The sequence below is a fragment of the Echeneis naucrates genome, chromosome 8, assembly GCF_900963305.1.
Source record: "Echeneis naucrates chromosome 8, fEcheNa1.1, whole genome shotgun sequence".
NCBI lineage: Eukaryota > Metazoa > Chordata > Actinopteri > Carangiformes > Echeneidae > Echeneis > Echeneis naucrates.
The window spans coordinates 15,367,000-15,500,139 of record NC_042518.1 but is presented as its reverse complement, the minus strand read 5'-3'; the positions used below and the strand labels follow the sequence as shown (position 1 = coordinate 15,500,139).

The window sequence follows — 133,140 nt, the reverse complement described above, 5'->3', positions numbered from 1 at the left end:
TCTTTTTGAAAACAGTGCACAGGGAATTTCACTCAGTGCAACTGAGTGTCAGTATTGCACCATCAGAACTAACAAAAATAAAGTTCAGTAATTAGATCTTATCTGGCAGGTTCCCATCAGTCAGTAAGGTAAGATCAGGTTCATGATCAGACATGTCAATACTACATGGGAACCGCTGCAGGTGATAACTTAATTAGGTGAGGGAGGGAATTACTTTTTCAGAATACAAAGCTTGACATTTGGCTCTTAATTTGTGTGTCATAAAAGTCAGCACCAAAGAAGATGAAAATATTTATAGAGACCACATGTCAATTCCAAATACATATGTCAGTAAATTCCTACGTTGCTAGGCAGAAAAAGGGAATGAGTGATGGGGTGGTGGATGAAAACTGAACATAAAGAGATGTATCAAGTGAAAGCTGTGGAGATAAAAGTTCTGGCACTGCCAAAAGCTAAGCAGCGTAAAGGAACAGTACGATGTGAATCTGTTTACTTCAAATATGCCTCTGAGATTTAAATTGGGTGATTTAAGATCAGTTTGTAGAGTTTAGCTGAAGGCACAGAGCCAACACATGCCACAAACAGCAAAGAAACATTAGCAATATAAGCTAGATATTTTTCAGTTTTCACTGGGAAACATGGTTTAAAAAAAAAAAATCAGCAGCTTTGATCACCACTCTGACCAAAATAACATTTAAAGCACTGTACTGCCTCAGGGAGTGGCCACAGTTGCCAGGGGATAGACTTTGATGGAGATCAATCATTCTGGGAACTAAATCAATGCTGATGTGATTTGATGAAAAAATAAAAATAAAAAATAAATTTGCACATTGGAGCAACTGTTTCAGTTGAATGTTGCATGTTGAGTGAGTGAAAAATAGTTAGCAAGTGAGCAGAGCAATGTATGAATGGTTGAAATATTTGGCTAAGGATCCTGGATAAAGCAATTAAGATAATAGATTAATAATTGATATTTTATCAACCAATATCATAAAAAGGCTAAAATGTTCTTAATGATAAATAATTCTTATAGTTAGCAAAAGCTCATAGAACAGTTGGAATGATTGCTTTTAACTTACTTTAAAGTGTTGAAATACTTACAAACACTTTAAAATAACCAACCAAAATCATTGGCTAACGTCACCAAACTGAACCAACACTTAACAGTTCAAAAATGTGCAAAAAATTGTAGTATTTTCATATGTTCAATGGCAATGGTAGTTATTCTACAATCAGGCCCAATGAACACATTAGAACCTTGATGGATGGTGTGATTCTCTGATAGCTCTGGCTAATCTGACAAAAAGGAAGGAAGTGCAATTCTTCACAGGCAAAATCCTGACCTGGTCCTGTTTTATGTTCCATTCTTTTCTTAGGAGGTGATGTCTGATAAGAAGCAAGAATATGAAACAGATGATGGTGCTCTGTGATCCAAGGATAACCTTCAACATGACCTATTGTAGACATGGCTTCAATAAGCAGTAAATTTAACTTTAGGGAAAACAACACAGAGACAACTTTTTACTCCAACTTAGCCCAAGAAGTCACATTTATAATGGGGTGCCAGTCAAGGCTGCTATCCATTCACAAACCTTGGAAATTCACATTTTCTGTAGAATGTGTGATTTATGTTCGCCATGTGTCATTATGAAAGGAATGTGTCTGTGTTTTCCTTTACATTTGGCAGCTAGGCATCACATTTATGTTGAGCAAAACACTGAATGTTCAGCTCTGCTGACTGGAAAAATCAATAAATCTCACACTCTCACCATCTCTGTGGAATGGATGGGAAATATCCAAAATTTCAGCTATGGGGTCAAAGGTCACCCTGTCACCCTTTAGTTGAGCAGGACCAGATGCTGAGAGAGGAGGAAAGGCCAAGTGGAGGGGAATGAGAAAAAGTATAAGAGAGAGAACACACTTACATAGAAAAGAAAAAGAAGCACTTTTTAAATGGTAAATAGTTTACATATTTAAATAATCTTGTGTAACCTTGGACCAAAGAAGTGACAAATAGTGAAATAGATAATGTCATAAGACACAAAAGAGAACTGGGCAAAGAAAGAAAAGTGGGATTAAAAAGCAGCTATGAATGACCAAATATGGACACTTCTGACCTCACTATCTCCCTCCCTCCCTCCCTCTACCTCCTGTTCTCCTTCTCCCTCTGACCTACTCTCTCTCTTTCTCCTTCCTTCAGTTGGTTGTAATAGCAGCAGGGTGTGTCTGTAATTCAGGGTGTGCAAAGCCATTATATCATGCAGTCAGGAAGAAAGGCACCCATTCAGTGACAGCATGTTAAGAGTGGCATGTTAACTCACTGCCCATGCTCTGAGTGTAATTTCTTGGGTGAATTCATGTGTGTGAGCATTCACGCCTGAGTCTTGGTGAGAACGTGTGTCTCTGCCTTCCTCCATGAACACAGAAATAGGAAGACAAGGCATAATGCAGCCCACTTCTGTGTCTCATCTGGAAACCAGGTTGTTTAATGCTGCTGTCTGACCCACATCTTCGGGCTGCAACCTCTTACCTGTCGTACACTGAGCATATTCAACACACACACGCTTTCAAGTGAACCCAGTGTTCACACATTACTGCTCATTCCAACAACTTGTGTCTTGTTCAGCATCATTCTCAGCTATAGGCAACCTGCCTCAGTTCACACAGTCTCTTTGCATGACAAAGCAAAGTATTTGTTTGTCTGTACCTAAAGGGCCAGAAACATAAAAATAATTAAGAGCAACTGAACCTTTTGAGATAATGCAATAATGGTATGGTGGAGTGACTGGCTGCTTTTTCTGTCTTCTGCTCTTAATGTTGCCTTGCCTCCATAGCCTCTATCCTCCTCCTTTCCGTAACAATCAGTACACAGGAAGCAGTGATAACAAACATGTTGACTCACAAAACTGAGGAATGTGGTGAAGACAGAAGACTACAGAAAGCTTTCCCTCTTTTGTCAAGATGTCTCATCGCACCTTAATCATCTGTACTGATGTGACAGCATCACTAATGCACACTAAGTCAACACATTGTCATAAGCCATGTGTGTCGCATGAGAAAGGAAGATGAAGGGGCATGAACAGCAGCAGAGGTTTTGTGTGTCCTGGATTGGTATTTGTCTGTAACCAAGTGAAGACTGGACGACATGGCGGGAAGCATGTGTTTCAAATACAAATAGAGCTATGTATTTACTACAAACACAGAATGCTCTCAGGCCGTGCCAGATCTGGGTGTTGTTACAGAGCTGCTCTCTCTCTCCCACACACACTCAGAGACATTTCAGCACACAGCAAAAGCACTTGGCCTGTCAACATCACTTTCATTTCAAACAAACACACAGAAAATATATAATAATACGATAATACACACAGCTGTTTCAGGCTCTGAGGAAGGCAACTGGGATCGAGTCAATACAAGAATTCTCCAACTCTGCCTCTCAGGCTGGTAGTTCAGCTGCAGACGCTGGCTTCCCCTGTCTTTTTTTGCCTTATATGGTCACAAGAGTGGTTGAGTAAGAGAGAGAGACAGCGAGAGCAAGGGTGGAGGTGTGGTCTATTGTTTTTGGCGGAAGAGGTGTAGGGTTACTTGCTGCTCTTGAACCTTTGGAGCTTGTCGTCATTTCTTTAGTCACCTCTTTACTCTTTCTGAATGCAAACAAAGCGGATGTGCAGACAAAATGGGTTGGGGGGGGGGGCATTGTTGATTCATGAGTGTGAATCCTGAGGCCTCCATACCAGTCAGTGATTACCGAGAGCTAGAGAAACACACAGAAGACAACACGGTTGAAGAACGTGGTTGAAAAGGCAGATCATTAACAACTGTACTGTGATGGAGACATCTGTAAACTATGCAGCAATGTCTTTCATCCACCCCAAAACAACCGTGTTTGTACATCTGGATCACTGGACTCATTCATACCTGCTTATGTAATGTCAGTGGAATTTCTTCTATTTAAAAAAAAAAACCAAACAAAAAAAAAAAAACACAGGGTCTCTGTCTGGTTGCTACTGAACAACCCAGCATGATCATATCCCTGGGCTTCACCTGTGATGATCTAATCCAAGTCAGCACCACTAAAAGTGCAGAGGGAACATGTCAAATGACTTGCACTTAATAAGCAGTCTGAAGGGCCTCGTCATGATTCTGTCAGCTGTGGTCTCTGTTGTGTCATGCGGATATTGGGAGGGCAGGCTGAGACTGTAATGTTTCTTTGGTTTGTACTCTCCGTTTCCTTCAGTCCTGTTTGACCTAATTTACTCAAGTGAACATTTCTAGCAGGTAATGACACAGAAACACACACAGTCACCTCACACTCCACACAGACATTGGAAAGAGTCCTTGCACATAAAATGGGTGAGGGTGGTCCAATTAGTGAAGCAGGTAAACCACTGGAACTATATTTTCCATTGTCTTATGTAAAACACTTTGTTTCCTTGTTGTGCTATGCAAAGCTGCCTTGCCAAATTACTCTGTCAAACATTTACAATCTCCAGTGATAACACAGCGCTGTATAAACGTTTGCTTTAATAACCAGGGGCTACCAAAAACAGATGGCATCAAAACTCAGAAATGTGAAAGTGGCCTATGTTTTTATTTGAAGATTTGTTGTTGGTAACTGAAACTGAAATGTAAAATGGGGCAGTCAGGCTGGCTACAGCATATATTGACCCGAACTCTTGACAGGATATTAAGTCAGGTACCAGACTCAAGACATTATGAAGAGAAGGTAGACGCTGGTGATTTCAAGGGATGACAGCAGGGAGGTCTTTTACAGGAAAGTAATCAGTCGAGGGTGGTGTGGAGGCATTTAAGTTACACTGATGAGAGCGTTGTGATAGCAGGAGCAACAGCTACATACTCAGTGGGCACACAGATATGTGGGAGCATTTAACATGGACATAAGAGATCGGGAAATAATTGACAGCCAACACTTTCTCCTCTGAGTCCTAAAGACACAAGATGTAAAATAAAAATTACAGCATCTTAATTCTAGGAACTTCCACTGTTGTCAAAACAGCGAGGGCAGGGAAAGTACATGGATTTCACAAATATTGCATCAGTGTCATTAGGGACAGTTAAAATTCCAACCTTCATGTCTTATTCAACTACAGAAAGAAACACAAATCAAATACAGAACATCTTTTCACGCCTTTATTACCTCACTTGACCATGTTTGTGGTACATAGAGTTCATCTCTGTAATAAACTAAATTAAACTCATTTTAAATTCCTGCTTGACTTCAGTCAGAACCCAAAGACACAAATAGAAGCGTGCGCACACACACGCACCCATACATAGACATATGTGCAAACATGTCTTCCTTACTCACATTATTAGGCATACTGGTGTAAAATAACCATGTGTGGCTTTGCGATGTTAAAGAAATGCCACCCACTTGTGGACAAAAGCAGGAACTACAGGTAACACTTACAAACCGCATTCAATATTGTCAGGTTTTAACTTAAATCTTCATCACCTTTAAAATTTTAAATGTTCATCCCTCATGTCATACAGTATAATTGCATTACAGCTGTGTATTTTCCATTCTACAGACATTTACAGAAAACTGCTTCACAGCAGCTCAACACCTCTGTTGGTACCAATAAAACTGTGGAGAACTGCTTCAAAGTAGAGCAGAGTATGAAGTAAAAGGCTAATGGAGGCACACACCCAGCACTAGACAAACGAAACAAGAGGAAGACAAAGAGACATAAGCGGTAATGCACAGCTGAAGCAGTGTGTCTAGGGATGGGTGTGAGCATTTGACAGCTTGCCAGCAAGAACTGCAGCAAGTTTTTATTTGTTTGTTGGTGGTGCTTACTAAACTGCCTCAAAATGGTGGCGAAGGGCTGGCGACCATGTCAGACTAATAAAACAGCACCAGAATGGTGGTGACTAGCAGGGTGGGAGTAGTTGGTCTATTGTCCAATGATTTTGCTGACAAATGAATCCAGCTCATCATCATCTTTGATCCCCACAAAATGGTCAACAACGTCACCTCCCCGCATGGCGATTACTGTCGGAACAGCAGACACCTGGAGGAAGACAAAATTATGCTGAATGACAAAGCTAGTTTTATCCTCCTTTAGGAAATTTTGAACAAACTTTGATTCATTTCAACTAACACTGAATACTTGAAACCATGTTCAGATGAGAAAAAAGTCAGTAATGCCACACAATTTCTATAAAAATCTCACCCCATATTCAATAGCCAGGTCTGTGTGATCATCTATGTCAACTTTTGCCATGGCAACACGGCCTTTTTGTTTCGCAACAGCCTTCTCCAACCTTGGTCCAAGTATCTTACAGGGACCACACCACCTGAAAACAACATAAATCCAATGACAGGAATGAGCAGTCTAGGACATCAAACTGCTGAAAGCTTTTCAACACAAAGCCAACTGGTTCAAATACAGGTCATAAATCTTCAACGCAGACTGTTCATGATTATATGTAACTGAACTTTGAGCAGGAGAGGTTTACAAAGTGCTGAACAACAAAATGTACAAACATAGGAATGCTGGAAAATACAAAATCTAAATCAGCAGGCCTTTTTCAAAGCAGACATTTTAAACTGATGGAACATTAACAATTACTCCCAGAAAGCCATGACTGTCAAGTAATTCTGCACAGGGCACTTGGATGTTTTATTTTTTTTTTGTATGATACCAATTATGCTCCCTCCCTATCATTGCTCATTTACCCTCTAGCCCATAACCTAGAAACGTATCAAGGTCCATCATCATCCAAGATGTTAAATCCCTTAAATATGTCTTGGAGAAGGCAAAGAGCAGTGAACCTTTAAGCAACACCCACAAATGGCATCTGTGTAATCACTGGTCAGTTTATGTAATTGGACAGGTTGCAGTGGGATGTGAAGTAATAATATAATTTTATGATTAACATACCATAGATTTAACAAAACCATCAGTTGGAATGCCAACACCAAGACTCCTTTGGAATTCATGGTTCTTCTTAAACATGTGTATAATCTGGATCATGACTTAGTTGAAAAAATTCTGAATTGCCGAAAGCATCTTGGTTCAGAAAAACCTAGGTCCAAGTCTTGCTTGCATGAAGCTATGTGGTTATTTCTATAATTAAAATATTGGCCTAAGAGCCTGAAAACTATCAACTCCTGATATACCCAAATATACATTTCCTTATTTTATTGCTTTGTGGTGAAAATGTTATTTGTATAGGTCTCATTCTGTTTTAAGCTAGTTTCTTTGTAATTGACTAAAAAGCAGCAGTCATCAGAGTGCATTTTCCATTTTATATATATTTTACTTTAAACCAATTGCTTATTTTTATATGCAGATATTTTGATTGGCAGCACGGTGGCATAATGGTTAATGCTGTTGCCTCATAACAAGAAGGGTCTGGTTCTGGGCCTCTGGCCTTTCTGTGTGTGTTCTCCCTGTGCCTGTGTGGGTTTCCTCTCACCATCCAAAGACATCCTATTTGGGTTAATTGGTGACTCTAAATTGTCTGCAGGTCTGAGTGTGAGTGGTTGTTGGTCTCTTTCTGTCTCTGTGTGTTGGCCTTTGATGGACTTGTGACCTGTCCAGGGTGACCCTTCTCTTGCCCAGTGTGAGCTGGGATTGGCTCCAGCACCCCCCGTGACCCAGAAATGGATAAGTGGTAGTAGATGAAAGAATAAATGAATATTTTGGTTGGTGAATGCAATATCTCTCCCTTACTGTGGAAAAAGGAAAGGCCTGGAGCCTTCTGTAGCCATAGAAAATTACCACTTTGAAAATCAAATCCTTCAACAGGCAATACGATGTATTTTAACTATGATCTTTTGGGGTCTTTCCCTAAATATAAAAATAATAATATAAAAAAAAAAAAATCAGCCATCTATGAGCATACCTCCCTGATGTACTCACTGTGCATGGAAGTCGACTAGCACGGGAAGTTCACTGTTGATGACCCTCTCTGTGAAGTCCTCGTTGTCTTGAACATTGAAGGAGACCGCCCGACGGGATGTGTGAGGAAGTGAGCGAGGAAGAGTGCGTGAGGGGGTGAGGAAGGAGACTCGGGTTGTGGCTGACTGTAGGGAGGTGGAAAACGAGGGAGCGATGGTGGCAGAGGATGCTGGGTGGCAGCTGATATCTTTGATAGACAGCGTCCAAATTCTACGTGCCAGCAGTCTGTGAGCCATCTGGAAAAAGACGTGGAAAATGAACGTTAGTTTGGATCAATACTACTTATATGACTTCACATCAGTTTTGACACTGGTTGAGGTAAAAGTAGAAGGACTACACAGAGCCTTTTACTGGACTACAGAAATGGACACTCTATGCACAGTGTATAATAGATGGGTGGATTTGGAACCTGTTATGAAACACCAATAAAAGAAAATATTCTGATTTCAATTTGATGGCCATTAACATTTCATGATTTATTATTATTCAAATATATCATTACAGTAGTTTTAATATATAGAGTATTTGGAAATTGGGCTTTACTCATACAATTAGTATCAGATTCATAGAGATTAATCAAAATGAAGACTGTGCCTGACAATCACTTCATGATGAATAAATCTGTTGTTCATTTTCTCAAGAAACTGATACATTTGAAAGGAGATCAAATTCAGACAGTTTGTTTTGGTCTGGACCAACAATACTAAATCTCAAAATATTAATTCCAATCAAAAACAACTGAGATCAATATTTTTAAGAGGTTGTGAAATCATTTCTTTCTTTCCACTATTTATTTTAATGGAGCATTGCTCGTCATATTGTTATGCTCTGCATCGGTGATGCTTTTGCTGAATGACACTTAAGAGGTTCTTAGATATTAAAAAAGGACATGGTAAGACTTGCCCTAATCAAAAACCTATAAATACAAGAAATAGTAGATCAGCTGATGACTCCAGCTTTGGAAAAATAACTTCACGGTGCCATCACACTGGCAGCTCACCTCCCTCAAATAATACTGCATCTTCTGCTTTACAATAAATAATTTATGGCACTGGTTTAGTTGTGTAATGGTGAATTCAGGATACATGTGACCTCCAAAGTTAGTCTGAGTCAGTCCAATAGTGAGCTCTTTGTCTTTTTCAGTGATCTGGGGACACACGAACAGCCATGTTGTTCTGCTGTTACAAAACAGACACACAGACACACACACACACACACACACACACACACACACACACACACACACACACACACACACACTTGAAAAGTAAGCATCTCAACGCCCTCAGCACTTTTCCTCTGTTGAACTACAATCCCCAGCTTGGTCGGAGGCGTTTTTTCCGTCTCTCCTGTTTGCTGCCCTTCTACCGGCCACTCGTTTACTCCATTAACCTCCGTTACGTGTGACTTTGCCCTCTTCGTTTTCTTCGTCCTCCTCCTCTTCCTCCGATGCCTTTCCCTCGTTTTGAAACACACACACACACACACACACACACACTCCGGACCGTTTCACCGAAACGTCCGCCACGTTCAGCTCAGGAGAAAAGCAGTGAGAGAGTATTTTCCGTGTTTACCTTGATGTTGGATCTATCGTTGATCTTGACCTGGCGGACGACTGAAGTACTTCCGCTTTGGTGCAGCAGATTAAGAAGAAGCCGAGCGGCTTTTTTGCGGACTCGTCCGGTTTGAGCGCCCCACCAGGCCACACCGGGAACTGTAGCTCCATTACTGGACACATAAACTGGGAGAAATTTAACTCAGGAAATAATTCATCAATAGTGGAAGAACTATTCAGGCGCTACACTTAAGTATTAATGCCATAATTCAAAAATAACTGCTGCTCATGATGGTTTATCTGGCTTTTTAAGGGCCCCTGATTAATCTGAGAGATTTCGAAATGATGAACAAGAGAGGAAAAGGGGAAAAAAACTCACGTCAAATTGTGTACAAAACCAAATAATGATGGTGCAACTGCAAACTAAGACACTGGGGGAAAAACATCTAAAAATGTTGCTGAAACAAATGAGTGATAATGTGTTCGTAGGTCTGTTGAATTTTACCAAAGAGCTCAATTGTTTTCCACTTCTGTGGTAAGAGGCCAAATGACATTTGGCCTGATTTGGCCTTAATATTTATTTCCATAAGCTTTTATCCATCTTCTCACCAAACCCTTGGCAAAAATACCAGAAATACTTGTTTCCCAAACTGTCAAGATGTTTTAAATGTTTTAAACGAGGAATTTCCTCACAGCACAAGTAGGATCATGTAATTTTTGAAAATATGTAATCTTTGGGACAATAAGAAGGTTGCGAAGGTTTAATTCCTTTTGATTCCGGGGCCTCAGGCCTTTCTGTGTGGAGTTTGCATGTTCTCCCCATACCTGTGTGGGTTTCCTCCCACCGTCCAAAGACATGCATGTATCGGTTAACTGGTGACTCTAAATTGTCTGTAGGTCTGAGTGTGAGTGGTTGTTGGTCTCTGTCTGTCTCTGTGTGTTGGCTCCGTGTTGGACTGGTATCCTGTCAGGGTGACCCTGCTCTCGCCCAGTGTGAGCTGGGAATGACTCCAGCACCCCCCGTGACCCATAAACAGAAAAGCAGTAGAAGATGATTGGATGAATATAAACTTTGGGTGATGTATCATTCTATCATTGTGAATGTGATTACTTTTATGGATAACAACAAAGTTGAGTTTTGTGCAGATGCAGTTTTCTGAGGCATAAAAAAAAATCCTGCTCTCAGGTTATGCACTATTAATTCATAATTTATAGACATGTACTGAGCCTTTGATCTCCCAGAGGGCAACGGGATGAAAGAGAGAGGCTGGGTGGGTTGTTTGGAATAGAGGCGGGTGTCATCTGAAGGCTCAGTGAATAAAGTCAGACTCAAAGAGACTGGAAGAGGCACTGGACAGAGAGGAACACAGATGACTTGTTACTAAATGGAAATAGTACATGACAGAGGATCTAAAGCAGAAAGTCGCTGTGGTCAACCGTTACCAAGACCAGAGGAGGAACGTTGGTCTTTTGAATCTTTTCTCCTGCGAGGCATGGTCATTTGTCATGGTAACCTCATGGCAGGATAAAGATGACTCTCTCTCGACCATATTTTGTGACTGTAAAAACCAAACTACCTCATTTTGGACAATTTTAGTGTTTAGAGAGAAGTACAGTTTTTTCTGTAGCTTCGTTCAGCTTTCTCACTTGGACTCTTGTGGATTTGCATTCTTATATTATTGTAGCACTTTTGAATGTGTCATTGAACTTTTTTTTTTTTTTCACAATAGGACATTTGCCGCCATTTTTGAAGGATGTTCCAAAATATTAGCATGGATAAAAACATTCAGAGCAAAGTTGGCTTTCGAAGACGTTCTTCCACTCCGCTCCTCCTGTGTTTCACCGCATAGGACTGTCTGGGCCCTCTGCCAGCGTATCCCCACACTGACGACTTCGCTCTGTTTTCCTCAGGTTTAGAGCTGTGCTGCTGGCTGACACGCACAACTTTGAAGCTTCAGACATACACATTTTTACAGACATACTAAAAAGCAACCATGCTGGTACAATTATTTGCCCACTGGGATGCAATGGTACACTTTCAGAGGATATTAAGTCCAGCACCGTGGTGAATGCACTTGGCTGTGAGGTGGATTCAGAAGGACACAAGAGAGCCGTGTTTAGGTCAGGGGTCTTTGCACCTACATGGTCTCTGGTCTCAAAGGGCCCTCATCCACAAAGTGGCCAGCAAGACAGATATCATTTTTCCCACCCACAGCTGTAGTTGGGCAATCATCTGCACTTCTATATTGTGCCTAGTTATGTTCTCACTGGATTTTAAATATTCCAGCATAAAAAAAACCAAACAAAATGGGTATGTGTAGGTTATTATATTACTTACTATGTTACTAGTACATGCCACCTTTATTGTTCAGGTCAACCAAAAGGTCAAAGGTCAACACCTGCAGAATCTGCTTGGAAACATTGCATGGTCAACCATTCTGATTTAATCAAAAAATGAGCTGATTATTGACATGTTGATTCAGATAAACATGTTGCAAATAGCTAAAAGCAGATAAAATGTGAACATAACTTTAAGGTAGGGGTTTTGATGAGACAACAATTGGCTTAACTGATGAGTGGATAAACTCTTGCAGCCACGTTGAAACTGTGTCCAATCCCTGAATTTATTAATGTTATTATGATGTTGCATCAAATTGCCAAAATTATTTCAGTGTTGAAAGCAACTTTTATTCCAAGGCCTTAGTTTGTGTGTTCTTGTTTTTAATGCCATGCCCTCATTTATCCAGGAGAGGGCGATGTCCATCGGAAAGACAGGAGAGGAGGCGGGAGGCAAATGGTGATGGCCATGGTGGTGGACTGTTTATTAGACTGTGGCAGTTGGGCGCTGAACAGAGCTGTGCTCTGTGTCCCTGCTGAGGTGGGATCTGTGTGTCAGGACCAGAACACATGAGTCTCAGTCCTTCTTACCGCTCACCTCACATACCCATTCCTGCACATGTTTACCCTCAAACGCAGCCCAAGCTGTTTGTGAGTGAGGCTCTTTTTTCAAGGCAGCTCGCCCCCCAGCCCTCTTTCCACCAAATAAACATTGCACCGGAAATTGCAGGGATATCTGGGATTTTTGAGGGGTTGCGATGGAAAGGAGGAGAAGGCTAGAACAAGGGTGCTCTCTGTGACACCTTGGAGGTGAAGGGAGGGCGAAGACCCGAGGAGGGAGGGGGGATCCAGAAGGAAGGGCGTGACCTTGCTTTGGGTGGTTGGTGGGCACCAAAAGTAAGATACATATTCACTGATGAACAGGTACAGGTGACCCAGTTTCCTCTGACCCTATAAGGAGCGCCCAGAGTGTGTGCTAAGGCTGACCTCTTTCATCACCGAAGGAGTAGAAACAGGCTAAAGGTCAAAAGGAAATGATACTCTGTGACGCAGAGCAAAGTGTACTGCGTGTCTGCTAACAGATGCTGTAACTGCTGCACCTGATTGCTCTCCTCCTGTGGCTGTTTGTTCCCATTATTTGCTTGTTTCCTGGCTGCACAAGCCTGCAGTTGGGAATACAACAGCCATTGATGAAGCTAAGGTTTCATAACAGCCCCGACAAAGCATGCATGAATGGCATGGTGTGTGTGCTTGGCGTACACAGAACACTCCTTCCCGCCTTTGTGTGAGAGTTCGGTCTCAACCGAAGTCAGTCAGTCCTGTGCACAGGACTGACCGACTCATTTATTTATTTGTGCGTTCTTATTTATTATCTAAATATAAACTCATTTTATCTTTGTAACTTTGTTCTTTATCTTGGGAAATCAGCGTGTTTATTGGTGGAGCCTTGAGTATTTGAGCAGATGTTCATCATGGTTTCTGATTAGTGGTGCTGTATGATGCAACATTGTATGTACGAATGGATAACTCAAGGCAAAACAAATCTACCCATGGGTACGAATAACGTAACCTAACCTAAACCAACAACTCACTCCCCATAAACCGAGGTCTTTATTTGTTAATAACAGTCTGGTGACATACCCAGTGCAAGAACACACACTATTTAAAGCTTGTTGGTGAAGGCCTTGTGCCAACCAGGTGATTACTGGAGATGACCTTGTATTTTATTTCATTTAGTTTGAAACTGCATTGTCACAGCCATCTGTTAGTCTCCTTACGAGTCGTTTAGCCGGTCTTTCATCTTTTTTAAATGTTGTGACTCCTCATCTACATTTATCATTGGTCTATAATTGGCATATTTTGTCTGTCTATCCTTGTGTACACCCCATCCTGATTACAGTCAGACCAAATGCTGTGTATATATACATATGTATGTGGGGAAAAATATACAGGCATTGTACAAATAGAAATTTAAATGAATGCCTGTCTCGATTTGAGGGTATGAATGCCTAAAACACAGACTTACGTTCTGTGAATGATGGGATGAATATCCAGCCATATGTTTTGGTAGGTGTGAATTTGAGAGCATAAGTTAATAGGAATGTGTTTGGAGGGAATGAGGTGAATGGATGTAGACATGTTTATTAGATGAGACATCTGTGTGTGTGTGTTTACCCTCCTTGTCTCCTTTTCTCAGCTCTGCTCTTATACCGATCTATGTTTCAGTGTTTGGGAAGTCAACAGTAGAGTTCCTGTTCTTGGTTTAAAAATAACTTTCGGACTAAAATTCCTTGCCCCCCTCCTCTCATCCTTTCTTCCTGGCACTCTCCTAACCTCTCTCTTTGCTTATTTTTCTTTCACCTTTCTTCTGTTTTGGAACAGGCTGCACTCTAGCCTTTTCAGTTTCTCTGTCTTTGGCCTTACTATACACACACACTATCACACAATAATAGATTAATTAATTAGACTATTTTGAAAAAACATAGGTCTGTTGATAGTTTCAGAAATTATAAACAGAGACAACAGTATGTGGCACACACATAACACATTTATCCAATGGAACTTACAGTTTAGGGACTTAACTTGTAGATACTTGAACATATAGAGGGATGCAAGGAGGGCAATGCCAGAGGACACTCACTGTGAAGGCAACATCATGGACTTGATTTGGGTGGCCATGGGTAGCCGGTGTAGGACAGCGAGGAGTGGGGCAACATGTTTCCATTGGGGGCTCCAGACAAGCTGATGATCTGCAAGGGTTTAACTAGTTACCAAAGAGGCCTACCAGAGGACCAATGCTGTTTTCAAGGCAAAGGATAGCCAAAACATGGACCCATAACTAGGCGGTGTGCAGAATGAGTTTAGGCCTGAATGTCCTGATGTTGTATAGAGACAAGGGCACAACGACTTACTGGAGAATGAACCTTTTGCTTTACTAGTCTACAGCCATGCTGTGAAGTGTATTTAGGCACAAAGGGGAGCTTGAGCTAAATGTTAATGTGACATGCTCAAGTTGAGCTGCAATTTTTACAATGTTGTAATTTTTTGTTGAGCATTTTATCCTGATGACAGATGCGTATTTGTATTAAAGAGAAAGTGCAGCTGAGACTGAGTTGGAATGTCATTTATTTTGTCTGTTATAAACCAAAATATTCAAATACTCAGAACATACAAATGGTAGAAAATGGGTTACTGATATATTCTTAAAACTGTTCTCTGCACCCCCAAAATACAAAACAAACTAACAAACAAACAAAAAACGCAGCATGTCAAAGTAATGTAACTATGTTAATTAATCCAAATTGTACCACAGTTTAAACTCAAATATGTTAATTGAACTTCTGTATGTCCAACATTACTAAACCACCTTGATACAGAGACTGTAAATAAGCAGAGTGAACCATGACACAAGTAAATGATGTAACTGTTTATATACCTAGTCACTATATTGCAGAGGAAAAAATAAAAATAAAAATGAAAGACTCTCTGATTTGTCTTTCATTCAAGCTACTCCACCCACATACAAAGGAAAATTCACAGTACCTTACCCCTCTGCAGCCCCTCACTTTGGTCATTATTACAAAGATCTGTTCCCCTGCATCTGAAGGAGGATTCAGACTTTTACATAATAACGTTGCAATGACATAATAATGCTTCATAGTTGAAGATATTTAAGATCGAAATTACACATTCAGCTTCATTTTCTTCAAAGGGAATATATCTTATATAATGGTTTAATTTAAAAAAAAAAAAAAAAAAAAAGTAACTCTGTAGTTTGAGCAGACCAAGTCTGAAATAAATCATCATATCTACCTGAATGAAAATTTAAGGGAAAGGTGACATAATCCTATGTATGTGTAGACCCTTTCACATAAAGACAGGTGATGATGGCAGCAGGTGTGGCAGTAGCTCAAACAAACACTCCACACCTTACTTCCTCTGCCCCCACATCTACAAACTCCCTGTTCCTCATGGATGCACAAAGCTCTCCTCATTGTAAGAGCACTGCTACTTCAATTTGAATCAGTATTGTGCTCCTAGTAGCAGAGAATCACATCTACTTTCTTTCTCCCTCACTGCCTATTATTACATTCGCTTGCTTGCATTAGACCCCCCCCCCATCCCCATAAACTCCCAAACTGTCTCCCTTTTATTTCCACTGACGTGTTTTTGATCTGTTTCTCACCTTTCCCCTCTCTCCCTCATCCTGCTCGTCCAACCGTTCCTTTGACTTTTTAATAGCAGTGTCAAAGAGCTTTTCCAGTCAACCATTACAGCAAACTTATGTCACTTTAACCATTACCAACTCATGTTCACTGTCAGCTCCGAATGTAAAGGTCACTGTGGCAGGCTTGTTCCTGGTGGCAGTGTCTAGTATCCCTGAGAGCTAATGAACAGCTCTACTTTGATGGGTTGGAAATTCTGCATGTTTGTTTGTTATGTCTAGGATGGAGACCATCCGAGACCAAAGTGGAAAGGACGCATTCTTTGATGAGCAAACGGAACTTAAATATGAAAACAACAAAAACATATTCCTCCACCTGTATGTGTATGATGTGAGGGTGGGTGCACACGAACACACTTGGCCTTCATCGAATACGGTGGTTTTCTGTTCCCTCCACATTCTCTCACCATGTTGGGCTTGTTTACACGGGCCTGTTACATCACCTCCGTGCACTGACAGAGAGAGATGGATTGTGTGGGAAGAGGATGGAGGTTTGGTAAATACAATTTTGCTCTGTGTGTGTGTGCATGTGAGGACATATTGTACATGTGCATATTGCAATGTAAGACCTCTGAACCTCTGATATGGAAATGCGACTATGCTTGCAATGGGGTTGCATGCAGATGTAGAGACAGCTACTGTCTGTGTAACTTCTAACAGAAGAAATAACCTGAATGAACCTGAACTATTTGATATATACGCACACGCACACATTGGTAAAGGAGGTATACAAGTCTCCCTTACCCAATGCACTTGTTTAAATGCAGACATCTGGTAAAGTGCAGGGGTGATTTATAGGACATTCAGGGGATGCTTTCCTCCCTTTTGGCACATATGACAGCAGGAATCCCTCTACTTAATGACACAAAGGAAAACAATAATTTTGCAACCTACAATCCATCTCACTTTCAGCAAGCAGCCCACTGGATGTGCGGTTACATGTAACATTTGCGTTGTCAGTGTGTAGCAGTGTGTGCACCAGCTCAGGTACTGAGATGGCTGGTTTCCTGTGTTCATGTCTGAAGGGATGACAGGAAGATTACCCAGGCGGTTCTCACCTCTGCTCTGCTCTGCTGTCTTCAATGAAAACCTTCGACCAAAAAATAAATTCTTGTCTGTTTACATGCTGTTTGACTGCATGTGCGTGTGCGCAGAAAGCGGCGGCCTGGGAACTTCTAAGTAGGTAAAAGGGATGTGGGGGCTAAATACAGGATATGGAAGGAGGAAAAGAGGTTGATGAATTGCACAGGAGATTATCATAAACATTGTCAACACCACTATCACTCAATCATGTAGTTATAACCAACTCTGCTGCCCTTGTATATGTACTTTATCCGTCCAGCTCTTGTTTAGACATATTTTTATAAAGTTGGGGAAGGAAATTCCTTGCTGTTTTCCATGGCTGCCCCCAGTATTAATGTAGCACAGACTAGCAGCTGAGTATATTTATTTTACTTTTCACAAAGCAGCAGCCGGACAGAGGAATGCGTATGAAAAGAACTTTAAAGCATCTAAAATATTATTTTCGCTCAAACATAAATAAATAAACACCCAAAAGCCAGGTCCTCTTTGGAATGTAGTAATTCAGAATTTTTATGAATGACTGCATTCATGCTTGGCCACGCCCCCACCCCCTAACCTCAGCCATCTGTGTTGGCGCTCCAAACCCGCCCCCCTCCGCGGCTGTTGAGACACCTTGGCCGAGCGCCTGTGTCCTAATTGGTTGAAGGGGGTATGGACTGGGCGTGGCTGCCATAAAAAGCACGAGGCTGATATAAAATCATGGCTCAAACTTTGATCGATGGGAATTTACAAATGATGGAGGACATTTGAGGATCGTCGCACAAGTGGAATTTAATCTTTGCGGACAAAAGCTATTGTGTTGAGCCGGTGGATTTGTCCTTCTGTGACATAAATTCCTTTTTTGTTTTGCGTGTTTTGTTTTTGTTTCTGACATGGGGATACTGCTGTTACTTGCCGTGTTTCCTGTGGTGACAGTCGGCTCGGTAAGTGTGTGGAGTTTACTCTGTCACTGCTGCACGCCAACCCCAGAATAAAGACTCACGTGCAGGCGGATTGGAGCTCCGGCCGTCTGCTTGCATTTTCATACAAGCCAATCTGAGTTTATAAATCCCGTCATAGACTGAGCCATGTAATGGTCCTATGAATCTCTACTGCTGAGCTCCTCACCAGTTCTTAATAAATCCGGCAACTCCTCATCCTCTCTCTGTGTGAATCTGCAACAGGTTTCCGCGGTTGTTCACTCAGAACTTTGTCACTATTTCTACTGTTGAATGTATTTATGTCGTTAACCGAAGTAAAAAGAATACAAAACTACACGATTATAATCCGACACTGCAGAATTTCCTCTCGGGGATTAATCAAATATTTCAGATTCTGATTCTGACAGTGCAACGTATTATTATAGTGATAATTATAACAATAATGATGTTACTTAACAACAACAACAACAGATAATAATAATAATAATAATAATTGAGCAATACTTACTAAAGCGAAAGTGCAAAAGTATTATTAACAAACTCTACTCAAGTTCTAAAGATATAGAAGTGCTTCGCATCTTGTAAGTGTATTCCGTTACATACGACTGATTATTGATACGTTCATTTGAAAAACCTTTTATCATCGTATTTTCGACCATCCTATGCAGGTATATACAGGGTAGCTTTATCCGTAACACTGCATTATGCTTTATAAATTTATCATTTGTCGTGCAATGTGATGCAGTTAAGTACATGACCCCCCCCCTGATATGTAGTGGAATATACAAATTAATTAGCAAGGAACTTACACTTTACACATTTGCACTTTTTATACCCCATTTGTATCTCAATTATCTGATAAAGCCACAAAAATAACGGGACCCACTCAGAACAAACGTGTGTCTCTTTGAGAGCGTTTAGAGGCCCTCTATATGGTCAAAGGTTTCCATTACAGTTTTTCCAAAATTACATCACAGCATTATTGCTCAACAGTCAAAGGAGATAAAAATACTCAATGTCAATATGAGCTCACTGGACTCTAGAAATATCGATACGATGTCAAAATTGCCATTATCACTGGGTGATGTCATATTTGATGGCCACCCAAGACCCTCAACAGTCAGTGGGACCCGTGAGGGGGCACGGGTCTGGGGCCAGGCCAGGGTTTAGAGAGCAGCAGAGCCAACAAGAGTTCCCTTCAGATGATCCGACTTATGGACAGGCACACTGGCATCTCCCTGTGATCCCAATACTTGCTGGGAGTTGTTGGAAAAAGAGAGCGAGAAACAAAAGATGTAGGAGCAGGAAGGTGGGAGGTTTTTGGGTCAGAGAGGTCCCTTTCATCCCTGCTCACACGACGAATGCCAAGCGGAAGGCGACAGAGGGTTACAGATATCCCTGTGGGGCTTGGGACAGTGCTGGGTATTCAGCTAATGTTTAAGCCACACACACACTTTGAGGAATTTCTGTGATCTGTGTAACACGAGTCAAAACTATTGTCCTGCCTGGTTCCAGTGTAACTCCTCCTCTTTGGGAAATATGACTGGATGACATTGCTTTCTTCAACATCCAGTTTAAAAACAGTGTGTTCAAACCAGGTCTGTACTTTATATCCTCTCCCGCAGGTGACTGCAGGCTGCCCGGCGGTTTGTGAATGTCCCGCAGGGCCCCCGTTGTGCCCCCCAGGGGTCAGCTCAGTCCCGGACGGCTGTGGCTGCTGCAAGGTGTGTGCTGCCCAGCTCAATCAGGATTGCCATGAACGACAGCCCTGTGACCACCATAAAGGTCTGGAGTGCAACTATGGCAATGATGTTGGCCGTACCCACGGAATCTGCAGGGGTACGTACAAGAGAAGTGGATGGGATTAATCAGTTTTGGGTTTAGATTGGGCACAGAGTTTGGGGTTAAGCTTGGGGGTGAGCGAGGGAATGTGTAACTTCAGGGTGGGGAATCTGGCTTCCGAGCCAAGCGGCTGGAGTTTCTCTTTGATAGGGGCTTGAGGTTTGAAGCTGTGCCACATTTTGAAAAACAGAGCACCTTCATGAGCTGCGACTGAAACCTGGCCAACTCTGGGATTTATATAAGTAGTTCAATGTGTACACAAACAGCCCCATGAAACACACAAACACACACACACAGTGGTATATTTATATGCATGCTTATTTGGGGGTGTTTCTATATAAAGGGGGGTATCCGGGGTGTTGTATGGGGAGTTCCACTGAGAGAGCAGCGGGGAAGGACATTGTAAACAAGTCAAAATTCCTCCGGTCTAAGAATAGAGCTTGCTGCATAAATGTGGAGATAGTGTGTCTCCCCGTGTCTCCTCTTATCTAATTTCTATTTAAAATAAAGATGCTATTCCATAAGAGACTCATCAGTTTCACCGTTTCCTTTGAATTCAGGATATGGAATTCCTGAGGACAGATGTTTGTTCATTCAAATATTTTGACAATCTTGTCTATTTCCTTCCTTCCCCTCAGCAAAAGCAGAGGGTCGCTCCTGTGAATACAACGGACGGATTTATCAAAATGGAGAGAACTTTCGTGCAGGTTGCAAGCACCAGTGCACCTGCATTGATGGTGCAGTGGGCTGCGTGCCCCTTTGCCCCAGCCATTTGCCCCTGGCATCCCCTTCCTGCCCTGCTCCACAGCTGGTCAAGGTACCAGGCCAGTGCTGCCTCAGCATCAACTGCCACAAGGGAACCAACATCATGCCCCCAGCCCACAGGCAGCCACAACCTCCTTCCTACCCTCCTTACCCCTTCATTCCCTACCCAGCCTACCCCTACCCCAAGCCTTATCCGAAACCTTTCCAGAAGCTGTACCCCTACAAACCCAAAAAAGAGAAGGACACCATGGGCAACGAGCTGGTGGAGGTGGGGCGCAAGTGGGACAAGCCACGTGGAAACAAGCACCTGGCAGGTAAGCGAGGGTGCCGGCGAGTCGCCTCAGAGTGCCGTCTGTTTCCTCCACACAGTAAAGCATCATGTTTACGTTTTAACCATTTTAGCCTCCTGACGCACAAACGGCCTCACTGTGAGCCGCTCGCCCTGCATATGTGCGTGTGTGTGTCAGCGTTTATGTGAGACTTGTTTTCCACTGGCTCCTTGCACACCAGAGGTGCTCTCTCTCTCTCTCTCTCTCTCTCTCTCTCACACTGCTCTCACACAGCACATACCTCTGTCACCCAGCTTTCCCCTCTCTGTAATCACCCTCTCTATGCGTCAGTGTTGCCTGTTCACTGAATGAGGCTAGTGTGCTTTGCATTTCTCCTTTTCCCTCTGTCTCCCAGCGGCCCTTTCCCTCCCCTAGCTTTACTTTTGCTGATGCTGCTGCCCGTTCTCTGACTGACTACATGTTTCTGCATCGCTCCGTTGTTGTTTTCCCTCACACATCCTTTCTTTCATCCCTTGTAGCCTGGAGGCAGGTGGGAGATCAGTGTGTGGTTCAGACTACTTCCTGGTCTCAGTGTTCTCGGAGCTGTGGGATGGGCGTATCTTCTCGTGTTACCAATGACAATGCCCGCTGTAAGCTGATCAAGGAGACGCGTCTGTGTAACATTCGGCCCTGCAGCTCCATGTCTATCCCAGTCAAGGTGAGGAATGTGTGTGGTACTTCTAAGATTCTTAAAAAGAGATGGATTACACCATTTCCTCTAATGGCCCATAACTATGCAGTCCAGCAACCATGCTAAATGGAATCAGGAAAGGATGTCTCTCAAGGGGTCAGATTGGTATAAATATCATGGCATGCACGCAGGCTGCCCCCCGCCCCTGGATCCCTCAGTCGCTGGAGCCTCTCCTGGTTTGTTCTGTCTATTCACAGTTCTGTTGCTGTGTAGCAGGATGACAACAGAGCTGATTTAGACAGGGTTAAGACTAGGAGAGAGATGAGATGAGAAGATTGATATGGCGCTCATGTTTGTCTTGAATATTAACATATACCCAGACGCATGACTTTTGATATGTCTAGAGTTTAGGTGTTCATTTTCCAAACCTGTCCTGGCGGAGAGCAGTAACTTCTTGGAATCTCTGGTGGTTTCCAGGAGCCATGAAGTAGTGGTCAAGTAGTCTGCCTTGCCTGCCCCGTAAAACTAAAATTGTGTAATTAAACCATTATTTCTTAGAGAATGTTGAACATCTTTTACAGCACGTGGACAAAAAAAAGCTGTGTCACTTTCTACTTGCTGAGAATCATTGCAGCTCAGCTTCTTAAATAACACAATACAAATATTTTTTCAGACACAGAGGACAAACTGTCCCCTTGTTTGTTTGCGGGGGTTTGCATTTTGGTGCTCTTCCTCACCGAACCTGCGACACTGTCAGCTACGCTCAGTGGCTCTGTACTGCGTGATTTAAAGAGCACTCACTTCACCCGCTCTGCTGCACCCTCATATTTCATACACAACACCCTCAGAAACATTCTGCCTCCCACTGCCAGCCACTCATGAGCCTGATGGGTTGTTATGCACCTGTTTCATGGCCCTCTCCTGATGTTTGCAGAGCTGCTGTGGGTGTTAATGTGCATCAGTGTCAATCCTTAACTATTGCTGGCATGCCACTCTCTCTGGCACCCATCTGTTGGTCTGACCTTTAGTTTGTTTTCCAGTCTCTGTGCTTAACTGCATTAACTTCGATTTTCATGTCTCAGAGTTGAATAATGAGTTATGCTCTGTGGCTATGCGGTTCAGCAGTTCTGATCCCAAGTTAATGGTGATGTGATCCCAAGAAGTGCTCACTGGGAAGCAACGTCCAGCCTACTCTACATTTCTGTCACTGTGGCATCGCAGCTGTGCCAAAGGAAAGATGCTTCAACACGGTAGCAGCGCAGTTCCAGGGATAGCAATGCTGGTCTCTCAGTCTTTGGCCTTGACTGAAATATTTATTGAATGGGTTGCCATGAACGTTTGTATGTACATTCCTGGTCCCCAAAGGTAGTTCTCATTTTGATGTCGTGACAAGTATTGGGTGCATTGCCATGAAATTTGTTATAGGCATTCATGCCCTCTTTGCTACTGAACAATTTCTACCTGCGCGACTGTCAATGCGAGCATGTCAACATACGTGACATCATCTCATCATCTCAATGCACAACTTCATCGAAACAGCTGCAATGTCTGTAGACCCCTCTCACTCTTATTCTCCTCTCTCTATCCCCACAGAAGGGAAGGAAGTGCTCTCGTACCCATAAGGCCCCCGAGCCACACCGTCTGTCCTACGCCGGTTGCAGGAGCACTCGCTTGTACAGGCCTAACTACTGTGGCGTATGCAGGGATGGCCGTTGCTGCTCACCCCGTCGCACACGCACCGCCAGCGTCGCCTTCGCCTGCCCTGACGGCGAACGCTTCAACAGGTCCGTGATGTTCATCCAATCCTGCAAGTGCAGTGATGAGTGCAACCATCTGAATGAGGCCGCCATGCCTCCACAGCGATGGCTCTATGGAGACACACACAAGTTTATTGACTAGTAGTCCCCGTCCCCAAACCTACATTCCTTCACAAAAAAGACTAACTCCCCCATAGACTAGATTAGCTGTCCTTTAGTGTATCTTTGAGTAGACCAGAGAAAGGTGCACACATATAAAACATCTTTTCTGTAAAAATGATTTGGGGAGGATTGGGGAGAGGAGCAACTCAGATGGGCGCATCTGCAACTGCAAAGTGACCAGGCCCTGCTTTAGTGTAGTTAAAAAGTAGATCTGTTCTGGCCAGACTACTGAAAACTGCCAAAATCTTTGCAACCAGCTGCCATTGTTGCTGCCAAGCATCAAATCTCCTCTGAACTTTTGAGACTTTGCTGGAGAAAATGGTGCAACAGGTGTCACATACAATTGTAATTGTTCAGGCTGAGAATTCACGTCCAAGATGATGAGCAATGGATCTGACATCAATAAACCTGGTCTGGTTGCCCTGTGCTCTGGAGCCAGATCTGACATAAACTGAAATAGCACTAACTGTGTAATGAACCAAATGAAGACACGCAGAGAAGACTTGGATAGCAAACGATGGAAAAGCATCTCGGATGTTCTGACAGAAGCGTGGCTTGTGTCTTTTTATGGTATTTATTCATTGGTATTTATTGTTGAGACCAACACAGTGGCCTGCCACCAGCAATGGCAGTGTTACTATGTTCGGAGCATCAGTGTCACTGAATGGAGACCTGAGAGGGACAAAACAGCTGAGAGCTGTCACCCATAAGAGGGAGAGGGGGACTCCCACAGATCTGGGCTTGACCCTTTAGGGTCGCATCAGAGGTCACAGTGACCAGAGGGCCACATGAAATGATGGATGATGAAAGCTACAGGAGAAGAGGAGGTATGTACTGGAAAAAGGCGAAGTTGAACCTGATGTGTTAAGGCTTTGCACGCATTAGTGCGGAATATGTCAAAGGTTGTTTGCACAGCTGGACTCATCCCCTGCCTTGCCTCCACAAGAAACGGAGATATTTAGCAAGAACCAGCAAAACAAGCCTGGGATTCTGGCATCAAGAAGTCAACCGCCTAATTCTGTGCAAATTACAATCCTGGCTCTGACGGGCAGTGAGAGAAAATCAGACACTCTCTGGTTTGCTATAAAAATAAAATTTGAAAAGTATGTGTACTGAGGTAAACATATAATTTGTGACTACCGGGTGGAACCGCTCTGGTGCCCAATCTGGCCTGTAATTGAGAAACAAGCTGGCTCACTGAAACAAAACAATAACTCATGCGTCCTTGTGTTTAAGTGGTGTCTATTTCTGAGAAACACTGTTGTCAGGTGACGTCACTGTTGAAGACAGACGGGAGCTCTGTGACTGTGGAGAGGATGAGGCCAAAGCTGCCAGACACCAAGAGCCTGTTTCTGAGGACACTTTTAAAGAGGGGAACATTTTATTTTTCTCTAATTATTGTAACTGAGACCGTTTATGACGACTGAAGAACCCAAACATCTTCCTTAACTGGTACTTGGGTTAAAGTTGACGCACCTTACAGCAGCCAGGCCTCTTATGGGACTGTAATGCAGAGAGATTCAGATTGTTATTTGTGGTGACTCTAGATCACTTGAAGCACCATGTCATTATTTCAAAGATTTCATTTGTTGTTGTGCCATAAGATAGAGGCACAGACAGTTTGCGTAAAACTGGAAGATACTTGCATTTTCCAACATCTTCTGGCTACAGTAGGCATTCTTAGTTCAGAGACTGTTTATCTCATTAAGGGTTTTTTTTAAACTTTACATGTGATTAAATGTTTGCCATTGCTATTTACCTTTGTAGGTGTTGTGGTTTTGGTACTGTATGTCTAGATTTGTCAAAGGGCACTATAGAGCAGCTATGTACAGATGCATTACCTTCTTTGTAGTTCCACCTGCTGTATAAGGGCCAATCCTGTCACAGTTATACTGAAGTAGTCAATGTATCGTTTAGCACTGAATAAAGGAGGGCTTAGATCCTTTATAAGTGCCAATGGAAAGGATAATCACAGTATGTCTACTAGTTAACATTAATTACATCTGAAAAGCCATGCCTTTTCAGGTTTCTGTATACACCTATAAAAAACTGACAAACACACAACTTACAATGTTTCTCACAAATTCTCCTCTGGTTGCTTAACACACAAGTTTGTTAAGCATTTTTTTCTTTGTTTTTGGAATAAAGAAATTTCCGTTCACTACATTGTTTCGACTTATTTTACCAACAAAGTATATAAAATGACCCAATGTAAGTTTAGATTAATGTCTATGCTGAGGTTGCAATTTACTGAAGTTACTTGGGGAAGTTAACTTGGGGGTGCTATGGCAACATGCTCACAAAAATAACTATTCATTGACAACAATGCTCATCTCCATTCTAGTTTTATTAGCACCAGTTAACTAAAATGGGAAATCTAATGGGAATATTAGTTTGAAGATATGCAATTAGAAACCAAATTACTGAACAAATTCAAATTTTGCCCAGTCGACTAAGAGCCAGCCAATCACAATGACCATTGGTCAACTAAACTTAACTTGCCTGTTAATTGCTCAGAATTCCTAAGTGATGGACAGGCCAGAGATATTTCTGCCAAAACAACCATGAAGGGTAACACTGAGTATAATTTCCTCAGGCTGGTTTTAGTGAAACCAATTGTTTTATGCTTCAACATAAATACATACAATTAATGAGATTATTTCAATGTTGTGTTAAGTGTGAAGTGTTTTAATACCTAAAGAAATAACAGATACATGTAAAACAACATTTATACAGTGCGCTCAGGACATTTATTAAAATTTGCAAAAATCACCAATTCACCACTTGGTGATTTCAGTTTATTAGAGGCATTCAACTGTAATAAAAGAGCTGCCATATGAGCCGAAGTTGTGTCTATCAACTGTTACATGTCTAATTGATTATGGTTTATAAAGATCAACTGTGTTGCAGCAGGGGGAAAAAAAAAACAAACCTCTATACACACACACACACACACACGCACACACACTAATAAAAAGGGGCGAAAAACTGGATTACGTTAAGCAGAACATCTCTCTGCTCAACACTGAAATCCATGAAAATGTGGTAGAGACAAGAATTGCCCCTCAAGAGACCACAATAGTAAAAGTTGAATTTTATAAAAAGTTTTAATTTCATTGAGCAAAGAGAAAAAACAAAACTAAACAGTAAAAGACAAATTAAAAATTGATCATATCCCTGTCCCAAAACGAAACTGTCAATAAAAATAAATGGTTGGTGAAAATAGGGTACGCACAGAGCTTTGAAATCAACAGTGAAGTACATCTACGTCCAAATACAAGACATAAGATCCATGAGGAGACTTCTGTTTGGCTGGAGGACTCATCTGGACTGCTCAACTGAAGAGGGACAGAGGAGAGACATGAGTTGACCGTGTAAAAGATCAGAGCAATGAGCAACAGCTGAGCATACCGGCTTTTCACCAACAGTTTAAACATGTAAAGGATTTGATGGGAGCTCTGCGGTTACATGGCAGCACCAACTGCTGTCTATAGTTGCCAAAACAACTCTAAAGGTTAATTCCTTCAGCTGATTATCTGTGGGTTGTTCATATGTGCACATTTAATCCACAAATTACAATCATTCCAACAAGTCTGGCCAACTTCAATGAGGACATCAAGCACCACTGCATTTCAGCAGCTACTCAGATATAGAAAGACTTACTGTAAGAGGAGATGTCAATTTCATCTGGCAGCTCAGCCACATTGACCTCAAAGCGGTCTTGCACATCGTTCAGAGTCTTGGCGTCGGTCTCGTCTGACACAAAGGTTATAGCCAGACCTTTAGTCCCAAACCTGCCAGCACGGGCAACCTAGTGGGGGTAGAGAGATATGTTTGACAAAAATTAGAGAATTGCATCGTATTACTTGGTGATATGGAAAAACAAACACTGCACTGATGCCACAGTAATGAAGAGCAACCACCCCCCCCCTCCATTGCTATACTCACCCTGTGCAAGTAGGTGTCAGAATCTTCTGGCATGTCATAGTTGAAGACGATATTGACTCGCTCAATGTCCATCCCTCGACCAAAGAGATTAGTTGCCACCAAGATCCGCCGTTGGAAGTCCTTGAATTGCTGATAGCGAGACAGTCTGGGAGGGGTCAAGACGGTGCAGGAGGGGAAGACAGAGCCAGAGCAACTTATCAACACAGCTGGTGTGGGCTTTACTATACAGTATCCTCTTTGAAGGCTATGGTGTGTTGAGTTAACTGATGAGGCCTCATGCTCCATAAACAGACATAGCAATCAGGGTGAAATAAGCAATGTGTTTGAGAGCATGTAAAAGGAAGAACCGTGTCCCACCTCTCCTCCTGAGCCATTCCCCTGTGGATGGCAATGGCAGGGAAATTTTGTTCCACCAGGAGCTGGGAAAGGGCAATGCAGCGCTGGACAGACTTGACAAAGATCACCACCTAGAGGTGAAGGACATGAAAACAACTTTATGAGACAGGCCAACATTATGCAGGTGGGGTGTTAAAAGTTCTAGTGGAATTTTCTCAGGGACTGACCAGATTTAGGAATATTTTGGAAAAGCCAATGTTAAACACCTTCAGGTGTTAAATAGGAGGTATATTCTTTAATGTCAGTCTGTAGCCACGTGTTGACCAGTTTGAAATAGCTGGGTGGAAAGACTAGAGACCAAGGGGAATTACCTACCAGACCATAGGCTCACTGATAAAAATGTTACTATTCAATCTATACCAAACTAATTGTACATGATTATAACGTGGGGTAGATTATACAATGCACATTCTCACAAGAAGCAATAAATTACTGTAATCTCCATTTTATGCCTCACAACTGTTAACCCCTTCCTTCAGAAAATATGACTTTCTACAAGATAAATGCATCTAAACTCAAATTAAATATAGAAATACACTTAGGTAATTCTTCAAAGTCAGGATGAGAGAGAGAGTTAAAAAAAAAAAAGAAAACTGAGGGGGGCAGCCCCAGAGAGCTATTAAAAACAGGACAGGAGCTTCATGTTGGAATTTACCTGGTTAAACTCCAACACGTCAAGGAGGTCGAACAGCTTGCGGTTCTTCTCGCTGTCCTTCAGCTTACAGTAGTACTGTTGCAGACCGTGTAGTGTAAGTTTGGTCTCATCATCCACAAATACTTCCATGGGCTGCACAGGGGAATGCCGTGCATTAGTCCAATAGTAAGAAAGGGCAAAACAGCAAAAAACATTTTAAGGTATGCAACAGCTTTAAACCAAGAGTAGTTTTGTAGTGATAACACCCTTCACTAATTCACAATTCACTTACATCCTGCATGAATTTGCGGCAGACTGGTCGGATCTCCTTGCTCAGAGTTGCGCTGAACATCATGACCTGCTTCTCGTGGGGTGTGATTCTGAAGATGTCCTGGACGTCACGCCTCATGTCTGCCACACACAATGGGGTAAAGCAACACACACACAAATACAGGTAAGAGATTAAATGCTGTTTTCAAAAATACAAAATGCCAATATAAAAACAAAAGAGAAAAACTCCAAAGACGAATGAACAAACCTAGCTGCTCCAGCATTTTATCACACTCATCCAGGACAAAATGCTTCACATTCTTCAGACTCAGGGTCTTGTTACGAATGAGAGCAAGGATGCGGCCTGGCGTGCCAACAACGATGTGAGGACAGTTCTTCTTCAAGACCTCTTCGTCCTTCTTGATGGCCAGGCCACCGAAGAATACTGCTGCTTTTACTGTCGGCATGTACTTGGAGAAACGCTCATACTCTTTACTGATCTGGAAGGCCAGCTCTCGTGTGTGGCACATAACCAATACCAACACCTGCAGGGGCAGAGATGCAGAAACACATAACTTCGACTGAGCGTCTTAATTGAGACTAGTGTGTGTGTGATTTGCCATTAAGTACAAATATGCCTTGAATGTACTAGATCATCAGCCAAAACAATATTTTAAAAAACACAGATCTGACCTGTCCATCAACTGGTTCAATCTGCTGCAGTGTGGCCAGCACAAACACTGCTGTCTTCCCCATACCAGATTTAGCCTGGCATAGGATGTCCATGCCCAGGATCGCTTGTGGGATGCACTCATGCTGCACTGTATGAGCAATGAAAAAGATTTCAGCCAGTGCGCTCATTACTCCTACAGCAATTGTTCCAAGACCTCGAAAGTCACAACATGCTATATTCTTCATTTTATTGAAATACATGAGGCATAATACAATTAACACAGCAGCCTAGAAACTACATTTTCAACAACACTAACGTCATTGGCTAGGCAAAAAACCCAATAAAATAAGAGTCCATTCTACCAATAATCCCAGTTGGGCAATCCTGTATTTGTTATACTGAACAAAAGGTTGCCACAAGTAAATGTCTCTCACCTTCAGACGGATGCTCAAAACCACAGTCAATGATGGCACGGAGCAGCTCTGGTTTGAGTAGGAAGTCCCTGAAGCCAGAGCTGTGGATAGAAACGTAGGAACCCTTCACCTCCTTCTTGCCTGCTGGGGCTGCATTGTCAGGGGCTCCTTGTGGCTCTTCATCGTCGTCATAGTCGAGCAGCTCGTTATCAACGTCATTCTCAGCCATTGTGTCTGTGAAAAAAGAGAAACCAAACTGTTCATTTAAATCTGTTCCTGTCCGATCATCAGCTTCCTTGTGCGGACAGCGACACAGGGGGCTAACTGAGCCCACCTGTTGTTGCCCGTCTCCGTATAAATAGAGAGAATATACCTAGATGATAGAAGGATGACTTTGTTCGTGTTTAAACAGGTGATTCTGGTATTACCAGTAGTGGTGTAAACCCACAATACGTATCAATGCTGTTTTGAGCTCTTCCGACCCCGTGACAAAATGTCCGGCAAATCAGTGATACGCTAGCGTTTTTAGCCAAAATCATAATGGGAACAGACATTAAGTCCATATGGCCAGTCTTATGTTACACATAAATACTGTGTATTTCACAATATGCACAACACCACAGACAAATACGAACAAATCGCACCACTAATGGATGAAACAGGATTAAGCAAACCAGTTAGCTTCAGAGCCGTGTACAACAACGAAAAGCCATTGTGTTGCATAACCATTGCTAACGTGGCAAGCTAATGTGCTAAACGGGAACAACGGATGGGGAAAAATATATCTACGATACAGAAAGTCGTCGTGGGTAAAATTGTGAACAATGTTTTTAAGAACATGTAAAAAAACTTCTACTTTACTGAACACGTGAGTTAAGAAGATCGGTTAGTTGACTGAGAAAGCTATCAAACGCTAGGCTACAAAAAGCTAGCTAGCGAGGTAGCTAACTGACTAGCACCGCCAAGCAAACAATGAACGAGCCTGTTTCAATGCGGCGGGGCTAGTCTGGCTTTAACGGAATTAATAGAAACCCATCACTTTTCATGAGTGCCTGGAAATCATTAAACATTTTACGGGCTTTAGCTACAGCATCATATCGGCATTTCTTACTTACCTTTTCTTTTCGGCGTTAGCTACCAGTTCACCAACTGATCAAAACCGCATGGGGAGGCCTCAGTTGGTTTATACGTACAACCGGAAGTCTCCGCCTCCTCTGAAGTACGTTGACACCATTGGTGAATTCGGACGAACATCAAAAAACGCGGCCTGTAATTGGACAAAAAGTATGCCGCAGTCCACCGCATCTTAAAAAAGCGGGATATCAGAGAGGCGGGGCTTAGCGCTGAACAACTAAGTATGGGAGCTCGCGAGGGACGTAGCAAATTAATAACACACACACACACACACACACACACACACACACACACACACACACACACACACACACACACACACACACACACACACACACACACACACACACACACACACACACACACACACACACACACACACACACACACACACACATCCATTCTATTTATTGTATTTCTTTATTATGGCAGCAGTTAGAGATAATCAGTTCGAGGTTATCAAAAATTATGAATGACTGTTGTCATAATTTTTTGATATATTGATGGAGAGTTTGCCAACAAGTTTTTTTTTCTTTTCTGTTGCACCAAAGGAGAAACGCAGTAATCACGACAGTTTCTCCCGTGCGTACCTGCGTATATGTATTTTTCGTTTATTTATTGTTTGTGTTTTTCACGTATTTTAGGAAAACATGGACTCTTTGATGGACATTTACTGCCCTCATGTGCTCACAGAGAGGAGCTACTACACTAAGGTAACTGATCACTGCTTCAGTGCTAACATTTGTTTAACCACCACTACTAAGTACAACATTAGAGTTATCATAAATAAAATAAGATATAATAACAGTATTGATTAAAAAACACACTCAGCTGTTTTAAAATGTTATATTTGTATGGTAATAGGAAAAGCACAACCAACTGGAAATGGTCACATCATATTCTCATAGCAAATAACACAACATATCAAACAGAAATAAAAGAAATAATCATGTGCATTTTGCAGGATAAGTAGTATGTGTGCTAAGAGCTACATACAAATCTCCTGCTGTGTTTAAACTCACATTAAAAAGCGCAACAAGAAAACTACATTCTAAGTGAATGCCTTACACATTGAATCAAAGGTATTATGTAGCTGTTATAAAATGTCATTATAAAATACCAAATATATTAATGAACAAAGATGTCTGGCAGAATACTGTTAGTGTTGGGATACTGTTAGGACTGCTAGGATAGTCATTAATCTTATTTATATCTGTGATTCCAGAGCAGATGAGAAGCTCCACTGTGTTGGTGAGAAGTATGGGAAACTCTCAGAATGTGGTCGGGAATGATTTTCTGAGTATGCAGCAGAAGTGGGACTTGACTGGCTTAGGAAAGCCCTGACATGGGAAGGCAAAGAAAGGAAGAGCCAGTCTTCCACTAAGAGACCACCTCCACGCAATCCTGAGCAGCAGCCCAGTTCAACAGGAAGTTCTTCCAGACTGTTACTGCGGAGGTCCAACCTGCATAACTGATTTAAAATTGAAATCCCACTTGGTAACGCACTGAGTGAGTTGTGAGCTACATTTAGGGTGCGCAGCTCCAAACACCTACTGAATAGCTCAGGGGGCAGGCTCTCCAGCCTGTTGCCACTGAGGTCCAGCTCAGCAAGCAGCTGCAGTGCTTTTATCTCAGCAGGCAGCTTCTCTAGCAGGTTACAAGCCAGGAGGAGCCTACGAAGACGGAGCAGAGTGAAGAGTGCTGGGGGAAGAGTCTGGAGGTGGTTATTGGACAGATCCAGGAGCTCTAGGCCTCGAAGTACACCAACACTAGCTGGCAGTGCTAGAATACGATTATAGGCAAATTTGAGGGAAGAGAGACGTCGCAGATGAGCCAGACTAAGCAGCTCCTCCAGAGTTGTCAAATTGTTATGCTGCAGGTCAAGTGTCCGCAGCTTGGTCAGAGCCAGCAGTGCAGATGGCAAACGCTCCAGCTGGCAGTCCTGCAACAGTAGCTCTGTCAGGTCGACCATTCGCTTCAGTCCTGTCAGCACGAGCAGCCTGGTACCCTCGTTGTAGATCTCCAGCCTCACCAAGCTTCCTGCCACCTCACACAGCTCTCCAGGGATCCGCTGTAACATTCCTCGAATCACCAGCACACGCAGGTGACGCAGTTGGCGGAGGCTACCCAGTGCCCAGCTGCGGCCTACACCACCATCACTACTGAGGCGACCAGAGAGGTGGAGCTCATGCAGGCTGCGGAGGGAGAGGACCCAGCTGGGGATCTCTGATACCTGAGTAAAGGTCAGGTTAAGGACCTCTAGGCGTTCCTGGAGGACTCCAAGAGCACTGGGATCAACAGCTGCTGTACAGTGGTACATGTGGACTTCTCTGTTGTAAAAAGAGTAAATTAACTATCCAGAAATCAATTTTATTTTCTGCTTTAATTAAGAAATACAGTTATCTATTATATAAAATATAAAGATATGTCAATGGAAATAACTTTTGATGTACATTGTTTAGTATGTGTAAATTATAGCCACACCACAGTACACCTCACCTGAGAGAGGTCATATTGGTGACCTGTGCAGTAAACCTGGCATCTGTGATGAGCTCCAGTTTGAGGATTTGAAGGTGGCTGAGTGTGAAGAGGGCTGGAGGGAGATGAGGCAGCGCCACCAGCTGCAGTCTTGAGCAGCCGTCTGCATCCACGGTAGTCATGGCACGCAACTTTTCCTCCCCCCAGCGCCTCTCTAAGCTTTCCTCCATCAGCCTGCTTTCACTGACTGGGGACAAAAACACGGACAGACGCTGGGCCAGCAAAGGGTCGTACTGGTCTGACATGTGTAAAAGAAAGGCCAGGTCATTTCTCAGGTCTGGAACATCTCTCAGAGACCACAACTCCTTCAGTGAGTGGAAGGAATATTGTCGTAGAGAGCTACATAAGACATAAACCACAAAAAATAGAAAAAAACCATCAACAACCAAGCATCAAAAAATATACTGTAGACCAAAACCCAACATCAGACTTTAATCCTATTATCCGTCCTCTGGTATGCTCAACCTCAAGAGCAGTAATCTGAATAAAGGCCCTTTAAAAATTCACAGGGTTAGAGTAAGTATTCAACTTAAAATTCAGAATTTAGCATTTTAAAAGTTTATCTTGAAATATAACAAATTACTATTACATGAGCCCATGTGATCCTATAATGGCTGCATATGGACAGATTTTACAAATTTACCCTATTAATGACAATTTGCTCAGACATGACATCCCTGTTTCAAAGGGTCAGTATTCACCCCAGTAAAGTCAATTTGCAGATAGTTTAAGGTAGGTAACTCATCACATGGGCATTATGATTTTTTAAAGATTTTATGTCAGTTGGGTTACTTTATTGATGCTGGTATACAAAATGGTACTTGTCGTAGAAGATGTACACAACTATTGGCAGGTTTTTTTTTCTTAATGATTAAATGTGCAAGCGTTGTTTTTATGCTATGTGGATTTAGTGCAACTGACTAAATGAAACAATTACATGTTATGAACTTTTCATTTGATGCATATATTGATTTGATACTTATATATTATTTTTTCTTCTGCTGCTATGAGCAGTGAGAGGGACTCAAAACAATAAAGTTGAGGATGGATAAACCAGAACAACAAAATAAAAGATGCTGAAAGAGCTGGAGGAACTACTTCAGTGTTTTTATATGAGTATAGGTTTAGTTGTGGTTACATCACAAACACACTTATCCCACATAATGTACATACCTGTTTAAAATCCAGACTAGGGTGTGGAGGTTGAGCAGACCGTACAGCCCTAACAGGGTCAGGTAGGCCAACATCAGTTTGCGTAGGAGAGAGGAAAGCACGTGGATACATTCAAAGGTAGAGTAGCCAACCAGGGCCTGCTCCTCCGGGTGACATGTGTGGGTGAAGGATAAGTTGTTGAGGAGAGGGATGGTGTAACTCACAATCAGCGTTACCATCAGCAGTTTGAAGATCGTCTGAGTCAAGTAGACCTTAATAGATGAAAGAGGGTAACAGGAATAAATGAAAAACATTCACAGCAGGTTGCTATAAATATAAAGACCTATAGAAAAATCAATTATATATAGATTTTATAGACTAGAGAAACTCTCACCTTATAGATCACAGCTGAACTTTCGCAGTGGGACCGAAATCTCCTGACCCTTTCAAAAAGGGCCCTGGCTTGTTCCCCATCACTTCTGTCCAGGCTGATTACCTGCCTGGGACTGTCAACAATGACTGAAGGCTTGGGGTCAAGAAAGTGCACAGGTGAGCCAAGAGATACAGATGACACCGTGGAGTTAGAGGAGAGTGTGGAGGGGCATGGGGAGGGAGGCATGGCAGAGGACACACTATCTGACCTCTTGAACAGCGGGCTGTCTGTGCCTGAGTCTACGCTTGAATGTCTCATGCGTGTCACTGGGGGTGAAGATGAAGAGGCAGACGGGTGGTGTTGTCGTCTCTCCACCTCCTTCTCTTGAATGTCCTCCTGCTGGGCAGCGTGGGACAGGGCTTGGGATGTCCATGGTGACTCACAGCACTTTGCTAAGATGGCCAGAAAGTGCTCTATGCGGGAGGAGGTGTGGGGGAAGTGGAGCCAGAAGGAACCACTGGCTACCAGCACGAGAGACTGCAGCAAAGCCATGTAAGGAAAAAAGCGGGAGCACAAAGGCAAAGCCTCATGGTAGCACACCTACAGGGACAGACAGAGAGCAAAAACTCAGGCTTTGGCTGCTTGGGGAAATTCATCTTCTATGGCTAATCTGTTTCCGGGTCGCAGGGGGTGCTGAACGAGGGCGGGGTCACCCTGGACAGGTCCCCAGTCCATCACAGGGCCAACACACACAGACAGAGACCAACAACCACTCACACTCACACTCACACCTACAGACTGTTTGACCAAAGTTTGATCAAAGGGTTCACTGATAAACATAACTCCAATCACATACAAGTTTGTTATCTGATCTATGGCTATTATAAAGGCATAAATGACAGTCACAGTCCTGTTCAATATTTTTATTGCTATCATTTGTTGTCTTGCATTATTTAAATTGTAAAGGTGAGTATTACAGTACCTGGCTAATGTAAATGTACTGCTGGTAGACCAGATGAGTACGTCGCCCCCGGGCCGCAGAGTAAAGATTTGGGCTGACGCTGTGTGGACCTTGTGTTGGAGGCTTTGATGATGCAGCCAGTGCCACATTGTTAACAGTTGAAAAACTATAATTGCTAGTATTTGCAGGCGGTGAATCCAAGGGAATGCACACCACTCGGTCTCGGGACAGCTGCTCAGTGCAAGCCAACACAGACGTCATCAGCATCAGGACCACCAGGTAGTCCATGAAGACCTCCCACCAGGGCTTTAACAGTTTAGATCTGTTCTGATGCTGGTTCAGAGGTGCCAGCTCTGACAGTGAAAACATGACGACTTCTCAATGATGACTGTAAGAGAAGGTGAAAAAAGGCCGGGCTTTGCACATGAACTGATGAGCAAAGATGAGACATCTTGTTAGGGCTCCTCTCCCTACGGAGCCATAGCAGCAGCAATTATTACAATTGATATGCACTTTACTTTACTTTAACAATAAAGACCTATCAGAGGTAATAACAGCCATCAAAATATCTGTGCAGATCCCAGTCCGAGTAATAATTCTTTAAATACAACATGTGACCAGAGCCTGATCAAAGAAAATCCACATCTGCTCAGAGCATATTATACACCAATAAAGATGCTGTTCTCAAGGCCCCAAAGCAAAAATTGTAATAATTTCTTACAATCGACATTGTGGTCCTGTGTGACCATACTATACTATATTTACTTTGATTACAAGATTTTATTTTCTGCGCCGGAAATAATCATTATTTGTATTTTGTCCTTGTTTTAGAAAATCAAAAAACGTGATGATATGTTTTTCCCGCAGCAACCAGGTTTTAAAAATACTTGAATCAGTGGGGTTGTTTGCTCCCTCACAGTCCTGGTGACGGGTAAAATTAGCTGAGAGTTTAACTGGTCGTACTTAATGATGTTTATTTTCCAAAGCTTTAAATTTGACTTTGAGTCAATCACATTTAATGTTTTAAAGTTGATTAAATTCTTCAAACTAAAGGAAATATTTACAAGGAAAACTTTGGAATTCTCAAAGGAGAGTGAGTAAAAGAAGAAATTAATCATCTAAACATTACAACAGTAGTTTTTGATCAGTTTTATCATAAAAATATTTTGCTGAACTGTAGTAACTACCATTGGAGCCAACCTACTTCTAGGATAAAATGCTGATCATTCATGCTACAGTTAAAGCCCAGATTAACTTTCACCTACCTAGGAAACCAGCTTTTTCTCCTACTTTCCTCTCCCTCTTCTGATCGGCTCACAGCTTCTTTACAGAAACCCCATTCCAGTGCTGTCCGGTTCTGCCGTGAAAAACTCCTGAAACTTACAACAAACTCCTCCTCAGCTGGCAGTCACACAGCTTTTCAAGGGTTGCCATGGCACCAGAGGATGTGTGGCTGAAAAATCTAATTCAGCACTAGAAGCACGTTCAAGACCCACCAGGGTCAAACCCGGACCATGTCACTCCTTTAGGATTGGATTACTCTGAGGAAAAACATCACAAGTGTAGGAGATGAATAGCACAAGAAGCTGAAAAAAACTTTCTCACTGCACGTATTAAAAACGGTTCCCATACAGAATGACCCTTTTCAGATCACCTGTCTGGTTAATTTTGTCCTCTTTATATAGGCCTATTGGTGTTAAATATCTGTAGAAGTAGGCTTCATTAGTCACTTTCTCCTACTGATGCTGAAATGTTCCAACATTTCGTCAGACTTATCATAAACTTCCATCAGTTGTTTGGATGCATTTCTTAACCATTAATAGCTGCCCTGTGTAACAGAACTGATAATAGCTTTTTACTGTTAAATTTACTAAACGTCACACATTCATACATGACTACTGGGCTCTTTGTAGAAATAAAACAACAACTCTATATCCAGCAGGGGTTGCTGAAGTTGAAGTACGATGAGTTGGCAGCATCTGAATTCTTGTTTCAGTTCAGTTGATGTTCCAGCTCTTGTTTCAGTTTTTACTGTTTAGCCCACATGAATCCTACAAGATGGCATTTTTCTGTTTGTGTCACTTGGCCTCTTTATGAATGAATGTGTGTTTCTGTTGTAAACCCTGGTTTGTTTTTTCAGAGGTTAAAGGTAAAACGTTGCAGAGGCTACATACTCTATGACTGGAAAATTTTTGACTCATGTATGAACTTAAGTGACATCCCATTCTTAATCCACAGGGTTTAATATGACGTTGGTCCACCTTTTGCAGCTATAACAGCTTCAGCTCTTCTGAGAAGGCTTTCGACAAGGTCAAGCAGTGGGCACACTCCACACTCCTTTTCCCAATTTTTACCATTCTTCCAAAAGCGCATTTGTGAGGTTGCACACTGATGTTGGATGACAAGGCCTGGCTCTCGGTCTCCGCTCTAATTCTTTCCAAAGGTGCTTTATTGGGTTGAGGTCAGGACTCCGTGAAGGCCAGTCAAGTTCATCTACACCAGACTCTCTCATCCATGTTTTTATGGACCATGTACCACATGGTATGGGATGGTATGATAGCATACCAAGACGGGTTGAAGCTGTTAGAGCTGCAAAGGGTTGACCGCCATCATATTACACCTTACAGATTAAGAATGGGATGTCACTTAAGTTCATATGCAAGTCAAGGAAGGTAAGTGAATACTTTTGGCAACATAGTGAATTTACACGTATGTACAGGCATTGGTATATGTGTCCCTGTGTGAGTGTGTCATGGTCATATATATACGTCAGTGCATTGTTACATTTTTCTCTGGGCTAAGAAGAATCTGGAGCAAAGACTCAAACTGACAGTGAGCCACAATGTGATCTACTCTCCACAGCTGGTGTGTGTATTTAATGTGTATGCTGTGCTAAATGTGGATGTGTTAGGGTTGGGGTTAGTAAGTGTGCATGTGTGCATGCAGAATGTGGTAGTTGCAGCAGTGGTGGCTGCATGTGAATGTATGTGTGAGTGAGACTGGCATCTACTGTTGCCACACTGAAAAATCTCCAGCTAAAACGTGGAGATGCAACTCTGAATGAAAAGGACAGTTCCTCAGGTATCGTAGTATCATCATCTAAGACTGAACACAGGTCAGTCCTTTGCATGGATTACTGTGTTTTCAAAACCTTAGTGCAAAGAGTGAAAGGATGAAGGTGCAGTGTTACCCTGGCTGCATTTAATACACATGCATTGATAAGGTATGCCATGATCATAATTTTAGTATGTCATATTTCAAAGTAGGGCAGCACGTTGGTGTAGTGGTTAGGACTGTTGCCCCACAATAAAAAGTTTGCGGGCCTTTCTGTGTGGAGTTTGCATCTTCTCCCCGTATCTGTTTGGGTTTCCTACGACATCATGTTTGGGTTAATTTGTGACTCTAAATTGTCTGTAGTACTGAGTGTGAGTGGTTAATGGTCTGTGTCTGTGTGTTGGCCCTGTGATGGACTGGCGACCTGTCCAGGGTGACCCCGGCCTGGAAAATCAGCAGCATATCGATGGATGGATGGACATTCCAATGTACATTTTGCTTTTTATCCCTGACGGTGATGATGTTATTAGTTTTGATCTCAATCCAACATAGCGGACAAATTAAAACTTTGACCATGAAGGACACTGGGAGAGATCACCACAGATATTAGGATTTGTTCTAAATGACAAGGCCAGTGGATTTCCAGAGTGAACAGAGCTAATCATCAGGGCATCAGAATGAACTCCTCTCCAGGCTGAATGACTGTGGCTTAAGCTCAGGATGGAGACGACACTGCACACCAAATATACACATATATACATATATACGTTTATGAGGAAGACAGATAAAAAAATAATTACAACAGACATTAGCAACTATAATTTTACCTTAGATTAGCTAGTAAGTTATTTCATTTCTGCAAACTAAATTTAATGTGTCCTCAGGTCTGTTTTTTTTTTTTTTTTCTTGCTGTTTTTGCTGCTGTTTCTCAAGAGAGCTCATTGTATTGGAAACTGATTGAGCTTTTTGTATCCCATGCATCTAAAATTAAAGAGCGGGGCCGTGGTGTGGCAGGCTCAGCATTACAAGCGGTGGATAATTTAACATGACCCTCAGTTTCAAGGTTCTGCTGAGAAAAGACTTGCGGCTTCACACCTTTTCATCTGCGATTTACCCACACAGAGCGTGTCTTTTGACTATGGCCATAAGCAGGAGTGTTCTGGGTGGGGTTGTGTTATGTGAAAGGATTCACACATCAATGTTGTGAAAAAAACAGTATAAGCTTACTCCAGGCCTCAGCTCATGAAATATCTGAGAAAACACTTCAGACATAACACACACTTATTTATTATTTACTCTCTGGTTAACTGGAGCTACCAAATGTTGAGGAATTATTAAAAGTTGTTTGATGAGAAATTTGTGGATTATTAATTGCATGGGCCTTTGTCAGGAGTTGGCTTTTATGCCAAACAGAAAGGTAACAAATGTTAACAAAGAACAAACAATGATCTTGTATAATCTAGTGCACCTCTCTGAAAAACCACAATGTGTTTTTTTAGTTTATATCAGTATGGATGAAACCAAGAAAATATGATGTGAATGATTCTTTTTTATCCAAATTGTGTTCACTGTGTTCTTGGCATCCAATGTTATTTCTATTGCACTATTGTATACAGTGCTTATACAAAGTACTCAGACCTCCCTCAATTTTTCACCCTTCGTTACATTTCAGAAAGCAGAGAAGTAAAAAGAAAGAGCGCTTTACAACAATGCAAAACAAATTTTTTCCATTTGATTTTTCAATTTTATTTTTTCGTTTTACCTTTTGGTTATTCACACACAACTCCCAAAATGGCCTTTTACACAGCCTTATGCTAAAATAATATAAGTTCATTATTCTCTTCATCGAAGTACACTCACAGAGTCACACTGTGACGTACCCCATAATGACAACACAAACACAAAATTAAACATTTTGCTAATTTATTAAAGAAGTAAAACTGAAATATTACATTTACAAAAATCTTCAAACCCTTTGCTCAGAGCTTAGAAGCACCTTTTTTGAACTAATGGAGCCACGAGTCTTCTTGGGAACGATGCAACTGACTTTTTACAGCTGGATTTGGGATATTTTTTGCCAATCGAGGACATTCACAGAGTTGTCCCTGAGGCACTCCTTGTTATTTTGGCTGTGTGCTTAGGGTCATTGTCATGTTGGAAGCTGAACTTCCGCCCAGCCTGAGGTACTGGGCTGTCTGAATAAGGTTTTCATCCAGGATCTCTGTAATTTGCAGCATTCATCTTTCTTTCAATTTCACCCAGTCCTTCCACACATACTGCTGAGAACTGAGGCAAAAGGGTCCAATTGTGTTCTCATCAGACCAGAGAATCCTATTTCTTATGGTTGTCTTTCAGAAATTTTCTACCTTCTCTTGGGAACATTAAGTGCAGCAGATTTTTTTTTTTTTTTTTTTGGTCTTGCCACAATTCTCACTCTGAGCTTTTGGAAGTTCAACCTCATATCTCAAAGATGGTCAAAAGAAATGGACAGAACCTGTGTTAAATAAATGAGCACCTGAATACTTAGGTTCACATGATTATTCTTTTTGTTTTATTATCATTAATTGTAAAAAACTTTTATGATTACGTGTTTGTACTGTCATTATGTGGTGCTTGATGAGGAGAAAAATGAATTCAAAAGATTAGAACCTCAGTTCACAAATGGTGAAACATTTAAGGGGGTCTGAAAAGTTTCAGTATGCACTGTATTTATATGTATTTATGTTGTGAATGTGAACTGGTTGCTTAGCAATGCAAGATGTGAAAGGAAATTTCCCAATGGGCACAATCAAAAAACAAATGTTTCCAAAAAAGTCAAACTTGTAATGATTAGGGTGAACATGTTAGGAGTGGACAAAACTCAAGGCTCTGCTTTGCCTGTAGGTGCTGCATCAATCAAAAAGCTTCTTTCAATCCTGTAGACTTGATACTTGATACTGTGCTGAGAGCCCAGAGTGAGCCCATCTGTCTTGACAGCAAAGTGAATGTGACTATTTAGAGCATTATGTAATATTAAATTAATCACTGATTAACATAACCTTAACATTGGCTTGTTTTACATATTCCCTCTTTAGATAAAGCACCAGCAGTTTTGCCAGTGTAGGCAGAAAATGCCTTGGGTACCATGTCCTTTTGGCTTTCTCACACCCCCTTACCTTGCTGTAACCCTGCATTGTCAGAGTGGCTGCATGTGTGGGCGAGGGAATGCCCAACTGATAGCTTGTCATCATCACCATCATTTATTATCACTGGCAAGATCACAAAATTCTAAAAATTAAAACCACACTGTTCATGGCTTCTAATCTTGTACAGTTGCTTTCTGTCTTTGTTTCTTTTTAGCAACTTTGAATATCCAGAGAAGAGCTCTATAAAATCTATGCATTATTATTCTAATTATAATTATTGCTTTTATCATCATTTCTTTTGTATAGGAATGTAACACTTTGTTAAGTTATCATGCAAAAATATTTTCAAATATATACTTGAGTACTGGAGCCAATCCCAGCTCACTTGGCAAGGGCAGGGTACACCCTGGACAGATCACCAGTCCATCACAGAGCCAACATACAGGGACGAACAACCACTCACATCAACGGCTCTAACCACTATGCCTCCTTGCTGCCCGACTATGAAGTGAACTTGGGATGGACTATGATGGAAACACAGCAATTAGATTTTAAAGGAAATGTCTGGTGTTGTCAATCTGACGTGTATTGATTTAGGGAGAGTAGGAGTGTATGATAAGTTGTGACATAGAAAAAAAAAAAAAAAAAACTTCAGCAAGAGTTTGTTTCATGGTAAGTGTGAATAACAAGTCTGGTGGCGTGGCGTGGGTTTCATTTTGTACATGAACCTGTGATGTAGTCTGATATTGAGAGCTGGAAAAGTCCATAGTTCCCATGACCATAGCAAATTTAGATTCCAAATGTATACTGCATATACTGCTGTCTCTTTCAGAAACCACTGCCTCTGTTGTCTTTGATAATATTATCATATTGTGAAACCCATTTCATTTAGACTCGGCACACCTGCTGATCAAAATCTCACTGCAATCTCATCTAATCATTTTCATTTAGTCCACAAGGAAGAGACAGTCTGGTACTGTCCATAAACTGCTCTTTTGCAAGCCAAACTCAGAGAAAGTTGAAAGGATATGAGCAAATGACTGTATGTGGGTGGGGACGAACTAGTGACAGAGAGATAGAAAAGTTGTTGGCCGTGAGAAAATGGCTGAAAGTGGTTTCAATCGCCGAGATGAAAACACTTTAAACCCCAAGCCACAGCAGCTCAACAGGTAAGAAACAGCAGGCCGAGGCCTGATGATGGGTTGTTTCTCTTCCTGTGTTCATTGACAATAATTCATTTGATATTATGATGTAATTTATCATACAGCCTAACGCCTGCATTGTGATCACAATGTAGGGTGTGCATAACAAGAAACCTGCTGAGCAGACCTATGTGAACAGAAACATATTTATGTTTTTGTTTATAGAAATATCAGAAATATCATAATTCAGAGATGCTCTGCTGCCCAAGGCTTCAACAGTACAATTACTCTGAATAATCCTGGTCCACCCCAATTTTATGCAGGACTGTAGGACCTGAGTTTGGATTCTTATTTGGGATAGTAAGATTCTGTTGTCTTGTTTAACAATATGACATATATATTGAAATATTGTTATGAAAGTGTTAGAGCTGTTCATTTTCTGCATGCACACCTTCAGTGTATGAATGTATGAATTCACTTCTTTTGACTCCTTTATGAAGAACTCTGTAATATGCTGGATTAATCTGAGGTAAAACCATGTAAACCCATTATGACTTTGATTGTTTAAGGCATATATATATTGGCGACGTGGGGTGGTTGTTCATCTATTCCATTCTAATGATGAATCCATTCAGAGTCAAACATAAAGACATTAAATTTTCATGTTCAAAGGTCAAAGGTCAATCCCAGCTCACTCTGGGCGGGTTGCACCCTGGACAGGTTGGCAGTACATCACAGGCCCAACACACAGAGACAGAGACCAACAATCACTCACACTCAGACCTTTGGACAATTTAGAGTCACTAGCGGAAACTGGAGTATCTGGAGGAAACTCACAAAGGCACGGGGAGAACACGGAACCGAAACTGCAACCTTCTTATTGTACTAATCACTGTGCCACTGTGCTGCCCCAACCCCTTTTTATATCATTTGATATCAGTCTGATGCTGTATGTGTGTGTGTATCAGAGCACTCTTTTATATACAGTTTGTTTATTGGGGCATCACAGTTGCATAGTGATTAGCACTGTTGCCCCACGACAAGATGGCCATGGATCAGTTTCTCAGGGCTAGGTTAACTGGTGACTCTAAATACGACTCTAAAATGTCGGTCTCTGTCTGTCTCTGTGTGTTGGCCCTCCCTCACCCAGAGTAAGCTGGGATAGGCTTGGCTTGGGTTTAATTTTCTTTTGTGTGTGATGCATTTTCTCGTATAGCTGCCTATATTTATATATTTTGTCTTTAAATATAAAGGACAAAGAACATTGAATTTAATTTGAGTGAATTGTGTTACATACAGTGCCAGTCAAAAGTCTGGACGTTCTTTGCCAAACAAATGAAAAAGAAAGTGTGTCCAATCCTTTGACTGGGACCGTATATTTGAAGAAAATCTCAATTTTAAATTTTATGCTTACATAAAGTTTGTTTTACAGAGCTGCATCATTATTCATAGCCAGTCATGTTGACCTGTTGAATACAAATCCATCCCCAATGCCAGATGGGATTGGCTCCAGCACTCCAAGACCCTGATGGAGAAGCAGTATAGATAATGGATGGATGGTTGGATAGCTGGAAAATGGCTGATTTGCAAGGTGTAACGTAAAACAACAACAACAACAACAACAACAACAAAAAAAAAAACAGGTCCAACTTGACCATAGTATGGATGGAGCCTGGATACATTTGATAATAATTTTATCTTTAGAAGAGCTTTCTTCTTTTTTTTTATGTGTTTATCATGCATAGGAAGCTACAGATTCCGAGTTCACTTGGTAGTTCACCTGTTGGTAGTTCGAAGGCTGAATCTGCAGTACATGTTTTTGTGTTCATCCAATATAATCCACACTGCAAACACCACAAAGGCAACGTCATGAATTAATAGAAAAAGTACATGATGCAGAGTGACATGGTGATTTTTGTCTTCTGATTTTGTTAGTGTTCACTCTGCCCTGTGAGGGTTAGGGTTAGGGTTAGGGTTAGGTAAAAAAAAGTCACAGTAAAAAGCAACTAAGGCTCACCACAACTCATTATCATTTGAAAGGAAGACTTCAGGATCTGCAGTTCCTACACTGTAGTGAGGACAACTTGTCTGGGTTTGGATTTCATCTTTCAAGCTCAACACTTCTAAAAAAACTCTAAACTTAAATAGTGAAAACCCACAACCTCTCCAGGGTTAACTGAGGTTTGGGTAAAGCCATTCTCAAAATTCTGACAGCCCCCCAGAAGATGTGTAATATTAATTTCAGATAAAGTAAGATTCCTGCGTTCACAAAGAGAGATTATCCAAAGGCACCAGGTTAATGCCATTTTTATGACTCATGAAATGGCAAGTTAATAGAGTTCACAAGCTGTTTGCAAGAAGAAACCTGATATCAAAGCACACTATTAAGTTTTTTGGAAACTATCCCATTCCATCTATAAAAACTATTCATTACCACAAATCATAAAATTTTAGAAGTCATAAGAAATGAAATTAAACAAAACAAAACAAAAACACACTCTGTTCCCCTCTCTAACCGCCATATTTCAAGTTCCTAGAAAGACAGTTCTCTATCACAATCAGGGGAAAAAGAAGCCCCTGAACCGACAGATGAGGCCCCAAGCCACACTACCCACCAGCCCATCTCAGCTCCTTGCACTCCTCTCGTCTGTTCTCCTTGAAAGCCCCTGGGAAAAGGTTGCAAGCCCCCCACCACAACAACCACAGTACTCTGCCATGCCTGTTGTCATGCACATCAAGGTGAACTCAGCTCCATCTTGTGCAGCTCATACCTGGAGTCAAACAAGATGTCTGCAAAACTATAGACACACTGAGAGATACCTTGGTTCCATTTCATATGAGGCCCTTGATGATTTGATTTCAATCTGAGGTCAGATTCAGACCCAACTACTTCAAAGTACTTGTCATCATCAACATCACATATACATATATATATATATATATATATATTTAGTATAGTTGTACTTATATTCACAGCAGTAATTGCTCCCACAACAATTGACTCATCTATCCAGCATTGAAGTGGCTGGCTGTGTTACTCTGGACATAATTGAGCATCGACAACTATAAGAAGGCAAATGCTAACACAGTGACACAGCTATTGGCTTGTCTTTTGGTTTGACTGGTAGGTAGTGAATGCTATATTCTGGTAAACACGATCAGAGGGCAGATGCTCAGTGTCTTGTTGGGGAAAAAAGAGGAACTTAATAAGCCATTCATAGTACAATGACTCACCAAGTCTTGAATATGCAATATTTTTATTACCTTGGTAATATTCTATTACCAAGACTTTTCTCCAAGTGTTAAATAATGATTCCATTTCTCTTCATGTACTCTTTAAATATCCAAATGTAATTTAAAATAAAAAAAAAAAAATATATATATATATATATGAGAGGACATTTGGTAAATTATAAGTGTTTATAGAGTACTTAGAATTCATAGATATTGTATATATTATTATAAAGTAATACCCTGATATCTAGATTCAACTCAACAAAGATTTTATTTTCAAACTAAATGTTTTTGATATAATTAATGTCAGCATCTTCCTGAGGGGAATGAACACTTGATATAATAGAGTGTTTAAATTGAAGTGAAAAAAGAAAAAAAAAATCCTTCCTCACTCACAGAACTGAGTGGGGTGACTGAATACCACATAAAAAGACACACAGAGAGGAAGACAGAGGCTGACAGGTAGATGTCGTAATGTGCAACTACACATCAGTGGCAAAGGTCCACATGTTCACATGAGAATGATGAGATATTCAAACTTTCCAAAAGCTATCACAAGTCCACCCACTAAAATGGTGAATCCAGAAGTGACACAAGCATAATTGGTCACATACGAATCAAAATTTTCTCTTGACGGTAGTATAATGTGATGTCTTCATACACAGATACACAGTGGGACCTAACCTCAAAAGTATGTTGGTGCTGTGTGAGGAACGGAGGCACAAACCTCTTACTGCAACTCGGAGAGCAGTTTTTAAAACGTGTTCATTTTTTGATAATAGATAGATTAGAAAATATTTTTTTTTGTAATTCCAGTCAGTCTCTGGGGGCCTTTTTCCCCCTCCCATGTCTCCAGTCCATCATTTTTCGGGTTTCAAAATCAAGTCAAATCTCTTTTGTGTTATGTCACCATCTGATGGGCGTGAGAAAGAGAAAAGAGGACGTTGTCAGCAGAGAGGACATAAGAAACATTTCAGACTTTCAGCTACGCCACACAAAGGTAAGCTCAACAATATAACTGGAATCTCACTATTATGCTATCGTGGTAAGACCTTCTAATGTACCATATATAATATTTCAACTTTGAACTTACTAATGTATGTACGACATAACAAATTCAACCTCTTGATATGTGTTGCAACTTTGTCTGAGTAATTTCAAGTTGCGGGGAATATTATTTCAGTTCAGTTCAGGTTAATAAACAAATCCCCTTCATTTTAGAAGACGATACGAAGAGCTGAAACAAATTAGGGAAAATTAGTTTATTCGTCTGGAGTCTAGTTATCTTCACTCGTCATAGTAATTGGTGTAGTCTTTCTTCCGGGCTTTACACTTTTTAACCTATGATCAAATATAAACTCCTAATTCACAAGCACCAATTAACGATGAAGGCTTTTTAAACAAAAACAAAAAGCAATCTGTGATAAATGCACAAATTCAGCACCTATATAATTTACACTGGTAATGGTGAAATGCTTGTGATTGACCTCACTGTGATGTTTCCAATAAGATTATATGTATATATGCATTTCAAATGCAAGTATAAAAAGCAGCACAGCAATGTTTGATTAGAGGTTGGCTGACAACACCACAACAGGGTTATCCTCAGTGAAAGCCCTGAATCTTAAGTGCAGGTGGCAGCGCTGTATTTATTGAGGAAACCTCAAACTTTGGCATTGTAACTGAACATGTACCAGCAGGTGTGTACCATCTGAGTGTATGAGGCTCTAAAAGTGGCATGAAAAGAACTCCTGCAGGTTTTTTTATACCTCATCTCCCATCACTCCCTCACCAGTCACCTCTCTGCTATGCCACGGTCGTTCCTTGTCAAGACTAAAAGGTCTCATCTAGTTGGCCCATCGAAGAATTCCTTTGGGCAGCACTGCCGGTCTCGAACAGATGAAGCCCAGCCTGTGCAGCATGTGATGGGACAGGACAGGAGGCATCCCACTGATGCTGTGAATCCTTTGCCTTCGCCATTTGGGGTCAAAGACCTTCTGGCTGAAACCTACTCGCCATGGGATGGGATAACTGTCCAGTTTAAAGGGGGCGCCGCAGCCACAGATGATCCTTGGACTCCAGGTAACGCACTCTTTCACTTTTTATTGACATTATTAAGTTGATAAAAGACATATAGTCACAGTCGAAAAGTGCTCTCAATGATTACATTTATAAAGGGGTGATGAGGAAGCAAGAAGAAACCTTGAGATATTTGAGATATTTGTAATTTTGCAAATGGACTGTAGCTGCTACAGCTGTACGTGAAACGCTGCAAAAACCTCTTAGAAAGACGGAAAAAAATGGAGCTATCCCCAATCATGGAGATTCTTACATTTAAGACGTCACCATCCTCATCTCTTCATATTCTAGCAAAAGCCTTTGTGGCGAACAGGGCTGCCCATGTGCCTGTCCTGGCATGGTCATCAGGCGGACATCAGGCATCTGAAAGAGAGAGGGAACTGGAGAGACTGGTCTTCATGCTGCTCAACCACACATTGCACACTGACCTAAAAACCCCAGTCAGCCAGTGTCCTCTCTGTGAAAAGGTAAGAAGCCTGTGTTTTCTGACAATTATCACATCTTTGCTGTCTTTGTCGTTATAAGCTGCTGCCATGAAGAAAGAAACCAGAGTCAATAATTTACTAATTAGACCATGGCACGTCTAGGCGTCTTGGTGTGTAACATAAAAACTGTAAGTGTGTTAAGCTGTTATGTTAATAATAATAATAATAATAATAATAATAATAATAATGGCAATAATAATAATAGTTATTATTATTACCATCATTATCATTATTATTATTATTGTTATTGTTGTTGACAACAACAATGACAATAATTATATTAAAAATTATTAAGTCAATTGTAAGTGCCACATGTAAGTTTTTTGTTTCCAAAAACACCACTCAATATCAGCAGAATATAAAATACATGTCTAAATCTCTTCTGGTTGTGCAGTCATTGATAATCACACATTTATGATTTGTAACAAAACACATTTTAGTAGACAATGTTAGCGGATTGCGTTTTTTCAATATTTAATATAAAGTACATATATATTTTATTAAAGAAAGCAAGGCCAGCTGAATTGATTTACCAGTGACCATTTATATTATTACCAATATACAGTAAATCTGCAAAAGCAAATGTTGATCAATATGTCAGTCAGGCTGATTGACACTACTTTAATATACTTTAACAGTCAGTATTTTGGGAATTACACTAGCTAAATAATAAATAACAAAGTTGATGTTATTCTCACATCTGTAAGGTACCTATGAAGTAACGGCCAGTGGCTGGTTATCTTCTCTCAGCACAAACAGTGAGGAAACAGGCAACAAAATGTGCCTGATGTCAGTTATTGTTCCCCACCTTTTGGTTGTTCTGGGGGGGGAGCTGTGTCAGAAAGCTCTGCCCCCTCCTGAATGTCACTTGCTGTCCCTGCCATGGGTATCTTATTGATAATCAGAAGGAGCGGGTGGAGGTATAAGGAGACAGGACTGGGGAGAAACAAAGAGGCACGAAACGCACCTGGGGACACAACATTTTTCATCATAAAAAAGCCGAAGTTTTAGACGAATGTTTTCGTGCAAATAACAAGTTTCTGAGCTTTAGAGGGCCACTGACTGGCTGACAGAGTCAAACTATTTGTTTTGTGGCTGTTAGCTAAGCCAACTGGCTGTTGCTTCATATTTGACAGGCTGTTTCTTAAAAGCTGTAAATCTTCTCACTTAACACTGCAAATATTTCAATTTCCCAAAACTATATCGAATTATCCATGACATTTTGTCATTGTCTGCGTCCTGCAGTCTCTTTCTGAAGCCCTGCTATCAGGTGGCCTGCAGACTCATGTCCTGAATCCACTGGCAAGATCACCCTCTGCCCCAAACGTGCCCCACATACCCTTCGGCTTCAAGGCGGTTGGTAGCTATGGTCGCACAAAGGTATAGTGGATGGTGAGGATGTTTCTGTGAGCGAAATCATTTAGAGTGCAAAGAAATACTCCTCATCTTTTTGTGTGTTTGCCCGTGTCTCGTATTTTCAGGAACGTAGCTTTGGCTGCAAAGTGTGTGGAAAGGAGTTCAAGCGCTCGTCCACCCTGTCCACACACCTCCTCATCCACTCAGACACAAGACCCTACCCTTGCCAGTACTGCGGCAAACGGTTCCACCAGAAATCAGACATGAAGAAGCACACTTTCATACACACAGGTAGGTCATCACAGCAGAGAACTGTACTGTTTAAAGTCCAAAGCCCTTCTTTCAAACACTGAGAACTTCTTCGCTCTGGACCATCCTCAGGCGAGAAACCGCATGTATGCAAGGTGTGTGGTAAAGGATTCAGCCAAAGCTCCAACCTCATCACACACAGCCGAAAGCACAGCAGTTATCAGCCGTTCAGCTGCCCCCACTGTCAGCGCACCTTCCGGTGCAGGGTTGACTTACAGCACCACCAAGAGACACAGTGCAGATATGGAAACATGTACACTCAAAACTGAGGCCCTGAAGCAAGCAAGTGATAGCAAAGCTCAGTCAAATTGAATTTGTAAATAATCCTAATACATTTGAAATTAAAAATATAAACCATGCATGTGTGATAATGTTCAATAAAACTGCTTGAAAAATACAATTCATGCTCTTTCATTTTGAAAAACGATCACAGATCCCTCAGGAAACTCATCACAAAAACTCATTCACTTACATAATTGAGTTATTACTCCAGTGTGCACTGGGCAGCAGCGTAAAGTCAACCAGTGTTATTTTCAGAAACTCTTTTCTGAGATGGATGAGTTTGATCGTGTGTGTGTGTGTGTGTGTGTGTGTGTGTGTGTGTGTATGAGTTCACTTTAGCTTGTTTCAGAGATCCAATCCAATCCAATACATGATCTAGGATGTACTTTCACTGCTTGCATCTAAAAGGAGACTTATTTTGACAATGTATTGAAATGATTTTGGAGTCAGTCTCAGCTGACACTATGGACGGCCGGAGTTCATCCTGAACAGGTCTCCAGACATACAGAGATAAAATCAACTATTCACGCTCGCACGCAGGTCTACGAACGTCGAGTCCCCAATTAAAGCTTTTTTAAGCAGCTTTTTACTTGAAGCTGTCTCTCTCTCTCTTGGTTATATACATATATATATATATAACCCTGCTCAATGTCGTCATCTTTGATGACTGAGGTTAGTCGTGGGCTATGGCCTACTGGTGGACTACAAAGGTACTGCAAATAAACCCACAAATCACATGCAAAACAGTTCAATAAAAAAAAGGAATTAACATAAGAATGAATGAATGAATGTATAAGTTCTATTTAAAAAGACATGTCACATTACTCTTTTATTATTGTTGGGATGTGGGCTGCCAACATTTTCAGGTGGCTGATGATTGTAAAATGTTGGTAGATGCTGTTGAAGTTATTTTAAAGGATTGTAAACAGGCCTGCTCTCTGCCGCACTTCTGCGGAAGAAATTTGTTACTAGCTGAAAAATTAATCAATACATTTTACATACAAGACCGACTTAACATGTCAGAGTTTGTTTTATTTGGGTCAAATGACTTGAGCACAAAGGACGATATTAATTTACTTTATAGCTCACTCAAAACATGTTTGCCAGAGAAACACAAGGGAATTCACAGACAGATAGATATACAGTAGTATTTTAGACATCCAGCTCACAGTTATGAGAAAAAATGCAAGGATGATTGTAAAACACAGATTCATCAAACAGACACATGCAGAAATCTCTTGACACTTTGACCTTGTGCTGTCTCTAAATGTGATGGTGATAATGTTTCCGTCTGAGTCACTCCAAACATATTCAGATCCTGTTGAATCCAGATTAACCTCCATGCGATGATTGGCTTCCAGTTTTGAAATAACTGTGTGTCAAACAAACAACCTTTCACTTTGAGTCATATGTCTGACTTGTCACGATATAGCAATGGCTTGCTGCTACTGTGTTCACATAGTTTCGGTCCTCTTGCATTTCTGCCGCACAGCCACGAAAAGATGCTTGAGAGGAGCGTTGCACAAACGTCTTTTTCTCTCTCACACACACAGACGCGCACACACACACACACAGGCAGCTGTGCTTGAAAACAAGTTGTTAGAACCTCTGTCCCAGATCTCTTTTCTCAGATTTGCTGGAGGAAATCCTGAGACAGAGATAAAAGAATAAAACTGTTCAGATCTATCTGACAACATCAGACTTTTAATCTGCAGGTGCTTTGCCAAACCATGGTACATTTTCTGGAACTCTCTGTGCCTCTAAGCACAAGTTTTATTTTAATATACAGCATTACGTTCACTGTGTGCCACCCAGATGGAGTATACTGTTGAGTTTTAGTCTTTTAGCTTATGCAAATTTGAACAAAGGGAACATTTGTAAACTTCTGCTTGACTAGTTGACCAAATGCTTTAACTTAATACTTGTTTGTTTCACTGAATTCAATAGACTATTATAATTATTTTTATACATTATTATATAAATGATAGAATTAATATTTTTTTTCCCCAGAAGAGCAAGCAGCAATGTCATTAAATAGATAAATATATAATGATACTAATTAGTCAGGAATACTACACAACGTAAAATCTATCAAAATGTTTAAGTAACAATACCATAAGATATCCTTAAGATGTCCATAAATCTGACACATCTGCCACAAAAGTATCCACAACAAAGACTAAACAATGTCAGTGCTTCAAAGCTAGCATCACTGGCATTTGCACGATATGACAGGATGTACAAGAAGCATGTAAATTAAAACCCCCCTGCAGAGAAGCAATCTTGAATTTCCGAATAACTGCCAACACATAGAAAACCATCATCAGGTCTTACCTCTAGACTGAGCTGGAGGACTGATCAGACTGTGGCAGTGGATTCCAGGTCCTGTAGCCTCCACGGGTCTGGTCAGTTAGATGACCTTCACCTCCATGTAGTGTTGGATAAGCTGCTGCAGTAAATACACAAATGAACTGTTCCTTTGTGATGTCTCCACAGTTACATGACGTTTAATACGGTAACCTGCAAGCTCCTCCAGTCATCATTTTGAAACGTTTCTCCCCCTTTTCAGACAAACTTGTGAGTGTTGTGAGGTTTGATATGAATGTCACAGCCTCTCGACTTGAGCCCTTTAATATTACAACAATACATTACATTCAATGGCACATGTGTTATTAGTTTCTATGAGATCATTGGCAGCGCCACTTGAATACAGAAAAATGCAACTTTTGCTCTGTGAGGGACAGAGCTGCTTTAAGCTAGAACTCAAGTCACCATTTACTGCTCAGCAATAGACAGAGTACAGCTGAGGCTGATGACAGAGAATAAATAATAAAAATGGACCTGACAAAAACATTTACAAGACAAAATAGTTCTTGCATTTTATCAAACAGACTAACAGACTGGCAGGCAGACTGACGCTGTCGCACAGAGCAGGGCTACAATTGCTTCTAGTATTTGTATGACTCTTGATAAATATCCTGAAAAATTCCCCAAATTCCTTAAAACTTCTATAATATTAAATTAATCCATGATTAACAGCGGCAAAAGAGATATTGATAGATGACAACTGACATTAGAGTTCTTAAAGGAAACTAATCTGCTAACCTGTGTAGTTGTAGATGCACCACAGCCCACCCATCAGGCTGACACCCATCATAAAGGCAGCAAAGACGATTCCCAGCACAGGTCCAGTCTGCATCACCAAGCCTGGCCACGGGGAGAGCGACAGTATCAGCAACATCACGACTGAAAAATGACCAAACAAACGATACTCACCGGTTTCATTTGGGTCTGGACTCGCCAGCGGAGCGACACTCAGTCTTTTGGTTCTTTGTCCAGCAGGGGGCCTCGGCAGATTGTGTGCCAATGAGCTGATAGACTGGGTGACCACCATGGGCCTGGTCAGGTTTCTGATCTCACACTGGGATGTGAACGCAGGAGAAGGGCTAGATGTTAATGAGGGCTGTTACCACATTGCAGGACTGTAATAAGAACAGGCAAACAAGAGGGTGGTACAAAGCATGGCTTGCAGATGAAGGACGGACTGATCAGGACCCATTCAAGGTTTGACGTACTTATCTGAAAACTCTTTTGTCTCCAGAACCTTCACACTCTTTTCGTTTAATAAAATTAACAAAGCTTATTTCTTTAGTCTGCCATGTTGCTGCACATGACACAACTCTACATCCTGCATTTGTTTTGTGCAATTAAACACAGATCTGGTGTGAAATTTATTCTGTACCTGATGTTTGGGCGATATGGACACAAGTGGTGGGACACGCAGTCTGCCCTGGCAGTTATCGCTTGCTCCGTCTTTCACGGGTTTGCCTCTGGAAGACTCAGAGACACACATGCCAAGACTGCAGTGGAGAAACTGCACAGAGTCATTATAAACCGATTGCAGGACAAAACTAAATCTAAAGAGCTTTATTTCCTCCGTTGCCTGCGTGCTTGTGTTATTCTTTTCCATCCGTCTTCTCAAAACTTTGTGTTTGACTAAAACATCTCCAACTTTGTGATAAATTTTGCCATTTTCCATTTCCTCTGTTTCATCCTCTTCCGGTTCACTGTCACTGTCACTTTCATCCTCTTCATCTTCACCATCCTTTGTCTTTGTGCTGAGGGTCAGTGAGGGGTCTGAGGAGCAGCCCTCACTTATGACAGGCCAGAAAGGAGATTTTTTGGGGTCTGAAAGAGGTGACACCACGCATGACTTCACATCCACAACGTCTGTGAGGGGACCTGTGGCTGAAATCTGTGTTGTGACAGATGATGAAGACAAACTGAGGCGACATTTTTGGACAAGAATGCCGATGAGAACAAAATTGAGAATTTGATGAATTCTATGTGCATGGCTGTGAACGACACATACCTCAACATAGACACGGTGTCCTGCAGTGACGACACAGGGGCCGATCCGCCTCTGCTCATAATTCTCTGTGACAAAAAGTCTTAAAGTAAACACAGGCCCAGATCTGTGTCTGGATGTGGGGAGGTTGCTTAGTCCTGGAATGTGCCCTGGATCCCCCGGTGCCCAGGGGACACGTCCAGGCTGTGGAGTGTTTACCTCATCGACATTATCTGCAGTGGGTGCAAGGAGGCTGGGCTCCTCAACCATACAGCTGAACTGAGAGGAAAATCGTTTCATTTTAGCATATAAAAATATAGCTGAAATAATAATTGTGACCGTGCCAGTCAGGCATACACTCACACATACACAGACACACAGATGTCTCACATGTATGCCAAGTGGACTTTTGGACTTCCTCTCTGTTTCATTCAGTGCCAGAACGGTCTGAGGCCCCTCTCTCCATAATAACATCTGGGCAGGGAATAGGGAACAATATGAAATATGCTGGATGGCATCATTCACTGCAAATACTGTACGTGTAAACCCGAGCAAACCAAACAGTACAACATATACTTTATAGATACACTCAATTCTCTATTGCTTTAGTTCATCCATGTATATCTCACTAGTGGTGCGCCACAAGGCTCCAGTTTAAGTCAACTGCTGTTTTCTGTGGACGTAGAGACAATTCACAGGTAATATCGGTTTTCGGTTTTGCATTCTCAACACTCAGGCGTTTGTATCAACGACACCGCAGAAGCTATATGACGTTAAATCAAACATTATAATATTCAGTCCCAGCTCATCAGTAATAACCTTGGCAATCTGTTCATGAACCTTGTTATACTTGCAGCTTGAACGGGGAATCATGCTAATATTTTGAACTACTGTCTGTCCGTGTGTTCATGTTTAAGGCACAGTTCCTTCTCTCTCAGTTTCAGTTAGTGCAAAATGCAGAAACAGTGAAGTCAAACTTTCAGCATGCAAATATATTGACATTTTATTTTATCCTCTCATCTCATCTTATCTTATATTAATGAATACTTTTTCTTGTATATGTATTTTTGTGCTTTGTTAGCCTCTTTGTCATTATACTTGAGAAAATACAAATATTATTTTGACACTTTGTGTATCATCACATACACTTGCTGCCTCTGTTGTTTTTCACCTCTAAAATGTGTCATCCTGCTTGGAAAACTGAAATGTTGGAAACAACAGTAATTTGCCTCTGCACAGCATCCAATTTTAGGTTTTAAGTGAAGAACAACTTCCACTTGCTACAATTTCAAATATTCATTATGTGTGTAAAGTGTTTTTCTTTTTAACTAGTGCCTAAATAAATTTTGCTTTTATTTTAAGTACATATACTTTACCTCTGGTTTTCTTGCTGTGAAAACTTCACCCACTGTTTCTCTTCTACTCAGAACACCTCTCACCTTCCCTTTGCTTCTGTATCTTTTAGTTTAGTGTAAATTTAAAGCCTTTAATACTCAATTTTGAAAAAATAACAGTATAGCAATAAAGAGATTTGTGAAATGGAAAAATGAAGGACTGCTTTCTTTATCCCGACTCCTGTCCAAAATTTCTCATCTCACCATGTTCTTGTACTGCACCCCTCTGTGCTTTCCCAGGAGGAGACCCTCAGTCCCACAGGAAATGACTGGGAACACTAACAGGAAATGGCTCCCATTAGACTGAGCCTGGCACGTCGGGTCCTGCAGAGTCACGGCAGCCACTGGGACAGACAAGGTCTGAAGCAGAGAACCAATGTGACACCAAGTATCTTCCAAACTTTCCCTGAATCACTGGAAACGTGTAACGTTAACCAACACGCACTTGGTAAATGTAAATATATATCATGTTGACATCTGACATATTGGACAAAAATACATTTAGGCCAAGAATTTTATCAAAACAACATCACCAACTATATTCTTTGACAGATGGAAACGCAATTTGACACAATATCTCATTATACATGGATCTCTGATCCAGTCTCGACTGAAAGGTGCAGATTATGCAGCTTTAAATGCTTTGATAAACACTTGATCAAAGTGTTTCTTTCTTCTGGAATTGTTTGCATACATTACTGCATTTAATACTGAGGTATGAAGACCTGCAGGATGTGTTGGTCCACGGTCACGCTGAGGCGTCCATCCTCACACTGCACTGTGAAACTCTCCCGGCCTTTTCCATCACTGCCTCCACCATTCAGCCAATGCCTCAGCCGGCGCTGCTCAGCCCAGGGAGGCCCCAGAACTGGAGGGTTCATCACTACCAGCATGTCTATGGTACAGACAGACAGGAGACACAGAGACAGCCCAGCAGGGACATGAAATACTCACACTTACACTTTAACGCATATACTGAATGAGCTGATGGAAATATCCTGTTTCGTTTCGCATTCGGGTGGGTGGGGGGAGGGGCGGGGGGGAGGAGGGAAAAGCAAAACATAAATGATCGGTTCACTCACACTGTGATGGAAACAAGAGACACACAGGGGTCCTGACCTGTCCCGCCCCCAGCCAGCTGGATCACAAAGCGGTTGGCCAGGTCAGCCTCAGTGTATGAGGTCACCTTGGTATAGCCGTTTTCACTTGTCCAAGCAAGAAGATCAGCTATAGAGGACAGTTCTGAGTTAACGGTACTGGACACAGTGAGGCCAGGCTCAGGAGGGTAGGGTGGGGACAAACTGTTGGATGACTAAGGAGAGACACAGGAGACACATATATATGCAGATATATAAAATAATAAGTACATAATCAGAGTACAGTAAAGGAAAAAAGGCAAAAGAAGTGCAACAAGTAGACAGCATTGATGAGATCTTTGCAGTGCTGCATTAAATGTCTCATGAGGTGTCTTAATGATTGGAGCCAACAGTGAAGGTTATGGCTGAACCGAAGAAATGTAGACTGTTGAAAGTAAAAGTAAGGTTAAAGATGTGGCTCTTACGTGGATGGCGATATGGCCCCGGACACGGTGGGCAACAATGGCCCAGTTGACTGGCACAGAGCTGCTGAGAATCAACACAGCCTTCTGAGCCTTTGAGTTGGCCGCTGGGGGCACAAGAGAGACAATCACTTCTACCTGCAGAGAGCTGAAGGAGAAGGAGAGCAAAAAACAAGATTTAACTTTGCCTGACTGTACAACGGCCGCACACTAACCTTGCCAGGAGGCCACATGTTCTCACCCACAGAGCCCTGATCCAACCGAATGGAGCTTGATCACATGGATTTCTGGGATGATGCCACCTGCTGGGCTGTGGACACAGCCTTGCACTTCCTGTGACTTCAGGTCAGAGGTTAGGTAGTTGTGAGAGAGGAACATGGACTGTAGCTGGCACACAGCAGGAAGAGTTGGATCTGTAACATGTACGCAAAGCAAGATCTTTCATTTAGAAAATTCCCCCCCCATCTGTCAGAGCCTCAAGTCTAGCCTGAGAACAGAGGCGGGAGATGGGTTATAAGATAGTATGACCTGAATTTTAAGCCACATTGTACCAGTTCAGTGCACAGATGTTTTGGTTTAACATTTGCAGCAGTTATTGCTCTATTAAAGGTCTGATATTTAGTCCTAATTCACAATCTGTCTGAAAGCGAGCTGTCAGAACTTGTGTAACTTTGTGACATCACAAAAAGCAAAAAAAAAAAAAAAAAGGTCAATACCCTAAGCTCTGCCCACGGTGTTCAAGTTTTAACTGAAATATATTATGTTGGACAGCCAATGAGAAAGGCAAGGTCTCTTCTGATCACCAGCCTGTGTTCTTATTGTGACAAGGAGATGTCTGAGACAGAATAAGGTCATGTAAAAAATGTCAAATTGGAATGCTCAGTCAATCGCAAAAATAATGAAGATCTCCCTATTATCATGTTTATCTATATTTTTTTGTGAAAACTGAATGGAGCAACAAAACATTTAAACTGGAAATACACATCGCAAAACCTGTTTTGCAGTGTGGTTTGTTTCCTAATACAAAACGACACTAAGATGGTCTTTCATCGTAAAAACCAGAAATATATCTTTGAGAGAATACTTTACATGAAACTGAAAAATAACAGATCTTTAACATACAGCAAATCTTTCTTGAAAGACCGAAAATAAAATTTCTTCAACAAATCAAATGTAAGTACATTGGCCAATGTTCACTACCATTGATTTGTGAAAATAATTTCACATCACAGTCGTGTTGAGTTCCTTGATGGCTCACCCTCTCCCACTCGAATGTAGACTCGGTTGCCATGTGTCGTGTGTGTTAGAGAGGACAGGCTGCCGTAGTGTTTCAGAGCCCAGCGGTGCAATGCGCGAGGGCGAAATGGTAACACATGCACCGTGAGAACATGCAAACGCAGTGTGTGGGATTGTACGCTGGAGTTTGAGGACACCTGGCAGATGATGGCAAACAGGGAAACGTCAGTGGACAGAGTTGGACGGGAACATAAAAATTCTGCATGTATTTCATTTAAATGTGAGGTCGATCACACGAGAACTGACAGCGAGGGAGTGGATGGATGAGCTGTCCTGCGACTGACCTGAACCAGCACTGGGAGGTTGCGGGGAAGTCTCTCAGCCTCCAGCCACCAGCTGACTGGGAGCTTAGAGGTGAGCAGCAGATGGAGAGCTCTGAGAGGTGACGGGGACAGAGACAGAGGCTTCAGCAACACTGTCACCTATTGATAGAAGAGCAAGGGAGTGTAATGTGGCGAAGCTGTATTCATCCAAGTTTCATCAGGGTAACAGATGTATTTTAGTACTCTTGTGCGCTTATCCCTGAAATTAACAGCCATTTACAGATATATTTTAATCAATCAATTGAAATAAAGATCTATTTATTTTATTGCATTATTTGGGTCTTTTCATATTTTCAACAGCTTTTAATTGCCTTGTTCCCCCTGTGTAACAGCACGCAATGTTTTCTTGAATGAAAACAGCAGACATGCAGCTAAAGACGCCAGATTACAGAAGATATTTATAGATAATGTGAGAGAAGAGAAAGGCAGGCTGGTTCCAAGCTAACATGTTAGCCTAGCAGCTAAAACTGCTAAAAATATGAATAAATTGATTTGTTATAAAGTACAGAGCAAAATGTGCAATAAAATGGCTTAGATAAAGATGAATAGAAGAACAAAAAAATGAAGTGTCTTATAAAAAATCAATGTAATTTTAATGAATTTCATCACTGATTGGTGGTTAAGAGGAAGGTCCAAAGCTTTGTTATAATTCACTTTAATAACTGAACTGACTGTATGACCTTGTTTTCAGGGCTGTTTGTCGCTCTCCCCACTGCGATGACATGCGTCTCCTTGTTCCCATGTTGTCTGGCAGCACAGCCAGGACCTGCCTCGAATGTCTCCAGCAGACCCTGAACGGGGTGCAGGGGCCCCACTGGACCAGCCGCAGAGCACTGCACCTCCTCACCTGGAGCTGAGGGGGAACAGCATGTACAACTATAAAGAGAACCCGAAGTACATGAACCGTGGTCTTCCTCGGTGTGACATGACAAATAACATGAGCTATGAGTGAGCTCCAGCCTGCAGGCATACTTGTCCAAAGCCATGATTGTTACGTTTGGCTAAACTTTTCCTGCAGATATGAAAGACCAATACAAATTGTTCCCAGGAAAACCGTTTTCACTTTCATTCTGACGCTTTAATTTGAGGCCTTTGACCAGAGGAAATGTCCCATTGGATGCTTGTCTTGTCCTCCAAATACAGTCAGCACTTGTTCTAGAATTAAAGAAAAATGGGTGCGATGTTACACAGTTGTACAGAGGTCACCTGTGCTCTTACCTGCTGCTCCTTTCCAGAGCAAAAGGAGACAGAAAACAGCCCTTCCAATTCCTGACAGTGATGGCATCGTGGCGTTTTTAGCACTTGATGTGATGACGTGATGTCATAGGGCCCAGGAGTTGGACCCTGGCCAAACAGACAGCAAGTTCATACAGCAAGATGGAATGTGCCGAGGAATCAAAATGATTTATTCATCTCAGTATTAGAGCTGCATGAGCTGATTGATCGGTTAGTTGATTGACAATCATTCTTGTGATCAGTAATAGTTTCCTCTGTTATGCTTTTTTACCGTATGGTTGTCAATTGAAAGTCTTTGGATTTTGCACTGATTGTCATCCTCCCTGAGCTACAACACACTGTCTATTGTATTTTTATCTGACATTTCACACATAACTACACATGAAATAGTTAAATAAAGATGCTATTCATCGGACTAATGGCAGTGAAAACTCCTTTTTAAATAAGCATAGGCCTCATGTAGATATTCAACTTAAAAATAAGATTTAACAATAAATTGTGAGACAAAAAGTCAAAAAATGTTTGAGGTCTATTAACTATTAGTACCCAAGAGTGACCTTTAAGAAAGACGCGATACGGTCTTCTGAACTATGACATGACAAATAATGTATATGTACATTCAATTCAATATGAGGCAAATCATGCAATAGAATTAGACCTGCACGATTTAATCATGCTCTTAATGCTATATTGTTATCAGAAGAGTTTAACGTTTTTGCTTTTGTAGCTGTTGATTCAATCATCAGTTCTCTCTCTCTCTTTTTTTTTTTTTTTTTGTAAATAAAGTTTTCATGTCGTAAGACTCACCTGCGGCGCGGCGGAGGGACAGACAGGAGGACTGCTGGTCCAGCTGTTCCCTGCGGACTGGACTGTGAGGACAGTTTTCACCACCCAACACACGCCCCCCTCATTTCCTAAACACACAAGCGCGCAGTCACACACACCCTCCACATCTCAAAGCGGGCGAAATGTTCAGCCGTCAGCCGCGTGTCGCGTCAGGCGTCTTCATCCAGCTGAGGTGCGACCTGCGGGAAATATTTCTCAGGGGAAATTCATTTTACGCACCGAGCGGGACCGGCGGGGAGAGCGGGGCTGTAGGGGACAATTAAAAGGGGGCCATGGGAGGGACCGAGGGATGGTGTGACAAAGTGGAGAGAGAGATGGTGAGGAGAGGAATAAAAGGCCCCGAAAACGTCTCCAAACGTAGATGGCAACAGGAAGGAGGGCTGGAGCGAGGGAAGGAGGGAAGGTGGGAGGGATGGAGGAGGAGAAGGGTGGACCTCAGGGCTTTGACTGGCTGCTCAAATAGTTTGGGAAGATGCAGGGGAGGGGGGCAACACAAACACATGCACACACACACACACACACGCACATGACGTTACATTTCCTCATCCAGCACAAAATGTTGCAGACAATCAGAGTAAATGAAGGAAATAATAATAATAATAAAAAAAAAACACTGATTAATAATCAGCAGTCAAATTAACATGGATTGCGCTAGTTTTTTTTTTGTTTGTTTGTTTTTAATGTCATGATATGAAACCCTTGGCCAACATAACCTGGACTCTGTTTTTTTGATAATACTATCCATAAGAGCCTGTGGGGGTCTTTCTGCTGCACCTGTGTCTCTCTACACCGGAGGCAGTTATCTCCAGTGTAATTAAAGCATTGTGTTGCACCTCTTAGGTGGCACCAACTGCTCTTTAGTTTTCCTCTGTATGGCCTGTTTCCCGATGTTGAACTGTTTGCCTCCTTTGGACGGACTTGCCTTTGACCGTGAAATTCTTTGTTCAGTGATATGTGTCTGACTACGGCATCTCCGTTTGGTTAATTTGTCTTTGCAGCAGTTCTGACACTTTACAGTAAGTGTTAGCTTGCATGTGACATACACCTTTATCAGGGGCCAAAGCTGAGGAGCCTTAAACCTGCAGTCTCTGATGACAGTGAGGGGGTGACTCCACTGGTTGTAAAATTAAGTGAGACTGTATTGAAATCTATGGGAAAATGGCCCTACTTCTCATGCTATTCTTCAGCTACTAAATGCTCCACTATGTTTACCATCTCCCTGCTGGCTTTTTAATGAGGTTCTGAGGGGTTTCAGGGTTTCTTTTTCTCTTAGAGCAACTTGAAAAATCCCACATACTGCTAAAACTAAAAGTCAGGATGACTTAACTGCTGCTGCTGCTCCTAGAGCTTTGGATGTTACCGTAAACTTCACCCTCCACTCCCCTGCAGCCGGATCCAAAGAGAAATGATTTCGGCATAGTTATTTTTTTAAGCAGTGGTTCAGTAATATCAGGTCACATTTTGCATTTGCAAAACTGACAAAAGACCACTCTGATACGGTTCAGTGTTCTTTGCTGCTTTTCTTCATGGGACTGTTTCAGTGCGTGTGTTCCTCTTTACAAGTCTACATTTGTCACTACCCAGTTTTCTTTCCACTAATAATCCCAAGAATTTTTAAAATAATTACCATTTCAGGAAATCATTACAAATAACAGCTGGGACCCGGTGTGGCTCTGCATGAGCCTTCATTCAGAGTCACTCCACTGCTCACCATCTAATTAGCTACCCACTGCTGCAAAGCAAATTACAAACTTTAAGCCCTTATATTAAATTGTACCCGTTTGGCTGAAAAATCAATGTGAATATTTTTGAGTTATGAGAGATGAAATGGCATCAGCTGCTGGAGGTTAGGACTTTCTCTGACCTGGTGTCAGTGTGACCCTTCTACAAAATTACATATAATGCTGTCTGCTATTTCTTCAATTAACCAGAGAAAATATAATCATCTGTGCAATCTGTCATACGTCAGAGCTCTATGTCAGTTACATATACAGTGCATGTCCTAGATAATCACGTAACACAAACACATGCAAACAAGGAACATCTAAAACATACAAACATAAAAATCTGTCATTGATCTGCAAGCGACAATTTTCCAACAGCCCCCCCCCCCCACGTCTATATGACTTACACTACAACAACATATTTTTAGTCTGTGCCTTTCTTTCTTCAACAATAACAATAAGATGCTGTTCCTGTCATCTTCCTAATCACGCATTCACCTAAGTCAGTCTTTTGTGTTGTGCTCTGTGAACAACACCGTGTCAAGAAGCTGCTAAATGGCTGCAGATATATAAAACCAGAGGATACCATTTACACTCTTTTACTCTAATTGCTCACATTTCCTGAAACACAATCTCCATTCTATAGATATTCCCACAAGTTGAAGGATTATCCACTACATTCATGCATCTTCTACCACTTATCCTTTCCTGGGTTGCAGGGGGGGCTGTGAACATGGAGTGAATTCCACATAGAAAGGCCCCAGGCCCGGGAATCAAACCTTCTTTTTGTTGGGCACCAGTGCTAAACACTATGCCACCATTCCGCCTTGTCTCCTACGTAAAGCTATCTTTTCTTACTGGCTGTGTATATTGAGTTGATGTACCATTTTTCCCCTCTTTGAGGGATTAATGAAGGGTTATATTGTCTTATCTTTCACAATGTGCTTGTTGTAAGAACAAACACTAAGCAGGTCTGTGAAGCAGCACATTAGAATACACGTTCATGGAATGATTTGTACCTGGTAATCTGTTTAGAAATTAAGATTTAGCAAGAAAGAGACCTCCATCGGTGATTCTGTGTCAGGTTCACATCTTTACTGAGTCACAGTTCCACCACATTTCACCAGCAAATGACAGAGGAGGAAACAAACAGAAAAAAAAAAAACAACTATTAATCACAGAAATGGAGCACAGTTTTTACCATTGAGAAATGATTATGGCTGAAATCAATACTGTACTAAAAGACAGAGAAGACAATGAAGAGGTGTAATGAAGGGACCTGTGTGAGGCACAGACACACAAATAGCACTCTACTCCGCACCCTCTGGTCAAATACACTCACCCCCTCAGCTCCTGCCTCTGACCACAAACAGCACTGATCAAAAAGAAGTTCTCATTCCTCTGCCTCCCCCTTGTGCTCATTCACAGGTCTTGCATGATTGCGTCTGACGTGGAGACATTCATGACTGAGGCAGAAATACCACACTGTACACATCAACATACAGAGAGAGACACACACACACTTAGCAGCAACAAACACCAGCAATAAAGGGACAAGAGATTCACACTAGTGCGAGAAAAATAGATACAAAACTGCTTCCCCTCAAAACAACCACTTTTCATTCTCACTGTGATTTTTGAGGCTCTTGGAGAATTTTCATACAATCACTAATTCTTTTTTTTTTTTTTTTTTTTATGCTTCGATGTGTTGCCAGGCAGGGCAAACAGCGGGGTCCATCATCTCATCTTCCATTTGTTATATAACCTTGATTATCTTCTGACATCATCATAGCTTCATCTAAAAACCACTCCAGATAGTCAAAGTTCGTGGCATGTGTATGACATAAGATCAGACTCCACTGATCCCCATTCATACACGCTCAGTCCAGCCAGTCTTTCATCCCGTCACAAGCACAGTTACGGAAAGGAAGAGGACAGAATAAGAGGTATCCTCGCCTCTCTGCGTCGTGAAGTTCCTCTCTGTCTTTGTGGAATAGTCTGCATTTCTTGGTCTCCTTTCAGAGTCTGTGGCTGGCAGTGAGCAGCTAAAACCCTATGATCCCTGACCCTAGCAGAGGTCGGAGACATAGTCAAAATCTTTGAAGTAGTCCTGTTCCCTGCAGGAGAGGGTGCGACGCTCGCGAGGTGGCGTGAGGGCGGGAGGCTCGGCTGTGAACTCTGTGTCGAAATTGCTGACGTCTTCTTTATCGCCGATGGTTGGGACAAATGGTGGCAGGACTTTTCTCTGAAGAAGTGCTTCCCAGTCCATTGTCTAAATGACATATATTTAGTTTATTATGAATATGAAGTGTCTCCATCATTAATATAACAGGCAGGGATAATGAGAAAAGCTTTAAAATGTTATCTCACTCTGAAGAAAGGTTGCTTTTTGACATCTTCAGCATCCTTCTCTCCAGAACCCAGGCGTCTCTCTGGATTCCTTCTTAATAGCTAGAACACACAAAAAAAAAGCAAAAAGTGGAAACAAAGGGTCTAGTCGTATAGATAAATTAAATTGCCAACAAAAGCCAGGAGCAGAGCAGAGTCTCACCCGTCTCATGATGCCGATGGCCTCGGTGGAGAGGAAGCGAGGGTAACGCACTTCATCGTTCACTATGCTGTCAAAAACCTCTTCCTCATCATCACCAGGGAACGGAGACTGAAATAAAGAGACGTTTTATTCTGGACTGTCAACTCGCCAGAGGAGAGACAATATCGTTTCTCTGGGTGATTTGTGTCTGATCTAGTTTATCTGCAGTTTTAAGGTGTGCTCAGAGAAATGTTCTCCTTCCAGCAGGTCAATGTGAAAACAGCCTTCAAGTGTCAAATTCTGCACATCTATTAGTCTGCACAGTGAAGATAAACATCCAGTCCAGTAACAACAAGCAAAACACATTTTTGAGTGGATGGTGGCTTTAGTAATATATGTCAAATATTACAACTCTTTCAAATATTCATTCCACCGATCTGACAGGCACTGCCTGACACGTATCATTCGGGGAGGTACCACCTAAGGATGAACCTGGACAGTTTTTCCAGCAAGGCCTGCCCACCTTATTTAGCGCAAACTCTCTGTACACACTGCTAGTGGTCATAGTTTTCATGCAGAATTGTATTTTGTTAGCAAACATGTACAGTAGATATCACCAGACATGGACATCCTGCACAGCCTTTTCTATTTATTTTTCTCTATTTCTATCTTAATAAGTGCGGCTTCTTCAACTGATAGAATCATTGGATTTTCATGAATTCAAAAATGTTATTAACCCTAACTCTGTGTTCTCACCTCTCCCACCAACATTTCATAGATGAGCACTCCAAGTCCCCACCAGTCGACTGCTCTGGTGTATGATGTGTCCGTTAGCACCTCGGGGGCCAGGAACTCAGGGGTCCCACAGAAGGTACTGGTCCTGTCCCCAAAACCCATTCCTTAGTATAACAGAGAAGTTAAGTGAGAGCAGGACCGAAGTGAGGGATAAAGAAAGAATCATTCACTGATACATGATAAATAAATTATACAAATGTATGGAACTTTTCCCTAGCCTGTTGTTCTGTAATGCGAATGGCTATTAAATAATGGACACTCACCTTCTTTACAGAGCCCAAAGTCTGCTATCTTCACAAAGCCTTCTGTGTCAAGCAGCAGATTGTCCAATTTCAAATCCCTGATAAGGAAAAAATGGGATTCATTTTAAGGACTGAGTGCTGAGGGGAGAGAGGGAGCGTGTAATGGATCCAACTACTTACCGATACACAATCTTATGGTCATGAAGGAACTGCAGACCCAAGACCACACAAGCTGAGTAGAACCTGTCAAACCCAGGACAAACGGGGAGATGGAAAACTGAACACACACACTACGATATACACACACTTGATTTATTCACGATATATTCAAAGACACATAAAGCATGAAGCTGACTCCATTGACACACACACATCATGCTATCTTCTCAGTAACACACAGCAGAACTCACACAGCACGTGGCTCAGAAAAGACGTCAGCATGTATGTGCATCATGAGGTCTCCTCCTGCTGTGTACTCCATGACAAAACACACATGTTCGGGTGTCTGGAAACATGCAAACAGGTTGACCAGGAAGGGATGGTGGGAACCGTTGACTGTCTCAAAAATCCGCTTCTCACACATCAGACTGGAGACAGACAGAGGAGGGGGGGGTGTGAATGAGACAGTAATTACTGTACAGTACGATGTGTAATCATGACGTGGTTGAACTCGTGTTGTGCACCCTGAATTGTCTCATAAATTACAGTTACCTTTCCACTTCGTCCCGTGCAACAATGTCTCCCTTCTTTAGGGCTTTGATGGCATACAGGCTGCTTGTCTGTTTGTACTCGGATAGCAGCACCTGAAAAGTCCAGTGAAAACTGTGTTAATCAATTCATTATTTAAAAGAATTAAACACAAATAAAATGCACATGAGGTTGCACAACAAAAGTTTGATGGGTTAAGCTAGTGAAAGTCAATATTAAGCCAATATTTTTCTGCTGTCTGTACCTCTTAATTCTAAATATTGAGTCACAACATAGTTCAATTAAATAAAGGCTCAGCAATTTCCTCCAACAGTTGAGCATTGACGTTCTGAAAGGGGAATACATTTTTGTTTTATTTTAATTGGCTTATCAATGTATTATTGATTATTTTTGACAATTTTTGGTCAAAGATAGAGCTTTGTGACAGGGATAAGGAATAAGGCACTACATGTTGTTATTAGATCAGTTGGGTCGATTACTTTACTCAGTTTCATTTTTGACATTTGCTAATTAAAACATAAAAACGTACTTTAAATACTACTAACAATGAAAAGTTAGTACATTTCTTTCTCTTTGTATCTCTACTTCATGTGAGGAAACTGTTTTTGTTAGGATGTTTTTTCTGTGATGTGTATTGTTTATAAAGCAATGATTGTGTATTGTGCCCAAGAAAAAATTCCATTGCTGGACAATAAATCGGATCGGGTCTAGTGTCGGAGCTCTGTTCACTGTGGATTGTTAGTGGCTATGACATGGTACAGAAAGGAGTGTGTTTAACAGCCCGCACAGTGTAATTATAAAGAGGTCATATCCGCGTAAAAAAAAATATTTTAATTTGAATTTTGCAGCTGCAAGACACTAAAGCAGTTTTGTGAAGGGAACAGCATTGTTGGTTGGATAATTCTCTGTGAGTGAATCATTATCAGTCACAGAGCCATTTGACCCGTTCAAACAGATATTAACTCTCTTTCTAGAAAATAGATAGTAGACATGACATTTGCATTCGCAGTGTAAGCATTCTGTTCAACTTGAGAGGAAAAAGGAAGCACGAGTACCTTTCCAAAGTGGCCTCTGCCCAGCACTGCTATCAGCTTGAAGTCCTGCAGGCAAAGAGGGCCTCTGCTGGATCTGAGATAAAGATTTTAGCAGCAGTTTAACAAGCAGGAGATGTGATATAACTTCACATAATGCCATATTTATTTATGTGCTCGCCAACACCAGAAAAACACACATCCAATAGGCCAAACTTGGAAAGTACAAAAGATGGGTTTAATTCAATGTTTCATCATGTGTTTCTTGACATATGCTATAATTCACAATAATGATGACTTAGCTTTAATACTGAGTGTTAAAAAAAAGGCTATAATACAGCACCAGATTGTGTGTGGGGGTGTGTTTCCAGTCTCAAGCTGTGTTAGCCATATTGTAAAAGGATACGTAGGTGTAGTGTTCGTGTGTGTGTGTGTGAGAGAGAGCGAGAGAAAGATAAAGAAAAGAGGACATGAGAGGGTGCCTGTCCTCGTGTGTTACTGCACCTGCGTAAAGAGTTTTTCGACTGCGATCTTGCTGGCTGCTCGTGAACAGGTTGAACGCTCACTGTGGATGGGGGCTCAATGACTGCTGTCTGTTCCTGCAAAACACCACAGAGGAAGGCAACAGGAAGGGAAACGGGAACACCAAACAGAAGTAGAAAATAGAGGGAAAACACCAACAAGGGAGGAACACGTGAAGAGGGAGAATGAGTGCTAACATCTGTAATGACCTTCAGTAAAAGCAGACAAACAGACAGTTATTGAAGCTCATCATGTCTCGTTGCCAGATCCCCGTCTGGCGAACAGCCTCGCTCCTCCCCTCTTCCTGTCCGCTCCATTCCTTCCTCACTACTAATTAGTTCTCTAAAAACATCAGAGTAATTAATCCCATAATACCGCAACCCTGTTGAACGCACCATCTGCCACAAGCCCTCTCCCCCTCCGACTCTCTCTGTGCTTGTCTGTCTAATTCTGTCTGTCTGTGTCTCCGGTCTCAAAAATTCAAATTTGCTTTATTGGCACGGACATAAGTGAGCGCTGCTTTGCCAAAGCATGCTGCACGAGGCGCAGTCTGTAAATGTACTGGCCCATGATATAAAAATAAAAGAGGTGAAATGAGATTTAGTCTCAGTTTTTCTTTCTTCCAGCTGTTAAAAAATGTAATATATAATATAAAAAAATCATTCAAATGTATCTAAAATAGCTTCCGAGGTTCCACAGGCTTAGTGTTGACCAAGCTTCAAAAACAGGTGATAGAAAAGCTATTAGAAATGTTGAAATATGAACAGTGTCTGAAATCAAGTTTTTTTTCTGAATGATACGAGATAATAAACTATAATAGAAATCTACTCTCAACTTAAATGTATATTTTCTTAAATGTAGTTTCATCATACCCTTAATACTGCCCACATCCCCCTTCAACCCAATACAGAGCTATGGAAATTTGAAATTGAGAATTTGTTTATAATAAAAATCAGTTCAACTTAGAAACAAAGAATCAGACTAATGAAAAAATATATTAAAAATGTTGTATGAATGAAATGAAGCTGTGTGTACATGTAGTGAATAAAAAGCACTGTTAGAATGTCAAGTTGTTGTTTGCTATGATTTTTCTGATGTTACTAACATCAAACAGGCAGGGTGAGCACAGTGAGTCATTTTTTTCTTTCTTCAGCTGTCTCTTTCCTCCTCCCCTCTTCTTTGTGTCTCTCTCTCTCTCTCTCTCTGAAGTACTTCCTCTTGTCTACTTGCCACTCTGCAGATTGTGTTCTTCACACTGAGAAACTAACACGGATTTGGCCTTGATCAAATTAAAGCTCCCCTCTATCCAGTTATGTCTCATTAAAGCTGTCACCCTGAGTTTTAAGTTCTTCATTCCTCTAATTATGCGTCTTTTCCTTTCTCAGGTCACTTCTCTGTCTTAGATTTCACAGCTACTCACAGTGTGGTGGTTTATGACTAGAGCACTGTTTCAAAGCCAAAGGCTGCAGGTGGAACTGAACAGAGTAGTAACATGATAGTGTAAAAGATTCCCATTTTCCCCCAGTCTAAAAATCCTCTGTGTCCCTCCCTTCCTCCTTGGCCTTCATCCCTCTCTTCCCCTCACTCACCAAGGGAGCGGGTGCATCCACCACATCTCTCCTGGTCTCAGCTTTTGGAGGCGGGTAGCTGTCCAGATTCAGCTTCTCCACTGAGATCTCTCTGCAATGCAAACAAACACAGAACTGAGACTAAATACAAATCTGGCACAAATAAAATTAAATAAAAAAAGTGGAAAAAAAAAATTACAACTGTAACAAATAAAATGTGTATAAGTGCTTCTTAAATGATCAGCACTACTTCATGAATATGCAGCATCAGTAGAACAAGGCATGCCTGAATGTATGATTTTAAAAACCTGAATGTGCTTCAGTAAAAAAAAAAAAAAAAGAAAAAAAAAAAAAAAAGAAAAAACCAAAACAAAATTATGAAGTGTTTTGTTTTGCCTTTCAGTCAGCGAGGACAAACTGTAGGCTACACACCCTGTGCTTTGCATGAGCGTGCTGCTTGTGAAATTGGGTGTATAGGCAGGTGTGTTGCTTCCACTGGGGATGGCGTTCCTCAGCAGGCGGACCCAGGTGGCAATGTCCACGTTCATCTGACGGGCACGTAAGAAAGCTTTATCTGTGCAGAACACATGCAGAACATATGTGGATGAATAAAAGGCCAAACACTAGGAAACAGCTCTGCCTGAAGGAGAGAACAGAAAGCAAAGCAGAAATGTCTGTTCACGGACAGTCCTCCTGTAGTTTTAATGACGCGAGACAGTTGAGCGGTTGCTCGACCTGGGTTTGTATTTTCTGTGAATGTTTATAATCCCAGTTGCAGAGAGTATCGGAAGGCCATTGACACTTTATCTCCAGCAGTGCGTCTCAACCACTTTAGTTATAACCCCTCCGAATGTAGCGGGCTCTGAGTGGATAAACCTCTCTGTTTAGGTTGGAGTTCAAATATTATTAGTAACCTCTTTCTTATCTTTATTCTTTAGCATGGTCTTTCCTTTTCAGAGCATTATTTCTTCACTTTATGTTTACAATTTTTGCACACCTTCCCTCTCCCTCAAACAGCCCCTGTTCCTGTGTAAATTTACTCTGCTCCAGCTCAAATATATTTGTTCTCTGCCCTACGCCTCAGTTTTATTTCCTCTCCTCACATCAAAGCTGCTTCTCGCACCACAGATTTTTTTTCTTGCTCTTAGAAATGACACAGTCCTACATCTTCAAACAGCAGGAGACCAGGAATGATGGTGACCAATTGAAACCTCACGCTGTGCTTCACTTCTCGTGTCATTTAAAGGTGCAGCAGATCACTTGCCTTCATGGCTCACCGAAGCCAAGGGCCGAAAATAGATGTTTTATTTCAGTGGCCCTATTACTTTTTCATATTTAATTAGTAAGGTAATAATTGCGGTGTGACACAGGTTAGATGGTTCACTGCCCCCAGCGTTGGCTGTTTGATCCCAGCCCCACAGAGCCCAGGTGCCTCAGATACCACATCAAATACGAGGATGTTGATCCACTATGAGTCTTCACCAGAGCAGCCAGAATGCAACAACAACAACACATTTGGACACAGGAATACATTCACAACGGTATTCTTGATTTTCAAGAGTTAATTATTTGTAATTTATGCGGACACTGTTGCTTGGCAGCAGTTTATAATTTTTCTGTTATTATGTTGTTATCATGAATACCAACAACAATTACACCTCAGTTGAACACAAAAGTGACTTGGACCAATGCTGCCATTTTTAAATAAGTGGTAAGGTCAGTCACATGAAATGTTCAACAGGTATAAAGCACCAGTGCAAATCGTTGTTTCGTGCTGCCGTGTCACATATATTATTGCAGGTTACCCCAAACACATTTAATGCTACAGTGAGACCGCTGCAGATGAGCTATCCTGCTCATGATGTCTCCGCGTTTGTTAAAACGGTGTAGTTGGAAAATACATGAGGTTATATACCAGATTTGTGTGGAATGTACTTCAGACAGCATGTGGACCTCAACCCGCTGTGATTTTATGAAAAACATAAAAGCAAAATTTGCACCATGAAATTTGCTGATCTTTACTACCTGTGCTTCGTACAAATTCTGCTGCATTTTGGAGAGAATGCAAAACAATGCAAGACGTGCTCATCTGTCCTAACGCAGGCCTCGACTAAGTTCACTTCACGCACACACTGAGCAATTGGCTCACATTCGCACGCACTCTCATTGATTGTTTATTTTGTTGACTAATAGACTGAAGTGTTGTTTCCACCAATATGTGAGCGTCTGTTAATTCCCAGCTGCTGAAACATGTCACACTTTAATTGGAGCTCAGTAATGTTATTCATTTCATTCTAAATCCTTCTTCCAGTAAAGTTTCAGTGTGCCCACTTGAACATACCGTGCTGCTTGGAAAAGACTTTCTTCTGCCTCTGGAGTCGTCGACCTCTCTCTATTACTGGGTTGAAGAAAGTCACCTGAGCCAAGAACAATATGTTAAAACACAGAACTAGAATGAAGGCATATCTGGACTCAAACTTACTGTCGTTGATAATGTTTCTGCAGCTTTGTTCCTAACAAACCACACATGATGAAAGCTCCTCTCCCATGTTTATATCGTGGTTGCAGCTCAGGCTTATTTACATGTCCTGTACCTCTGCCAGCAGCAGTCCCTGTGGCTCTAGCTCCAGCTGGACTCTGTGTCTTTGGTTGTCCAGGAACTCTTCAAGCTTCAGGTACTTCAAGGCGCACAGGGAGCGGTAATCTCTCCAGTACACCGCTATCTCCATCTCTCTGGACTAAACACACAGAACACACCAGGAATGTGACATGAAGACGCCTTCACTGGCCCAGCATGAATTTGTTACAGTTAACTGGATCAATGATCCTCGCAGCACATTTAAATCTCTGTGTCTTCAAAGACTGCAGTGACAGAACCACAACAACAATAACAGATTAAATGGATTCACAACAGTTGCACCAGACATGTAACACACTGCAGGTCTTACCCTCTCCAGCTCTACGGTGAACGTCTGATCCCAGGCCTGTTCTCCAACTGTCCTCCAAACTGTCTGGCCCACCACTGTGTTCTCCAGCTTCAGCACTGCGCTCACCTCCGCTGAAACACAAACAGGAAGTAAAAACAACTGACCTGGTTCGAGAAATATGGAGGGCACATGAGTGTACGACTTGACTGGATTTGTTTTGTTTTGCTGCTTCTTCATTGTAAAAAATGTATGTTAATTGAAATCGTTTTTTTTGTATGCGATAAAAAAAAAGGTACAAACAGACTTTTTGAAACTGTGCACAGCGTGCAGTCCACATTATGATAAATAAATGTGATAAAAAAAAAAATGCAGTTTATCTAATGGTATAATTTGAAGATTAACACTCACAGGAGAGCTCATCAGCCTTGCCGGGGATCTTAAGGCTCATGCTGCTGGTGCTGCGGCTGTAGAGGCCACTCAGTTTGAAAGAGGAGCGTCCATCTCCTGGTGAGTGGGAAGGAAGAACCACTGGGGTCCCTCTGCTCCGTCCTGGGATGACTTCCAGGAGCCCAACACAGCCCAAAAGATGCACATGGAGAGTACCTGTGAAGAGAACAAAAGCCATGTTTAATACACAGCTATAAATAAATGGGCCGTGGTTAGAATTCAGACGTCTGTGTGTTTTCTGTGTCTACCTGTGAGAGGTGATGGTTTGCTCAGGGTGCTGTACTGGTTATGGACGTAGGGGGTGCTGTGGCGGGAGCTGAAAGCTGATGACGAGGCCAACACCAGCTCTTCCTTGATGAGGCAGGCCTTCGGATGATCCTCTGGGAGCTCCAGCAGCCTCTGCTCCAGAGAGCACCGGAGCAGGTCCAGACGGTGGGAGGACTCACTCAGACCACACTGAGCCTGCAGAGCAGCAAGACAAGAAGACTGCTGATACATAGTCTTATTTAAATGTTGATATTAATTATTAACAGTTTAGGATCAGTATGGGATTTATCAGACCATAACTGATGCTAAATTGAACGAGCTGACTCAACTCATTTGCGTTCCCACAAAATCATCTTCAAGGACTTTTCAAGGACTTTATAAAATATAAAATTCAAGGGCACAGCAGAGATCAAGTTTAAATACTATTATAACACTAATGAGTTTTAAAATGATGCCCAGCAAATCCTACAAAGGCTAAGAGACAATTAAAAAAGAAAAAGCTTGAATGTGGCAACACTTCTGACTGTTATATCACACTTGCCTAAATGCCTAACAGTTCTCTTGCTGGAGCGGTTTCTGCAGACTAGTTTTATGTTTCTCTCCTTTACCTGCGTGTATCTTGGAAAACTCCCTGAAGGCCTCAGTAAAAGAGATACATATCTCTTGAAGATATTCATGGTTGCAAGTAAAAAATTCAGCGGAATCCTTCCACCTTGAAGGTCTTTATAAATATTATAAACTTGATTCATGTGTCTGTGTGTTGGCCCTGTGATGGACTGGTGACCTGTCCACAGTGACCCCGCCCCTCTCCCAGAGTGAGCTGGGATTGGCTCCAGAACCCCCCAAGACCCGGAAATGGATAGGTGGTAGGAGATGAATTAATGAATGAATAAAACTTGACTTTTACAAAGACAAAGGACAGAAATACTGGGAAAAACCGCACTGCCACAAACACAGAGACGTGTTCTGGACATCAGAACATATCTGTTATATCTTATGTACTGCACCACCTTCTCTTCTGCTTTAATCTGCCTGCGTACTAGTTCACTGTAAATTTAAAGGCTCTTTTGTAATTTTAATGATCCTGGCTGTCACCGGTTCTTTGTTCATTTAAAAGAATAAAACATAAAGCAAGAAAATTAATAAATAAAATCTCTCTTTTAATGTGTAACGGTTCACGTCCCTGTGATGTTTTTACAAACTTTGAAAAATTCCATGAGAACCCTGTATTGTGTCATTAACCGTGTAATCCTCCCTGTTGTCTGACCTCAGCCATGGCCTTCTTGTCTTGGACCTTTCCTGCACCCAGCAGTCGCAGAATGTTCTTGGCTCCCTCAGCCATGGCATGTTCCACACGGTAGTGATGCCACAGCTCTTCCACACGTAGCTCCACCCCACAAAGGTCGGGCTTACCTGGTACAGAGAAGTGACATGTTTATTTCAGAACAAATGAAGAACAGCAACACACAGAGGAGACACAACATGGTTTGAACAGCTCATGACTAAGTACGTGTGTGTGTGTGTGTGTGTGTGTGTTTTTTGTAGACTGAGCTTAAATACTTAAACTTGCAATCACAATTTTTTTGACCACTTGGTGGCAACAGACACATGCTTTGAACACAACAAGGATATTTTATTCAAACTCTTTGAATTCAATAAACACACAATGGTACACACATCCAGCAGTAAGGTTAGCCACTGGAGAGAGGAACATTAGCATCAATTAACCAATGACTTTTCTCTTTTAGCCTTGTTTTGGTCTCCACCTGCTTCTGAGGAGAGTCTGTTCGACTGCTAAATGCTCCTCTACATTTACCAGGGAGTCACTGTCTTTGGCTATGCGCCATTCGGTGCAAAGCACGTAGTATACAGAGGGCACAACGAGCTATTTCACTGCTATCTGTTGTCTCTGCACTAGAAAGTGATGCAAGTCAGAGCGAGCCAAAAGTTATTGGTAAAATCCAAACAATAAACTCAATAAGCAGTTGAGCAATCCATGTTATTTTTTTTAAAGACAACATTATAGCAGCCCTAAACCACAGGGCCAGAGAGCATTTTCAGAAAAATAAAGACGTATGAAGGGAAATCTCCCATTAAAATCAGTCAGCTTGTGCTTTCCAGGATTGCTGCTGCTCTTTAGCTAGACTGAGCTTTCCCTCCCTGCTTACTCCCTCTTTCATCTCTGACCCTTTCCTTCCTTCAACTTAACTTTTTCGTCATCTATGACTCAGTCCTTTCAGTCTCTCTCCCTTTCCGACTCCCCGCATCTGACCTCCCCCTCTCTAACCTCTGTTAAATGAGGCATGGCTTTTAGTTGTTGGGCAACATCAAGGGGATGAAGGAACATCAATAAGGCTCTAACCTGGGAGAGTGAGAGGGTATTAATGGACGTGTGCGTGTGTGTGTGTGTGTGTGTGTGTGTGTGTGTGTGTGTGTGCGCGCGCGTGCGTGCGTGTGACTGGAAGACTACACTGTTAAGTTCTGAAGCAAGAATTGATCCACCTGCCTCATAAAATATGCATTGTCTATAAGATGAAAGAGTGGCAGGTGGGATGAAAGATGAATTGAGAGAAAGAGCATAAAAACGAAGGAATGATTTGTACCTTGGTTCTCCTCTGATTGCTCCGTGGCCTGCATGGCCTTTCGGATCTGCATGCGAATGATGTCAATCTTTGTCTTGCTGTCCTGCAGCATTTGCTGAGCTGACTGTAGAAGCTTCTTGTCCTGTGGAGGGAAATGAAAAACAGGAGTTAGAGATGTTACAGAGAGTGCAGTGTATCTGTGATGGGTTACAGCTGGAACTTCAGTACCTTGCTACCTCCATTGACATAGATTGGAATCATGTTTTCTGCTCCCTGTTTGACCTTCAGCTCAATGTTCAGCTGGCGGTCCAAAGCTGCAATGCGGTGCTCACTGGCCGAAATCTGACTGACCGACCCTGGAGACCTTGGTGCATCTACACAAGAGGAGTTATGACAGAGTCAGTTAATGTAGCAGTTTTTAACCAATTATTCACATCCTTTGGTAGCACGTGAAGCTAAAGCCCATTCATTACTAATCTTTACATTTTGCCAGAGGTTTTTATTTCTGGCAGTAGTCCACGCCAGCAGACACTGCGTTTGGATGATTCCTTCAACTTTGTGCCAGCATAAAGCATATCTCAAAAACTACAGGATGGATGGAAGAAATCCACCATAATCAGGTGGAAGTTAAAGAAACAAACAACAACAACAAAAATCATGTTCATAGTCATTACTTCGGTTAATGACTTCACACCTACAGAACTCATGACATTCCAATCAGCCTCAGTTGGAAGTTGTTTACTGATTTTCTAGTAAACTGAAACTATCATGTCCTCAGAAAAACACACCACATGTACTCTGGATATTGGTCTTCATGATGTTAAATGTGGAGATGATGGTTTAGTGATGAGATGAAACATGCAAAACCACAGGTTTGATCTTTTGGTGTGAATAAATGATGATGTTACAAATAAGTTCTGCTTCAAAGAGAATGACTGGTACATCACACAGCGGCTCGGGAGCTTGTGAACCACTTCTCCATGGATACACTACCTTTGTTGTCATCAGGTCCCTTGACCACAATGTGTGCATCAAGCTCCTGCAGCTGAGCATGAAGGGACTCCAGCTTGCGCTTGGAGCTGCGGAGCTGTGAGTCCACCTGCTGGGCATTCCTCTTGTCAGTGGTGGCCCTGCGCAGATTCTCTGCACCCTCCTTGATCTTCAGCTCCTTGCGGATCTCCCTGCGGATCCTCTCTCGGTGCTCATCGAGGCGTTGCTGGACACTGGAGTCAGAGAAGTCAGAGTTTTGGTCCAGACCAAGCTGCTGGAGCACTGACAGCCCACCTGGATCACTCTGAAGGAGGAAGGAGTAAAGTTACATGGTTAGAGAGGCCTCACAAGGAGAAGGGGGTGATTGGCAGATGCAGATAACAGGTACTAAGAAAACAGTATAAATATGAAACAGTGTAAAGCCTTTTTTAGCCCACTACGCATGAGGTGGAATTTTCGGTTTCAGTTGCAGCAAAAACTTTTTCAAAGGGTGATGTCTCCAGCTGAGAGCTGCTGAGCTGCTGTAGGTTAGTGTCACCCTGCACAGTTCTGCACAAGTACAGCACTGTGGGATGAAAGTAAGGTAAACCAACAACATGTGAAACCTGCCGAGACTGTGAAGCAGCAGCACAGGAGAGGCAGCGCTTAAATGTCTAAAGAGCTGAGTGCTCACATCAGCTCTCCTACCGATCAACGCTAATCAGATTACAGCAGATTAGAACAGCATTAAAACAGACTAAAATCAATCAGGGTCTCTTCTGCTTTTTGGATGGGTCACAAAAACATACATACATACATACATACATTGCATGCAGTCACAGTGTGATTTCCTTCACAAAAAACTCATTTTCACCTCGATTTCCTGGCCTGGTTTATCTAACAATTTCTGCTACAAAAAGAGCAGTTGTAATTTAAAGTAAATAATGACTACAGCTCAAAAATGTTTCCACTAAATAAAGCAAATAGAGAATATGTAACTTTGGCCTAATCTTTAATTGGTGAGTACTCTTTGGCCTCTCTGTGGTGTGTGATCCAGTATACTTACCTGTGATTTGAATCCCAGAGTAACATACAAAAAGCTGAAATCTGCCAATTACCCACTACTGTGAGTTTTGACAGTCTGCTCCTTTGTTTTCATCACAATTAGGGTCAGATAACACGAGCAAGACTCACTCCTGTATGTAAGAGATGGACGATCCCGTCCATCCAGATGCTGTTTCAACAAATAGCTCTTAAATGGTTTTACGCTCCTTTAAAACTGAGAAAATATGCAGACGGTCTAGATTAAAAACTAGATCAGAAATATATAACACAATATAATGGAAACACCAGCAGCAACACCACGCTACAGGTCTCTACAGTCAATACACGCTTAAACAAAAAAAAAAAAAAAATATCCTGCATCGTGCGGCATAACATTTAAGAAGTGTTCTATGTATAGTTTCTCTATATGCAGAGAACAAGATGTAGTCTTCACATTCATAAAATGATTCAAACGGGCTTGAAAGCCTGAAGGTGCCATCCGTTCAGTCAATGATGGGACAGCAGCTCTTATCAGATCATACCCACACACTTGGAAAGGAGGACTGTTCCCTCCCCCTCTGACTGCGCAGCCAGCCATCCAGCTTACCAGATCTGATTACAACTTCTTAGGTCTCTGTGTCCGTCCAGCTACATGCAGGCTGGGGTTACAGCTCTGCTCTCATTAAAGCCATAATCCATCTACAGCACAATACAGTACAACAGTCAGGCTGGCCCAAGCAGCCATCCAGAACACATGGAAAAAGGCCCAACAGTTGCATCATTGTAGCTGCCTCTTTAATGCAATGTTATGTTATTGCACAACTCTGAAGCAATGTAATTGAACATGTTTCTCAAAATAGTACGAGAATAAGCTCATAAAAAGGAATTACACTGGGGGAATGTATTATTTGGTCAAGAAGTAAGAAGTCTGATGTGGAAGAGTCTCAAAATCTATCTTATATAACTATGAGGAGTGACATGAATGCGCGCGCGCGCGCACACACACACACACACACACACACACACACACAGTAGTCTTCTACAGCTTATCCATTTCTGGGTTGCAGGGGGTTCTGGAGCCATTCCCAGCTCACACTGGGTGAGGGGTGGGGTCACCATGGACAGGTCACCAGTCCATCACGGGGCCAACACACAGAGACAGACAGAGACCAACAACCACTCACACTCAGACCTACAGACAGTTTAGAGTCACCAGTTAACCCAAACATGACGTCTTTGGACGGTGGGAAGAAACTCATGCAGGCATGGGGAGAACATGCAAACTCTGCACAAAAAGGCCCCAGGCCAGGAACCGAACCCTGCGACCTTCCTGTTGTGGGGCAAGAGTGCTGTCCTGAAGTCCTGAAGTCATTGCTCATTTATACACACGCACATATATACATACATCGTCCTTGATGTGGCCTGAGAGGCCACAGCTAAGGCAGAAGGGAGCGCAGAGGCAGTAGCACATCATGAACGACAGGAAGGGAGAGTTTGCACGGTGACGTACTCCTGTTCAACACAATACACGTTAATCCCTGGTGTTTTTGCAAGAATCTCTGGGGCAAGGTATAAGACAGCTCATACAGTTGGACTAAAAAAAAGAACACACAGGAATGAAAACTCACAAATGATTCGCTGTCAGATAGATGTTTTTACAGGAAGCCAACAAGGAAGCCAACAGAAAAGAGAAGGGCCATAGCAATGTATGGAAAGCAAAAGGGTGGCCATGTTGCGGCCTGCTGTGGCTACATTTGCCTACCAAAGACTCTGAGTCACTCTGCTCAGTGGGTGCCGGGAAATCAAATTGTTGATCTGCTGGCAGGTCCTCCAGTCCGTCCTCACTGGCCATGTTCGGCCTCCCTCTGCCTTCAGTCCTTGGCCCCCTTCCTCCCCTCTGTCCCGTCGCAAGCGTGCGCACACACACACACACACACACACACACCCAGTGCTGACAGCAATGCCAGTCAGGCTACATCGAATGCTATTCCTGCCTCCTCAAAATCCAGGATGTCCTTCCCGCCAGCAATTAAAAGGCAGTCTAAATCCGGAGTGAGTGGCCGAGGCGGTCGAGAGGAAGAGAGAACAGCATACTCTGAGCCGCACCTCGCTGCTTCCTGTTTCTGTTCTTTGTCAGACAGAAATTGAGGCGTCATGCACTTTTACAGGCACACATACACACATTTGGGTGGTTTTGTAAGTAAGAGAGCTCACAGCCACTCAGCTTCCTGCCACTGAGCTCCCAATGCTGTGACAGACTGTTGTGATAGTGTGTGTAGAGTGTGGCCATATCAAACTGACTGTCAGACCACATGTTTCTTTGGCTGTGTGTGATTGTGATTTGGACAGCCATTTCTATTTTTTAATTACAGGTCTGTGTTTACGTGGAAATAAGATTTTGAAAATTCAAACAATGTTATGAAAAGAGGTCAAAGGGCAAAAGATCCTCACAGTAAAGTACTCATTGTCTGCATTTTAACATTTTAACGTTGTAAGAAGGTACACTATAAACTAGATGGACTTATTTCATATTGTATTACATCGAATCTCAAACATTTTTTAAAGGACTTTCCCAAATGAAGCTTTATGCATCAAGTTGTAACATCCTCTCAATGTAACACTGTGACATATGGTCATGAGCTGCACTGAGAAGAAGAGTGGACGCTCACCCGCTGTGCATGCGTCAACTGGAAGATGAACTGGTTTTGGACAAGCTGGCATAAAATCTAAATTTACACAAAACAGAACAACAAGCTGAGTTGCCACCTCTGAGACAGGAACAAGCAGAGTTCACACACAGACAGCACTGACAGATTCTGTCCTCTTCCTGTCAGTAAGACCAACACTGGGCCATGGTTTTGTCTGACTCTCTGCAGTGCAGGGTCACTGGTCTTCCAGGCCCTCACTGCGTGGGGGGCACCCTTTCTGGCACCCTGTCCTGATTTGCCATAACACAAATGCTGACACAAAAAGGATGCATGCTCATGGACAGACAAGTTGGAAAATAAACATATGCTTATGGCATGGAATTCAAAAATCTACCAAAGCATGACATGAGTCCTTATTTAACCTCTGCTATGGAGGGATAGAGAGAGAGAGACAACATGAGGTGGGGCCAACATATTTAAAATACAGGCGGTTTTTCCTGTTTGACATCATTTTAATAGAACAACTAAATGCTGTGTGCCCCATATCTGTGAACAGGTAGTAAAAGATTTCCTTACCAAGCAGCTGGTACTCCGAATGCTTCCTGTATATTCTAGAGCGGTGGCTGCAGCCCCCATAAATCCATAGTGTATCTCCCCTTTACATATGCAGTTCAGCTGTTACTGTCAGCTAAAACATCATCGCCAAACACTAACTGGCTAACTGTCGCTTTCATGTCATGTGTGAAGCATACGCACCAAAACTGTGCTGACCACAGTATCAGGAACTAAGATCATATCATATATATATATATATTAAAGTTACAGCCTTAACCTGTTCAGGTTAAGCCTGACCCATGAAATTGTCTCCTTTAGCTTCCCTTAATAACGTTATTAAAAGCTGACCGTATTATTGCCAACCAATAATAATTTGGCCCAATAATTCACTGAATTTAATATGCTCTAAATAACATTATCACAAATTTAGAGACACGTTTCTGTCGACTTCACTGTTATGGTAGCAACACTGGATCACAACATATTGCAGCAGGAAGAAACAGGGAAAAAGAAAAAATCTGCTGATTGGGCTCAACATGCTGAACATTGTAGGCGGCTGGGGGAGGGGCAAACTCAGCAGAGTTTGGAGATGGTGATGCAGTTTGTGTCTCAATTTTAGCATTTATATGTTACGTTTACACGACAGGCTGATTTAAAATCTTTTCCATTTCCATTCCCACTGCTCACATTTGGAAGCTGCATTTAAGCCTCCCACCTTACAAAATACTTTGTGGTGCATGCAATATAACAGCACTCAGCTTTGAGTGTGTTGCTTTGGAACAGCTTTTTCACCAGCTGACGTGGTGGGACAATGGGCCATACAAAGTTGTGGCTTATTCAGTCATGCTGAAAGAATAAATGCTCATTGATATACACTGCCAGTCAAAAGTTGGGACACACTTTTTCATTCAGACGAGTAGGAAAGTGTGTCCAAACCTTTGACTGGTAGTAGTCTGTTCTCCCGTTTATGTTATAATGGTGTGAAAACATGCAGCCTTCCTGCCTTTGGCACGAGGTCTGCTGTTTGCAGGTCTGAACACCATAATCGACTTATTTTCTGTTTTTAGGTGAAAATATGCTGTTGAGGAAAATGAGAAAAAATATTTCTCATGTTGATTGATTTCTAATCTCACACCTTTCTTTAACTCTGCAGAAGCTGCCACCTGCCCCTGCTTGTATTTTCATATTTTACACAGTTGCCCCTTTTCTTTCACTCCTGCTTTTCTTCATCTTACTGCCACCAATCTGTCAAGCATGATCCCGCCACACACGCTGGTACTGTCTGGTGCTGCTGTTTGGTGACAGAGAGCCATCCTTCTGATTAACTTTTAATGGCCCATCAGCTCATCTTTCCCTGCCTATAAATAGAGGTTGAGTCCACTTTGTTGTAGTAGAGACAGTGGTGGAATGCTCCAGCTGCCAGGCCAAAGTCTGACCTTCCAAATTGTTCCCCACTTAGCAATAATAATAATGATGGCTTTTGGAGTGGACTATTAACCTAATTGTTCATAAAATGTTGCTACAAATAATCATCACTTAGTAAATTTAAATTGTAGTGGAGTAGGGGATTGAGGTTTCCAGGGAGTTATTGTTGATGAAAATGTTTAGTGACAGGAAGAAGTGGATTACACACGTTCATGGTGTGAGCTGCTGTGTGGATGTGTTTATTTTTTACCTATTCACCTTGTAACACCTTGAAAATGCTGTAAGATTCATTTATTAGTGGAGACTGCAAGCAGAATTTTGACCATTTTAAACAAGCTGGGGAAGTTGCAACCTCAGGAGAGTAGAAAAAGACTGTGGATTATTGGGAGAGGTGGAGGAAAGGAAAATATGACAGGAAGTGAAAGGACAAGCAAAGACAGAAAGAGAGAGGAAAAGAGAAAGAACTTCTCATCATGGGGCCGTTTGTTACTATGATTGGGTGCGTGTGCGTTCATGTGTACACTACAGACCGAACCACAGCTTCTATACAAGACAAAACTTTGGAAAAGAAACAAGTTTAAATTTTCCTCACATCCCAATGTTTGCACAAAGCGCTTCGGCACTTCGTGGACGGGATTTCAGTAATGGGGGGTTGGGGAGAGTTCTTTAGTGTTATTCCTCCTAGGAGAGCAATGAGTGGCACACACACACTGTTAGTAAATAAGATAAAGTGATGGATATCAAATAAAAAACATACATAATGCACATGGAGGAAAGCCTGGAACAACCAGACACATTAACATTCACTCACACACACACACACACACAGGACTAATATAGTACAACTGTTCATTATAAATAAAACAGCAGTCTAAGACAGTGTCATGCGGATGTTGTAAGCACTAACAGGAAAAATCCTCATTCTGCCAACACAGCATACAGCAGCAGAGTTAACTTCAGGACATTTTCTCAGAGTACACTCTTATGTGAGGAAGTGGGTGCAGTTTGGCTGCAGGGCAGCATGCATCAATAAAATTTTCAGTCACAAAAATAATTTGGCAATTCATGGTATTTTCCATTTTGCGCTGATTGACAAATTTAAATAGCACCATATTCTGACTAAAAACCATCCATCCCCTACCGCATTTCTGTTTCTGGGTTGTGGGGGGTGCTGGAGCCTATCCCAGCTCACTCTGGGTGAGGGCGGGGTCACCAGTCCATCACAGGACCAACAAACAGAGAAGGATAAACACTGGGAGGAAACCCACACGGACACGGGGAGAACATGCCCCAGGCCGGGAATCGAACCAGAAGGGCGACAGTGCTAACCACTACACTGCCATGCTGCCCCGACTAAAAACCATACAAGATAATATTGATTGAAGGGATTGATACCACTTTCATATTTTATAATACATGGCCTCCAACCATTTATCTTACTGCGAGGCCTGAAACAGTGATAGCATAAACCTCGCACAATCTGAAGGTAACAAATCTCCATACCAGCACCTATTATATTTCTTTCTTTCCCTGACAAGCAACAATGTGTGAAACTATGAGGTGTCCTTCGAAAGGACAAGCAACAAATGTAAACAAAATCACTAACTCACCATGTCCAAATTTCCATTTGAAATCTGGTTGTATTACAAATTCAACTCTGGCCTTCTATCAATGAGTTAACGGCTCACTGTGTGTACCTTGGACCATGTGCGTTTCCCGTTAATCCCTAAAAATCCTTTATATTCCAAGGGAAATTATGCTGCTTAATCTACTTTTGCGGTTTCACAGTGCATCATGATATATATGTATATCTTATGTACGACTACAGCTTGATGATCACATGCATGAGAGCAGACGATTCTGTCAGTCTGAGTAAACAGGATGAAGAGCGTGATGAAGGTTGAGTGAGAAAGAGTTTCCATGTATGTGTCAGCGCACATCTGTCTGCCTGGCTGCATCTGAGGCAGTGTGAGTGCGCGCTTGTGTGCGCGCGTGTGTATTTGAGCAGTGTCCGATCCACAGCTGGGGAGGAGCAGATTAGCATGAATGGGATCTTTGTGAGGGGGGTCGATCTTCTCAAGAGACTTCAGTAAACGCGTATGTGTTTGTGTTCCCAGCTTTGTCCATTGTGAATGCTGCAGCAACAAACAGCGGCTCTGTGCAGGCTCCTGAGGAATAAGGCTGCATAAACCCCCAAAGAGAAAAGCTCTGCCGTCCAAATACTTAATCAGCTTCTGTCATGCATGTAACAGAGGCCTGAGCAAAGGGGACAGGTGAAGGACAGTGAAGCCAGATGTTTAAAAAAAATTAAATAAAAAAAATTTACAGACTGATGGTGTTTTAGAGAACAGCAATCAAGGGAAGCCACTGACCAGCTCAGAGGAAATGGGCCCAACAGACATTATCCAGTGCTCTATGAATGCTCCAGTGAACACAACCTGAATATAAAAAAGGCAGCAAACTACGTTGACCTGGATAAGGGTATTACTTGGAGGCTTCATGGCTTTACACTCACCACTATCAACCCCTAGATTTTATGTTTCCATCCAACTTCCGACAAGCATTTTTTTTTCCAGCTTCCTCTTGGGGATGATAACTTTGTTAGCCCAGATTGATGTACACCTGGGTGTCCTACCACTCGAACGTATCTGGAAAACTGGCACCCTTCACAGTAAATGAACAATGAGTCGGCTCCCCTGGATGGCTGGATACCTGCTTGTGGAGCAAACATGTTCGGGCCATTTTGACCCAATGGTTAGGTGCAATGACAGCACAGCTGCGGATGGCCAGGACCCGTGGCCTAAAAAGATGCAGAGCCGTCAAGGTTGGTTGTGCAGGAAGTTGGACAGCAGAAAACAGCAGGGACTCAGACAAGCCGACCTCTGGCATGCCCCCCACCTTTCTATCGGAAATACAGATGCATACAAACACAAACCTGTAGGAGAATACACTGACCAATGCTAAGACAAAAAAAAAAAATCATTAAAAGCGTACATTGACAAATAGGGAAGGACACAATGAAAAAAGAATAAAGTATGTTGCACTAAAGTTGTCTGAGGACTTCTGACTAGAAACCGAGCCAATCAGAATGTGATCCTGCAGTGTGACCTGTGATGAGACAGACACCTGAATGGAGATGACTGTAGTCTTGCAAAGTCCTTAAATGTTTGATGCCCAGTGTTTTCACATTTGGTTGTTACCAGCTTAAGTGTGAGGCACAGAGCGCAGTGCTGTGTGGCGGGGCCATGATGTCTGCTGAGAGGCCTGCAATGTAATGGAATGGCTGAGCAGGCACGACGGTAATGGACATGGAAAGCAGATTAAAAATTATTATAACAGAAGGGCTAAGGAGGATAAGAGGTCCATTCCATAATGCAGATGATTATCCCTCTTTACTGATGCTGTTGATTACGATAGCTTGGCACTAAAACACAGGGCATGAGGAGGAAAGTAATACAAGCGGCACAAATGTTTACAGATTTGCATTATTTTAACTACAGCATAATGGCTAATGAAAACCAGACTCCATTAGTGAAGGCAACATGCTTAAAGGTCACAGCAGCCTATAGACAGTTGTGGCTTACCTGCAAATCGTCCAGTCATACATCTCTGCACTGCAACTCTTTTCTGCCTCATGTCTGGACTTTCCCTCCGTAGATGCTATTCATTAGACTATTTATGCTCCTCCAGTTACAACCCTCTTATTCTCTCATGCATTGTTGACAGTGGGTTAAAAAGACAAACTCACAATGGCACCTGGCTGCCATTTGTGTCTCGGTATCTCTCAATTCCAGCAGTTCAGCCTTTGTGACTTAAATAGGAACAATGGCTGCAGTTTGGGTTACATTGTGCAGGGTAGACTTGTTGTTGGGCTACCCTGCTACTACCTCTGTCACCCCCTCTCAGGCAGGTAATAATAGCTGTCTCAGCTTTTTTTTTTTTTTTTTTGCCTCTGGGCTGACATAACAGACAGTCCACTGTTGAGGGCAGCATCACAGCCAAACAAACTGCTGCTCACATGAAGTCTCAGGTCCGTGCTCCCTTTAAACCCAACACCACTCTTGCTCAGCTATCACATGACCTCTGTGCAGGGGCGGGATAAATCATCTCAAATGCCTCAGGTCAAACCACAATCACGTCACGCAGCCCAGGCTCCACTGTTACTCTTTGCCTCAGCTTATACTCAAACAGTTTGTGTCACCATTGCTATTTTTGTAGACAACTCTGCCACCGAAGATTAAAATGTTTGAGACAAACTACCAAGTAACCAGTTACTATTTGCACCATCTTTGGCTTGATCACATCACACAGTGTAGCAGGAGAGTTGAAAATGAAAAATGTGCACAGGGTGAGCTAGCCTACCTGGTGAGTTAACTGCTAACAGGCGAATTCTTCACAGCTCTCTGTGCTATGCCATAGTTCCCTTCTAGCATCCGTGCTATCATCAAGCTTGAGGAGGAGAAAAAGCTATTGAGCTTAATAACAACTCTGAGAGCCAAAGTCGCAAAATTGGGTTCCTTTTCAAAGTGTTGGAGAAGACATTCCCGAAGCTAGTTTGCATGCACTGATGCCGAAACAATTCCATTCATTGTATCTGAGTAAATTGAAGCGAAAATACACGAAATGGTGAAAGAAACATCGAGTCCTAATGAAGTCCTGGATTGAGATTCTGAAGGAGAATATCTGCCTTTAGAAGATGACGACCGGTCATGATGGTGATAGCAACAGTGCATCCTTCACTCTTTTCCGGTTCATTCATTATGTGTATAAGATTTTAAAAAACACACCAGTATTTACTAAAAGCTACAGAAGGGTTGCCACCACCCAGTGATGCCACAATATTCAAATTAGATGTGCAAATTCTACTCCCTTCAAAAACTGTGGCTCATACTCAGCCTTTTTCTCTTACCATAGCCTTTTAAAATCTTGTTGCCAAAATCCAGTATGAAAAAGAAAGAACAACAAAACCCAGCATTTATAGAGTCAGCAATTTCATTTAGTAGGCCTTTGCTCAGTCTGCAAGATTGCAATGAATTCCGTCTTTATTTCCTCTTATTATTCAACCATTCATTGGTTGATTCGTTCACTGAAATACACTTCTGTAGCAACTGATAAATTTAGGGGGCTGTGCAGCCCGTGCTTTCATGGGCTATTTGTTTCCTCTGCCACCAAATGGGGTGTCTTGTTGGGAACAAGTGGCAGTGATTGTCATTTGACAACAACACGAACACTCGCAGGTTCTATCTTATTTGCTAGTGGGCCAATGTTGGTCGGCAGGGTTATGGTTAGGGTTGCATCCTTAGTTGCCAGCATTGCTGTGACATCCTGAGCCTGATCACAAATGCCCAAGACATCAGAGAATGTCAAATTCCATTTTAATAGGCTGATGTTTGTCATCAAGGGAATAGCGGCTGATACTGATGTTTGGCCGATGTGTTGGTGCATCCCTGAGAAAAATCTCTACAAAAATACAACATTTTATTTTATATGTATCGATCAGCCTCTACCTCTACTCTTTTCTGCTGATTCAGTACAGAGCTTCTTCTAAACCCTTTCAGTGAAAAACCCAGGCTAAGAACCAGAGAGTAACCCGTTTCACAAGCACTGCTGAGCCACAGTGCCCATTTGCATTACAAAACTACTTAAGTAACCAGTCAATGCTTGTTTCTCAGGACAACACGTGGCTCCTAAAGGGCTCCTTTCCTTTATGGCCTTGCTATCCCCAAGTCATACAGACAAATTATCAACTCAGAACTTAATTTACAATATGTTTTTTCTTCAACATAACACCGTCTCTAACTTGTCCTCCTTAGCAACACATTTTTTAATCCTGTAATACCAACAATCCCTTAAAGCCCTAAAACGCTCACACAACCAGCTTGGAAAAAGCCTAAATGGAGTTGGACACAAGTAAATAGTAGTTTGTCTGCTCTTTACCTGTTTCCCTATTTACTGTAGTATTTGCCTTCTCTGGCTTGGTATCAGTGATAATAAGTAATCCTCTGAAAGCCTGTTGGGTGATGGGCACATAAAAAAACAACAGCTGGTGGTTAGGCTGGACCGGTGAATGGAAATGACTGGCGCAGAAACACAAGAAGCTGGGCTTAATCAATTGAAAGGATATATCAAAATTTTTAGACTTTCTTTTCTGCATCAGTATTTGGGACATCAGCTTTCCTCCCCGGCACTAACTGGGAATGTCTGACTGCAGCCTGATTGCAGAGCGATTTTAGGGTCAGACACACTCGCTGGTTTTATTAATGAACACTATTAAGATGTCCCATTAGTGTGATGAAGCTCTAATTCAGCAGTTACGTGTTTGTCTACTGGTATCTGGGGGGGAGAGAGATTTCTGCAGACATCCTGGATTCAAGCGGGAGGGGACTGGTTGTTGGGGGGTTACATGTGTGCGTGTGAGGCTGAGGGCACTAATGCTCCCTCATAAGAGGTCAGAGACACAGTCAAGTCTACAGTCTCCTAATCCTATTATCCATGGCAGTGGCAGCTGGAGACACAGCACACATTATTTTGATGGCGGTGCTAGACATCAGTGTGCATTGTAACATGTGTGAGACCATACACAGATCTCGGCAAGTAGGCTTCCAGATGAGCACGCTCAAAAGTCTTCAGATGCTATTAGAGGAATGCACCAAGTTGCTTCCACTCTCACAGATGATCAATAAAAAAGTCGTCTGGAGCGGCCACAGAGGGAACAAGCACCAGTTCCTCTGACTTGCAGAACCCTTTCAGATGATAACGACAGGAAACCAGTAGAAATAAAGAATTCATGAGTGAGCTACCTCAAAGTGTAGGTTATCAGCTCAGAGCAGAGCTCATGTACTCAGCAGGACGCTTAATTTACATTCCTTAAAGCCACCTGAAGGAGGGAAAGGACCGATAATAGACAATGTGAGAGAGTCAGCAGGAGGAGCAGTGGCGAAAAGTTCAGAGAAGCACCAACAGTTCATCTACCTTTCCACTGATGGCCTCGATCTGTGCAGATAACTTGTTTTTAACAGAGTGGGGGGGGGGGCTGGAGAAAGAGAAAACAATGACAGGTTTTTATTCAATTGTTTTCTTTAGTGAGCCTGCCAATTCTGAATTCTAAAAGGATGAGTGTTGGCAACAATACAGCCTTGATGAGCCACTCAATAAAAATAAAAGGATGTAAGCTCAATCACCACACCGCTGTGCCTCGGTCCACTTTGACAGGTTCAGCCTATCATCATTACCAACACGGCCCCTTGATCTCAATCAGCCCTCGCTCACCGCCTGTCTGCAGGCCTGCAGTAATGATGACTGAACCCTCGTCATTGCCACAGAAGGAAGCTGAATTTGTCACTCCAGGCAGCAATTGTTCGTGTACAGCTCAGACACTCATGGGGGGGTTGATAAACAGAGCTACGAGGGCATAAACATGTTTACAATTAATTGCACTGTATGTGACTCAGTGTACAAGCTTGGGCGAACACCGTGTCTTCTGTGACTTGGATGGGAATGTGTGGCAGTGCGCAAGTGTGGGAAAACAACCCTGATGATGCCTTCACTGCAAGAAGGAAGACTTTTTGAGCTCCGCACCAGCTGGATGGCGTCTTCTGTTCTCATCATTCTGACGTCAGCGCGTACCTTCCAAGTCCCCTGGACGCGACACTACACGCAGGGGTCTCCTTTTAAACGTGCCGCTCTTATTTACAGGTAATGATGGAATGATTGTTGTTTGTTTCTCAGCCTAAACTACAGTCATTTGTCCTGTGTAAGGATGGCTGGAAAAATAAATAACAAAAAGCTGTTTAGTGATCTGTATACAAACAGGTTTGATGTAACAATACTGGCTCTTCAAATAGAGGACAGTGTCAGTATCAAGCAGCCACAATACAGCAGCAACTATTCCACAGCTTTGCAGCATTATGTGAATCGTGTCGCAGCATGTCATCACCAAAAAGTACATATTTTTGTAAACATTAGTGCTAGGCAGGGGTTGATTATTTAAAATTTATAAGACAACAGGGAAGATTATTATTAACTCAACAAAGGGGTCAAGTTATCCAAAATCTTTTCAGATATTATAATTCCATTAGTCCATTTCCTTTTGTCTAATTGCAGAAGACGTCTTTGTGATTCTGTGACAGAACCATAGATGCAGTGCAGGACATGATGGTGCCCTGTGACACATACGAGTTCTTTCTGTCTATCCCCATGCCCTCATATCCCACACAGCTTTCCAAGAAACAGTGCAGGGACCTTCCCTGTTCAGGGAAAATGCTAAATGTCAAGAAGGTTGCTGGTTTTCACTCACAACAAGTTGCACAATGTCAAATTGTTTGTGTGAAAGATTTAGATGAATGAGCTGTAGGGAAGCGGGTCAGCTCACACAAGCTGAAGATAGAAATATGGGCAGTTTGTGGTCGGAATATACATCACAGATCAATCACACATTTCTATCCCAGGTGTGTAAATCTTTATCAAGCTGAAGTGACCAAAAATCAACAAAATAAAGAGCAACGTCCAGTGCGCGTGTCCTGTGCAGCAGTGGTCACTGACCAACAAGTGATGCACTGAATCTTTGTGCGAGCTAAGCTGAACTGAGGTTATTGGACCACAACACCTTGCATGACTCACCCCTGACTACCTGAGGGCAACCACTGCATCACAGGTGGAAAATCATTGGAAATCTATTCTTTATCAAAGGCATCGAGGAAACTGTGGCTGTTAGTGATGATTTCACTTGTGAAGTATAATTTTCCTATTTCTGTCTTTTGTGGAAGAGCAGTTTACTCTAGTTGGGAGGTAGAGGAAATGAATCTGCAACTTTTTGATGCTCAGGTTGTAGCCATCCAATGTGAACATTTGCTGTTAGTGTCAGTAGGACACTGTCTTCTGTGACATCTGTGATGTCTCTGACTACAAGATAACCCTGGCTCGAGTGTCAGCTGCATTCGTGGCGTAGGGGGGTTTTGGGAGATGATGGCCAGTCTCTGATTTGTCTCCAAGTCAACAAACTATTTGCAGTTAAGATGAAAATAATGCACCTTTAAAACCTTTAATGTGCTTAGCAATGAATTACCAAAAATTGGCTCAGGAAAGGAAAAACTACTTCAGTTGTCAGTTTTTAAGATTAATTACATTAGTTGCAGTTGATATAATGACATAAACCCCCACAAGTCAGAAGCATGAGGCTGTATCTGTCTGTTTCATACGAGCGCAGCTTTGGATGCAGTGAATTCTAAGAGATCTGTGTTCAACATTTGGCACCTACCATTCAAAAACTATTTCATGAAAGCTATTGTGTTCTATGAAAGCACACAGCATTTTGGAAGTTGACCGATACTGGGGACCATCTTAGTCTATGCAGCCTCAATTTGGACTATCCTTTTTTCATCTCTCTTTTGCAAATGCTCATTCCTGCTGGAATAGCCCTTTAAAGTTCAAATTCCCTCAGCAGACATCCAAAACAAGATCTCCATCATGTAAATCCCCCTCCCATCACCACAGAAATCAACAAGAGTCTCCAGATCTTCCGCCTGATTGCATCTTTGCACAAACACGTCCTAGGTCACATCATAAACATGGACACAGCAGCTTATGAGCATCGGAGTGAAAAAAGTTGGGAAACTCACTTGCAGCTCGTTGTTAGCCATCGTGTGTCTCACAGGTAGCCAGTTAGACGTCGACTCCAGGTGACTTCTGTTCATATGTCTCACTTTACAGCCGTCCGATCATTGCAGACATTTCGGCTGAAGTCCTCCGGTGGTCAGACACACGCACGGATCTCCTGAAAAACAAAGAAGGCGCAGTTTGACGGAGTCTGAACATCGTGACGTGTGTGGACATCACGGAGCAGGTGGACCATCACCTCCCGAAGGCAGGATGTCAACTCTTGGACTCCGATCTGCATCACGCAGCGCAGCGTGTCCTGTAGTTGTGAGACGGAGACTCCCGCCGCTGCAGGCTGTCTTCATCCTCGGTGGGGAAACCCGAGACCCGGCAGGATTCACCGCCGCACTCTGCCCTGCTTATCGGGGGGAAACTGAAGCCACCTTCCCCCCGCGGCGGTGCGCTTCTGCTCGGCTCTGCGGAACGCTGAGAGCCGGTGAGTGATGCCGCCGGGGAGGAGGGGGAGCCGGCGTGAAGGCGGCTCAAGCACACAGGACGCTTCCGGTTCGAGCATTCAGCGTAAAACCTCCATCGGTGCACAAGTTGTCCAACGTGGGCCTTTAGCTGATATAGTTGGCACACGGGTTTCATATGTAGGTCGATGTGTGAACACAAACCACAGTTTTGTTCTGTGACTTCAGTTAACATGAATTGAACGCTTAACTTTAAGCCAGCCATTAGCTGCTCAGCAGGATGTGGGATATTAAATTACAACACAACCCCTTACATGTGGTGTGTGGAATATACTTGACTAACATTTAACCGTAAAAACGTGCTAATGTGCAAACAGAGCAATCTAACAGCTAAGCCTACCTCTTGAAACTGCACCGACATGTTAATATTCCGGTAAGATGACCTGCAGGAGCAGCTGCAGACATCCAGTGTCTTTCTTTTTGGTGTGCTTCATTTCTCGGGGTGTTTTGCGGGAAAGCGTGCTTTTGTGTTGAAGGACGCTTTTATTTTGACGGCGGCACAGCGCTTCCTGTGCGGCAGCTCGGCTCTGCGGCAGAGCGCCCTCCTGCTTCAGCCTGAGACCTGTTGATCTCACAGCTAGCAGGTGTGTTCGCCTCAGTGATGCTAATTTGTGGGCATATATTTTACCGTGCAGCTTACCCTGGTAGCACCTATGCTTTAAAATGCCTTTAGGCGTTAGGATCAAACTAAACATTATTAATAAATAAATATGCATACGCCAAAGAGCATAGCCAGATGAAGACACAGGGGGCCCCTGAGATATAGTGATCTGTAGGTGATACTGACGGAGCAGCCCTTTAAGTTGCCAGATGGTAGGGTGTTGTGTTAAACTGCACTCCAGCAGGATGAGCTCTGGGGCTTACTAATGACAGATAAACCTCTGTCACAACATTTATCAGCATCTTGCATTTGTTCACTTCTGCAGCGTCATCTGCCGTCAGCGACACAGAGAGGAAACCAGCCCACACTGCACATCACTACAGCAGAGGGGTGAATGAAAGTCTTATTGCCCCCAAGAAGTACTTGCCATGGAGCAACAATGTGAGCACTGTGGATTCTCCCACGGAAACACACGCAGACCCAGGAAACGCACTGACTCTCCCACTTATATTTATTCATTACACTGTCAATGAAATAAAGTAAAACTGACTTTTGCCTAATTTGAATAGTACTGTGATCCAGGAGCAGCTTGTAGATGCCCTGCTCTAACACTTTTGCACTATTATTTGATTAAGCTTAATGGAATTTGTGTTGTTTTCTTCTCTGATGTTGCGCATAGTTTATTATACCATCTGCAAATCAGATTTTCCTTATCTACCGAATGAACCGCAACAGGACATGTGGGATTTTTTTTTTTTTTTACCTTTGACCCTACGAGGAAGACACTACTGCTGTCGGAGCTATCACCTGCTACCTTAAATTCAGTTTGCATTAGAGGTAAATGATATGCAACAGACTCAGTAATGTACAATAAAATAAGTATGTTTCAACAGAAGATCAATTTGGGTTCTTTTCATGATGAAAAATACTTACAAATTAATCTAAATATATGAAAATCAAATGTAGCCCACAAATGCTATCAAATGTAAAACTATGGTAACTGTGATTTTTATAGTTGCAACTGCTCAAGATTGAGCTATTAATTATTTTATACTCAGGTAGTTAAATATGATGGCTCCTAATCTATGGATCAGAAGATTTTTCATTTCAAGGTAGAGTAGGAAAGTTGTTTTGCCTGTTTGAGCCTCAAATGGTAATTTTTCAGAGTTAGAAAGGTTGCAAAGATAATTGTCTTCTAAGAATTCTTTTATTTTAGAAAACGATCAGTTGCTTTCTTTGTAATATCTTAATCCAAACAGTAACTACAACTATGGCTGAGAGATTCATGTAGTGCAGTGTAATGAAGCATAAAAGAAGGATTCTCCTGTTAAGTAGTGCATAGGACATGTTGTCATGTGACAACGTGACCAAGCATACGATGCATTTGAAAAGTGCTTCAAAATGATATCTAAATAAATGTTTCACCGCACAGGTTGAACTGACAGAGGTCAAATAAATGATCATTTACTCCTGAGAGTTAGGCTGAAAACTGTAACTGCTGACTGCACTCAGAGGTGAATCGGGAGGACAGGTCAGGTGTTGCTGGAGTTATTACCAGTACAGGCACTCAGAGAACACAGAGCATCACCTGAGCTGCTCAACATCTGAGCCACATCACCATAGGAGGGGCGTTTCTAATTACCATGTACTCGACACATCCCTCAGAGTGAAGGCCACAGTTCACTGTGTGTGTAGCTCCAGTTTCCCTCCATACATTCAAAACTAACTCCCATCATTAGTGTAACTTTACAGAAACATTTTTACCAACAGCAAGAAAATCTGTTGTTGTTTTTTTTGTTTTGTTTTTATTTTCTGGTTGTGTGTTTATTTGTGTGAGTTAGTGTAGAAAATGTATGTATATTTGTACACCACCAGTGAAAAGTTTGGACACACTTTCTCATTCAAATGAACAGGAAAGTATGTCCCAACTTTTGACTAGTAGTGTGTGTATGAAGTGAGTCCCCTGAATTGTCATAATTTCTACATCACTGACTCTGCATATCTGACATCAGTCTTGTAGTCGCTACTCTTCTCCTGTGTAGCTCTTTGTCATCCGTCCATTCATCCATTATCTATGCCGCTTATTAGTCAGGGTCATGGGGGGGACTGGAGTCAATCCCAGTTTACAATGGGCGAGGGCAGCATTCCCCCTGGACAGGTCACCAGTCCATCACAGGGCTTACATGTCAAGACAAACAACTATTCACATTCACACTTGCAGGCAAGTTAGAGTCATCAATTAACCTCAACCTGCATGTGTTTGGACTGTGTGAGGAGTATCAGGAGAGAATCCACATAGCAACAGGGAGAACATGCAACCCCCACAGCGCTGAACCTCGTTATCATTGTTTCGTAAATAACAACGCTCAAACCCTACTCATTACAACATTAGAAGTCTCACACACTTCTACACGCGCTTACAACGATTTTATTTCATAAAGAGTGTAGTGACTGAGTCATTTGACAACTGGCACAACAACGCTACAACAAAAGTTGCTGCAATACAAAAGATGATGGCAAACATTTCCAAAACAAATATTAATGTTTTCATAAGGTAAACACTTATATCACATGTTCATCATATCATATGCAAATAAATTGAAAGGTACATAAAAGAATCACTGCAAAGGAAAATGAACAGGCACTGGGGACTTATAGGTTCACATATGGCTCTGCTCATAATTGCATGCATGATAATTGTTAGTCATGTTAGCTTCTACTTCTTGATACACCAGAAGAAACTCTGCAATATGATAATATAGCAACAACTGCCTTTACACAAATATGATTTCATTGAACGTGCACTGTGTAGCTTCATTATAAATGATTTACAAAAGCATATGCTACTGTTCAAGATCATATTTTCAATATTCATTTGACGAGTAGCACTGCAGAGAAGTAAAGGGTGATCAAATATATCTCATAGAAAACAAAGATGAAATGATTTCCTGTAAAGCATACATACAGATATTGTGGAAGGAAGTGTGTCTCTCATGCAGCCAATAGGTGGCAGTCTTGTTTTGTTTTGGATTTTTTTTTTTTTTTTTTTTAATCTCCATGAGCACAGACAGACCTCACCTACCTTTTACAGACACAAAGAGAAACTCCCAGGTGCCTCCACACTAGACATTTTAAAGTCACAGTTATTTATATAAAACATCCTGATATGTTGTATATGCATTTAAATGGTCCTGTTGTGAGTATCAAACATACGCGGCACAAATCACAACACACAGTAAAATACATGGGCAAAGTGCAAAAACTCTTAACAGTCGGATATTAAAGTGGACAGATATTTAGAATTAGGTAATAGCTGGGTATTTGTGCTAGACTAAACCCCTCTGCCCTCCACCTTTACGCCCACCCCAGCCCAGCCCAGCCCCCCCACCAGCTGCCTTTCCAGAGTGCCACATTGTCTCATCTCAGACATCTTCCTTTCTCTCCATCCAGTGACATCATTGGTAACCTCGGAGACTCCCTGAATGGTAGCCGACCCAGGAAATGAGGTTCCAACTCTGGAATGTGAGAGAACAACTACACCCCCACCCTCTCCACCTCAACCAGCACCCTAGTATCCTCCCCCTCTGTGCTCCCTCCATTTTCTGTGGAACAAGGAAGGCCTTCTTCTCCTTCACGACCCCCCTCCTCTTCCTCCAACACTGATGGCTCTATTAAGTCCATAAAAACCTGGCTGTCCAGGGAAGTCACAGTAACATTTACTGACTGGGTGATGTCAGGGAGTGAGGAGGGAGAGGGAAGGGCTTATATCACAGCATAATTGTCCCACAGGCTTTATCAGACCACACACGCAGCAGGTTTTTAGATATTCTTTCACCCAGTCTACCATCAGGATTTTGGGTTCATGAGTGCACGAATGTGTAAATACATGAACAGTAATGCCACTTACCTTTATGAACACGCCTTCCCAAACAAAGAATAGAAGAAAAACTAGTGCAATTTGTCATAGCTCAAGCCCCCCGTATGAGAGGGTGACCAATACCTGGTCTCAGTGTGTGCTTTTGACATATAAAAGAGAGAGAGAAGGGGAGCGCTGCCCCAGACAACAGTGTTTCGATATCAGCTACAGTGCATTTCAGAGTAAGACAGTGGAGGAGTGTTACTAAGTGCTATTAAGTGCCCTTTGTAAGGAAACATGCTCTAATGCGAGGTTACAGTGCGCATGCCTGCGAGACAGTAATCAATGACACAGTGTATCTGCAGTGTACAGTTCAAATAATGACAGTGTTGATCTGAAATTAACTGGAAGTCAAGTTTGTGTGATAGTCATACTTGTGACCAATCTGAGACGAGTCCATGTGACCTGAATGAAGAGATCACTTTCATCCTTAATCCATCTATGGCTTCAGATATGACAGCATTTATGCTGCAGCATGATATGTTTTTATAGCGTTTAAATGGAAATATAAACCTGCCAGCGATATCAGCAAAGTGTACGTCGCTGGTTCAAGAAAGATCACCTTTTTGGGGCGAATGATTATTTGCTTCCTTTTTGGGAGCTTTTTGTGAAGATCCGATCTGCTCTGTCTGCTAGCTTAGCATAAAGAGAGGTCACGTAACAACAGTTGGCTGCAGGTATGAAGCAGCACCTCCAGCTGTCACAACCAAACACATGGTGTCAGGCTTCTTAAATGTAAATGTAATAGTTATGTGCTCAACTAAACAAATAAGAGTTTGTGTGTCAAAGTGTTACTTGCTTTTGACATCTTTTTTCCCATTTCCAATCTTTATGCTAAGCTAAGCTAAAAACTCAAAGCCTCATACTTAATGTACACACCTGTGTGGTATCAACACAGAAAGCAAATGAGTATATTTGAGCTCTTCCTTTGATTGGTGGACCTGTAGATTAGTGCTGGGTCTCCACCTCCACCACAGTCCAGTCTCCAGGAGTGGAGCTGCCCTGGCTGTCTGGGGAGTAGCTGCTGACGGAGGTGACTGTGGCAGCTGGAGGGCTGAACTGTGGCAGCATGCTGGGCCACATGCTGCTCTCCAAGGGGCTTAGGGTGCCCCCTGTTCCAACAGGGAGGAGGAGGAGAGGGGGGCAGCTGTCATCTCCAGACAGCATCAAGGTCTGGTTGATGAGCTGCTGCACCATATCCACCTTTTTGTTCCATTCCAGGTCCTGTGGCGGCATCGGGCGAAGATGCCTGTAGAAACCCTGTGTGCCTCCGTGAGGGGACGTCACCCTCCTCCCTCCCCCCTGCCTGTTTCTGTTCTGTCCTCTGGCCTCGTCCTCCTCGTCGCTGGTTTCCATGGCTTCATAGATGGTGCAGAGCCCAGAGGACGGTGAGATCATGACTCCAGTTGGGCTCCTCCTCAGCTGTTGTTGCTGCTGGATATGTTTCTGCTGCATGCGGTACTGCTGCTCCAGCTCCAGCTGCCACTGTAGAACCTGCCTGCGCTGCCTGTGCTCCTGCTGCTGCTGCTGAAGCTGCAGCTGGAGGAGCTCTCTGCGCTGCTTCTCCAGCTGCTTCTGCTGCTCCAGCCTCAGCCGCTCCTCCTCCAGCCACTGCCTCTTCTGCTTCTCCTGTTCTTGACGATGCTGCATCTCTCTCAGCTTCTGCTGATGTTGCTCCAGCCTCCTCAACTGTTCCCCACCAACCCGACCATCAGTGTCGGTCTCCAAAGCAGGAGGGGGTGCAATCTTGGCAAAATGCGCTGCAAGAGTTGGATCAATGGGTCTCCTGTTGCCCGGGACCATTGCCAAGTAGTGGCCATTGGCGACACGATTGGTGGAAGTGTGGTTCTGGTTCTGGTTGTCTTCCTGCAAGTGTGTTTGTAGAGCGCAGTCTCTGTCCACCTCATCTCTCTTCTCATCTCCTGTGAGACAGTCGAGATCACTTGGTGCATCCATTAGAGATGCATGCATCAAACAGAATGATGGAACAACAACAGGGGCCAGAAAGAGGGTTCAGGAGAGATCTGACAAGAGGGCCAAGGTGTGACGCAAAAGGAAAGGGGTTCTCAAAAGAAAGTGACATCCAGGACACAGGAGTACTACGTTGTATATTGTACCACCAAACCAGAACGGAGAAATACATCATAAGGTAGTTAGTTTTCTCTCTCAGGTTGCATTTCCTTTAATATAATCATGTTTTACTGTATTTGATTTCATAAGATGAGCCACAGTAAAGAGAAACAAACACTCCTGCTCTGTCCTCTTGGAATACATCAGTTATCAAGACAGCAGGCATAAACGCACAGCATGACTCAGACGACAGGTGACTGAAGACACAAATGAACAAACAGGGAGTAAAACTGACAAAAACATCAAACAGGGTCGACTACACAACGTTCATGAAAATATGATAGTGTGTGATAGTTGATAAACTTCATGATCATCAAGTCATATTGGATGCATCCCCAAAACACAAATATGAAAAAGGGGTTGCACAGTCTCAAAAATACATGAACTATTTGGAGATATAACAGGTGCAGGGATGTGTGTGTGGTGGAAGAGTTTCCATGTCAGGGCTTTTATAAAATAGGAGCAGGCAGGTCAGAGGAATGAAAGGGTGGAAAGTGTTTTGTCTTCTTGATCTTCAGCATTCAGATTCATTCCTGTGGTTTGTACAGAGAGATGTTTCATCATCTCTGTGTGCGGAATGTGTGAGTGGGACATTTGGGAAGATGCAGGTGGATCTGAGTAGGTTTCACCTTGTTTGGGTGTCTGCATAGAAATCCTGAAGAAGGAGAGTAAGGTGTATGGTGCATCTCCTGTTTGTCTGCTGTTAAGGGAACCTTGTGAGGGTTTTGACCACTGAAAGTGCTGTGGAGCAACAGTTTTACTATTGTATCCCTCCTTGAGCTGCTAGTTTACATGATGCCCAAAAGTCTGTTGGGCATCATTTTGCTTTGAGAATGTTTTTTTTTTGGAGGATGAATATTTGTTTGTTTACAATATTCCAAACGGCACTTTTGACAGTGTCTCACCTCCCAAGCAGTTTTGCTGTGATGTTACTTTACTAGTGTTGAATCTGACACTGTCATGAAGGCACAGGCATGCTGGAGAACAGGGCACTGGGACACCATGTGGATTAATCTCTTTGATTTCTACCAAAATTCCATTTTAGATACAACATTATACAATGTTGCATCACTTTGTGTTTACCAGTTGTTCCCATGGTGAACAACACAAGACGCCATGAAAAATCAGTAGTGCAAGCTTACAAATATATACCGAGTAAAACACGAGGACAGTAAGTTCAGACATGCTGGATCCATAGGGAAAATAAGAAACGGGAACAAAATGCATTGCAATGATGTTTAATGGAATTTTGAAAGATAACCTAGTGTGAACCATTCATTTATGAACATGTCTAGTGTAGAATTGTTTTAAATTCAAGGTAGTACACAGTCTCTTGTTAGTTAAACATGCAATATACTGTTGAAATAGTAAACCAAACGCCCACTATGAACTTGTTTCAGCGAGAGTAAAGCTGTGATAGCGATGTAGGAAAATGCAGAGTCTCATCACAAATAAAAGGCTAGCTGTTAGTCTCTTCTGGAACACAAATGACTGCTAACTGAGGCCTGAAGCTTAGCCACTGAAAACCAAAAGCCTGAAACACATACTGACGTGACTGCACTTTATATACCTTAACAACCTATGCAAAGAGCACAGAACCTCTTAAAGCACACATTAAAAACTTCACCAACTGCAATCTAATACTCCCATACCTACCTCAAATAATCTGTAAGGGCCAAACAGCCGTGTTAATATCTAGCCTTTATTTTGACAGCTAAAAGTCTTGAAACAAGAACACAACCTTTTATAAAGGAGCATGTGACTATCGCTATGGTGCTGTTGAACATGAAGCATGTGTACACGGGGTAGGGAGGACCAGGTTTTAACAGAACAAAACAAACAACCCCCAAAAAAACCAAAAGAAACACAAAACAACAGCAAAAAAAGGAAACAACAAAAAAAAAGAAAATACAAAGAAACAAACAAACAAAAAAAATTATTGACATTGTTCGGTAAAAACAGTAGGATAAATACACAATGAGTCAATTTCATTCCATCTGGTTTTTTTTTTCCTTCTTTTTTCAGTTTAAAAGCTCAGTCTCATTGGACCAATCAGTCAATACCCCATCAGGGGCTACAGAATATGCAGTGTTACTTAAAAAGAACATTCTACTAGAAAATGGTAGTGGCTATTGTACATAAGGAATTTAAGCCAGACACTCATAACCATGACCATAACAGTATGAAAGAGGGAGGCTTCATTTAAAAATTGCTACAGTCATTTCTTCCCATGTCCTTTGTTCATTTTTTTTTTATCTTTTTCCTACAATCTTGCTTTCCTTTTTTTCTTCTAAGCCATCTAATCCAACTGGAGAGAAAACAAACAACAGGTAAAAGGGGAGGGTTGCGGGGAAAAGGTGCATTCCGGGGGTAATAGGAGGGACTTATACATTACCTGCCAGAAAACTATCAGTCTTATCACAAATGGTTGAGTAGTACGGTGGCTGGCTCTCACCAGTGTCTCCAGATTCCTCGGCCCCAAGGTGGTGACTGTGCTCCAACGTATCGACCTCCCCAAGGTGGCCTTCTGCAACCTTTCCCCCCAGCATGTAGTGCTGCTCATCTAAACTGGGCTGGATGTCTCCTGGGAGACCCAAAGGCATCAGGTCCACAGGTCTACCCAGCAGGTTCTCTGTCTGGGCGGTGGCAGCACCTGATGACAGGGTGAGCTCCTTGATGAGGGAGGGATCTTTGGCCTCCTCAGGCAGCTGCTCCTCATTTTCTAGGGAGAAGATTCCTGGGCTCTTTCCACAGCTCTCGGCCATGGAGTGGGCGTTGGAATTGGATGTGGTGCAGTCGAAGCCATAAGATGCCACAGAGTTGGCTGACTGAGGGGTGGCCCCGCCCCCGTCCTCTTCACCTTCTCCAGCGGGCGTGTCTACTGCCTCCTCATCCTCCTCAAGAGCTGGTAGATTAGAGGTAGGAGTGGGGCTTTCAAAGCCAGCACTCTCATCCATCATCATTGGTGTATCTGGGTCGTTTATTTGCATCTCACCCTCTGTATCACTGGCCTCATCTCCTGAGGTCGATGGGGATGATGGGGCGGATGCTGGAGCAGTAGGGGGTCCAGTTCCAAGGACCTCATCAGCAGGGAGCGTCTCTGCCTCTTCTTCTTCTCCATCGCCTTTCTCCAAGTGGATACCCAGGTCCTGGTCCATGTCAGGCTGGACTGAAGCAGGCACGGGGGTCTGTTGTTTGTCTGAACGGGACTCCACCCCAGAGCTGCTGTCATAATCTCGGAGTTCCTCAGGAGTGCTTGTCTCGCTGCTACTGTGAGCAGCCAGCCCTGTGCCACTCAAGGTGCTGGACTGAGACATGCCTACAGCTGGGGCAGCAAGCAGGATGTGAGCATCCTCTGTGGCTGAATCCTTCATCTCCTCATAGGCCAACTCGTGCTGGGGCTCCTGCTCTGACTGAGGAGCAAAGCAAGGGGCACTGCTGTCTAAACAAGCCTGGGCCGGGGACAGAGTTGGTGTTTCAGATTCAGCTGCTCCATGGTCGGATAGAGGGCTCGGGGAAGAGACTGTGAGCAGCGAGGCTTGTTGACCCCATGTATCAGAGAAGGGGTTGGCCTGACCCCAGGAGGAGGCCTGGGGCATGCAAGGCGGAGGAACAGAGCGGTTGAGGTTATCTGAACGCTCCTCCTCATTAAAGTCATCTTCATCTACATTGCCAAAGCTCTCTGTCACACCTTCACTGTGCATCTCTACATCTTCATCGTCCTCCTCATCATGCTCATGCTGCTGGAACACTTTGTGATGCTCCTCAACTCTCTCAGAACTCAGGTCCATATCATCCACCCGCTCATCCTCTTCATCCTCCTCATCCTCTTCCTCATTGGCCAGAGTTTCCACGTTTGGAGAACCCATGAGATTACCATCTCCCTCAGAGCCACGGAGGCTTGAGTCAACCAGAGCATCTGAGCTCTGAGTGCCCTCCAAAATTGCTGTATGCTGTGTGCTACTGAGGTCAGAGACTCCCTGCTGCCGACTGCTGGTACAGCTACTCACATCCTCTGAGTCCATCCCTGACAGCAGGTCATCACCTTGCCAGCCTGCTGAACTACCAAACACAGAGGACCGAACTTGAAATTCATCAGAGGGCTGAGACATGCTCATGTCAGTGATTATTGACGAAGGCTGATGGCCTAGTCTCCTTTGCTCCTCATCCTCCTCCTCCTCCTCCTCCTCCTCCTCCTCATCATCATCCTCATTGATCTCTTCATCAGCCTTTTCCACTGCCTCCTCCTTTTCAAGAGGGGAGATCAGGTCACTAGAAGTGAAATCATCAATGGGTGAGTGGGGTTGTGCCATTGTGTTACAGGCCTCTGCAGATCGAGGCTCTGAGTTAGGCATCAGGAAGTTCCCCCTTTCTTCTTCCTCCTCTTCCTCTTCCCTTGTCTCCTGTGCCTGTAAGTGTTCCTTATTCTCCTTTTCCTCTTCTGTCTGTAAGTTCATCATATTGACTGCACTCTTGTATGAGTCAACATATTGGCTCCCATTCCAGGGATCAGGCTGGATATTCATGTCCAGCAGAGAGGAGGCATCCTGTGGCTCTCTGACAGGAGAAACGCTACCTGGAGGGGAACAAGGAGGAGACATGACAGTCGTTCCCAGTGAAGTAACTGAGTCATTGGCAGACTCCTCAAATTTGAAAGGTTCTCGCTGGGCTGACAGCTGACCATAGGATGCGGGTTCATGACCTGATTCAGCTTCTAGTTCTGGTTCTGTTGATGGCTGAGACAGTGATTCTACAAGGTGTTCTGGAAAGGTTACTTGTACTTGGTCTGGACTTGGTTCTTGAACAAGCTCATGGGTTGGTTCCCTCATGGGTTCTGGTGTTGGTTCCCGCATGGGTTCTGGTGTTGCTTCCCGAACAAGCTCTGGGGTTGGTTCCCGTACGGGTTCTGGGGTTAGTTCTCGCACGGGTTCTGGTGTTGCTTCCCGAACAAGCTCTGGGGTTGGTTCCTGTGCGGGCTCTGGGGTTAGTTCTCGCACGGGTTCTGGTGTTGCTTCCCGAACAAGCTCTGGGGTTGGTTCCCGTGCGGGCTCTGGGGTTAGTTCTCGCATGGGTTCTGGTGTTGCTTTCCAAACAAGCTCTGGGGTTGGTTCCCGTGCGGGCTCTGGGGTTAGTTCTCGCACGGGTTCTGGTGTTGCTTCCCGAACAAGCTCTGGGGTTGGTTCCCGTACGGGCTCTGGGGTTGGTTCTCGCATGGGTTCTGGTGTTGGTTCCCGTAAAGGCTCTGGTGTTGGGTCATGTATGGACTCTGCCGTGGGTTCATATTTGGGTTCCGGTGTGGGTTCACGCACAGGTTCTGGTATTGGTTCTGCTATGGCTTCTGGAGTTGATTCTATTGGTTCACATACAAGTTCTGGTGTTGTTTCAGGTTCAGACACTGGTGCAGAGATGGACTCTGATATTTTTTCTTGGACTGCTTCAGGAGCTGCACGCTCGCCAGCCACTTCTGTAGAAGGTTCTGGTTCCCCTGGTCCAACAATGGCAGCTGCTGCTGTAGCGATAGCTGCCGCAGCAGATACAGCTGCAGCAATTTCCTTTTCTGGTTCAGCACCTGTTACAGTTTTGGGTCCACGTTTAACAGGAGTTGGGGTGCTGCTGCCCACAGCTTTCTTAGGGCTTGAGGTCTTGGCTGCAGCTGCTTTGGAGGCAGGCGTCTTGGAAACATCCTTTGAAGGTGTGGGCTTACTGTCTTGTGTTTTGGAACGGCTGGGTGTCTTTGCATCTGCAGCCTTAGAAGTAGCAAGCTTTTTGGTGGTGGCGTCTGATTTTGAGGCTGCTTTTGGGGTCTCGGGTTTTGCTGACTTTGTTGTGGATGAAGGGCGCGTGAGAGGTGAATCTGCAGACTTTTTGGCTGCAGGTGTGGATGATTTGGTGACATCTAGGTGAAAACACAGAGCATTAGAAATGTTATACAATTCTATAATGAAACTAGACCATAGCATTTCACAAACCACACGAGACCAAAACTCAACCTTGAAGCTCTCAGTAGTGCTATGTCACTGTTCAAATTAATGGTGAGAACATAAAAAATGTGAACTTTAATTATCCAGAATTTTTTTATTCAATATCTATGCTTCTGTATTTTTCCTTTATTAGTTATTTATTTTTACCTTTTTTCACAGGGGTTGAGGTCCTGGATGTTTGTGATGCTGAAGCTTTGCCACCAGAGGGGGTCGTGGAGGTTGGTTTGGAGGCAGCAGGCTTGGCAGTGGAGGAAGGTGTTTTAGGAGTGGCAGGTTTGGCTGTAGCTGGGGAGCTCTTGGTTGTGCTGGTAGTGGGTGGCCGGCTCGTGCCTGTAGCCGGACGTGATGCTGCCGTACCAGTTGTAGGCCTGAACAAAACAGGACGAAGAACAAAATTAAGAGGATGTACTCAGAGAGATAGAGGGCGAAGGAACAAAGCTGACTAAATGCATATATGCACATATATGTTGAGTCTAACTCGTGAATCTCTGTCTTGGTTACGCAATCACTCATAAGCTCTCAGAGAGCCATATGTAAGAGTTCAGTTGGATAGATTTCTTTTATTTAAAACATAAAGAGTGAAGATTAATTTGAAGGTGACTCAAGAGTTATCAAGCTGCTCGCAGCGAGCTTCTCATCCCAACCATGTGCTGATCAAACATATGCCTCTTAACTTATGACTAATTGTGACAGGGAACATGATCATCATGCTTCACTCGTCAGTCACTGCCAGAAGCTAGCCTCTAGAAACAACCCCAACGTGTGCACGTTTGCACCGCTTACCAAAGTAAAACAATACAAGGGCTTCAAGACTTCCCTCCTCATAAGGAAAGAGCAGATTGTTCGTAATGAGTGCACCAGCAGAAAAGTCCCTGACCTTAATGATCTTTCACACATGTGACATCTGCTCTCTCAAACACAGGAGGGCTGATACACAGTCCTCATTAGCAGACCTCAAACAAATGCCATTTCCTCATATGCACTGTTACCCAAATATTTATGAAACCTGCTTTCCTGCTATTGACACTTTTGCCTTAAACTTTAGCTGGTCAACATGTCGTATACCTAACTTGTTTCCTGGGATGAACTAGCTGTAAGTGTATTGGTATCTGAAACACTAGTAACAACAGGCCCAACTCACTCTTCCATAAGCCAATGACAAACCCCTGAGGGCCTATGAAGCAATGTAGTTGGACGGCAAGTGATGATGGTCCCTGGAGATGCATCCCAACCCAGTCGACCCCGTTTCTGATCACTTGGGGCAGTATGCATCAGCTTGCTTGTTCTGGCGGCCTGCCTGGCCTAAAAGCTGGCTTGTATGTCACGTCTGAACGAAGTAACCTACATCTAGTGGTCCTGACAAGACTGCGGTGTGCAATCTCCTGAGCCCATGGTACACTAACTGCTTGTTTCTAAATAAAGAATTGAGTTAGTAACAGAACAACAGAAAGAGAACAGGCAATGGGAGGGGGGTAGAGGGCGAGGGAGAGTGAAGATAGCTGGAACCATGTTAATCTTTAATGCTAAAAGGAGAACAAAAATAACCTTTCCAAATCCCCCAGTTGGAACCACAAGCTGTGTTTGAGGCACAGCCATTGTGCGAGGGCAACAAAGTAGTGCATGCTATGCACAACTTGGCCAATGTAATTGAATATGGTTTACCAATTTGAAATAAGATTGAAGCCTCTGGGCAAAGGGTGGCAACACAATAGGGGTGTGGTCACATCAAAAGTTCACACAGTTTTTACAGCTGATCTATATCATTTATAATTGGTTTTGGCTGTATTGAAAGGTGTGTCAATGATATTGAGATTGCTGGGATGTCTGTGAGGTTCTGCTAATGTGAAACCCTTCTGGCTAAGCAAAACCACACAGACTCATCTGTGATGCATTGACTGGCTGTATTTGGAGGAGAATGTGTTTACTGGAAAATGCTGATGAAATTTGCAAGTAATTGTGCTGTTCTCTGGCAAAACAAAGCTCTATGATAGTTTTGTTACATAGACAAAATCATTGTTAAAAGACAGATCATTGGTTGCCACAGAGCCAAAATGTTAGACACAGTTGTAACAAATCCTTGTCTGAACGGCAGAGCTGGCTGTGGAAAGTTTAGTCTAGTCAGAGCGAAAAAAATCCATTTAAAATGTCTTCTATGCAACCCTGTTCTACCACAAAGCCTCTATCTGCTGAGCTTAAATTGGGAAACAGTGAGTGAGATGTTAAGATTTTAAGCCTAAAATTATGAACAAGATGTTAAAAAGGTGAAGAAGAATAAGTTCTGTGATGCCTGATTTAGAGAAGAAAAGATAAGAATAGATCTAAAGAGAGTGGAGAATGAGGAGAATTTAAGGCCACAGCACAGTATGCTGGAGAGATAGTCAGACACAGTATTCACAATAATCTGTCTGATAAAAAGGAGTATGGATCATCCAAAAAGGCAGGAGTACTTGAGCACTGGAAAATAACCAGGCCACTGAAGAAAGAAAAGAGGAACGAGAGAGTGAGAGGGAGAGATGGGAAAGAGGAGGCAGATAATATTCATCCGATTACACAGCATCATTATATCAGTGTGGCAGTCTGCACAGCTGAAAAACTAAAATTGTATTTAAGTCACAGTAAAATGTGGTGTGTATTTTGAGATTAGATGCTGTTTCACATAGTGACAATGACTGAAAACAATCATGCACTGATGCTTGAATTATAAGCTCCACTTGGTTCTCTAATCAAGCTCACTGTTAACAGAATTACAGACTTAAAATTGTATTGTATCTCCAAATTAGGCCACTTTTTTTTCTACATTTAAGTCACTGGGCAGCTTGTATCTAATAAAAAAAACCAACAACCCCACATTGTTCATATTTCACGACAGGCCTTGCTGAGAGAAATAACACAATAAATTGAGGTTAACACAAATGTTAACCAGAAAGCACTCAAATATGCTGGAGCTGACTGATGACTGATATTTGCTGCAGGCGCCACTGATGCACGTGGCACAATACTCAAAGTTCACTTCAGTTTGAGGATTACAGCGTGGCTTGCTGCTTTGTTAAATACAACCAGAGTTCCGCGATGATTTACGGCTATGATGCACCATGAAAAAAGGGCAAATGAGTAAGCAGGAGCCAAGCAACCATGCAGGCAGACATCTTGCTATGGCAGAAGGCCCTCCCTCTTCTTGAGACAAGCAGTGAATTAAAGATGATCCTGTGTTAATTAAGCAGCAGAAATGTGGAAGCAGGGTCTAACCCTAACCCTAACCCAAAAGCAAAGAAGTTAAATTTGATGATAATTTTACCAACAGGGTGCAATTTTATTAAATAACTTACACAAGCCCTTAGATCTTCTTTGTCACATTCTTTCAACTGCTGACAAAAAAAAACAGAAAATAAGACTTCAGTGCCAGCACGGCCATCTCTACACTCTGCATGCTAATTAAGGAGGCGATAACACTGATGTGATTCCAATAAATCCATATTAAATCTGTCACAAAGGAAATACACAATGTATAGGCATTTTTCAATTGAAAATCAGGAAGGTAAAAGTTTGAAAATGCACATTTGAAAATAGAGCACACTGTTTGTGGTTTACAAACAGAACTAGAACACACCCACCAACAGTCTCTTTGTGTCACACTCACACATAAATGCCTGTCTGTCCTTTCTCTCCTTTCCTCCCCTAGATTCATTCCCTCAAAATCCATTAGGTAATTGGCTCACTGGCTTAACTCATAAAAATCAAGGCAGCAGAAGACTGTATCACAGAATCGTTGACCACACCCAAAGAAAAACAGAAGATTTACAACCTATGCACCATGTATACTGGACAGCTAAACAGTATCTGGGACAAGGGCCCTGTCTACTGCTCACCACACACAGCAGTGCTAGACCATTACATCAGCAGTAATTTGTTAGATCATGAAGTGGGTTGCATTCAACTGACTGCAGTAAAAATTTATCATCCCTGAGGGGCTATCAATGAGGAAAACAGCATGACTAATGTGGGAACATGAGTGGTTGAATGGATGGCAGCAAAAATTGCAAACCACCTGATCACCGAACTGTCATTTTCTTTTGCGAATTTATACAATAATGCCAAAATACCCTTGCTATGTCCTCTGATCAATCAATGAGAAATATTTCCTTTGTTTTCTGCAGAGATACCCTCTGGTGCTTGCAGCCTTCTCTCCACCTCTGCCTCACACTTGCTCACTCTCACACGCATGCACACGTGCACGCGTGGTACAACAGCAGCCCTCACACCCTGCATGTATCTAAGGCAGCAGTGAGGGGGGTTAAGCAGGGACCCATGACTTACTCAGCCATTTAGCTTCCATTCTCCACTACAACCATTTTTGTTTTACCTAAATTCTGTGGAGAAAGTAGCTCAGTGGCACCTACACCTGTACCACGTCCCCAGCAATCGACCCTTTTCCCCTTTACGTTCACATTACATCAAGTAACATACTTGCAATTGCTTTCTAATGAATCTTCTATGCCATTGTACAGCACGTATGCTTCATGCAGACACTGATTCATGGCATATGCACAGTTTGCTTTACAGTCCTGTTAGGGAGGTTGCACACTGCATACCAGTTTTAAATTATGAATGCAAGATTGATCAAACAACCTGTAATGATAATTATTTTGGATCCGAAAATCTGCTTCAAATTGTAGCTCCAAGCATATATAACATTCCTAAAGCGTAACACTGCAACTGCAAGCCAGACTAACACAAAAATACAGACACATCACAAAATGCACTATAAAATTGTATAAAGTATATTTTAAAGCTATAATATATCAACATACCTACTGACTCTTGCTGTGTTTGTAGGCAGTTTGAAGAGAGCATTTCTCTAAGCATATAAAAAGTTACAATCAGACTCAGACGTCCATCAAAAAAGGCAGAATGACAGCTAAACAGCAAAACTAAAAATGAGCTGTAAGAAAGAACAACTAAACCATTAAATTCAATTTTGCTGAAAGACCTGACTAAAAAGAACAACACTTTGAAGTGGCCTTAAATTAGACTAATGTCACTCAGTGAACCTGCCTTTCCTCTGCACTTTTTGAGAGGTTGAACCTGCTACAGATGAAATTAAATCAATTGAGCCACAGAGAAACCCTGAGAAGATTGATGGACCCACTGAGGTTGTGTGTGTGTGTGTGTGTGCACGCGCGCGCATGTGTGACAACAACAGGGAAAACAGGGGGTGTCTAATGTTGCCATTGAATGAGTCTGTTGAGCTCTCCACCAGTCCGCTGACAGCCTTCCTGAATTACGGATTGGGCGAGGTAGGAAAAGGGCAAAATCTAATTAAAGTAGGACGCACACACACGCTTAGCCAAGACTGCCTAAAAGGGTACATGGTACTGTCAGATGAGCCTATCATCAGTAATGGTTCTACCTCTCTCATGGGGATTCATATGTAGGTCTCCTGCTGAAAAAACCTTCTCTGGGTTACAGAGTCTTACTGACTCAGAGTCACAGAGATTGCTTAGACATTCACTAATACTCAACCTTAACCTGATTACAATAATAGCCTCGGCTAGATTTGAGCTCAGTCTTTTGATAAATTCAACCATCTTATTTACTAAGATCATCAGTGTTTTTATTTAGTATCCTGCTACATGAATTGACTCAAAATTGATATTCCTTATTAGTATTTAGCTGACTCCGTGTTGACACAGACTATAAATGTGCTTCCCTGCTATTGTTTGTACTTATGGACAGCACTGCTGCCCCACAAGAAGATCACGGGTACTCCGGTTTCCTCCCACCGTCCAAAGACATGCATGTTTAGGTTAATTGGTGACTCTAATTTGTCTGTAGGTCTGAGTTGTTGTTTCTCTGTCTGTCTCCCTGTGTTGGCCCTGCAATGGACTGACAACCTGATTTTGGAAACAACATAATCACTGCATTATTTGGTTATGGTGCAACATGGCAGCATAGTGGTTAGCCATCTTCCCCCACAACAAAAAGGTTGTGGGTTTGGTTCCTGGGCCTGGGGCCTTTCTGTGTGTGGAGTATGCATCTTCTCCCCATGCTTGTATTGGTTTCCTCCCACCATCCAAACACATGAATGTTCAGGTAAATTAGTTACTCTAAATTGTCCGTAGGTCTGAGTGTGAGTGTGAGTGTGAGTGGTTGTTGGTCTCTCTCTCTCTGTGTGTTGGGCCTGTGATGGACTGGTGACCTGTCCAGGGTGTACCCTGCCCTCACCCAATATGAGCTGGGATTGGCTCCAGCACCCCCGCAATTAATGAATATTCGGTTATGGCTTATCAGAGCACTTGGGTAGACAAACTCTGACCTGAAACAAACAAAATGCAGCAGGTTACTCAGTGAGCTGCAGTGGTGGTGTAAGGTGGACTTTCTTACCTTTGCACAGAGCCAGGATGACTGTTTCCAGACTTTAAGCAAAGCTTACCAGCTGTACCAGTACCCTACATCTTACTTTTGGCTTAGGAAAACAGCACGTTAAAAAGAATCTCCCTAAGATTAGTGGTTGTTTTTCTGACTGAACTATGCATCTACACAGGCATACCAACATGGTGGCATATTGCCTCATACCTTACACCATAGTGGCAAACCAGTAAAGAAGAAAGAAGCTATTGCTCAAACAAACAAACAGGAAGAGGCATAAGGAGAAGACAGTCTCCTTATGAAAGAACAGTCAAGGGCCATGGGCTCTCTGTGATCATGATCATCACTGTCTCAAACAAAGAACTCTTTCAGTCTCCTCTTCCGGTATATCAGGCAGTCACCTCAGGACCAAACAACATGCAACCATCGTGATTCAGGTGAAAAACACATGTTGGCCTGATTGCACATGAACAGGCACTCGGCTCTACAGAAATGCAGTCACTCTAAAAAAAAAAAAAACACAGCATTGAGATCATACTTATAACTGTCACCCCCCAAACACTTGTTTAATTAATAACGTTGTATCATACTTGGTCTGATGAAACCCTTTGAGGGATCCTCTCAGGCTTGTTCTGACATTGGCTTGATTCTGGCCTACTTATAGCTATCCCCTCCAAGCCTCTATGTAGGGGAACATTGTCCCTCGTCCCTCCAGGGTGTTCTTTCTTAAACAGGGCCTTCTTTGAAGTTGTAGCCAAGTGAAGCCTTTTGAACCAACTGCTCCTCACTTGGCACTGAGAAGATGTATAGTGCTGAACTCATTACCTGCAATTCTTATTTATTTGGTTAGTTATTTGTACGCATTACAGTAAATGTGCTAATTTGCTGGAATTTAAAATAAAGGAGGCCAGTCAGAATATTTTTGCTTGGTGGATGTCTGAGATGAGAATGAACTATGGACAGTTGTGCTATTTACAGCCACACAGAATAACCCTTTTGGACTCAGACAGCATAGTCGAGGCCTCAGCTCTACATAAATGTCACACCCACCTGGTTGTCTTGGAAACAGGGGGCTTAGGTGAGGCAGTAGAGCTAGGCTTTGTAGGAGCTGCAGAGGCAGGTTTGGAAGCTGGAGGAGAGAAAAGGTAAAATAGTTAATAAATTTAGTTACAATGAGAATAATATCTAGAGCGATATTACAGTACAAGGTAACAGTGTCACAAATGAAGGTCAGACAAATCTTTCATACAGTATGTCATAAGAATCTAGGGCAAATGCATTTCTAGATCAACAGCAGTCAGTGTAGCATGTCTAATATGTGTGTAGCATTTATCCTGTGGATGTAACTATGTCATCACATTACAAAGTGTCAGAGTCAGAGCTGGAAACATTTTACGTTTGACTTGTACTGGATCTTTGTCACTAATAGCATCTATTCTGTATTATACTTTGCCTCTGATCTCAACTTTTTTGTTAATGATGACATTTTTACTGACCTGGGGGCTTTTTAGCAGCAGCTGCAGTGGTGCTTGTTTTGACACCATTTGCAGTTGTGGACGGTGTTTTCTTGGCTGCCGTTGATCCAGTTGTTGACTTTGCACCATTCGTGGCAGGGACAGCCCCTGTGGCTTTCTTCTCACCCATTTTGCTCTTAGAGGCCAGGGTGTTGGCTGCGCCTGTTGGTTTTTTGGAAGAAGCAGAGGTTGTGGTGCTCTTTTTGTCCGTGGCAGGTGTTGACTTCTTCGTCACTCCATTGGTCTGAGGCTTCGACACGCCATTTGAGAGGCGGTTCTGGGATGTGTTGGACCGTGAACCCGATGTGGTTTTAGATGGGCTAGTGGTGGTAGGTTTTGTTTTGGCTGTGGCCTTGTTGGTAGTCTTGGCTTTAGAGTCTCCTGAGGTCTTGCTGTTGGTCTTAGCAGCTGGGGTGTCCTTGGCCTGTTCTTGTTGGGTTTCTACCTGGCCTGTCTCTCCTACAGGATGCTGTGGCATCCCCTCTCCCACAGGACTGGCTGCCTGATTGGGGTCCTGTCCCCCATCTGGTACTGCTTCATTTTCAGGATTGGATTCCAATGTTTCCATTGGCTCCAGTGCTGCCGTGGCAACCCCATCTGGCTTCATCTCCCCAGTAATAGTAGTGGTCCGTCTCTGCAGGACAGGGTTGATGGCTGATTAAATGTCACAGGATAGCCACAGGTCTACAGGCTTTTGGGAGACAGGGTTTGGTCTGGAGAGACAGAATAATACACAGAACACTAAGTTAACAGCAAGACCAGACATGAAAAGCAGTTTTCTGCCTCAGCTATCGGTAGACAGACCACAAGGAATGCTGTTAGCCCCTGAGAATCAGATAAACCAAGCTTGTATCTTCCAGCTTTAGCATCACACACAGACATGAAAAATAGAGTTCAAGAAACAGGGAAAGAGTCACATAGATATAGCCTGATGTGCTTTTATTCTCTATGGAAGACTGAGCTGCTGCGTAAAACCAGAGTGGAATCTAGTGTGTATAGGACAATATAACACACTGAGAGAGACATACTACAGGCATCCATAAAAAGGGAAAAAGGCACCGCTTCATAGGTCATGCTCAGAGAGAAATCTTTAGGATAAACAATTAGACCAACACAATATATAAGTTCAATGTGTGTGTGGCCTCAGGGGCCACAAAAGTTTGGGCAGTAGAAGACAACATGTGGTGGACAAACATATTCTACAAATAGCCTTCTTAATTTCAATGATAACTGCAGTGCAGTGGCAAATGGTCGCCTCTGTGACATGAAAAAGCTCAGTGACACACTTTGCCAGAAAGGCTATAGGTTGGCTTCTTTTCTTACCTAGTACAAAATTGCATCAGAGTCACCAGAGTGGAAGACTAGGTGTCTGCGATAACACACTGAGGGGAGTAAAAAAAGCTTTAACATGGAAGCTACCTACACAGTAATGAAGTTAACACAGACAACTTCAACATATTAGAGTTGGGTCTAAAGAGGAAAGTAAGCTGAGGCAGGAAACAGGCTTGGATGAATTTACTAAGTGGGTCAAGGCATGAACAAAAAGCCCAAAGACTGGAGAAAGTTTGACTCATGGGTCATAAACAGAGCACTCAGCAACTGAAGACAAGAAATGGGGATGTCAAGCATATGAAGCTTGATAAAAGGGCAACCATCCATAATACACTGTCATGAATTATCAGCTTCAGTGTCAGATAACTGTTGCTTATTCCGATTCCGCAAAATGAATGATTAGGGTAAGGATTATTGTGTTGTTTTTTTTTTTTTGTTTTTTTTTTTTACAGATTTAATAGGAGCAGAAAGGGAAGTGGGGGGAGTAGCAGGAAACTTCCCTGTCAAAGTTTACAAACAGAGCAAGGAGCCGGCTGTGCAGAAGGCTTAGTGGCGAGGGAACACAAAGGCCAGCCCAGAGGAAGAGGCTTGGCCCGTGGAGCATGGGAACAGAGTGAGAAGGTGGGAGACAAAGGGGGAGAAGTGAAAAGAGAAAGAGAAAAACAAGACGTAAAATGAGCTCACTACTGGCTTATGACTGTTGGTTGAACTATAAAATCCAGACATCACTAGTCATCCTAGTTTCCACTGACCTAAAATTGTACACAGACACACTTGCGGCCCTATTTCTAGAAGAGGACAGATATCATCTTTATACTGCTAGCTTCCTGGAAACCATTCCCGCACACTCTTTCACATCTTTCTTTCCCTCTTCTGTCATCCTTTACTCATCCTCTAAACTGAATCTCACATGGCAAAGGGCCTTCTTTCATTTTCCACTGATCCTCCCTTTCTCCCAACCATTTTCCCCTCCTCGATTTCTTTCCTCCCCCACAGCTCCCACTCTCCTTCCATCTCTCTGTTCTCTGTTTGCCTTTGCACAGATGGCTGGAGCAGCTGAGCAGGGCCAGAGGGGGAGAGAGACAGTTCAAGGGGGGAAATAAAATAACCATGCATCCCAAACAACGAATTAGAACAGATAGGCACAACCACTGCAACAGGCAGCAACCCAAACTAACCAAAGAGCTAGCAAGGGAGGTGGTGGGTGGCTGCAAGAAACAACCCGTGCCGCACCCGCTGGTCACAGGAGGTTTTTAAATGCCAGTAAGGCTACAAAATGTGTTCAGTTGGTTTAAATATATTACATCCAAGCTCAGCTTCCAGGAGAGGCACAGGGTGGGGGGTAGGCTAGGAAGTAAAACATTTATCCTGAACAGTTTGCATTTTTGTTTCAGTCTGTGATTGTGGCTACCTTTTGTTTATCTTCTTCCCTCTTTGTCTTCCACACTACAGCGCAGTCCAGGTCATACAGGTGCTGTTAGTTTTTGTTTCAGCAGTATGTACAGCTAATTACCACATAACACTAGAAGTTGTCTTTAATCTTCAAGATTTTCAAGTTTTGGTCCCAGTCCTACTTTTTTCTGTTTTTCTTAACAGAAAAAATTATAAATAACTCTTTGTAAATGTTTCAATACAACTGTTTACATCTGCAAAACCCAATAAAAATCCAAGTTTTGATGCATTAAGCTCTCCCCACTTGATCTTTGAAACTATCTAATAAAAGCACATCAGCTTGACTAGGACCTCTAGCTATCAAAGCTGTGACCTAACTTGACCAAGCAGTGAACCAGGAAACAGGACTGTGTCCAATCACCATTCCGTTCTTTATCTTTTCAGTCTCTGGCATTCTGCTCTTCCCACATTAGACAAAAGCATCTGGCTAGGCTGTTCGTTTCATTGCTCCTCTTCAGTAGTATCCTACATGGCATTTGTGTGTGTGTGTGAGAGAGAGAGAGAGAGAGAGAGAGAGAGAGAGAGAGAGAGAGAGAGAGAGAGAGAGAGAGAGAGAGAGAGAGAGAGTGATAAATCCTGATTGCACACCCACTGCCAGAGGAACATTTCTTCTCTCCTGCACGTCTCCAGACAGCTGTGAGATTACATTTCTCTATCTGGTTCTATTGCTCATTCAGCTAGCTCTGCGTCATCAGACCCATCAGTCAGTGGTGAGCATAAACAGACCATAAACCGGGGCAGGAACATGCGTTTTCATGCACTCTCCACAGAAACTAAAGATGAGAGGGCTCCATGCTGCATCAACACACTTAAACTACTTCAACGGACAAAATCATCCAGAGCTCTTGTTTTACATTTTCCTTACCAACACCCTATTTATTAAAGCCTTCAGGATTTTGTCCACCACAAAGAAATCTCAATACAAATCCTTTATGAACTACAATGTGTATTTTCCCAGATGTAAAGGATTTAGACCGACTTTATACTGACATGTATTATTTCTTTCGATTGCACAGTAACTTTGTTGCAACTTTATATTATCTTGATTTTCATCCATAATTACTGCAGCACTCCCCACTGAAACATCTTCAGCTCACTAATGCTATTACAAGTTCATTAAACCTAATTAGATTGAAGTTAGTTATTCCCTTTAACACTGACTGACTGGGCTGTTGCTGCAAGGGCACACAGTTGGAGTTATAAATAAGCATATTTTGGGGTTGTTTTCAAGAGGTGATAATATAGATAAAGAGTGTTAAACTGAAGCATGTTTTCTGGCTACACAAGTTAAATTAGAAGGTTTACTTATTCAACATTTTCTTTCTGCAAGTATGTGGAAGATATTACAGGGAATCACTCACATCTCAAGTCTTCAATCATAAATTTTGAATGAATCATCTCCAACACCATCTTTTGTCCAACAAAGGCAACATAGGCTGTAGGACACAAACAGGCATTTTCAACAAGAAAATTGAGTAACTAAATTCAATGATGTGAGACATAATGGACTGCACGTAAGTGCACATTTCAAGAAGCAGATTCCAGACAGATGGCTGTGTCAGCTACATTATGTTGATTTCAAAACATGACTTTTAGCACCCAGTGCTATGTTAACGGATTAGAGAATAAAAGGGTTTAATCTGAGGAAAGTTGCTGGTCAACTTAACTCAGAGCGAGCAGCTGCATGCTATCTTTCAGCTGGCCTGGCCTGTAGCAGAATAACCATATCAACAGGATGGGTTTTTTGTTATCCTCAGCATTCAGCCTGCTGGAGGTAGCACAGTGTTTCGTGGAAGAAGAGTGGGTGGTTGGCACTGAAATCTTCTAAGGCTGGCAGTTTCGTCACTGTTAACTTCTGAATGTAGTTGACTCTGCAAAAATGTGTTTCTTGCCCTTCAAAGTGTATCCAAGTCATGTGGTTGGAGCTTCCAAGTAGCATCCCACTCCAAATTCTCTGCAAGCCTCAATGATGAGCTACACAGTAACTGAGAACAAAAGAAACCCACACAAATACTTAGTTGAACAAAAAGCAAATGCAGTGGTCAGAGCTCAGGATCAACCTCAGCCTCCACACACACAATCATGCACACAGATTCTTTGGACAACAATTTATTTTATGCATCGTCTAATTATTTTTTAAATCTCAGCTATTATCGCCATTGCTTTTTTGCAGACATTAATACAGGGGCCTTTATTTCTAGTCTCCACTTTTGATTCATAAACTTGTTTTGCGTGTTACGTGTGGTCGGTTTGTTTTTATTTTTTTCCATAAAAATGTAACTTTTTTTATCATTAAAGGATACTGTATGGTGACAATTTACACATTTTACTTAAATATTTACTCCTATTGTTGTCGTTATTATTACACTTAATAGGCCTCAAGCAGTGAACTAATGATGGGCAAGCCAGCTCTACAAGGTGAGATCATCCTCCTAGCATCATCCTTTCCTAATACCCACACGGGAATATAAACAAACTCTGCATGTGCTCAAATGTTTCTCAGTTTTCCAAGCAGACTATAGTGTTTAGGCCAATACTGTCAATAACTGGAAGGTATCCAGTCCCACTGGAGAATTTAAGCTTTTCTGACTGTCTAGACACAAACATGTTGTTCTTGAATAATTGGGTCATCAGCATATTTTAAAAAGAAAACTAGTACTTTGACCCCGTTTGTGCATCACATACAATCTACTGCTCTGTCTGTGTGCGTGGAGGAGGCAGAGAGGGGGGGGCACATGCAAGAACCATGTACGCTTTTAATACAGCCGGCTCATAGGGAATGGCTAAAGGATAAAGAACAGCTCTAAGGGAAATAACAAATACATGAATAATTTCTAAAATATAGTGCACAGGCCAGCTGTGATTCACTATGCAAATGAAAATTAAGAATCTGCCGTGCTGATTACTGAGTTAAATGTTAACATCAAATCCCCTCTTGAGGTGTGGGGTGTGTTTTCACATCCACTCACAATCACTGTCAGAAAGAAACAACAGTCTCGTCATCTTCTCTACATAAAGGCCTGTATCAAAGTGCCCCACTCATTCCCTCACTTTGGCCGCCCGAACAACCAGGAGCATGTATGAATTGCTGTGGTAGAAAGTCGGCTCTGCTTTCACAGTACACAATTGTGTACACACACACATATGCACTCTGTGAGCCTTCTTCTATCCCCAGGGCCTACTCTAAATAGTAGTCAAAGAGAAGGATTGTGGGGGAAGGAAGCGGCAGGAGAAGAAGGGGGGGGGGGGGGGGGGGGGGGGGACGTCAGAAAAGATGGTAAAAGAAAGTGAGCTTCTGTGGCCGATGTAACCGTCAGTTAATGCTGACATGAGCTCATGCAGGCTCAGTAGAGTTACTTAGGAGATAACTAATGCCTCCGTAAGAGGATGGAAGGTTTGAGCAGATATGTTGACAGAGGTAGGGAGAGAGAAAGGGGAGAGGATGTTAGATTGTCGGGTCGTGTTTTGAAGGCATTTTTAATGAGCATTCAGTGGCCTCTGACCCTGTAATTGACATGCTTTTATCTTCACAGGCTGCAAACACAAGACACTGAGCTGCTGCGTTTGCTCTTTGACACTGCTAATAAACTGTCCTCTTTCCTCTGACAAAAACAAAGTTTTACTTCCAGAGCACATTTCAAAATATGAAATGGCAACTGAGAAAGACTGTTTGCTGGTAAAGCGGGTCATTCCATTACAAACATAAACAGGAATAGTGGTCTCAGCAATGGGTGAAACGGCTCTTCATGAGGATTTGTTATTTTCGAGTATATCAATAAAACCACAAAAGACCACATTTGTCTAGACTAAGACTAATATATCTTGACAGTTCATAATAGTGAACTCAATCTTCATTGAGACACTGTAATTCTGTGTTTCGTTTCTGTGTGGAGTTTGCATGTTCTCCCCTTGTCTGCGTGGGTTTCCTCCCACCGTCCAAAGACATGCATGTATGGGTTAACTGGTGACGTTAAAATGACCGTAGGTGAGAATGTGAGCGTGAGTGGTTGTTTGTCTCTGTTTGTCCTTGTGTGTTGGCGACCTGTTCAGGGTGTACCCCGCCCCTCACCCAATGTGAGATGGGATTATATCACAGACATCAGTACCTAACTGGTGTCTGTGAGGAGCACAACCCTGTATTGCTTCTTCAGTAATTTACTGCTCGACTGTTTGCAGTGAGATCCATCTTTAACCTTTAAATGTGCAAATCAAAAGTAATCAAGTGCAGCAAACACATCACGGTTCATTTACTCAAGCAAATCTTAGAAAACACAGCCTAAGAGATGCAGCAGCTACTATCAGTCACACACTGTTTGGGCAGCGCAAAAGACAAAAAGTAGCCGTTTCCACATTTGTTTTAGACAGAAAAATGTCAAATAGAGCCACATTGTCTATAAAGTAAGCTTTCTTATTTGAGCGCTGTCGTTATTGTGAAGAGGTTATGTAACAGCAGCAGCAAATAATTTCAAAGCTAATACCACTTCATCCCACCATCACAGCAACCAACCACTGACTCTATCCCCATGACACTTAGTGGGAGGGTTTCTCTGAATGTCACCCCCTCTTCCACTGCATTAGCACACATCACCATGGCTCACTGCTGATCTCCAGAGGAACCATCTGAGGGCTAAGCATTACTCCAGAGCTAAATTATTACAACACGTTATTAATGTAGATGTGCACAGAGACTGAGGAATAGAAATGAGATGTTTAAATGCCAAAGTTGGACAAAGGTTGCTGAAGGTGCGTGACTCCCAGTTAAATGCATCTGGGGGGGTTACCAGTGCTGCATCTCCTTGATGCTAATTGCAGCTCACACATTCCCAAAACACCCCCGACCCCTGTCCTGCACACAAATAAACTCAAAACAAAGCCTACCGCTCTTCGTGGCATTCCCCACTAACAGTGGGAGGACTGAGCAAGCAGGAAAGTGAGTGAGGACGCAACCACGAGACAGAGAATGAGAGTGAGAGAGAAAGACAGGAGGAGGGCTTCAATCAAAATGTTGTCCAAAGCTGTGAGCAAATGTCGAAAATCTGGCTAATAACACAAGCCAGTGGGCTTTCGCCACACTGATACTGTTGCAATGTCACTTCGTCCATAATCCTAAAGGTTTGTTATTTCTTCCTTACTGATCTCCTCAGCATGTTTTGGGGTAAAAGATATAGGTTTAAAAAGTATTTTGTTACAATTAAATAAATCTAACTGAACTGAAATGGGCTATGATGATTTTCATGGTAGCAATATAAAATATAAATGTCATAGAGCTTGGGTTTGTTGGTAATACACTAGCATTACTTAACCATACTTAAAATATGAAGTGTTAGGTATATTTACAATTAGATTAAAATAAAGCCCTAGGACCTTCTGCCTTGTCTTGACCTTATGGTTATTTATCAAAATCTACATCTTTATCACAGTGAGACTACAAAACAAACCACCCTCCTCCCCTGCTGATTGTTAGGTTAACTCTTTAAATCGTATGCAATACAGTCATTAAAACCCATTGATTTTCAGTGGGTCAGTGCACTGCTGGGATCCCTATAAGCCAAAGTGAGCCAGAAAAAAGGTCCTGCTGAGAGGAGAGAAAGTCTTTTTTGGTCTTGCCAGCAGCAAGTGGTGGAGAGAGAGCACCATATGGGGTGACAGACACCTGGATCACACAAACGTGATCACACTAATCCATAGGTCTCTTTAGAGGTTCACACAAAGATTTTATAATGTCCTCAACTGAGGAGTCGCCTGAATTTAATGAATAACAACACAATACTTTGGGCAACAGTGTGAGTGGAATTACCATAATGAACCTAAAGTGGCTGTGAAGCCCAACTTCTCAGCTTTCAGAAACCACTGGCATTTCTCTGATAGAGCAAACAAATTTACAGTAATTCATGCGAATGTGTCGCCGGCGACACGCTCAGTTTAATAGGGTTAATTAAGTTTTCTACTATGATGAAAAAGGGATCAGCAAAAAGCAAATAAGATCCTTGCACATGCTAGAAAATGTGATTGTGTGCACTCACACTGCCCCCTCCTTTTACCAAACACGAAACAAGCGGATGTAAACAACATACACATAAAATACTCAAACCCTGCCCTTCCATGGTTTGTCCAGGCTCGGTAAAACTTAGCCCCCTGGGGACAGGCAGATTAACACATGACAGAGCATGTTAACCCTGGACAAAGAGAGACGCTAATCTTGTACAGTCGGCCACAACTGTCCTCAAACAGTAGCTACACAGACACAGCTACAGACAGAGAGAGAGGATCAGCAAGAAGGACAAGATGTACAAGAATGAGAGAGGGATACACAGCAGAAATACAGGCATAAGTATGTCCCAGAAACTAGACAATACTGTGGGGAGGCAGCGCTATAGGGTCCATCAGCCCCAAAACAATAAGGCCTAAGACAGAGCCAGACTACAAACACGACCCCATCACCAAGGGCCCTACTACAGCCTGGCTGAGTGCCACTGCCTGCAGGGACAACCAGGAGGGCAGCACAGAGCTAAGCCGTGTGGATATGGATCGCAGAAGAGAAAGTGGGGAGGCGGGCTAGCAGCTCCACAGATGAGCAGGACAGAGAAACAGCCACACAGACAGAGGAAGTGCATTAGTTTGGCAGGTTACTCTGATGTTTTCAGTCCTGTCCCCTGGGAGATAAGAGAGATAGCAGTGACAAGGTTATAGACGGGACATTATAAAGAGGGGGTGGTTAAAAGGAACAGACCCAGAAAGAACAAGTAAGGAACAGCAAAAGGCGAGACAGAGGACCCTACAGAGAAACGAAGGCTAATTTGTAACTTGAAGAGTGGCTGGATCATCTCCATAATGGGCCGTCTGCCCACAAACAAGCTCCTCTCTAGGGGTAAATGAGATCAGGCCAGCCCAGGACCAGCTGGTGGCTTGGATCACTGACACCAGATAGAGCAGATATAGAGATGGAGGAAGAGGGCAGATCCAAGGCATTTGGACAGGATGGTAGAAAGACAACCGACAAGCTCGAGCACTCTCTCGAGATTTTGCACGAGGAACAGGGACACACGCACAAGTGGAAAGACTGTGTCCATAAGAGGATTATGTCCTGTTTGAAGTAGAACAAGGCACGTTCCAGATGGAATCTGATCCCTTGCAGGAGGCAGATAGGTTGGACGGTTGACCACAAAAGTACAGCTTTCTAAGAACTTAACCACAAACTATACAATTGGCCTTAAAAATTTTTTTTGTTTGCTTGCACAAAAAGCCTGAAGACATAGATTTAGCAAAGAGTTGTTGATCTATCTTTATGAGAGCAAACAAACCAATTTAACCAGGGCACTTAGATTTAAATGTCATTATCAGAAATGGATATGACAGAGAAGCAAAGTTGTCCCTACATTTGCCTAGGGTAAAGGGAGTCAATCATTCTGTCAACACCCGTTTCTGGCACAAATGTCAACCATTCCCTACAGGGCTACGTTGAGATTGAACTGTTAAGCCTTTGACCATATCAGTGACTAGGCCAGACTAGCAAATGTACAGCAAATCCGAATTTTTAACGAGCGAGCCACTGACATCAATATGTGTTTGCCAGAGGTAGTAGAGCAAACCTTCTGATTAACTTAACAAATGTAATTTCTGGCCCTATATTTGACCATCTCCGAGGCTGTATTACACTTTTTCGCCAATCAGGCACTGTTACCACACTGTGCCATGAAAAATTTGGTCTTGAAGCCTAGCAACAGGGCTGTGAACCACATTCATTATCCATCCTCCCACCAGAGGAATTCACAGCATCCAAACACAGCAAACTACTGCAGCTGCTGGCAAATTCAGCCTTAAAACCAGTTGCCAAATGCATGCCCTGACAAATGTGACACCACCGACTGTGGGCGCTATCATGACTGGGAGAACAGACAACAGCAAAGTTTATGTCTGCTTTATCTTCAGCGTGCAAATTCACTGCGGTGCCGCCGGCAGTTTCCTCAAGCCTCAATCACCCAGAAAACAGAGGAGCATATTCCGTCAAACACACAGTTTCTGTTAGATTCTTGATAATCTCAAAACAAGAAACAACTGTGCAGTTGGTGTCTCGGTTTAAAACAGGGCCAGAGATGATGGTGATGATGACAATGGTTTTTAATGATGGCAAAAAGTGCAAGGGTCATGGGTGTAGATTGGAAAAGCCAGAGGATGACTAGAGGCACAGGCTTGCCCTTGTTACAGCTGAGAAGTTGCAAGCCTGTGGGGGATTTCATTCTGAGTCACACACCCACCCCAACACTAGTCCTTAGGCTACAGTCAAGCTGACACACAGGTCTATTAATGCAACAACCATCGCCTCCCTCAGGACTGAGGGAGTTTATTTTGCCCCCAGCTGGTTGTTGGGGGCAAAATAGGCATTTAAATTTAAATTGCTCTAAAATTGCAGCTTATGAAAGTCATTCAATGTGAAACTATTTGGTGGCAATTTTTGAGAATGTTTTGCAGAGAAATGCAAATAAAGAGATATGTTCTTGAAGTGTTTAAATGTAAGTTTGATTTAAAGTGGTGACTGTTCCTTGTACAGCTATATAAATTCCAACTAACAATATTTTCATTATTGATTAATCATGATTAATCAATTCATAATTTCATTTAAAATATTGGAAAATAATGAAAGAACTATGATAATTTCCCAGAATCCACAGAGATGCAGCTTATTTTATCCAACCAACGATTGCAAACCAAAAATCCCCCAAGCTTATTGTTAATATATGGCAAAGAAAAGCAGAAAATTGTAATACTGTAGAAGCAAAGAAGTGAATGCATGATGAAGTTTATTTTCAGATAACTGATTAATAAATCACCAGGAACAGAAATGTCAATGTCAAAAACAGTGGAAAATGTAATTCTTGCATTTATAATCCATTACATATTCAAATTCGGAATATTGTTAAATAAAATCCAGTAAGCGATTGATAATACATATTTATCACTATTGCAAAATATTAATCAGTGATATTAATCAGAATTAATCATTCTGTGGTTATGTTTTCAAATGAATGCTGCTGTTGAATAAGAAAGATTGTCTTAGAGACTGGTATCATGATCTCATTCTTATTGCACTGAGCAGCTATTACAGTAGACACTCACACCCTTGTTTCTAGCCGGATACATCCCTATAAAGAACCCACAGCAGCAAGAAAAAAAAAAAACCAAAAAAACCTATAACCACCCAACAATGAAAAGGAGATTATTCTAACCAATTACAATTAACTTAATTTATTCAAGTATAGCTTCCTCCTCAATCCTAATGACTAGCATCGTCATCAATCTAATAACCTTTTTTAAAACCATCTTGAATAACTTCATAAAAACGGAGTGTGATTTATAAGGGAAGCCAAATTTAATTTCACATGATTGCATTACTGCATGACTGTCCTCCATTTCCCTCCCTCACTCACCAACACTGTGATTCAGCCATTCTCCCATCCATGAAAGGTGGGGGCAGACTAGGCTGATGCCTTTGCCCACCTCTGACTTAAGAGTATTGGTGTGGCGCCAATTCAAGCATATTAGCTGCCCTGGGATGCCATTTACTCAGGATGACATCAATACCTCATGGTGGATCACCACACATTATTGAAAAAGCCATGCCCACTGTGGCCACAAAGCTTGAGACAATTTATGTCGCTGTCTGCAGCACCTCAGGGGAAGAGAATAGAGTTGTGGGCTGAGGATAAAGATTTTCAATGCTTGCATGTTCCGATTATTAAATGCTCTTGGGCAGGCTTTGGGAACTGGCAGCATTTTCTCCTCCCCATTGTTCTACAGAGGGGAGTGTAATCTGTCTTGTTGCACTCACTCACCAAAAAGACTCAGTGAAGGAGCAGCCCTGGGCCCCTCCAGCCTTAGCTCTCACACCACAATAGCTGATCACTTTGGGGGTAATATTAATCACCTCTGATTGCACGCCAGCTTGAGTCTGTGTGCAGCCATCTCAGAGAGATTTCAGCTTTGCTCACTGCCCCTAAGCTCTGAGGAAATTATTGGAAATGATTGCATTAAAACGTGTCAGAAATGGCCTTAAGTTATTGCGTTTAGTTGACAAGAAAACGGAGCGGGCGTCTGTGTAATTATCAGGCGGCTCAAACATTTCTCAGCTCTCACGCGCTCCACTTGGCCCATCGCAGAACAATGGGCATCCGCGAGGGAGGATGGAGAAGGAGGCAAAAATGAAAAGTTTAGGGAGGAAAAGGCAGACTAGCGCTCACACAAATCAAGGAAAACCTCCTGCAAACGAAAAAGGAGCATCGATGAGAACAGCTGGTGTCTTTTAGGTTGACCTAAGTGAGCACTTCCAGCTACATGCAGCCTGCCACCGCCCCAACAGTCTCTTTCCCCGGGACTCCGTGAGCCTGGAGCTGCGGTCAAACTACACCCGAACACACACAAAACTGCACATGTAACACAATTATTCCGTCAAACAAAGAGCCTCCGTGGAGCCGGTGTCCTGTCTGTTAACGAAGGGACCACCGACGGCCAGGCTGTAGGCACAACTGACACCAACGTCTGTACCGGCGGAGACACGCCGTTAATGTAAAAGTCGGTTTAGAGGACGTTAACTCCGACAGTCGGTACTAACTGCCGTTAGCATGTTAGCTGCTGGTGCGGAGACAAACCTCGTCCTCTCAGGCGGAGCGGCGGCGAGCAGCGAAATCCTCTCCAGCTACGCCCAGTGTTAGCCAGCACACCCCGGCTGATTCCTCCTGTCAGGGGGTGGGGGGAACGAAAGTCGGTGCAAAAAAAATGTTAAAAAACGACAACGGGGAGTAAACGGGAGGAAAATCTGAGCAGAGAGCGAAAGAGCGGAATGAATGTGTCCGAGCACACAGGAGAGAAACTTCTCGGTCTCGAGCGCCGTTTTTCACAAGTGATGCGCGTTCACTGAAAGGAAGAAAGGAGGAGGCTGACGAGTACACACACACATACACACACACACACACACACAGCTACTACTGCAGACCGGTGAGCGGATGGATGGACAGGCGGAGGAGAGGGCTGCTGCTGCCTTCAGGTGCTGCTGGAAAAGTAGGAATAATGACAACAAAACATACTAACGGCCGGTTTAATCCGGTGCAGATAAACAAATTCAACTTAATGAGCCAGCAAGTACATAAGCAGGGCCATATAGAGAAACAGGTTCTGTCTGGGCCAGCGTTAGAAACAAAACAATCAACTAATTAATTAATTATTGACGAATTGGGTGTGGAGGAATGGCGCCACAGTTTCATAAATATGTGTATTCTCTTTCATGGCGATGTTTATTAACAGAGGAAGTGAACAAAGACTAAACAGGTGCAGTCAGGCTAGTTCTGTCCAGGATATACACTCGCTCTGCAATTATTTAGTGATGTATTTTCTTTTCTAACAGCTCAAAACCAAAGAGTAAACATTTGATTTTGCATTGGGGTTTGCGAGGTCTTTCCCCCCCAACCATTTTTTTTTTTTTTTTTGTTGCTTTTAAAACACAATGTTCAAGGAAATGTTATACTTAAGAGATAAAAATGGGCAACCTACTGTTAGGACCTTTAGATAGATAGTTAAGGTCTATGTATTATTAAATAATGTGCTAAGTTACACCTCTTTGACGAGTTTAATTTTATACCATTAGTGAAGGGGTTTTGTGTGAAGATGGTCAGTCCTGGGTGTGATGAGACTGAGAAGATCCAGAGCAATTCCAGTTGCAGCAGAGGCATGACTGAGAACGAAACAATTAGTGTTAGTAGAGTGGGATGAGCAAACACTGCCTTAATTTGCATAATGTTAATGAGGGTTGTGTCCTGCTCTCTTTATCTTCCCCACCAGTCTGTTTAAAGTCACTAGATGGTGGTATGATTGTTAAGACTTGTGGCTGGTGTTGCAGTGACTAATAACATCCTTACATAGATACTGAGAAAAACAAAAGAACAACAGCTTCTTTTTTCTTTTTCTTTTTTCAATTGCAAACTGCAGAAGTAGGAGCTTACTATAAGTCCATAAAGGCAACATTCACTAACACAGCCCGCCATGCTGAAACTGAAAGGAGTGAATAGCGAATGGCAGGGGAACTCTGCTTTCTCTAAAAGCAGCCAATCACCTCCCAGGCTGGGGGATTATTCAAATTGAGGATGATGTCACCTCTTGCAAGTCACCCTACTCTTTGCCCAAGTTCCTCCCGGTTGTCTGTTGCCCTCCCTCCTAGGCCCCCCGCACCCCTTTTTCTCTCCTCTTCAAACCCTTTTCTTCTTTTCTCCATGCACGACTGCACATACACACACACACACACACTGACACTTAAACGGTGCATTACTGCTGTCCCTCATGCATCAAGTTCCCTGCATTGTCTGCTGTCAGGGGGTATGTTGCATTGAGAATTCAGAATCTCTCAACACATTTCAAACCTGTTGATTGTTGTTGTTGATTACGACTACATTGTTAAGATCCTTGGGATGTGATAAGTTATTGCAAAATGATATCATGTTATTAATGTGTGCAAGGTTGAAGGCCTTGCACATTTTTCAGTTTCTTTGTTTTTTTTTTCTTTGTTTTTAACAGTCAAATTTCCTGCAAGCAACAAATCTTAAAGGCTGACGCAGCTTAACGTGCGCTTCCCCTTAGCTTTATTCTGAATAAGGTGACATTTAAGAAAGTGTGAGCTCACAAGTAAGAAATTAAGTCAGAGAGAAGCTGATAATGTGTGACCCTTTTGGTTAAGTTGTGCATTCACAATGAGACACAGAGGGGTGTTGTTTCATGTCTTAAAAAGCTTTTGTTTTGGTGTGCCATGCTCCTCACCAGAACGGGGCTTATCATCAGAGACAGTCTGGGAGGGCATGCTGCCTGTCTGCCTGTCTGTCTGCTGCACTGCTGCTCAGCTCCCAGCAGCCGCCTGTCCCTGTCTACATGAGCCAGCCTTTTGTGTACTGGTCTGTACTGGATGGGCTGCTTTTCATGTCGAATCTGTGGTGCGCTCCAAATGCTGGAAAGGGGAGATTTGGCCCTGCGTGGCTTGTATTGGCTCAGAGTTGAAATGTATGTCAAACCTGTTAAAACTGAAAGCTTACAATACACATGCACCTGACTTAAAAGAGTCAGTTATTTATTAAGTTGTATCCAGTCTCACTTTATCTCTCTGTCAGTTTTCCAATGGGAGTTTTGTTTGCTTGTCTGAAATGGACCAAGCTCAGACTAGTCCATCCACCAGCGTAGAGGGCTGTACCTCTCATCAGTTCATTCCCCTAAACTCTGAGTGTTATCTTCTGTTTAACAATGTCACTTGTCTTGCTGTGGAATCAGTACTGAACATCAGCTCATACCAACGGAGGTATATGCAGGATTAAACAAATTATTTAAATACTTGTTCAGATTCCAAAAAGCTGAATTTGATATCCACATATAGCACATCAGCTGTGAGCACATTTCATTATGTGCACATGTGGTCATATAGTTTGCATGCAGGTGTATATACAAACACATGAAAGACATGGAAGGAGACCAGGAAGAGGGTGGGACTCTGAGGGATTCGGTGCCTGCTGGCTTGATGCTGATGGACGTATTGGCATAGTCAACGAGCTGCAACAAAGAGAGGAAGGTGTTTTTTTCATACAGGCGGTGGTGTGCAGCAGCGGAGACAGGAAGGGGCAGGGCTGTGTACCCCGCTGCACAGTTCCCGTGTTATTTATCTCATTGTTTTTTCCCCCTGGCCTGAAGTCCAGCTGGGGCAGCCACAGCACAAAAGGGCTGGCACTCAGTCAAGCCCTTCAACCTGGCCTCCAGTCAGGGGTCTTCTACATTTGACAAACTTACACAGCACATTAGTTATTTATTAAGCAGCAGATCGTGGGATGCTCTCTTTGTGTTTTTTGTATTCCAGCATGTTAGATTACACAGAGGTTTGAATCTCCTGCCAGCCAAGCCACACAAGAAAGCAGCTGGCACTGAGACACACCCATCCACCCAGACGCAGCCGCCATCTTTTTGTGGAAATATTCACAAACCAAACACCACTTCAGACAAGTGGCTTCTAAATACATGAGAGGTATCACCACACTTTCATAACACGAATATCATTATCTCACCAAAATGGTGGCATGTGAGAATGAATACTAGGCAGATACAGGTTAGCACATGCCAGTACAGCTGTTGCTCCCTTTGCATATCATGGACTCCCCAAAGAGCGCAACATGCCAGCACAGCTTATCATTAACATGCAGGATGCTTCTGCACTCAGTGACAGGCAACATGTGAAGAGGGATGCACAGGCAATGCAGAAGAACGTCTTTAATGGACCATTATCAAGTCAGGTATGCTCTTCTGCAGTATGGGCTGGGCAAAGTATACCTGATATCCTCCACAGAATATGGTTATGATTTTATTGCAAATGCAGATAAATAACCATGTAAACTGTGTCCTCATTATTCAGAGAATTTTTATTCTTGTCATCTAACGAAGGATTAGACAGGAGATTTCAGATGGGAGTGCAGTTTATACAGTAAAAACCAGCTGCAAGGCCACACCTCAGTATGTTTTCTCTATGGGGCTGCTTAATTAGCTTTGCCTTGAAACCTGATGATGTCCAGAGCAGGCCAGCCAGTTCCTGCCAGTCTGACACTGAGTGCTTTGCATCAACCCTGGTAGCCTCCTTCAGTAAATAATGCATGCAGGCACTACGGATATTGGACAACTGTACCACTCTGCCCCACTGAGAGGAGTGAGTGTGGGCATATCCGCCTTGATCTTGTGTGTCCCCTATGCTCTCTCATTTTCATCCACTTGCATCTTCAGTAAGGTGCATTTTCTTTGGCTGGCACAGCCTGACTTCCACTTACTTTTTGTGGAGAAGTCAAGTAGTCTGTGATAATGCCAGACTTCAAGGTCGAGTGCTTTAATTATACAGCATCTCATTATTATTTATCTTTAATGAAGGCAGCAAACCCATCTCATTCTTAATGTCCCCCCCCCCCCCCCCCCCCCCCCCCCACCTCCGGCCAAAAGTGCACATGTATTAGCTATCTCTCATTGCATTATTGCTTCTAGACTGAATTGATTTCCTGTGATTGGTTTGCTGGCGGCTACAGTCAGAGCCTCCTCTCTCCCTCTAGTGGTATCAATCCACCACAGCATGCTGTGGCTTCCTCGGCTTCATGAGATCCTTTCCTTTGTATGAAGGCCATCCATTTTGCTTGCAATCCTATCAAAGCATACCCTGGATAGTTCATGAGAAATGCATGCACTGGGTAAATGCCGCATTGTATCTTTTTCAGTGTCTTTGCTAACATGGTAATAAGGGGAAAAAAAGTATGTTAATATAAGGAAGACATAAATTTAATCAATAAATGAAGAGGCATAAATATATCAATACAACCATGAAATACTTTAATAAATTATAAACATATTTTATTGAAAATTTGGTAATTCTTTTTTCCAACGTTATCATTTACTATTTTTATTTTAAAGTATCACTTTTTGTGGTATTGGCAGATCCTCCTACCTTTATAAACCAAGTCACTTCAAATCTAGCTTGTTTTGGCCTAATTTAGAGCTAACGTGGCAATGGTTTAATCCTTAATCCTGTAGAGAGCGAGAGCTAGCAGCGAACACTGTTGTTTCACTTTAAAACTGAGTAATAATTAATTACT

At 42.5% G+C, this 133,140-nt stretch overlaps 8 protein-coding genes across 17 annotated transcripts; 2 read left to right on the top strand and 6 right to left on the bottom strand.

The window, feature by feature from the left end:
- Positions 1 to 5,136: 5,136 nt before the first annotated feature.
- On the bottom strand, positions 5,137 to 9,556 carry txn2 (thioredoxin 2). Its single transcript, XM_029508455.1, has 4 exons — positions 9,506 to 9,556; positions 7,893 to 8,167; positions 6,198 to 6,321; positions 5,137 to 6,035 (listed from the first exon to the last, which is right to left on the bottom strand). The coding sequence occupies exons 2-4, from the start codon at positions 8,165 to 8,167 to the stop codon at positions 5,919 to 5,921; spliced, it is 516 nt and encodes a 171-aa protein (XP_029364315.1). The 5' UTR covers positions 9,506 to 9,556; the 3' UTR covers positions 5,137 to 5,918.
- Positions 9,557 to 17,877: 8,321 nt separating this feature from the next.
- Positions 17,878 to 25,695, top strand: LOC115047185 (protein CYR61). The gene is made up of 5 exons (XM_029507976.1): positions 17,878 to 18,054; positions 19,677 to 19,890; positions 20,532 to 20,972; positions 21,467 to 21,645; positions 23,212 to 25,695. Exons 1-5 carry the CDS (start codon positions 18,004 to 18,006, stop codon positions 23,515 to 23,517), a joined length of 1,191 nt encoding a protein of 396 aa, XP_029363836.1. The 5' UTR covers positions 17,878 to 18,003; the 3' UTR covers positions 23,518 to 25,695.
- A 930-nt stretch (positions 25,696 to 26,625) lies between these two features.
- On the bottom strand, positions 26,626 to 31,060 carry ddx39ab (DEAD (Asp-Glu-Ala-Asp) box polypeptide 39Ab). The gene is made up of 10 exons (XM_029508340.1): positions 30,987 to 31,060; positions 29,893 to 30,105; positions 29,479 to 29,606; positions 29,054 to 29,330; positions 28,808 to 28,926; positions 28,537 to 28,668; positions 27,843 to 27,952; positions 27,486 to 27,630; positions 27,201 to 27,348; positions 26,626 to 26,875 (listed from the first exon to the last, which is right to left on the bottom strand). Exons 2-10 carry the CDS (start codon positions 30,098 to 30,100, stop codon positions 26,859 to 26,861), a joined length of 1,284 nt encoding a protein of 427 aa, XP_029364200.1. The 5' UTR covers positions 30,101 to 30,105; positions 30,987 to 31,060; the 3' UTR covers positions 26,626 to 26,858.
- A 1,152-nt stretch (positions 31,061 to 32,212) lies between these two features.
- On the bottom strand, positions 32,213 to 36,398 carry LOC115048136 (volume-regulated anion channel subunit LRRC8D). The gene is made up of 6 exons (XM_029509446.1): positions 36,197 to 36,398; positions 36,051 to 36,139; positions 35,090 to 35,668; positions 34,717 to 34,967; positions 33,505 to 33,882; positions 32,213 to 33,335 (listed from the first exon to the last, which is right to left on the bottom strand). The coding sequence occupies exons 1-6, from the start codon at positions 36,396 to 36,398 to the stop codon at positions 32,213 to 32,215; spliced, it is 2,622 nt and encodes an 873-aa protein (XP_029365306.1).
- Positions 36,399 to 47,451: 11,053 nt separating this feature from the next.
- On the top strand, positions 47,452 to 51,201 carry LOC115047716 (zinc finger protein Gfi-1b). The gene is made up of 6 exons (XM_029508832.1): positions 47,452 to 47,584; positions 48,380 to 48,666; positions 48,955 to 49,130; positions 50,394 to 50,528; positions 50,630 to 50,795; positions 50,886 to 51,201. The coding sequence occupies exons 2-6, from the start codon at positions 48,393 to 48,395 to the stop codon at positions 51,080 to 51,082; spliced, it is 948 nt and encodes a 315-aa protein (XP_029364692.1). The 5' UTR covers positions 47,452 to 47,584; positions 48,380 to 48,392; the 3' UTR covers positions 51,083 to 51,201.
- engl (endoglin, like) lies at positions 48,674 to 62,382 on the bottom strand. 8 transcript variants are annotated; one of them, XM_029508827.1, is made up of 17 exons: positions 62,058 to 62,381; positions 61,233 to 61,358; positions 60,695 to 60,867; positions 59,976 to 60,113; positions 59,654 to 59,828; positions 58,637 to 58,808; positions 58,399 to 58,543; positions 57,957 to 58,149; positions 57,563 to 57,732; positions 57,042 to 57,197; positions 55,834 to 55,917; positions 55,468 to 55,722; positions 54,838 to 55,350; positions 54,372 to 54,516; positions 54,201 to 54,302; positions 53,430 to 53,544; positions 52,157 to 52,743 (listed from the first exon to the last, which is right to left on the bottom strand). In XM_029508827.1, the coding sequence occupies exons 2-16, from the start codon at positions 61,297 to 61,299 to the stop codon at positions 53,432 to 53,434; spliced, it is 2,601 nt and encodes an 866-aa protein (XP_029364687.1). In that variant the 5' UTR covers positions 61,300 to 61,358; positions 62,058 to 62,381; the 3' UTR covers positions 52,157 to 52,743; positions 53,430 to 53,431. The 8 variants fall into 8 exon arrangements, with proteins under 8 accessions (XP_029364685.1, XP_029364687.1, XP_029364682.1 ...); XM_029508825.1 differs by lacking the exon at positions 52,157 to 52,743 and adding an exon at positions 48,674 to 49,026 and having other exon boundaries at positions 55,468 to 55,917; positions 62,058 to 62,382; XM_029508822.1 differs by having other exon boundaries at positions 55,468 to 55,917; positions 62,058 to 62,382.
- A 3,084-nt stretch (positions 62,383 to 65,466) lies between these two features.
- Positions 65,467 to 94,189, bottom strand: pkn1b (protein kinase N1b). 3 transcript variants are annotated; one of them, XM_029508487.1, is made up of 23 exons: positions 93,934 to 94,189; positions 93,698 to 93,852; positions 78,433 to 78,733; positions 77,668 to 77,813; positions 77,461 to 77,581; positions 76,125 to 76,270; positions 74,839 to 75,052; positions 74,552 to 74,746; positions 74,165 to 74,274; positions 73,811 to 73,954; positions 73,558 to 73,633; positions 71,649 to 71,790; positions 71,238 to 71,328; positions 69,631 to 69,725; positions 69,151 to 69,223; positions 68,099 to 68,190; positions 67,798 to 67,974; positions 67,568 to 67,630; positions 67,409 to 67,485; positions 67,107 to 67,249; positions 66,372 to 66,479; positions 66,191 to 66,271; positions 65,467 to 66,092 (listed from the first exon to the last, which is right to left on the bottom strand). In XM_029508487.1, the coding sequence occupies exons 2-23, from the start codon at positions 93,770 to 93,772 to the stop codon at positions 65,889 to 65,891; spliced, it is 2,874 nt and encodes a 957-aa protein (XP_029364347.1). In that variant the 5' UTR covers positions 93,773 to 93,852; positions 93,934 to 94,189; the 3' UTR covers positions 65,467 to 65,888. The 3 variants fall into 3 exon arrangements, with proteins under 3 accessions (XP_029364347.1, XP_029364348.1, XP_029364346.1); XM_029508488.1 differs by lacking the exons at positions 93,698 to 93,852; positions 93,934 to 94,189 and adding an exon at positions 81,215 to 81,571 and having other exon boundaries at positions 78,430 to 78,733; XM_029508486.1 differs by lacking the exons at positions 93,698 to 93,852; positions 93,934 to 94,189 and adding an exon at positions 81,215 to 81,571.
- Positions 94,190 to 102,078: 7,889 nt separating this feature from the next.
- On the bottom strand, positions 102,079 to 128,488 carry prr36b (proline rich 36b). The gene is made up of 5 exons (XM_029509418.1): positions 128,143 to 128,488; positions 114,698 to 115,428; positions 114,252 to 114,330; positions 106,983 to 107,203; positions 102,079 to 106,750 (listed from the first exon to the last, which is right to left on the bottom strand). The coding sequence occupies exons 2-5, from the start codon at positions 115,320 to 115,322 to the stop codon at positions 103,239 to 103,241; spliced, it is 4,437 nt and encodes a 1,478-aa protein (XP_029365278.1). The 5' UTR covers positions 115,323 to 115,428; positions 128,143 to 128,488; the 3' UTR covers positions 102,079 to 103,238.
- Positions 128,489 to 133,140: the final 4,652 nt, after the last annotated feature.

Coding starts and splice junctions, on each gene's coding strand:
- LOC115048136 (XM_029509446.1), bottom strand. CDS start 36,398: ATGTTTTCACTGTCAGAGCTGGCACCTCTGAACCAGCATCAGAACAGA. Junction 36,140..36,196: donor TGCAAATACTAGCAATTATA/GTTTTTCAACTG, acceptor CTCCAACACAAG/GTCCACACAGCGTCAGCCCA. Junction 35,669..36,050: donor AGTACATTTACATTAGCCAG/GTACTGTAATAC, acceptor CTGTCCCTGTAG/GTGTGCTACCATGAGGCTTT.
- prr36b (XM_029509418.1), bottom strand. CDS start 115,322: ATGAAGCCAGATGGGGTTGCCACGGCAGCACTGGAGCCAATGGAAACA. Junction 107,204..114,251: donor CCTGTTTCCAAGACAACCAG/GTGGGTGTGACA, acceptor TGTTTTGTTCAG/GCCTACAACTGGTACGGCAG. Junction 106,751..106,982: donor CTCAACCCCTGTGAAAAAAG/GTAAAAATAAAT, acceptor GTTTTCACCTAG/ATGTCACCAAATCATCCACA.
- txn2 (XM_029508455.1), bottom strand. CDS start 8,167: ATGGCTCACAGACTGCTGGCACGTAGAATTTGGACGCTGTCTATCAAA. Junction 6,322..7,892: donor CTAGTCGACTTCCATGCACA/GTGAGTACATCA, acceptor TGTTGTTTTCAG/GTGGTGTGGTCCCTGTAAGA. Junction 6,036..6,197: donor ACCTGGCTATTGAATATGGG/GTGAGATTTTTA, acceptor GTCTTCCTCCAG/GTGTCTGCTGTTCCGACAGT.
- LOC115047716 (XM_029508832.1), top strand. CDS start 48,393: ATGCCACGGTCGTTCCTTGTCAAGACTAAAAGGTCTCATCTAGTTGGC. Junction 48,667..48,954: donor AGATGATCCTTGGACTCCAG/GTAACGCACTCT, acceptor TTCATATTCTAG/CAAAAGCCTTTGTGGCGAAC. Junction 49,131..50,393: donor AGTGTCCTCTCTGTGAAAAG/GTAAGAAGCCTG, acceptor TGCGTCCTGCAG/TCTCTTTCTGAAGCCCTGCT.
- pkn1b (XM_029508488.1), bottom strand. CDS start 81,304: ATGGCCAGTGAGGACGGACTGGAGGACCTGCCAGCAGATCAACAATTT. Junction 69,224..69,630: donor TCGAAAAACTCTTTACGCAG/GTGCAGTAACAC, acceptor TCTTTATCTCAG/ATCCAGCAGAGGCCCTCTTT. Junction 67,975..68,098: donor GCACGGGACGAAGTGGAAAG/GTAACTGTAATT, acceptor GTCTGTCTCCAG/TCTGATGTGTGAGAAGCGGA.
- engl (XM_029508825.1), bottom strand. CDS start 61,299: ATGCCATCACTGTCAGGAATTGGAAGGGCTGTTTTCTGTCTCCTTTTG. Junction 60,114..60,694: donor CAAACAGCCCTGAAAACAAG/GTCATACAGTCA, acceptor TTCTATCAATAG/GTGACAGTGTTGCTGAAGCC. Junction 57,733..57,956: donor GCTGGCTGGGGGCGGGACAG/GTCAGGACCCCT, acceptor TCTGTACCATAG/ACATGCTGGTAGTGATGAAC.
- LOC115047185 (XM_029507976.1), top strand. CDS start 18,004: ATGGGGATACTGCTGTTACTTGCCGTGTTTCCTGTGGTGACAGTCGGC. Junction 18,055..19,676: donor CTGTGGTGACAGTCGGCTCG/GTAAGTGTGTGG, acceptor CCTCTCCCGCAG/GTGACTGCAGGCTGCCCGGC. Junction 21,646..23,211: donor CCATGTCTATCCCAGTCAAG/GTGAGGAATGTG, acceptor CTATCCCCACAG/AAGGGAAGGAAGTGCTCTCG.
- ddx39ab (XM_029508340.1), bottom strand. CDS start 30,100: ATGGCTGAGAATGACGTTGATAACGAGCTGCTCGACTATGACGACGAT. Junction 29,607..29,892: donor TTTTGAGCATCCGTCTGAAG/GTGAGAGACATT, acceptor TTGCTCATACAG/TGCAGCATGAGTGCATCCCA. Junction 28,669..28,807: donor GCCGCAAATTCATGCAGGAT/GTAAGTGAATTG, acceptor TCCCCTGTGCAG/CCCATGGAAGTATTTGTGGA.